Source organism: Cajanus cajan, chromosome 4 (genome assembly GCF_000230855.2).
Source record: "Cajanus cajan strain Asha chromosome 4, NIPB_CcT2T_4, whole genome shotgun sequence".
Classification (NCBI taxonomy): domain Eukaryota; kingdom Viridiplantae; phylum Streptophyta; class Magnoliopsida; order Fabales; family Fabaceae; genus Cajanus; species Cajanus cajan.
Window position 1 is genome coordinate 68421498 of NC_138520.1, and position 144179 is coordinate 68565676.

General features: G+C 34.3%; 5 protein-coding genes and 1 long non-coding RNA gene across 16 annotated transcripts in view; 3 read left to right on the forward strand and 3 right to left on the reverse strand.

The window, feature by feature from the left end:
• Window positions 1-28579: 28579 nt before the first annotated feature.
• On the reverse strand, window positions 28580-29503 carry LOC145957494 (uncharacterized). The gene is made up of 3 exons (XM_083073760.1): window positions 29295-29503; window positions 29044-29186; window positions 28580-28923 (listed from the first exon to the last, which is right to left on the reverse strand). Exons 1-3 carry the CDS (start codon window positions 29501-29503, stop codon window positions 28580-28582), a joined length of 696 nt encoding a protein of 231 aa, XP_082929886.1.
• Window positions 29504-30636: 1133 nt separating this feature from the next.
• LOC109795314 (myelin transcription factor) lies at window positions 30637-70874 on the reverse strand. Of its 6 annotated transcripts, none has more exons than XM_083072891.1 (4): window positions 70119-70869; window positions 69962-70036; window positions 69768-69843; window positions 30694-30848 (listed from the first exon to the last, which is right to left on the reverse strand). In XM_083072891.1, the coding sequence occupies exons 1-4, from the start codon at window positions 70557-70559 to the stop codon at window positions 30835-30837; spliced, it is 606 nt and encodes a 201-aa protein (XP_082929017.1). In that variant the 5' UTR covers window positions 70560-70869; the 3' UTR covers window positions 30694-30834. The 6 variants fall into 6 exon arrangements, 5 of the variants coding, with proteins under 5 accessions (XP_082929017.1, XP_082929014.1, XP_082929015.1 ...); XM_083072888.1 differs by lacking the exon at window positions 30694-30848 and adding an exon at window positions 41227-41597 and having other exon boundaries at window positions 70119-70874; XM_083072889.1 differs by lacking the exon at window positions 30694-30848 and adding an exon at window positions 45951-46224 and having other exon boundaries at window positions 70119-70872.
• A 1239-nt stretch (window positions 70875-72113) lies between these two features.
• LOC109787918 (uncharacterized) lies at window positions 72114-78755 on the reverse strand. 5 transcript variants are annotated; one of them, XR_014433335.1, is made up of 8 exons: window positions 77938-78755; window positions 77688-77768; window positions 77353-77427; window positions 75663-75707; window positions 75490-75579; window positions 73563-73664; window positions 73338-73457; window positions 72418-72560 (listed from the first exon to the last, which is right to left on the reverse strand). XR_014433335.1 is itself a non-coding variant. In XM_020346519.3 (7 exons), exons 1-7 carry the CDS (start codon window positions 78511-78513, stop codon window positions 72384-72386), a joined length of 1146 nt encoding a protein of 381 aa, XP_020202108.1. In that variant the 5' UTR covers window positions 78514-78754; the 3' UTR covers window positions 72114-72383. The 5 variants fall into 5 exon arrangements, 2 of the variants coding, with proteins under 2 accessions (XP_020202108.1, XP_020202116.1); XR_014433336.1 differs by having other exon boundaries at window positions 72436-72577; XM_020346519.3 differs by lacking the exon at window positions 73338-73457 and having other exon boundaries at window positions 72114-72560; window positions 77938-78754.
• A 22502-nt stretch (window positions 78756-101257) lies between these two features.
• Window positions 101258-103388, forward strand: LOC145957101 (uncharacterized). The gene is made up of 2 exons (XR_014433522.1): window positions 101258-101349; window positions 103046-103388. It is a non-coding gene; the product is annotated as an uncharacterized LOC145957101 (long non-coding RNA).
• Window positions 103389-135644: 32256 nt separating this feature from the next.
• Window positions 135645-139970, forward strand: LOC109816548 (serine/threonine-protein kinase AtPK1/AtPK6). 2 transcript variants are annotated; one of them, XM_020381605.3, is made up of 7 exons: window positions 135645-135791; window positions 136247-137188; window positions 137571-137653; window positions 137746-137866; window positions 137959-138132; window positions 138769-138876; window positions 139407-139970. In XM_020381605.3, exons 2-7 carry the CDS (start codon window positions 136535-136537, stop codon window positions 139704-139706), a joined length of 1440 nt encoding a protein of 479 aa, XP_020237194.1. In that variant the 5' UTR covers window positions 135645-135791; window positions 136247-136534; the 3' UTR covers window positions 139707-139970. The 2 variants fall into 2 exon arrangements, with proteins under 2 accessions (XP_020237194.1, XP_020237203.1); XM_020381614.3 differs by having other exon boundaries at window positions 135743-135848.
• A 1093-nt stretch (window positions 139971-141063) lies between these two features.
• The window catches only part of LOC109790023 (serine/threonine-protein kinase STN8, chloroplastic), a 4915-nt gene continuing 1799 nt past the window's right edge, over window positions 141064-144179 (forward strand). Inside the window, exons 1-3 of the mRNA XM_020349112.3 lie at window positions 141064-141893; window positions 142492-142665; window positions 143067-143471. Coding sequence (XP_020204701.1) covers window positions 141318-141893; window positions 142492-142665; window positions 143067-143471 — 1155 coding nt within the window. The 5' untranslated portion in view covers window positions 141064-141317. The remainder of the gene's footprint in view (window positions 141894-142491; window positions 142666-143066; window positions 143472-144179) is intronic.

Sequence of the window (144179 nt, forward strand, 5' to 3'; positions counted from 1 at the left end):
TTCTGATTTATTGTTTATGCATGAATGACAATTTATGGTATCATCAAGATCATGTATGTCAGGAAATTCAATGCATAAATGGTCATGTGCATAACAATCAACCAAGTCATCCAACAAATCAATGTGAAATACAGAGTGTTCTTCCCTAGGGTGTTTCATGGCATCTAGAATGTTGAACTTGACTATATTATCACCAAACTCTAAGGAAAGAGTTCCAGCATGCACATCTATTTTTGTTTTTGCAGTTTTAAGAAAAGGTCTACCTAAAATGATTGGTACCTTAGTTGTAGTTTCACCCTCCATCTCTAGGATATAAAAGTCAGCAGGAAAAATTAGTTCTCCTACTCTAACTAAGACATCTTCAATTAATCCTGAAGGGTAAGTACTACTTCTATTTGCAAGTTGAATCACCACACCAGTTGGAATTAAAGGACCAAGCCCCAAAGATTTAAAGATAGACATAGGCATGACATTGATAGATGCACCTAAGTCTAACATGGCATTTTCAAATATGCAATTACCTATTGTACAAGGGATAGTGAACGTACCTGGATCCTTGCATTTCTGAGGCATTGGTTGAATGATAGCAGAAACATTCTCTCCCAGACTTATTTTTTCATTCCCTTTCAGCCTTCTTTTATGGGTGCACATTTCCTTCAAGAATTTGGCATATCTAGGGATTTGTTTGATTGCATCTAGCAGAGGAATGTTTACTTCTACCTTTCTGAAAGTCTCAAGCAATTCTTTATCTTTTTCAGCTTCAGCTTTCCTAGTTTGTAAAACTCTTTGTGGAAAGGGTAGTGGAATGCTTGGCTCTTCATCCTTTGACTGGAAAGATTGCTTCTCCTTGTTTTCAGATTTCTCAGATGCAGTGGCAGGTTTCACATCATTTTTAACTTCCACAGTCTTTCCAGATCTAAGTGTGATGGCACTAACATTTCCTGTAGGATTAGGAATAGTTTGAGAAGGCAACTTACTTGATCCTTGTGCTTGAAGTTGGCTTATGGAAGATGCCATTTGTCCTACTTGCTTTTCCAAGTTTTGAATGCTAGCATCAGTTCTTTGTTGTAATTGCAAGTTTTGCATAGCCATTTGTTTTACAAGGTCCTCCAAGGAAGGGTTATTTTGTTGTTGTTGTGGTTGTTGCATTGACTGCCTTGGAGCTTGTGGGAAAGGTTGCCTATTTGGAAATGGTTGTTGTTGTGATGTGTTGTTTTTGCTCCATCTGAAACCAGGATGATCATTGTATCTGGGATTGAAGTTATTTCTGGCTTGGTCATTTCTTGGTTGTGAGGAATTTGGGAAGTTATTTACAGCAGCTACTTCTTCAGGATTATCTTCTTGTAGCTGAGGGCATGCATCAGTTGGATGAGAGGGACAAGCACAAATGCCACAGAGTTTAGCAGGCGCTTGTTTCATCATGGCCAATCCTCGCACCAAAGAGGTCAATTCATCTAATCTATTCTCTAGTCTTTGATGTTCAGTACTAGATAATTGTACCTCATTTACTGACCTTGAACTAGTTCCTCTTGTTGCACCAAATTGTTGTGTGTTGGCTGCCATATTTGCAATCAAGTCTTTGGCAGCAGCAGGAGTTTTATCCATTAGAGCACCACCACTAGCAGCATCGATCATGCTTCTATCCATTGGTAGGAGACCTTCATAAAAGTATTGAATTAGAAGTTGCTCACTGATTTGATGTTGTGGACAACTTGCACATAGTCTCTTGAATCTCTCCCAATAGTCATGTAGTGTTTCACCATTCATTTGCTTGATGCCACATATGCTCTTTCTTATGGCTGCAGTTCTAGAAGCAGGAAAGTATTTTTCTAGAAACAGTCTCTTCATTTCATCCCATGTGACTCTTTTAGGAGGGAGATAATACAACCACTCCTTGGCTGCATCAACTAGTGAAAACTGGAATGCTTTCAACTTTATGCTTTCTTCATTGCTACCAGCAGGTTTCATGGTTGAACATACAACATGAAACTCTTTCAAGTGCTTGTGGGGATCTTCACCTGAAAGTCCATGAAATTTGGGTAACAAATGAACTAAACTTGATTTTAGTTCACAGTCATCCTCATCAGCAGAAAATTGAATGCATAAAGGTGGATTTGAAACATCAGGTGCAGCCAATTGTTTTAGTGTCCTATTATCAGCCATGTTATTGTTTTGATTATTAGAAGTATTTCTAAAAAGTCTTCTTCTAGTTATCCTTAGTGTTCTTTCAATTTCAGGATCCAAATCAAGTAAAGGACTAGTAGAAGATCTTGTCATACACTATACAAAAATACAAAGAGAAAATGAAAATAAAATAAAATGAAAGATATCTAATATAACAAAATGACACCTTTAATCCCCGGCAACGGCGCCAATTTGACGAGAGGTTGTCGAAGCCTCTATCAAACACAAATGTAAAATGAGTTTAAACTTGTAGCACAGTAGTGCCCCAAAGTCGTCTCTCGAGGATCAAAGGAAATTCTTTTTATTATATTAGCAGTATTAACAAAATTTTGGAAAAAAGGGGGGGGGGGTTTGGAGTTTGATATAATTTTTAGAACAAGAAGTTGAATAATAAACTTAGATGATAAAAACTTCAACTTGTGGATTTTCGTTCTTTGGATTTATCCTTGGTTCAAAATCTCAATCTCAAATAATAATTAAATTCTTGCATTTAAGTTCAATTAGTTAAGCACCAACAAAACTTAAATAGATTCTTTCCAAAGTTCAAGCGAACATTATTTGAGTCCATTAGGTTAGGATCAAGCGTCCAATTTTAATCCCTATTTGGTCTCTAAGTCCAAGAATCCAACAAGCCATCCATTGGAGAACTTAATTAATCAATTCTTGCTTGTCCCAAAGTTAACCAATCAAGCGTCAATTAATTTAGGAGATTCTTCAAATGTTTAAGCAAACATGATTCGAGTTAACAAGGTTAGAATTATTCATTCACATTTAATCCCTAGTTAAACTCTAAGTCCTTGAATCGGCAAACAATTAATGAGTCAATCAATTAAGTCCATGAATATTCCTTTGTCTTTCTCAAAATTAATGTAAACAAGCGTCACATAATTCTTGGTCTTGCATTCCTTCTTAAGTCCAATGTAAGTAAGCATCACATAGGTCTTAGTTCAAGGAGTTAATGAGAACGTCTTATGTAATGAATTTAAGTGATCAATTCAAATTCAATTATATAAGCATAAACAAGATAGAAAGATAAAGATAAATTCAATTATTAAGAGTTGAGGATACACAAAATTTTCTTCAAACCTCAAAATCCATTAGAACTTATTACCACAAGCTGAATTAGAAACTTAGCTATCCATAAAATTAAAAGACATTATAACATTAAATAACAAGAAAGACTAAGAAGAAATTGAGAAGAAGAAGAAGAAAGGGAGGTAGAAGAACACCCAAGAGTAACTTATTTGAAGGTGTTTGGGACATCTTGCAATGGAGAAATGAAGGCCTATTTATAGCCTTCATACAACACATAAAAACTGTAAAATAATGGGAAAAAGTGTAGACAAAACGAAATGGGATGAGTTGTGTAGGTGGTGGGATGATTTGGTGTTGTTGGTGGGATGAGTTGGATTCCATATTCTTTTCCGCACCGATTATTGATCACCGAATTTGGCCTTCTAGATGATCGAAGTTGCCAACGGCGCCTTCTGCAAAGGTTTAGGTCTTTGTCTCAGCTTTCCAGGGCCACCAAGTTTGCTCCATTTGGATCACCACAGCCCAAGTTATGGCCTGAAAACCGAGACATGTTCATCAGCCCAAAAACAGCAAAATTTAGAATAATAATTCCCAACTATCCAATTAGGTCCAACAACACACATATCTATCTAAATCCTATAATTAGCCATGGATGGAATGTAAAATAGCTAAATTAAAGGAAAAGATACATATCAAATCATGATTTATCACTACCCTCGGTTCCACTATTGGAACATCCAATAAATGTATCCCACTAAATAACCTCCAATTATCAACACAACAAATAGTCCTTGATAAATCTCCTGTATAGAGTTTATTCTTAAGGATCAATGCCAGATAATAATTTATATGGAAAAAGAATTCTAAGGAATGGAACATTATGAACTAATTTCTAAATTCTCTCCCAAAGGATGGGAATGGATCTCGAAAGTCCAGTCCGTCGAGAAAAACAAAAGATGTTATCAATTTATCCTAATTGATACCCAATCCATAAAAAATACACTAGATTTTGACCAAAAAGACCCTACCAAAGTTTGTTACTCCAAGCTAATAATCTCAAAGATTCTAACCTGGAATGATTGGAATCAAAACCCTAAAGACGCTAAAAGGAAATTCTCCCATCCTTACAACCCTCCTAGTTTTAATTACTTTGATAACTAGAAAGCTTGGTTCAAAATCCTTTTTAATTAAACTCATACCATTCTTATTTATTTAGAATGATAACACTAAAGATGCTACCTGAGAATTGAAAGAAAAAATTAGAAAAAATTATTTTTATTTATTTTAAACAATAAAAATTTTAAAGATGCTACCTGAGAATTGAAAGAAAAAATTAGAAAAAATTATTTTTATTTATTTTAAACAATAAAAATTTTAAGGATGAAATTTTTATAAGTAAAGAGAATTATAATATTCTAAATTTCAAATACAATATTAAATGCAATATTATATAATTTTAGTATTCTAAATTCTATTATTATTATTTTATTCTTAAAAATAATAGTCTAAAATTTTAGCTGTCATATTTTAAAATAAATAGAGATTAAGTACAATGTTTTTATATAATACATTAAAAATTTTAATAAAATATTTCTAATAAACTAAAATGAAAATATTTAATATTTAATCATATTTTAAAATTTTATTTATAATATTTTTCAGGATAAAATTTTAAGTATATTATTATTATGAGATATAAACATTTAAATCGTTAAATATTAAATATTTAAGATTTAACAATCTTAAATATTTAATATAAGTAAAAAAATTATTTTTAAATCTCTTATAATATAGGTAGTTAGAAGAAAAAAGAGAATTTTTTTTAAAAAAAATAAAATTAAAACCTGCAGCAGATAAAATCTACAGGTGTACGACTCCTAATCATTAAGAGATTAACTTATTTTTAACTAAAAAGATAAGAATTTTGAAATTAAATCCTAACTAAATAGTTTAAAAAAATTATAATCATTACTAAATTTGCTTATAAATAGGCAAAGGGAAGGGGAACCTTCAAAGAAAAAAAAAATTAAAAAAGGGAGAGATTGTGAGAAGAGAAAAAAGTGAGAAAGAAGGAAGAGAAAAAACACGAGGAATAAAAAAGAGTGAGAAATTTTTTTTTTTACCTTATTTAAGTTATCTTTTGTGAGGCCCCTTCCTTCTCTCGTTCACTCTCACTCACTCTCTACTCTCTTCTCTTCCCCTTTTTCTCTGGAACCCTGTTGATTTTCTGCTGATCTTGGTGGCTGTAGGTGCTAGTGTTGAGTGAGCCGAGCCTCAAGCTTGCCTTTCTTCTCCGCTCTTCATCCGTCTTCTTCCGTTTAAGCTTGTTTCCTTCTCGGAAGCTCGGATTTCTCGTACCGAGGTAAGGGAAGCAAGTTTTCTTAGCAGATTTTGTTGGAAATGAGTTCTTAAACTCATGGTGTGGTTGATTCCTTGAAGATTGATGGCTGTATGTGATGAAAATGGGTTTTCGGGGTTTTGATGAAAAATTTGGGGTTTTTGATGATTGATGGATGCATGTTGAAAAAGCTGGTACTTTCGGGTTGTATGATGAAAATGTGATGTTTTGGACCGATTGCAAGTGCCTGGGATGTTGATTTTGCATGTTTTGGGTGGAATTTTCGAACTGGGGAGAGTTATTGTTTGAATTTGCGCCGGGTGCAGTTCTTCGCGCCGAGCGTGATTTGAAATGGGGAATCCCTGTGTGCATCACGCCGGGCGTGGGGAGAACCACGCCGGGCGCACTACCAAACACAAATCTTATGTTTTTGTTACTGATACTGCTCCGGGCACAATAGACCTCTGTAGGTCTCTGGTTGAGAATTGTGCCGGGCGCGATTTTAATGCGCTGGGCGTGCATTTGATTTTTAGAATTTGACTTTATAGTCTTCATGAAAGTTGTATCCTTGGATGTTAGCTTTCCAATGGTGCTGGAATCACCCAAAAATGAGTTTTAGAACTCTAGATATGGCTGTTTTAGTGAAGAGAGGTCGAGCTACTAGCTTTATTTATAGCTGTTGCGGTTTTTATCGTTTTTGACAAGGTAGATGAAGGAATTAGGACTTGGTGTCTTCATGAGAATTGTAGGAAATCTTCTTATCTTTCATATGAGATAAGGATGAGTATGGTAGAAGAAGTATAACTCCTGATGCGCTATTTTCCGTGAAGGTTTCCATTTCACATTTAATGATTTGGTTAAGTTGAAAGTTGTTTTAGGTGCTTAGGTTGATTGGTGTTGTTTGGGTGGGTAATTTGACAAGATAGATGAGTTGTAAATAAGGTGGATGAGCCGGATTATGTGTTGAATATGTTGTATGTTGTATAAGCTGTTAATGATGAATGTTGTTGAGCTGAGTGATGATTTTGATGTGCTGTGAAAGGTTTATGCTGCATTATTGATGCTAAGCTGTAATAGATGTATATTGTCGTGCTGAGCTGGGCTGTTATTGATGATTTTCATGTTGAATTAAAATATTGTTGTACTATAGACTGTTGAGCTGAGTTGTGAGTAGTAAGCTATGTTGTATACTACTTAGCTGTGCTGGAATGCTGATATTGATGTGCTACGCTGAACTGTATGCTGTAAGCTGTGCTATGTTGATTGCTGATATGAGCTGTTGTAGGCCGTAAGGCTGAGTTGTTGTAGGCCGTAAGGCTGAGTTATTGTAGGCCGTAAGGCTGAGCTGTTGATCACTAAGACTAGAGGAGATGTTTTTTTGAAACTTCCTCATCCCATTGTGTGGATTGAGCGGCTGTGGTGCTCATAGAGCCCAATTTGTTGAAAACCCTCCCTGGAAAGCTGACCCTTGGAGTGGTACCTTGCAGTTCTCCTCTAAGTTCTTAGTGGTCCCGTGTGTGGGCAAGGTCGAGGCACACGTGTACAAAGCGACCACGGTATAGGGGCCAGGTCGAGCTATACCGATTACAAGCGACCAATACTAACTTATATGCGTGACGACGCATTGTGTGTTTACTGCTGTTTGTCGTTGTGTACTGCTGTTTACTGCTGTTATTGCTGAATGATGTGAAATGTGTGATGTTATATATATTAAGCTGATGTTGTTAAGATGATTGATGTGCTGATAGCTGTAGCTGTTTACTATTCATATATTTATATATGTATGTTGTTTCTTTCACTAGCTTACCCTTGTTGTTTCCATGTGATTTGGACTGCGATGATCATACTATGTATGGGAGCAGAGCAGGGTTAGGTTGGTGCGCTGAGGAGAGTCAGTAGCTGGCAGATGGCGGTTGGTTCTCTTTGTAGTTGTATTTAGCTACTTAGTTAGCATTTGCTGGATGTATTTTGTACACTCTGATTCTAGACGGATTTGGACCTAGTATATATATATATATTCTAGATCCTATATGTATATACTTGTTCGTTTCTGTGTAGTACTCGGGTGTGCTATGCCGTGTGTATTGACCAGGCGGGTCGTTACATCTTTAACTAATTTCAATGTTTTATTAAGGTAAGGGGGAAGAAACTTTTATTCCTTTTAAATTATCTATATTATTATAATTATTTACTTTATGTTATATTTATGCGTATGGTTTAAATATATTTTTAGTCCCTCAAATTTAAAATTTTTATTTTTAGTTCCTGTAATTTCAAAAAATCTTATTTTAGTCCTTATATTTAAATTTTTTAAAGAAATTTATCAAACATTATTGCATAAAATCTACCTATTGGTGTCCCTATTAGTGAAAATATCACATTAAATCCAGTTGATATTGCATAACTGTCTTAATTAGTCATTTTTAAATATGTTATTGGTGACCTAAGGGACTAAAACAAGATTTTTGAAAATTACAGGGATTAAATATAACAGTTTTAAATTTGAGGGACAAAAAATAAATTTTTCTTAAATTGAGGGACTAAAAATATATTTAAGTTTATGCATATTTATTTAGTGAAGTGTCCTAATCTCATTCACTTGTTTAATCTATAATATTTTTAACTCTAAATAGCTAATGGAGTGTTTCTAATTTATGTTATTTAATTATCTTATGATATTTTCAACCGTCATTTAACTAGTTGAATATTCTTTAACATATCACATTTTTTTTGTAAACTAAGTTATACTAAATTCTAAAAATTAAAAATATTCTAAATCCTTTAGTTTAATTATTTTTATATTATTTCTAACTATAGTTTAAATTTAGTTAATCTTTCTAAGCTCGTCTTATTATTATATTATCATTTTTTAATAACTATAATAGGTCCATCAATAATTGTAGGATTCTCCTGTTCGAAAAAAAAATATAAAGGAGGACATTCCCATTCCTTGAAAAATAAAGGGACCTGGAGTTGCTGGTAGATCCATCAATTTTGCATTATAAATAATTTAATTTTAAAATAAAAAAAAAGTGAGAATAATTATCCAATAAATATATATAAATAAATAAAATATACAGAATTATTTATAACCAAGATTAATTATATATTTTAGATTTTCTTGTTGTAGTGAAACTTGAATTATTATTGTAATGATTAGTCAGGATAAATGAGCTTTATCATAATCTCAAATAACTAAAGGATATTTCACCTTAAGTTTTTACTTATTTAAATTCCTAAAGTCAAATCTCCAATTACAAATTAATTCAAATTTTTACTTTTATGACCATAGATTAATATTTATCTTTATAAAAATGATGATATAATAATAAGATGAGCTTAGAAATATTAACTATATTTTAACTACAGTTGGAAATAATATAAAAATAATTAAACTAAACGATTTAGAATATTTTTAATTATTTAGAATTTAGTACAACCTAGTTTACAGTGATGTGTTTAGGAATATTAAACTAGTTAAATTACAATTATAAATATTATAAAATAATTAAAAAACATAAATTAAGAACATCTCATTAGCTATTTAAGTTAAAAGTATCATAAATTAAACAAGTGACTGAAGTTAAGGACACCTCACTAAACAAATATACATAAATATCAAATAAATATATATAATAATATAAAAAAATTGAAAAGGATAAAAGTCTCCTCCTCTCCCTTACCTTAATAAAAGAGTGCAATCGGTTAAAAATAATTTAAACAAGGTAAAATAATTTTTTTCTACTCTTTTTTCCTCGAATTCCTTCTTTTCCTTATTTCTCACTTTCTTCTCTTCACACGTTCTCTCCCTTTCTCAAATTTTTTTTCCTCTGAAGGTTCTCCTCCCTTTACTTATTTATAGACAAATTTAATAATAATTAAATTTTTTTTTAACTATTTAGTTAAGATTTAATTTCAAAACCCTTATCTCTTTAGTTAGAGATAAGTTTATCTCTTAAGGATTAGGAGTCGTATATATGCAGATTTTATCTGTTATAGATTTTTAATTTAATTTAATTTAAAAAAAAACTCATTTTTCTTCTAACTACCTGTATTATAAGAAATTTAAAAATAATTTTATTACTTATATTAAACATTTAAGATTTAACAATTTAAATATTTATACTTCACGTAATATTCTGAACCAAATTTTCTTATCATTATCTTATTTTTAAATAATACTTTTTTTAATTTTTTAGTTAGCTTATTTAAAATAAATAAATATAAATGTCTTATTTTAATACATTATGATTTTTATAGTTTCAACAAATTAAAGTATAAATATTTATTTAATTTTATTATATATTTTTTTAGAATAATATTTTGCTTATTATGATATATATATATATATATATTTAAAAATGTTAGAAATTTTAAATATTTAATATAAGTGAATATATTAAAATTTTATACATATAATTATAATATGAATGGGTAAAAAAAAAACAAAGATAAATTTGCAGCAGAAAAATCTCTCCTGCACAATCATCATACCTTATCTCTTACATTTATTAGGTTTATCTATAAGTAACTAAGATGTAATGGAGATTAAAAATCAAACTAAATGAGACAAATTCTTCACCAAATGCTAACCAAATAATCATTACAATTTCTACTATAAATAGGCTTGAGATTGAAGAGGAACATGCAATTGAAAAAAAAAAAAATTATCTACGTAAGCTTTCGTTTTCCTCCTTCACAATTTTTTTTTGAATTGCATGTTCCTTTTCAATCTCAAGCTTATTTATAGTAGAAATTGTAATGATTACTTGATTAGCATTTGATGAAAAATTTGTCTCATTTAGTTTGATTTTTAATCTCTATTACAAGTTAGTTACTTATAGATAAACCCAATAAATATAAGAGATAAGGTATGATAATTGTGCAGCTGCTGCTGCAAATTTATATTCATTTTTTTTTTACCTATTCATATTAATTATAATTATAATTATATGTATAAAATTTTAATATAATCACTTATATTATAAACATTTAAATTTTTTAACACTTTTAAATATATATATATATATATATATATCATAATAAGCAAAATATTATTCTAAAAAAATATATAATAAGATTAAATAAATATTTATACTTTAATTTGTTGAAACTATAAAAATTATAATGTATCAAAACAAGATATTTATATTTATTTATTTTAACTAAGGTAACTAAAAAATAAAAATAAAAAATTATTTTAAGAATAAGATAATGATAAGAAAATATATAATATTGTATCAAAGTTTCATAATATTACATTTCACAATAATAATATATTTAAAAATTTATTATGAAAAATATTATAAATTAGATTTTAAAATATAATTAAATATTATATATTTTCATTTTAGTTTACGAAAAATATTGTAATAAAATTTTTGACTATTATTTTTAAGAATAAAATAATATTATTAAAATTAAAATATTAAAATTATATAATATTATATTAAATTTTAAAATATTACAACATCATATTTAAAAAATAAAAAATAAATGGTTTTATAGTTCACAACAACATTAAAAAAAATAAAATATTGAAGTTTATAGTATGACACGTCATCCCACAAACAATTTTGACCCAATAAATATAAAAATAAAAATAAAAAAATACACGAAATAAATTAAAAAATAATAATTTATCAAAGTAGGTGATTTTTGACGGCATGGCGCCACGTGGAACAGAAAACGCAGGGGTGGGACGTTTTTCAAAAAAAGCCTCCCCCCATGCGCCTTGTATGGCTGATGTGGCACATGCACACGTGGAAAAAGAAAGAGCAGGGGCAGACATTTTTCAGAAGGAGCCTCCCCCCGGGAAGTGGCAGGTTGGAGAAGAAAGAGCATGGGGGGAGGCGTTTTGTAGATAAACCCTCCCCCAGGTGCCATCTGTTTACGCGCTGATGCGTTACAATGCGCCTCTCCCCCAGGCGCGTTGTACACTATATAATACGTGGCGCCCCAGCGACGTATTGACCATTCTATTTAAAAAAAAATTAAATTATTACACCACTCTATTTTATCTTTGAATCACCATACAATATATTATAACAATTAAAATTTAAAATTACAACAAATAAAACATGTTACTCACTTGCACTACCCTGGACCACCAAATAAAATATGATAGCACCTGGACTGTAACACCCCAGTTTTCCAAAAATGGTTACTATTATTATTATGATATTTGGTAGTTATCTTTTATTCCAAATGTAGCTAATTCACACTCCATTTATGCTTAATTATAGGCTTTAGAAATATATGTATATTGTTGGGCTTAATTAGATAGTTGTAAACTTTCTTTTCAAAAAAAATCGTTTTCGCTGGGCTGACTGGCAAGCCTCGGTTGTTGGGGCATAACTCGGTCTGTGGTTGTCCAAAGGATACAAACTTTATATCAATGGAAAGCTAAGAGAAAATACTATAACTTTTATGAAGAAACCATTTTCAAATTCCTTCATCTATCATGTTAAATATTCTAAAAACCGCAACATCTTTAACTCACGCTGGCAGCTTGACCCCTCTTCACTAAAACAGACATATCTGGAGTTCTAGAACTTCTTTTTGGGTGATTCCAACGCGATTGAAAAGATAGTATCCACGGCTACAACTTTTATGAAGACCACTTGACCAAATTCGGCCATCTAGAGGGTGCAAATCATCGTGCTAAAGAACGTGTCCACTAACCCATCCACCAACTTTAATAATTCATTCCATTAATTCATCCCACCAACTTTAATAATTCATCTCACTAATTCATTCCACTTAGTTTTGTCTAAGATTTTTTCATTATTTTCCATTTTTTTAATGTGTCTTGGAGACTATAAATAGACCTTCACTTCTCCATTGCAAACCATCCCAAGAAACACTTCTCATTCTCATTCTCTCTTCTCTTATACTCTATTCTTTTCCTCTTCTTCTCTCTGAAGGCCCAGAGGAATCCATAGGAGGTTGTTCTGCCCTAGTAGAAGGAGCCTAGAGGAAGAAGCTCTGCTCTAATTTCAGCGCCTGTTATCTAGGTAAGGGGGGGGAGTGGGAAACCTTGCTTGGGGATGTGGGAATAATTGTTAAATAGTTTGTTTGTTGGATTGCTCCCGATCCCTTATCTGTTATATTGTTTATTTGAATATTATGCATTATTAGTGTGTTTTGCTTTATTTTCTATTTGTATTACTTGATTCCTGGTTTGTGGTAATTCATTCATGTGTCGGTTATGTTGATTAAGGACTTGGAGCTGATTGAGTAGTTTAGAGATTTGAGACTAGAAGTGGAAGTTGTCCAAGATCACATTAGTTGTGGTATGATCACCATAACTAATGATTTCTTAAGACAGGTGGGAACTAAGCAATTACATGATCTAGAATTGTTGAGGATTTTGGGATTGCTTGGTATTAAGAGGGCAGCTGTTTTTGAGCTTAGTGCTTTGAGCTTAGTGCTGATGGAGATTATAAGTGGAAGTGTGATAGTGTCACTAAGGACTTTGTGGTTGAGTTGCCTAGGATAGCTAGGAACAGTGACTCTATCTGGGTGATTGTTGATAGGTTGACAAGTGTGCGCACTTTCTTCCTATCAAGAGGTGGTCCTTGGAGAGGCTTGCACAGTTGTATATCAGAGAGATAGTACGGTTGCATGGAGTGTCTTACAGTATTATCTCTAACAGAGATCCAAGGTTTACTTTCAGGTTGGCATACTCTGCATCAAGTTTTGGGGACGAGGTTGAGGTTGAGCTCTGCTTATCATCCACAGATAGATGGTCAGTCGGAGAGGACAATTCAGTCAATGGAGGATCTCTTGAGAGCTTATGTGTTGGATCATCTGGGTAGCTGGGAAGAGGTGTTACCATTGGTAAAGTTTATTTATAATAACAGTTATCACTTAATTATTGGCATGACACTTTTTGAGGCTTTATATGGCAGGAGGTGTAGGACTCCATTATGTTGGTATCAAGAGGGTGAGCCAGTAGTGGTTGGTCCAGAGTTAGTTCTTCAGACTACTGAGATGGTGAGATAAATTCAACAAAGGTTGAGGGCTACCCAGAGTTGATGAAAGTCCTATGCCGATAAGAGGAGGAGACCTCTAGAATTTGATGAGGGAGAGCATGTGTTTCACATTTTATAGTTGAGGAAGTAAATCCCAGATCTGAGTCAAGTGGTAGAGATGGATGAGGTGCAAGTTAGAGAGAACTTGACCTATGAGAAGAGACCGGTAGCTGTGGTTGATCACAAGTTGAAGAAGCTTTGTGGCAAATCCATCAGCTTGGTGAGAATTGTTTGGGATGCAGCTACTGGTGAGGTTACCTGGGAGGTGGAGAGTCAATTCAAGGAACAGTATCCATTCCTCTCTTCAGGTAGACCTATTTTCGGGGACGAAAATTCCTATTTGTTGGGGAGTATTGTAACATTGTTAAAAAAAAAAAAAAAAAAAAGAGGCTGATTCAGTAGCCCAGAACGGGCCGTTCCCAAACTGGAACGGGCCGTTCCAAGCTACTGAATTGAACTACATATTGTAGTTGAGAACGGGCCGTTCTGGGAAGGAGAACGGGCCGTTCTGGATTAGATGGCAGGAAGAAGGAATACCGAACTAACAGAGGCTGTACAAGCTATTAGGGACATGGCTGCCGCCTTGTTAAGGAATCAACCACCAGGAAGAACAGGAGAGTCACAAGGACTTGTAGAATTCAGAAGCAATAACCCTTCCCAATTTGATGGCAGGATACAATCCTGAAAAGGCTGAATTATGGATTAAAGAAATAGAAAAAATATTTCGAGCTATGAACTATCCTGACAACCAAAAAGTAAATTATGCAGTATTTATGTTAGTAGGAGAAGCAGAATATTGGTGGGATAGTACCAGGAGATTATTAGAAGGAGGGGGAATAATCATTACATGGGAAGTATTTAGAACCAAATTTTTTGAAAAATATTTTCCTAATGATGTTAGGAGGGCTAAAGAAATAGAATTTATGCAGTTAAAACAATGGAATATGACAGTGGGAGAATATGCTTCTAAGTTTGAGGAATTGGGAAAATACTCTACTTTCTTTTATCACCCTGATGAGAGGATGAAGTGTATTAAATTTGAGGATGGACTTAGACCAGAATTAAGAAAGGCAGTAGGGATATTAGAAATCTCTGATTTTCCCACATTAATACACAAGTGTCGATTTTTGGAAGGTTTTGATCATAATAAGGATAATAGACCAAAATCTTTTGGCCCTCAATTTAATAAGAAAAGGGATAATGAAAGAAAACCTTATGTTCGACCACAATGGAAACCCCAATCCTCTCAATTTGCAGGAAATTCCAGTAGGTCCATTAATAATCAAGCCAAGTGTTTTAAGTGTGGACAGGGTCATTATACTAAAGATTGTCATCTCAAAGGACCTGTTTGTTTCAAGTGTGGAAAGCCTGGTCATGTATTTTCTGAGTGTGGACAACCAAAGACGCACGTGAATACTTCCGGATCCAAACCAAGACCTTCTACAACTGGAAGAGTTTACACCATGACCGGAACTGAAGCTGCTCAAAACAACGATCTAATACAAGGTAAATGTTTCATTAAAGGCAAAACTTTAAATGTACTGTATGATTCAGGCGCAACTCATTCTTTTATCTCCAATAATTGTGTTCAATACCTCCAATTACCAATTTCTTCTTTAGAGAATAATTTGATTGTTTCAACCCCTACAAACAAATCTGTAATTGCCAATAAGGTTTGTTCAGACTGTCCTATTTTTATTGGCGATAAAAAATTTCTTGTAAATTTGATCTGCTTACCTTTATCACAATTAGATGTGATTTTAGGTATGAACTGGTTATCTTCCAACCACGTTCTTCTTAATTGTGCAGAAAAGTCTATAATATTTTCTGATCCTAAGGACCTATCGATTTCATTATCTAAACCAATAAACAAGTTTCCTTGGGGTAAAGTTCAAGGATATTTAATCTTATCCTCTATGGAAGCTAAAGAGGAAGTCAACTTGAAAGACATAGCTGTCGTTCAAAATTTTCCTGAAGTCTTTCCTAATGATATTCCTGGTTTGCCACCTGACAGAGAGATTGAATTTTTGATTGATTTAATACCTGGAACTGGACCAATTTCAATGGCACCTTATAGGATGTCACCTTCTGAATTAGCTGAGTTGAAGAAACAATTAGAGGAGTTACTTGAAAAACAATTCATACGCCCTAGTGTATCACCTTGGGGGGCTCCTGTTTTGTTAGTCAAAAAGAAAGATGGAAGCTTTAGACTGTGTGTGGACTATCGGCAATTAAATAAGTTTACCATAAAGAATAAATACCCTCTTCCTAGGATAGATGATTTGATGGATCAATTAAGAGGAGCCACTGTATTTTCTAAGATAGATCTAAGATCAGGATACCATCAAATCAAAGTGAAAGCAGAAGACATACAGAAAACTGCATTTAGAACAAGGTATGGTCATTATGAATATCAAGTAATGCCTTTTGGAGTAACCAATGCACCTGCAGTGTTCATGGATTATATGAATAGGATTTTTCGTCCGTATTTAGACCATTTTGTGGTGGTCTTTATAGATGATATCCTCATATATTCTCGAACTCATGAAGAACATGAAGAACACCTTCAAACTGTTCTCCAAATCCTGAAAGACAAACAACTGTATGCCAAACTTTCTAAGTGTGAATTTTGGTTAGAGGAGGTTAAGTTTTTAGGACATGTGATTTCCAAAGATGGAGTGTCTGTGGATCCATCTAAGGTAGAAGCAGTTCTACTATGGGAACCTCCAAAGACGGTAACAGAAATCCGTAGTTTTTTGGGTTTGGCAGGATATTACAGGAGATTCATTGAGGGATTTTCTAAAATAGCTATGCCTTTAACTCAACTCACCAAGAAAGGACAACCCTTTGAGTGGACAGAAAAATGTGAGAATAGTTTTCAGGAGCTTAAGAAAAGATTAACTACTGCACCAGTCTTAGCCTTACCCAATCCTAATGGACAATTTGTCATATTTTGTGATGCCTCAAAAATGGGATTAGGGTGTGTTCTTATGCAAGATAGAAGGGTAGTAGCATATGCTTCTAGACAATTGAGAGCTCATGAAAGGAATTACCCAACCCATGATCTAGAACTAGCTGCCATTGTTTTTGCACTCAAAATATGGAGACATTATGTGTATGGTGGTAAGTTTGATGTTTTTAGTGATCATAAAAGTTTAAAATATTTGTTTGATCAAAAGGAACTGAATATGAGACAAAGAAGGTGGATGGAATTTTTGAAAGATTATGATTTTGAATTACATTACCATCCAGGGAAAGCCAATGTTGTGGCTGATGCACTGAGTAGAAAATCCTTACATGTCTCCTCATTAATGATTCAAGAGATGAATTTGATAGAAAAATTTAGAGACATGAGTTTATCAACTACGGTAAGTCAAGATAAAATACAATTGCATGCGGTTCAAATTACTAGTGACTTACATAGACAAATTGGTGAGGCTCAGGTAGTTGATAAATTCATTCAGAAGAAAAAGAGGTTGATAGGTCAAAAGGATGGTGAAAAGTTCGATTTAGATCAAAGATGAGTTTTGAGATTTAATAATAGGATATGTGTACCAAATGATTCAGAAATTAAGAAAATAATTTTAGGTGAGGCACATAAGAGCAAGCTGAGCATACACCCTGGGGCAACAAAGATGTATCAAGATCTCAAAAGAATGTTTTGGTGGCCCAAAATGAAAAAGGAAATAGCACAATATGTGGCTACATGTTTGATTTGTCAAAAAGCTAAGATAGAACACCAAAAGCCAGCAGGAATGTTACAACCCTTAGATATACCTGAATGGAAATGGGACAGTATAGCAATGGATTTTGTAGTTGGTATACCACGAACAATTCATAAGTTTGATTCCATATGGGTTATTGTGGATAGACTAACAAAATCTGCTCATTTCTTACCCATCAACATTAGGTATTCTCTAGAAAAATTGACTGAACTGTATATAAGAGAGATTGTAAGGTTGCATGGGGTACCATCTAGCATAATATCTGATAGGGATCCTATTTTCACTTCTAGATTTTGGGGAAGTTTACATCAAGCATTAGGAACTAAGCTTCGTCTTAGCTCTGCATATCATCCTCAAACAGATGGACAATCAGAAAGAACCATACAATCCCTAGAAGATTTATTGAGAGCTTGTGTGCTAGAGAATTCTGGTAGTTGGGACAAATACTTGCCTCTGATTGAATTCACTTATAACAACAGTTTCCATTCTAGCATAGGTATGGCACCCTATGAAGCTTTATATGGAAGAAGGTGTAGAACTCCTTTGTGTTGGTTTGAGACAGGAGAGAATTTAATCTTGGGTCCTGAATTGGTGCAACAAACCACGGAAAAAATCAAAATGATTCAAGAAAAATTGAGAATGACTCAAAGCAGACAAAAAAGTTATGCTGATAAAAGAAGACGACCTCTTGAATTCTAGGAAGGTGATCATGTATTTTTAAAAGTTACACCAACAACTGGTATTGGTAGGGTAATGAAATCAAAGAAACTCACTCCTCGATTTATTGGTCCTTATCAAATCCTTAGAAAAATAGGTCCTGTTGCTTACCAAATTTCTCTACCACCTTTTCTTTCTAATCTCCATAATGTTTTCCATGTGTCTCAGTTAAGAAAATATATTTCTGACCCTTCTCATATAATAATGCCTGATACAGTACAATTAAAGGATAACCTTACATTTGAAACAATGCCTGTACAGATCGTAGACAGGAGGATCAAGCAGTTAAGAGGCAAACAGATTGCATTGGTAAAAGTCATTTGGAATAAAGACACTGGAGATGCTACTTGGGAACTCGAAGAAGAAGTTAGAAAAAATTATCCTTATCTATTTTAAGCAATAAAAATTTTGAGGACGAAATTTCTGTAAGTAGGGGAGAATTGTAATATCCCAAAATTTATGCAGTATTAAGGATTATTTTTATGTATTTTAAATATTTTTGGGATTATTAAAAGTTAAAAAAAAATGTAAAAAAAAATAATAATATTTTATAATATTATGAATAGTAAATATAATATTATTTTAATGAATAGTAAATTTAATATTATTTTAATAAATAGTAAATGGCTGCTACAAAGCTACGGAAGGGGGCTGCGGAATTCAATGAATTCCTCCAAATTTCTTAATTTGAATATAATATTATTTTATAAATAGTAACCCTAATATAATATTATTATGAATAGTATTTTTCAATCATTATAAATAGGCTTCACATGGAATGAAAACACAAGTTTACGGAAAAAAAAAAAATTAGTGAGAAGGAAGAGAAAATAGAGAGAAGGAGAGAGAAAGAAAGAGGGAAAGAGAGGGAATCCAAAAGAGGAAGTTCTGCTCAAGTTGTAGCTCTTGTTTATTTAGGTAAGGGGGAGGAGAACCTTATCTTTTTAAAATTTTATATACTATTATGTGTAATTATTTATGCATTTATTTGATTATATTTATTTAGTGGGGTGCCCCTAACCTCACTATATTTATATATTTATTCAGTGAGGTGTTTCTAACTTCACTATATTTATATATTTATTCAGTGAGGTGTTTCTAACTTCACTATATTTATATATTTATTCAGTGAGGTGTTTCTAACTTCACTATATTTATATATTTATTCAGTGAGGTGTTCTTAACCTCATTTAACTACTTAACTTTTAATTACAATGTTTATTTATGTTATTATTATATTTATTCAGTGAGGTGTTCCTAACCTCATCTAACTACTTAACTTTTAATTACTATGTTATTGTTATATTTATTCAGTGAGGTGTTCCTAACCTCATCTAACTACTTAACTTTTAATTATTATGTTTATTTATTTACGTTATTATTTAGTGGGGTGTTTCTAACCTCATATATTTGTTTAACCTTTAATTACTATTACTTATTCTATGATTATTCTTATCTATAATAATTATTAATATATTCACATTTTATATTGTTTAATTATTTTATAATAATTGTCATTGTCATTTAATTAATTAGTGCTCTTAATATATTTTATTTAAATTTGTGTTATTTAATTAAAGCTTAAATAATGATAAATTCTTAAATCTATTTTGAGTAATTTTTTATGATTAATATAATTTGTTAAAATGTCTTTTACTCATTTTAAAGATAATTAATACTCTATGGCCATAGATGATAAAGTTTGAATTATTTGTAGCTGGAGGTTTAACCTTGGGGATTTAAATGAGTAAGAAATGGAGGTGGAATATCTTTTGGTTGGTGTTATAATGATGCTCATTTATCCTGACTAGTCACTACAAGTATAATTCAAATTTTATTGTATCAAGAAAATCTAATATTTAATCTGTATAAATATATATTTATATATATATATATGTTAAAATTTTATTTATAAATAATTATGTTTATTCGTTCGAATTATTGTATTAATTGGATATTGTTCTTACTCCTTTCTTTTCTTTGTTTTTTTTAATTAAATATATTATAAATAGATGGATCAACTTGAGATTCCAGATCATTTTGCTGTTATTGTTACTGCTGTCCTACATGGAAGGAAATTGGAATACGGAGGCTATTTGATGGATCTGTTATAACTTTACTTGTCAATCATATTATTTTAATTGTAATTTTCTTTCCGTTATGAATATATATATTGTATTAAAAGAGTAAGGAAAAGGAATAATGTGTAAAATAATACGTTATTCTAAATATTTTAGAACGATATGTTATGTATTAAATTCACAAGATATTCTTTTCTTTACTTTTATTTTTATTAAATAAATATATAGATATTGTTAATGATATAATTGCGAAAATATTATAAAATTTTATAATTTTATATTGTATAATTTGGGTATTAGAATGTTCTGCCCTAGTAGAAGGAGCCTAGAGGAAGAAGCTCTGCTCTAATTTCAGCGCCTGTTATCTAGGTAAGGGGGGAGTGGGAAACCTTGCTTGGGGATGTGGGAATAATTGTTAAATAGTTTGTTTGTTGGATTGGCTCCCGATCCCTTATCTGTTATATTGTTTATTTGAATATTATGCATTATTAGTGTGTTTTGCTTTATTTTCTATTTGTATTACTTGATTCCTGGTTTGTGGTAATTCATAAATGTGTAATTAGTGTTAAAAAGATGAATAAGTTTTATTTTTATAAATATAAATATACTTTAAAAATACCCATGCGAAAGTTTATAAGGGACTTATTATAACTTGAATAGAATATGTATGTGACCGATGCCAACCTTATGAGAATATAACTATATGAAATATGTACCCATGACCTGTGACCTATGAATGGACCATTGGACCGTGAACTGTTGGACTGTTGGAATATTGGACTATTGGATTGTTGGACCATTGGACTGTTGGACCGTTGGACCACTAGACTATTGGACTATTGGAATATTGGACTGTTGGACTATTAAACTATTGAACTATTGAAATATATTATAAATTATGAAATGTGAATATGGAATGATGTACTATAGAAGATTCTGTAACATGTTAGATGTGGAGTCAATGAATGTATGACATGCATCATATGCATATATTATTCCAGGTGTGCCGCTGAGGCCGCATACCCACGACTAACAAGGTGTGCATTTGGGTCACCAATGATGTAACCAGGTGTTCCTTTGGGTCACCCACGATATGCTAACTAGGTGTGCCTTAGGGTCACCAATGATGATATGTGAACTTCCGTATGGCGCCACATGCATATATTTATGAGATAAGTCTATGACAGCATTGCATGATAAATAATTATATGTGATATTGATTATGTGTGTGTGCTATTTAACTTTTATTTCTTCATCTACAACTGAGTGAGATGTTTCTCACTCCCTTGTTATTTTTGTATATATTTAAATTTATGTTGCAGGTGATCATCATCATGAGGATGTTGGTGATGAGGCCTAAAGGCTTCTTGGGGCATGCTCTGATAGGATGTGACATCGGGTTTAGCTAGGATTTCTCTTATGTCTTTCTTATTCTAAAAACATTTTCTTTCCTTGTGTAATTTAAATAAATTATAAATTGATTCCTAACTAGGAGGCACTGCCACCTTTACTGGGATTGATTTATAATCTTTGTTTTATTATGACTTCTTAAGTTTGATATATATGTTAATGAATTTATGAATGTGCATCTTCTGCCTTATGATGTTTATTGTTTTAAGTTACTCTAGAATATATACTTTTTATAATACAATTAATGCTTATTAAGTAATTATGTTGGGGTAGAGGGTGTCACATTTACACACACACATAATCAATATCACATATAATTATTTATCATGCAATGCTGTCATAGACTTATCTCATAAATATATGCATGTGGCGCCATACGGAAGTTCACATATCATCATTGGTGACCCTAAGGCACACCTAGTTAGTATATCGTGGGTGACCCAAAGGAACACCTGGTTACATCATTGGTGACCCAAAGGCACACCTTGTTAGTCGTGGGTATGCGGCCTCAGCGGCACACCTGGAATAATATATGCATATGATGCATGTCATACATTCATTGACTCCACATCTAACATGTTACAGAATCTTCTATAGTACATCATTCCATATTCACATTTCATAATTTATAATATATTTCAATAGTTCAATAGTTTAATAGTCCAACAGTCCAATATTCCAATAGTCCAATAGTCTAGTGGTCCAACGGTCCAACAGTCCAATGGTCCAACAATCCAACAGTCCAATATTCCAACAGTCCAACAGTTCACGGTCCAATGGTCCATTCATAGGTCACAGGTCATGGGTACATATTTCATATAGTTATATTCTCATAAGGTTGGCATCGGTCACATACATATTCTATTCAAGTTATAATAAGTCCCTTATAAACTTTTGCATGGGTATTTTTAAAGTATATTTATATTTATAAAAATAAAACTTATTCATCTTTTTAACACTAATTACACATTTATGAATTACCACAAACCAGGAATCAAGTAATACAAATAGAAAATAAAGCAAAACACACTAATAATGCATAATATTCAAATAAACAATATAACAGATAAGGGATCGGGAGCCAATCCAACAAACAAACTATTTAACAATTATTCCCACATCCCCAAGCAAGGTTTCCCACTCCCCCCTTACCTAGATAATAGGCGCTGAAATTAGAGCAGAGCTTCTTCCTCTAGGCTCCTTCTACTAGGGCAGAACAACCTCCTATGGATTCCTCTAGGCCTTCAGAGAGAAGAAGAGGAAAAGAATAGAGTATAAGAGAAGAGAGAATGAGAATGAGAAGTGTTTCTTGGGATGGTTTGCAATGGAGAAGTGAAGGTCTATTTATAGTCTCCAAGACACATTAAAAAAATGGAAAATAATGAAAAAATCTTTGATAGATGAAATCTAAATGTGACGCCCTCTACCCCAACATAATTACTTAATAAGCATTAATTGTATTATAAAAAGTATATATTCTAGAGTAACTTAAAACAATAAACATCATAAGGCAGAAGATGCACATTCATAAATTCATTAACATATATATCAAACTTAAGAAGTCATAATAAAACAAAGATTATAAATCAATCCCAGTAAAGGTGGCAGTGTCTCCTAGTTAGGAATCAATTTATAATTTATTTAAATTACACAAGGAAAGAAAATGTTTTTAGAATAAGAAAGACATAAGAGAAATCCTAGCTAAACCCGATGTCACATCCTATCAGAGCATGCCCCAAGAAGCCTTTAGGCCTCATCACCAACATCCTCATGATGATGATTACCTGCAACATAAATTTAAATATATACAAAAATAACAAGGGAGTGAGAAACATCTCACTCAGTTGTAGATGAAGAAATAAAAGTTAAATAGCACACACACACATAATCAATATCACATATAATTATTTATCATGCAATGCTGTCATAGACTTATCTCATAAATATATGCATGTGGCGCCATACGGAAGTTCACATATCATCATTGGTGACCCTAAGGCACACCTAGTTAGCATATCGTGGGTGACCCAAAGGAACACCTGGTTACATCATTGGTGACCCAAAGGCACACCTTGTTAGTCGTGGGTATGCGGCCTCAGCGGCACACCTGGAATAATATATGCATATGATGCATGTCATACATTCATTGACTCCACATCTAACATGTTACAGAATCTTCTATAGTACATCATTCCATATTCACATTTCATAATTTATAATATATTTCAATAGTTCAATAGTTTAATAGTCCAACAGTCCAATATTCCAATAGTCCAATAGTCTAGTGGTCCAACGGTCCAACAGTCCAATGGTCCAACAATCCAACAGTCCAATATTCCAACAGTCCAACAGTTCACGGTCCAATGGTCCATTCATAGGTCACAGGTCATGGGTACATATTTCATATAGTTATATTCTCATAAGGTTGGCATCGGTCACATACATATTCTATTCAAGTTATAATAAGTCCCTTATAAACTTTCGCATGGGTATTTTTAAAGTATATTTATATTTATAAAAATAAAACTTATTCATCTTTTTAACACTAATTACACATTTATGAATTACCACAAACCAGGAATCAAGTAATACAAATAGAAAATAAAGCAAAACACACTAATAATGCATAATATTCAAATAAACAATATAACAGATAAGGGATCGGGAGCCAATCCAACAAACAAACTATTTAGCAATTATTCCCACATCCCCAAGCAAGGTTTCCCACTCCCCCCCTTACCTAGATAACAGGCGCTGAAATAAGAGCAGAGCTTCTTCCTCTAGGCTCCTTCTACTAGGGCAGAACAACCTCCTATGGATTCCTCTGGGCCTTCAGAGAGAAGAAGAGGAAAAGAATAGAGTATAAGAGAAGAGAGAATGAGAATGAGAAGTGTTTCTTGGGATGGTTTGCAATGGAGAAGTGAAGGTCTATTTATAGTCTCCAAGACACATTAAAAAAATGGAAAATAATGAAAAAATCTTAGACAAAACTAAGTGGAATGAATTAGTGAGATGAATTATTAAAGTTGGAGGGATGAATTAATGGAATGAATTATTAAAGTTGGTGGATGGGTTAGTGGACACGTTCTTTAGCACGATGATTTGCACCCTCTAGATGGCCGAATTTGGTCAAGTGGTCTTCATAAAAGTTGTACCCGTGGATGCTATCTTTTCAATCGCGTTGGAATCACCCAAAAAGAAGTTCTAGAACTCCAGATATGTTTGTTTTAGTGAAGAGGGGTCAAGCTGCCAGCGTGAGTTAAAGATGTTGCGGTTTTTAGAATCTTTAACATGATAGATGAAGGAATTTGAAAATGGTTTCTTCATAAAGGTTATAGTATTTTCTCTTATCTTTCCATTGATATAAAGTTTGTATCCTTTGGACAACCACAGACCGAGTTATGCCCCAAAAACCGAGGCTTGCCAGTCAGCCCAGCGAAAACGATATTTTTTGAAAAGAAAGTTTACAACTATCTAATTAAGCCCAACAATATACATATATTTCTAAAGCCTATAATTAAGCATAAATGGAGTGTGAATTAGCTACATTTGGAATAAAAGATAACTACCAAATATCATAATAATAATAGTAACCATTTTTGGAAAACTGGGGTGTTACAATTCTCCCCTCCTTTAAGAAATTTCGTCCTCAAAATTTACCTGAAAATAGGAATGGATAAACTTCACGCATCTTGCTTTCTAATTCCCAGGTAGCATTTTCTTCAAAATTTCCTCCCCAATCGACCTTAACCAAAGGAATTTCCTTTCCTCTTAGTTGTTTCACCCTCGTATCATTAATTCTTAAAGGAACTGTTTCATAGGTGAGATTATCTTTCAATTGAACGTTGTCAGACTCAATGATATGGGAAGGATCATGGACATATTTTCTGAGTTGGGAAACATGAAAGACATTATGAAGATTTGAAAGAGATGGGGGTAAGGCAATTTGATAGGCTACTTCACCAATCCTTTTAAGGATTTGATAAGGACCAATGAAATGTGGAGTAAGCTTACGAGATTTTAGTGCTCTGCCTACTCCTGTCCAAGGAGTAACTTTAAGGAATACATGATCACCTTCATTAAACTCAAGGTCCTTTCTCCTCTTATCACTGTAACTCTTCTGCCTACTCTGAGCTGCTCTCATTCTCTCCTGGATCATCTTAACTTGTTCAGTAGTTTGTTGAACTATCTCAGGTCCTAAGATAACATTCTCTCCAGGTTCTACCCAACACAAGGGTGTTCTATATCTTCTACCATATAGAGCTTCATAGGGTGCCATCCCAATACTGGAATGGTAGCTATTGTTGTAGGTAAATTCTATCAAAGGTAGGAAACTATCCCAACTACCCCCATGTTCTAAGATGCAAGCTCTCAACAAGTCTTCCAAAGATTGAATAGTTCTTTCGGTTTGGCCATCTGTTTGGGGATGGTAGGCTGAACTCAATCTAAGCTTAGTGCCTAGAGCCTCATGTAAACTGTCCCAAAATCTAGAAGTAAACCTAGGATCTCTGTCAGAAACTATACTAGTAGGAACCCCATGCAATCTCACAATCTCACTTATGTACAACTTGGTTAGTCTCTCCAAAGAGTATCTAATGTTTATGGGAATAAAATGGGCAGACTTAGTCAATCTATCTACAATAACCCATATAGCATCTAAGTTTTTCGTAGTTTTAGGTAACCCAACTATGAAATCCATAGAGATGCTATCCCATTTCCATACAGGCACATCCAAAGGTTGCATCAAACCTGAAGGTTTTTGGTGTTCTACCTTAGCTTTTTGACATACTAGACAGGCATACACAAATTCCTCCACTTCCTTCTTCATCTTAGGCCACCAAAACATCTTCTTAAGGTCTTGGTACATCTTAGTGGCTCCAGGACGAATACTAAGGCTACTCCTATGTCCTTCTTCAAGAATTGTTCTCTTAAGTTCAGGCACACCAGGAATACACAACCTATCCCTAAATCTCAATACTCCATCTATTCCAATTCTAAATTCACTTTCCACACCTTGATTCAACTTCTCAGCTTGACTCAATAAGAAAGGATCTACCTTCTGACCTTTTCTAATTTCATCTATCAAGTTATTAGTCACCTTCAAGGTTCCCAACCTAATACTCTTAGGAGTTAGCTCACACCCTAAACTCATATCCCTAAATTCCTCAATCATGTGCAATTCCCTCATCATTAAAGAAGAAATTCTCAAGGATTTCCTACTCAAAGCGTCAGCTACCACATTAGCTTTGCCGGGGTGATAGTTCAACTGAAAGTCATAGTCCTTAAGAAACTCTAACCATCTTCTCTGTCTCATATTTAATTCTTTTTGGTCAAACAAGTACTTAAGGCTTTTATGATCACTAAACACCTCAAATCTAGAGCCAAACAAGTAGTGCCTCCACAACTTAAGTACAAAAACTATAGCAGCTAACTCAAGGTCATGAGTAGGATAGTTCTGTTCATGGGTTTTAAGTTGTCTAGATGCATAGGCTACTACCCTTCTTTCCTGCATAAGTACTCCACCTAAACCTGATTTGGAAGCATCACAAAATACCTCAAAAGTCTTGCTAGGGTCAGGTAATACTAACACAGGGGCACTAGTTAGTCTTCTCTTAAGTTCTTGAAAACTCTCTTCACACTTAGAGTCCCACACAAAAGGTTGGTTTTTCCTAGTCAATTTGGTCAAAGGTAAAGCTAATTTAGAAAAACCCTCTATAAACCTCCTATAATACCCAGCTAGTCCTAGAAAACTCCTAATCTCAAAAACTGACTTAGGTGTTTTCCATTCAAGAACCGCCTCTACCTTAGAAGGATCTACAGCTATCCCATCCTTGGATATCACATGTCCTAAAAAATTCACACTCTCCAACCAAAATTCACATTTTTCCAATTTAGCATACAATTGTTTCTCCTTAAGGGTTTGAAGAACGATCCTAAGGTGCTCAGCATGCTCCTCCCTATTCTTAGAATATACTAGAATATCATCTATGAAGACCACTACAAATCTATCCAAGTAAGGGTGAAAGATCCTATTCATGTAGTCCATGAAAACACTAGGTGCATTAGTCACACCAAAAGGCATCACTAAATACTCATAGTGCCCATAGCGGGTCCTAAAAGCAGTCTTTGGGATATCCTCGGATTTCACTCGGATTTGGTGATAACCTGATCTCAAATCTATCTTACTAAACACACAAGCCCCAACTAGCTGGTCCATAAGGTCATCTATTCTAGGCAATGGATACTTATTCTTAATGGTTACTTTATTTAGTTGCCTATAGTCTACGCACAATCTCATGCTCCCATCTTTCTTCTTGACCAATAGAACAGGCGCTCCCCAAGGTGAAACACTAGGCCTAATGAATTGTTTCTCTTGTAGTTCCTCTATCTGTTTCTTAAGCTCAACTAACTCTTTAGGAGACATCCTATATGGTGCTATAGATATGGGTGCGGTACCTGGCACTAAGTCTATACTGAACTCAATCTCTCTCTCAGGTGGTAAACTAGACACATCCTTAGGAAATACTTCTGGAAATTCTCTCACTAAGGGAATCTCATCTAGCTTACTCTCAGTCTCAACTGTTAATGAAGATAAGATCATGTATACCCTTTCATTTTCCTTTAAACAAGTTTTAATGTCAGAAGCACTAAAAAATTTCGTACTCTTACATTCACCAAATAAAATGGATTTATCAAAGCAATTTAAAAGAACATGGTGAGAAGATAGCCAATCCATACCAAGGATTACATCTAATTGACTAAGAGGCAGACAGATTAAGTCAACTAGAAACTGTTTATCAGAAATTGTCAAAGGGCATTTTAAACATACTAGGGATGTAGTTACAGAACCATTAGTAGGGGTTTCAACAACTAAATCAAAATTTAACAAGGACACAGGCAATTTCAGTTTTTGGACACAAGAGATGGAAATAAAGGAATGAGTTGCACCAGAATCAAATAGTACAACAAAAGGAGTCTCTGCTATGAAACAAGTACCTTGTATCAAATTTTCTGACTGAGCAGCTTCAACACCACTAAGAGCAAATACTCTCCCTACAGTCTTTGGTCGTTCGGTTTGCGATTCTGATCCAACGACACGTGTTCTTGGTGGTTCAGGACATTGAGAGTGCTAACATGTCCTTTACCACTGCAGTTGAAACAGGTAATCTCCTTGTCGCGACATTCAGACTTTTTATGACCAACACGTCCACACTTCCCACACCTCCCTGAAAAAGTAGATCCTCCAACACTTCCAATAGTATTCACAGTGGGTTCTTTAGTAAAGGGTTTACTTCTATTAGTAGTAGGCATACTCCCTTGAAATCTTGTAGAAGTGGAATAAGGCTTACTCCTACCAGAAGTACTAGGATTCACTGTACGAGTAGGACCTCCAGCTCCTTTATAGAAAGCAGCACGAGCACGGTTGTCACGATCATAAATGCTGCACTTATTGACCAGAATGGGAAAATGATATATCTCCTGATAGTTAATTGCTGTTTTCACTTCAGGACGCAGACCATTTACAAACTTTATGCATTTGGCCCTTTCACCATTCTCACCATGGTAGTGTGTACAGTAGCGGACCAAAGCATCAAATTTGGCAGCATAAGCTTCCACAGTATCATTTCCTTGTTTGAGTTCAAGGAATTCCATTTCCTTCCTACTTCTCACATCATCGGGAAAATATTTCTCAATAAATACTCTTTTAAAGTTCTCCCAATTCAAGTGCACGCCTCCATCAATTATCCTCCGAAGTGCTCCTTCCCACCAAAAGTGAGCATCAGCATTTAACATAAAAGTGGCCAACTTCACCTTCTGAGTAAGGGGACATTCCATAACATTGAAGATCTTTTCAATCTCTGTTAACCAATTTATGGCAGCGTCTGGGTCATAACCTCCTTTAAAAGTGGGTGGATTATTCTTCTGAAATTGCTCCAACCAGTTAGGAGCAACTCCAATCATATTATTGTTGTTCATAGCTTGGGCTAATGCTTGGAGAGCATCAGCAATCGCACGATCATTTCTACCAGCCATATTCTAAAGAAATAATACAATTAATAGACATAGGCAAGCATCATACCAACATAATAGATCTCACAATCAATTCATTTATCAAATAAACATGTTAAAAACATAACTCACGGCCGATAGAATCGACCTGCTCTGATACCACTAAATGTGACACCCTCTACCCCAACATAATTACTTAATAAGCATTAATTGTATTATAAAAAGTATATATTCTAGAGTAACTTAAAACAATAAACATCATAAGGCAGAAGATGCACATTCATAAATTCATTAACATATATATCAAACTTAAGAAGTCATAATAAAACAAAGATTATAAATCAATCCCAGTAAAGGTGGCAGTGCCTCCTAGTTAGGAATCAATTTATAATTTATTTAAATTACACAAGGAAAGAAAATGTTTTTAGAATAAGAAAGACATAAGAGAAATCCTAGCTAAACCCGATGTCACATCCTAGCTCTACCCCAATATGTTAATGAATTTATAAAGTTAAGTAATTAAAATGTAACAGCCCAGCAACCCGCATGTGAATATTGTCCGCTTTGGCCGCAGCCCTCACGGTTTTTGCTTCTGGAAATGGCACGCATGCCACCCCAAAACGCGTCCACACAAGGAAGGTATCCACACCCATATATATGGCATGCTTCGTTCTCCTTCCTAACCGATGTGGGACTTCACAATCCACCCCCCTCAAGGGAGTCCAGCGCCCTCGCTGGCACACCGGCCCGAGCCCCGGCTCTGATACCAAATGTAACAGCCCAGCAACCCGCATATGAATATTGTCCGCTTTGGTCGCAGCCCTCACGGTTTTTGCTTCTGGAAATGGCACGCATGCCACCCCAAAACGCGTCCACACAAGGAAGGTATCCACACCCATATATATGGCATGCTTCGTTCTCCTTCCTAATGTAACGCCTAATTCTAATACCCAAATTATACAATATAAAATTATAAAATTTTATAATATTTTCGCAATTATATCATTAACAATATCTATATATTTATTTAATAAAAATAAAAGTAAAGAAAAGAATATCTTGTGAATTTAATACATAACATATCGTTCTAAAATATTTAGAATAACGTATTATTTTACACATTATTCCTTTTCCTTACTCTTTTAATACAATATATATATTCATAACGGAAAGAAAATTACAATTAAAATAATATGATTGACAAGTAAAGTTATAACAGATCCATCAAATAGCCTCCGTATTCCAATTTCCTTCCATGTAGGACAGCAGTAACAATAACAGCAAAATGATCTGGAATCTCAAGTTGATCCATCTATTTATAATATATTTAATTAAAAAAAACAAAGAAAAGAAAGGAGTAAGAACAATATCCAATTAATACAATAATTCGAACGAATAAACATAATTATTTATAAATAAAATTTTAACATATATATATATATATAAATATATATTTATACAGATTAAATATTAGATTTTCTTGATACAATAAAATTTGAATTATACTTGTAGTGACTAGTCAGGATAAATGAGCATCATTATAACACCAACCAAAAGATATTCCACCTCCATTTCTTACTCATTTAAATCCCCAAGGTTAAACCTCCAGCTACAAATAATTCAAACTTTATCATCTATGGCCATAGAGTATTAATTATCTTTAAAATGAGTAAAAGACATTTTAACAAATTATATTAATCATAAAAAATTACTCAAAATAGATTTAAGAATTTATCATTATTTAAGCTTTAATTAAATAACACAAATTTAAATAAAATATATTAAGAGCACTAATTAATTAAATGACAATGACAATTATTATAAAATAATTAAAAAATATAAAATGTGAATATATTAATAATTATTATAGATAAGAATAATCATAGAATAAGTAATAGTAATTAAAGGTTAAACAAATATATGAGGTTAGAAACACCCCACTAAATAATAACGTAAATAAATAAACATAATAATTAAAAGTTAAGTAGTTAGATGAGGTTAGGAACACCTCACTGAATAAATATAACAATAACATAGTAATTAAAAGTTAAGTAGTTAGATGAGGTTAGGAACACCTCACTGAATAAATATAATAATAACATAAATAAACATTGTAATTAAAAGTTAAGTAGTTAAATGAGGTTAAGAACACCTCACTGAATAAATATATAAATATAGTGAAGTTAGAAACACCTCACTGAATAAATATATAAATATAGTGAAGTTAGAAACACCTCACTGAATAAATATATAAATATAGTGAGGTTAGGGGCACCCCACTAAATAAATATAATCAAATAAATGCATAAATAATTACACATAATAGTATATAAAATTTTAAAAAGATAAGGTTCTCCTCCCCCTTACCTAAATAAACAAGAGCTACAACTTGAGCAGAACTTCCTCTTTTGGATTCCCTCTCTTTCCCTCTTTCTTTCTCTCTCCTTCTCTCTATTTTCTCTTCCTTCTCACTAAATTTTTTTTTTTCCGTAAACTTGTGTTTTCATTCCATGTGAAGCCTATTTATAATGATTGAAAAATACTATTCATAATAATATTATATTAGGATTACTATTTATAAAATAATATTATATTCAAATTAAGAAATTTGGAGGAATTCATTGAATTCCGCAGCCCCCTTCCGTAGCTTTGTAGCAGCCATTTACTATTTATTAAAATAATATTAAATTTACTATTCATTAAAATAATATTATATTTACTATTCATAATATTATAAAATATTATTATTATTTTTTTTACATTTTTTTTTAACTTTTAATAATCCCAAAAATATTTAAAATACATAAAAATAATCCTTAATACTGCATAAATTTTGGGATATTACAATTCTCCCCTACTTACAGAAATTTCGTCCTCAAAATTTTTATTGCTTAAAATAGATAAGGATAATTTTTTCTAACTTCTTCTTCGAGTTCCCAAGTAGCATCTCCAGTGTCTTTATTCCAAATGACTTTTACCAATGCAATCTGTTTGCCTCTTAACTGCTTGATCCTCCTGTCTACGATCTGTACAGGCATTGTTTCAAATGTAAGGTTATCCTTTAATTGTACTGTATCAGGCATTATTATATGAGAAGGGTCAGAAATATATTTTCTTAACTGAGACACATGGAAAACATTATGGAGATTAGAAAGAAAAGGTGGTAGAGAAATTTGGTAAGCAACAGGACCTATTTTTCTAAGGATTTGATAAGGACCAATAAATCGAGGAGTGAGTTTCTTTGATTTCATTACCCTACCAATACCAGTTGTTGGTGTAACTTTTAAAAATACATGATCACCTTCCTAGAATTCAAGAGGTCGTCTTCTTTTATCAGCATAACTTTTTTGTCTGCTTTGAGTCATTCTCAATTTTTCTTGAATCATTTTGATTTTTTCCGTGGTTTGTTGCACCAATTCAGGACCCAAGATTAAATTCTCTCCTGTCTCAAACCAACACAAAGGAGTTCTACACCTTCTTCCATATAAAGCTTCATAGGGTGCCATACCTATGCTAGAATGGAAACTGTTGTTATAAGTGAATTCAATCAGAGGCAAGTATTTGTCCCAACTACCAGAATTCTCTAGCACACAAGCTCTCAATAAATCTTCTAGGGATTGTATGGTTCTTTCTGATTGTCCATCTGTTTGAGGATGATATGCAGAGCTAAGACGAAGCTTAGTTCCTAATGCTTGATGTAAACTTCCCCAAAATCTAGAAGTGAAAATAGGATCCCTATCAGATATTATGCTAGATGGTACCCCATGCAACCTTACAATCTCTCTTATATACAGTTCAGTCAATTTTTCTAGAGAATACCTAATGTTGATGGGTAAGAAATGAGCAGATTTTGTTAGTCTATCCACAATAACCCATATGGAATCAAACTTATGAATTGTTCGTGGTATACCAACTACAAAATCCATTGCTATACTGTCCCATTTCCATTCAGGTATATCTAAGGGTTGTAACATTCCTGCTGGCTTTTGGTGTTCTATCTTAGCTTTTTGACAAATCAAACATGTAGCCACATATTGTGCTATTTCCTTTTTCATTTTGGGCCACCAAAACATTCTTTTGAGATCTTGATACATCTTTGTTGCCCCAGGGTGTATGCTCAGCTTGCTCTTATGTGCCTCACCTAAAATTATTTTCTTAATTTCTGAATCATTTGGTACACATATCCTATTATTAAATCTCAAAACTCATCTTTGATCTAAATCGAACTTTTCACCATCCTTTTGACCTATCAACCTCTTTTTCTTCTGAATGAATTTATCAACTACCTGAGCCTCACCAATTTGTCTATGTAAGTCACTAGTAATTTGAACCGCATGCAATTGTATTTTATCTTGACTTACCGTAGTTGATAAACTCATGTCTCTAAATTTTTCTATCAAATTCATCTCTTGAATCATTAATGAGGAGACATGTAAGGATTTTCTACTCAGTGCATCAGCCACAACATTGGCTTTCCCTGGATGGTAATGTAATTCAAAATCATAATCTTTCAAAAATTCCATCCACCTTCTTTGTCTCATATTCAGTTCCTTTTGATCAAACAAATATTTTAAACTTTTATGATCACTAAAAACATCAAACTTACCACCATACACATAATGTCTCCATATTTTGAGTGCAAAAACAATGGCAGCTAGTTCTAGATCATGGGTTGGGTAATTCCTTTCATGAGCTCTCAATTGTCTAGAAGCATATGCTACTACCCTTCTATCTTGCATAAGAACACACCCTAATCCCATTTTTGAGGCATCACAAAATATGACAAATTGTCCATTAGGATTGGGTAAGGCTAAGACTGGTGCAGTAGTTAATCTTTTCTTAAGCTCCTGAAAACTATTCTCACATTTTTCTGTCCACTCAAAGGGTTGTCCTTTCTTGGTGAGTTGAGTTAAAGGCATAGCTATTTTAGAAAATCCCTCAATGAATCTCCTGTAATATCCTGCCAAACCCAAAAAACTACGGATTTCTGTTACCGTCTTTGGAGGTTCCCATAGTAGAACTGCTTCTACCTTAGATGGATCCACAGACACTCCATCTTTGGAAATCACATGTCCTAAAAACTTAACCTCCTCTAACCAAAATTCACACTTAGAAAGTTTGGCATACAGTTGTTTGTCTTTCAGGATTTGGAGAACAGTTTGAAGGTGTTCTTCATGTTCTTCATGAGTTCGAGAATATATGAGGATATCATCTATAAAGACCACCACAAAATGGTCTAAATACGGACGAAAAATCCTATTCATATAATCCATGAACACTGCAGGTGCATTGGTTACTCCAAAAGGCATTACTTGATATTCATAATGACCATACCTTGTTCTAAATGCAGTTTTCTGTATGTCTTCTGCTTTCACTTTGATTTGATGGTATCCTGATCTTAGATCTATCTTAGAAAATACAGTGGCTCCTCTTAATTGATCCATCAAATCATCTATCCTAGGAAGAGGGTATTTATTCTTTATGGTAAACTTATTTAATTGCCGATAGTCCACACACAGTCTAAAGCTTCCATCTTTCTTTTTGACTAACAAAACAGGAGCCCCCCAAGGTGATACACTAGGGCGTATGAATTGTTTTTCAAGTAACTCCTCTAATTGTTTCTTCAACTCAGCTAATTCAGAAGGTGACATCCTATAAGGTGCCATTGAAATTGGTCTAGTTCCAGGTATTAAATCAATCGAAAATTCAATCTCTCTGTCAGGTGGCAAACCAGGAATATCATTAGGAAAGACTTCAAGAAAATTTTGAACGACAGCTATGTCTTTCAAGTTGACTTCCTCTTTAGCTTTCGTAGAGGATAAGATTAAATATCCTTGAACTTTACCCCAAGGAAACTTGTTTATTGGTTTAGATAATGAAATCGATAGGTCCTTAGGGCTGTAGACCCCTAAAATTGTCCTGGTCGGAAATAAAGCTTGAAGACTCTCGAAGACTGAAGGATAATCAGCCAGAAGGACTCCTCGAAGGCCCTAGGAGGGTTCTCTGTAGGTCTAGAGGTCTTAGAATAGCTCAAAATAAAGAAGTGGAGGGAAAAAGCCCAATACGGCCGTACTGAACTTAATACGGCCGTATTGAAGCTTCAATACGGCCATACTGAAGTCAGTACGACCGTATTGACACTTCAATACAACCGCAGCGAACTCAATACGGGCGTATTGAAATTTCTGAACTTCAATACGACCGTATTGAACTTCAATACGACCGTATTGAAGTTCAAAAATTTCAATACGGCCGTATTGCCCCTGTAGGCCGTATTGCGCCTATTCCCTATAAATATGACGTCAATTGGACGTCATTCCACACTTTTTCACTCAGTTTTGACTCCCTCCTTGAGTATTCTAGGGTTTTTGAGCAGTGTTCTGCCCTAGAAATCTCTCTGGGAGTCGATCCGACGAAGTTCCGGAATTCCGAGCACTTAGCTTGGAGATTCGAACCTAGTCGAAGGGAAATCCTCCGGATTTCCATAGTCAAAAGTTTTTAGGAAGGAGCGAGCGAGCTTGTAGAGCGAGGGAACGCCAAAAAGCTTCCCAGTCTTACTCAATATATAAAAGCACGCTTCAAGAGGTTTCTTCTTAAATCCTTCCTTTTACTGCTTTCTGTGTGCATATTTAAACTGTCACCATGTAGATAGTTAATTTATAATCGCTTATAATAAATAGGGGTAATTTAGTAATTTTACGCTATTATTTTAGAAATAATCTGTCATAGGGAACCCGAAAGGGGCGCTGTGGGGTGCTAACACCTTCCCCACGCGTAACCGACTCCCTTACCCAACTCTGGTTGTAATGGCCAAAGTTGATTTATAAAATCAATTGCCTTATCCCTTTTTCCAATGTTTTGAGTAAAACATTGGTGGCGACTCCACGAACCCTCCTTTTATGAAAACCACTAATCCATGGAGGGTCCCGCTTGGGATTAACATGGATTAGTGAGCCTTTTAATAAAATTGCTCGTTTGACGAGGTCTCAGTTTGAGAATAAGTCATTCTAGCAATCCACATTTTTCAAACAAATAAAACGAGTCCAACCATCCTTCGCGGATGCCGAAAGCCCGTTTCGGGCCGGTGGCGACAGATGGCGACTCCGCTGGGGAAGCCTCGAGAGTCAGTCCCATTTAGTGATAGATTATTTTTAACAAATAATAGTTAAAATTACTTTATTACCCCTCACTTGTATGATAACATGTTTATCTATTTGGCCTTAATAACTGTTGTATGTTTAATTTTCCGCAATTGTTTGAAATAAAATTGCACACAAACCTTTGCACACAACAGTTCCCTCTATACCCGGGGGCATGAGTGATTAACCATAGGGAGTGGATGTTAGTACGGCCGGTTGTCGAATGGGTCTATAGGTGCCCGTAGACCGTTGTCGGAAAACATCACTCAAGGTGATAACCATGAACTTGAGTCCGACGGTGCGTTGGAACTTTCCATCGACCTACGACGAGAGGAATTGGGTCCCTATAATGGGGGCACCTTGGGGGACTTTGACCAAGTGAGAACAGTTAGATCCTCCTTGAATATGCACTTTTCTGCAGGAGACCCCTACCTCGTGATTCGCTCGTGACTGTTCGTGGATGAGTGAATTGTTTGTGTAAATGCTTATGTGCAATTGTTTGTGCATTAATAATAAACCTCGTGATAAGGTCTAAAGAATAATCCCCATGCATGAAAAAACCATGACATGAGAAGAAAGACCATGTGTGAAAATATAATAAAAGTAAGGAGCATAGGCATCATTACCAAAAATACCTCATGCATCCTCATCATCATTTATAGGTTCACTAATACTCTCTCGATGTGAGTGAAAGAGACCCGTCACTATTGGATTCTCCGTTGTGGAGAGATAATAGCCTAAGGAGGGTGATAAACTTTCATCTTAAAAAGGCAGTGCCTCAAAGATGAAAGATTATCAAGCTCACATCAAGAATGTATTCATATCATAAATAAGCTAATTAGAATAAACATTCATTTTAGAAAGTGGCTGGTCATCTCTCTGTCCTCACACGCGCAAAGAAAATCAAGAAAATGGAAGCGCTAGAGGAGCAAAATAAGAAGCTCACAACCGAGCTCTCTCAGCTCAACAAGAAAATGGACGCGTTGGAGGAACGAAATAAGGAGCTTACAGCCGAGCTCTCACAGCTCAAAGAGCAAATGGCGCAAATGATGGAACTCATGCGTCACCACAACATACAAGGGGCTGAGCACAGTGACCATGAGTCCCATCATGTTGGAGGAAGAGTGGAACAAGAGCTGAAAAGCGGGAAGCTAGCTAAACCTTCCCAATCATTTAAAGCTAAGAAGACCTTTGGGAAGAAGAAGGAGAGAGAAGTCAGTGCCATAACCATCCCTTCGTCTTCTTCCACTTCGAAGTCAGGAGGATCGCAATTCAAACCTGTGAAGAAGTTTGATAAACTTCCGACCACATATAGCGACATCCTGCCGAAGCTAGTGGAAGCACGTCTTCTAGCTTACGTTCCACTAAAGAAGATTGATCCACCATACCCCGATTGGTACAAACCACAAGACAAATGTCTATACCATTCGGGGGCATCGGGGCATTCAACGGAGAACTGCAGAGCTCTCAAATATAAGGTCCAAGACCTTATTAATGCCGGGTGGATCACTTTTGATTCGATAGCGCCCGACGTGAGCGAGAATCCTCGGCCAAAGCAGGATTAGAGAGAATAACAAGCCATGATAGGTCCCCTTCATATTTCTCTTTTAGGGACTCATGATCAGTACCCGAGATCATGAGAACCTTTTCATGTAAATAAGGGTTTTTGTACAGTTTTAATACATATCAATAAAGAGGCATTTTTCACATTATTCTCTTTTTTTGTTCTTTTCTCTCTTTCCTCATTAACATTAATAATTCTAAACCTAAACAGAACCAATAAAATAATTATGTCTGTAATTGTTCGCTCTGACCGGGATCCGAAGGTGAAAGAGTTGAGTTGGACAGTGATGAGGAAACCACTTCTCCGGATCTGCTTGCTAGATCAAGAAGCTCGTCAAGAGAAATTGGAGACTATAAATTTGGGGCATGGCCGAGAGATAAAAGAGGTCAACATTGGGACCCATATCAGTGATGAAATAAGGACACATGCTTCCACTATGATTATAATAAAATCATTCTTTCTCATTGCTTCTTTTCTTGCTTATAATAAAATTCTAAACCACATTTTTTAACCCTGTTTGAATAAACATGAATGAGGTTAAAATCATCTTAATAATAATAAACCCACATCATTTTTATGTGGAAGTGTGTGTGTCAACTTGGAGCACCTTTTCTTGGCCTCAATAAGTGCCATCATGGATAAAGAAATCCTAAAGATAAAAAGACCCGCTAGGAATCCCACAAAAGGGTGACCTAGGCAAAAGTTAGGGTTACAAAATAATGAACAAAAACAAAAGCCCGCTAAAACTCCACAAATGGATGTTTTAGGCAAAAGTTAGGGCAAAAGAAAAACAAAATAAATCCATGATGGTATCATCAATTGAATTCAACAAGGGGCTCAAGAAAAGCTATCCAAGTTGTCAAAGCACAATCATTAATAACAAAGATGTGCTTAACTTCATAAAGTGTTTAATCGAACAAGCCTAAACACATAAGCCTACCTCGGCTAACCATTCTTACAAAAACCATTTTTTCAAAAATAAAATAATCCCCTCTAAAACACAAACTTCAGAATAAAAAATATCTTTCTCTTCTTTTCTCTCTTGTCCCAAAAGATTTTAGAATAATCTAGTGGAAGCATGGAGAAATAAATCATCACTGATCTGAACAACAAAATGGTGGAAGAACTATGCCAAGAATTCAAGATCCAACACCACAATTCTTCCCCATATCGGCCAAAGATGAATGGGGCAGTCGAGGCAACCAATAGGAACATCAAAAAATAGTGCAAAAGATGGTTGTCTCATTTAAGGACTGACACGAGATGTTACCCTTCGCTCCTCATGGCTACAGGACTTCAGTACGTCCATTTACAGGAGCTACTCCATTCTCACTCGTTTATGGGGTGGAGGCAGTTCTACCCATCGAAGTCGAGATACTCTATCTAAGGGTAATCATGGAAACAAAACTTTCCGAGGCAGAATGGGTTCAAAGCCAATATGACCAGTTGAACCCTATCAAAAAGAAACGGCTGAACGCCATATGCCATGGTCAAGCCTATCAGAGGAAGATCAAAAAGGCTTTTGACAAGAAAGTCCACCCTCGAGTCTACCATGAGGGAAAGTTGGTAATGAAGAAATTACTACCAACTCAAAAAGGGCAAAATCGGAAAGTGTGCCCCAAATCACGGAGGACCATACGTGGTAAAACGAGCCTTCTCAGGAGAAGCATTGATTCTCACAAACAGGGACGGAGAAGAACTTCGATACCCAGTCAACATTGACGTGGTAAAGAAGTACTATGCTTGAAGACGTTGCTTGCATAGGCCTGCTAGGATGAAAACCCAAAAAGGGCGTCCTAGGCAAAAGTTAAGGCAAAATAAAAAGCCCGCCAGTACAAGGGTACTAGGCAAAATAACGGCAAAATTACCCCGTTAGGATACGTCCTAAGCAAAAGTTAGGGGCAAAAGAATAAGATATAAAAACAAAGCAAGCAACGATCACTTGAACCGAAAACCGAAAGGCGGTTCAAGTGATAATCTTCTAGAAGCAAGCGTCTTGCAGTATCTACACTCCTGGCTCAGGCATCTCACCCGAAACGATTAGGGGAACGGGAAGAGCGACAATTACAGATATGATTGTTTAAGCCAAAAATGTATAGCCTACCTTGGCCAGCCATTCTTCAGAAATTTCCTTCTGTATATCTCTCTGTAAAAACACTTGTGAATATCAATAAAAATATCCATTTGTTTCTTTTCTTTCTTGACCATATGATTATGCCTCTGAATTGGTTTTTCATAAAAATTGTACGAAATTCCATTATTAATCGGTCAATAAAAGAAAATTGGAGGGGTTCCTGTAAAATCCATAATCTCCTGCATAAAGGCTCACAAAAATACTCCCTCGCGTCAATGACAGAAAGTCCTCCAAGAAGAAGAGGATAGGGAGAGCCACTCACTTTTCTAAATAAATGAACAAAAATAAAAAATTGTATTGCATTTGTGCATCACACACACATTAGTTGCACATTCAAAGACCTTATCATGAGGCAACCGCATAAAATAGAAAAATAGAAAATTGCTTGTGTATGACAGCAGCAAGCAAAATACAAAGATTCAGAAAATCAACAGCATCATACAGAATAACTGAGCCTGGAGAGGCTTGCCGAAAGAATACTCTCAAAATAACTGAGCCTGGAGAGGCTCGCCGAAATAATACTCTCTCAGAATAATTGAGCCTGGAGAGGCTTGCCGAAATAATACTCGTACAGAATAATTGAGCCTGGAGAGGCTTGTCGAAATAATACTCCTTCAGAATAATTGAGCCTGGAGAGGCTTGCCGAAATAATACTCCTACAAAATAACTGAGCCTGGAGAGGCTTGCCGAAATAATACTCTCTCATAATAACTGAATTTAATTTCTTTAGCACTTTTAATTTCTGTACAGCAAAAGCCAAAAACATAAAAAAGGCAAAATACAGAAAAAGCCAAATCAGAAGAAAAGGCAAAATACAGAAAAAGCCGAAAATAAAAAAGGCAAGGATATAGAAAATCCAACAAACAATTTGTACCGAATAACTAAGCCTGGAGAGGCTTACCAAAATAATACTCCACATCCTCCACAGTATGCAGAATAACTGAGCCTGGAGAGGCTCGCAGAAATAATACTCCCCAGAGGGAACCTCAGCTCAAGCTCACGGAAAAATCCCCAGTGAGAGCTATCAAAGCAAAATCGACGCAATCCCCAATGGAAGTGCGATCATCCAAACAGTATATACAAGTCAAAGGACTTAACACTTCCTCAGTGAAGATAGCTCTCCAACTCAAGTGTTGAGTGAGGCTAAGCCTGCAGAGGCTTCCTAAATAATACTCTGGGATACATAAGATCCCTCATTCCCCAATCGCCTACTCAGAGGCATCCCTGCAAAAAGAGAAAAATCAAAAATATCAATAAGTATTCCCCAAGCGGAATCTGGCACTCAGCCGAACACTGAACTTCAAATCCCCAGTCGCCTACACAAGAGGCACTCCTTCAAAAAAGAAAACCCAAAAAAAAAAAAAAAAAAAAAAAAAAAGAAAAAAATCAATAACAATTCCCCAAGTGGAATTTGGCTTTTTAGCCAATCATTGAACGTCGAGCTGATACGCCTAACAGAAGAGGCTAATCAAAATCAACGACAGAATCCCCAGCGGATAACAGCCTACACAGAGGCGACAAAAATCAGAAAACCCAAAAGAGATACCCGAATAAAGATAACCGGGATACTCCACCAACGTCAAAGGACGTCAGCCAAACATAAGGCATCGCTCAATTCAAGAAGAGCATCTGTGTCTACACCCCAAGGAAACAGAAATTCCTCAATGGGTACCAACAATGCAATGCAAGTTGGGGCACAGGAACCTATGAATGACTGCACATCCCCTAGACGGATCCCTGCGTTATCCAGCCCTCAGTGGCACCGAAATCAAACCGTCGAAGCAGCATCGTGGACTGTGGAGACAAAAATCATCTCAAATCCCTGGAGAGGGCAAACTCACATTGCCAATGTCGTCAAGAACACGGAGGCAGACCCTGGAGAGGGCAAACTCACCCTGGAGAGGGCAAGACTCACGCACAAGTCTGGAGAGGCGACGACTAATACTCACCCCGGAGAGGGCAAACTCACCCTGGAGAGGGCAAACTCACCCTGGAGAGGGCGAACTCAGCCACCCTGGAGAGGGCAAACTCACCCTGGAGAGGGCAAGGCTCACGCTACCAAAGTGACTAGAAGCGCGGAGGTATGCACCACCCTGGAGAGGGCAAACTCACCCTGGAGAGGGCAAGACTCACGCACAAGTCTGGAGAGGCGACGACTAATACTCACCCCGGAGAGGGCAAACTCACCCTGGAGAGGGCAAACTCACCCTGGAGAGGGCGAACTCAGCCACCCTGGAGAGGGCAAACTCACCCTGGAGAGGGCAAGGCTCACGCTACCAAAGTGACTAGAAGCGCGGAGGTATGCACCACCCTGGAGAGGGCAAACTCACCCTGGAGAGGGCAAGACTCACGCACAAGTCTGGAGAGGCGACAACTAATACTCACCCCGGAGAGGGCAAACTCACCCTGGAGAGGGCAAACTCACCCTGGAGAGGGCAAGACTCACGCACAAGTCTGGAGAGGCGACGACTAATACTCACCCCGGAGAGGGCAAACTCACCCTAGAGAGGGCAAACTCACCCTGGAGAGGGCGAACTCAGCCACCCTGGAGAGGGCAAACTCACCCTGGAGAGGGCAAGGCTCACGCTACCAAAGTGACTAGAAGCGCGGAGGTATGCACCACCCTGGAGAGGGCAAACTCACCCTGGAGAGGGCAAGACCCACGCTACCAAAGTGACTAGAAGCGCGGAGGTATGCACGAGCCTGGAGAGGCGACGACTAATACTCACCCTGGAGAGGGCAAACTCAACCTGGAGAGGCTACTCAACAATTTTCCCACCTGAAGATACTACAAGTCGGAAGGATGGCTTATTCCCCGGACAATTGGGTCAACTCCTTTACTTATCAAACGGTACACCAAAAGGCCGTTTGACTAAGTAAAGGGGGGGCAGCTGTAGACCCCTAAAATTGTCCGGGTCGGAAATAAAGCTTGAAGACTCTCGAAGACTGAAGGATAATCAGCCAGAAGGACTCCTCGAAGGCCCTAGGAGGGTTCTCTGTAGGTCTAGAGGTCTTAGAATAGCTCAAAATAAAGAAGTGGAGGGAAAAAGCCCAATACGGCCGTACTGAACTTAATACGGCCGTATTGAAGCTTCAATACGGCCATACTGAAGTCAGTACGACCGTATTGACACTTCAATACAACCGCAGCGAACTCAATACGGGCGTATTGAAATTTCTGAACTTCAATACGACCGTATTGAACTTCAATACGACCGTATTGAAGTTCAAAAATTTCAATACGGCCGTATTGCCCCTGTAGGCCGTATTGCGCCTATTCCCTATAAATATGACGTCAATTGGACGTCATTCCACACTTTTTCACTCAGTTTTGACTCCCTCCTTGAGTATTCTAGGGTTTTTGAGCAGTGTTCTGCCCTAGAAATCTCTCTGGGAGTCGATCCGACGAAGTTCCGGAATTCCGAGCACTTAGCTTGGAGATTCGAACCTAGTCGAAGGGAAATCCTCCGGATTTCCATAGTCAAAAGTTTTTAGGAAGGAGCGAGCGAGCTTGTAGAGCGAGGGAACGCCAAAAAGCTTCCCAGTCTTACTCAATATATAAAAGCACGCTTCAAGAGGTTTCTTCTTAAATCCTTCCTTTTACTGCTTTCTGTGTGCATATTTAAACTGTCACCATGTAGATAGTTAATTTATAATCGCTTATAATAAATAGGGGTAATTTAGTAATTTTACGCTATTATTTTAGAAATAATCTGTCATAGGGAACCCGAAAGGGGCGCTGTGGGGTGCTAACACCTTCCCCACGCGTAACCGACTCCCTTACCCAACTCTGGTTGTAATGGCCAAAGTTGATTTATAAAATCAATTGCCTTATCCCTTTTTCCAATGTTTTGAGTAAAACATTGGTGGCGACTCCACGAACCCTCCTTTTATGAAAACCACTAATCCATGGAGGGTCCCGCTTGGGATTAACATGGATTAGTGAGCCTTTTAATAAAATTGCTCGTTTGACGAGGTCTCAGTTTGAGAATAAGTCATTCTAGCAATCCACATTTTTCAAACAAATAAAACGAGTCCAACCATCCTTCGCGGATGCCGAAAGCCCGTTTCGGGCCGGTGGCGACAAGGATCAGAAAATATTATAGACTTTTCTGCACAATTAAGAAGAACGTGGTTGGAAGATAACCAGTTCATACCTAAAATCACATCTAATTGTGATAAAGGTAAGCAGATCAAATTTACAAGAAATTTTTTATCGCCAATAAAAATAGGACAGTCTGAACAAACCTTATTGGCAATTACAGATTTGTTTGTAGGGGTTGAAACAATCAAATTATTCTCTAAAGAAGAAATTGGTAATTGGAGGTATTGAACACAATTATTGGAGATAAAAGAATGAGTTGCGCCTGAATCATACAGTACATTTAAAGTTTTGCCTTTAATTAAACATTTACCTTGTATTAGATCGTTGTTTTGAGCAGCTTCAGTTCCGGTCATGGTGTAAACTCTTCCAGTTGTAGAAGGTCTTGGTTTGGATCCGGAAGTATTCACGTGCGTCTTTGGTTGTCCACACTCAGAAAATACATGACCAGGCTTTCCACACTTGAAACAAACAGGTCCTTTGAGATGACAATCTTTAGTATAATGACCTTGTCCACACTTAAAACACTTGGCTTGATTATTAATGGACCTACTGGAATTTCCTGCAAATTGAGAGGATTGGGGTTTCCATTGTGGTCGAACATAAGGTTTTCTTTCATTATCCCTTTTCTTATTAAATTGAGGGCCAAAAGATTTTGGTCTATTATCCTTATTATGATCAAAACCTTCCAAAAATCGACACTTGTGTATTAATGTGGGAAAATCAGAGATTTCTAATATCCCTACTGCCTTTCTTAATTCTGGTCTAAGTCCATCCTCAAATTTAATACACTTCATCCTCTCATCAGGGTGATAAAAGAAAGTAGAGTATTTTCCCAATTCCTCAAACTTAGAAGCATATTCTCCCACTGTCATATTCCATTGTTTTAACTGCATAAATTCTATTTCTTTAGCCCTCCTAACATCATTAGGAAAATATTTTTCAAAAAATTTGGTTCTAAATACTTCCCATGTAATAATTATTCCCCCTCCTTCTAATAATCTCCTGGTACTATCCCACCAATATTCTGCTTCTCCTACTAACATAAATACTGCATAATTTACTTTTTGGTTGTCAGGACAGTTCATAGCTCGAAATATTTTTTCTATTTCTTTAATCCATAATTCAGCTTTTTCAGGATTGTATCCTCCATCAAATTGGGAAGGGTTATTGCTTCTGAATTCTACAAGTCCTTGTGACTCTCCTGTTCTTCCTGGTGGTTGATTCCTTAACAAGGCAGCAGCCATGTCCCTAATAGCTTGTACAGCCTCTGTTAGTTCGGTATTCCTTCTTCCTGCCATCTGTAATTTTATAGATCAGTTTATAATAATAGAAACATGGTTAGCACATTTCCCCAAGTTACACATGGAACGTTGCTTTGATACCATTTACTGTAACGCCTAATTCTAATACCCAAATTATACAATATAAAAAGTATATATTCTAGAGTAACTTAAAACAATAAACATCATAAGGCAGAAGATGCACATTCATAAATTCATTAACATATATATCAAACTTAAGAAGTCATAATAAAACAAAGATTATAAATCAATCCCAGTAAAGGTGGCAGTGCCTCCTAGTTAGGAATCAATTTATAATTTATTTAAATTACACAAGGAAAGAAAATGTTTTTAGAATAAGAAAGACATAAGAGAAATCCTAGCTAAACCCGATGTCACATCCTATCAGATCATGCCCCAAGAAGCCTTTAGGCCTCATCACCAACATCCTCATGATGATGATCACCTGCAACATAAATTTAAATATATACAAAAATAACAAGGGAGTGAGAAACATCTCACTCAGTTGTAGATGAAGAAATAAAAGTTAAATAGCACACACACACATAATCAATATCACATATAATTATTTATCATGCAATGCTGTCATAGACTTATCTCATAATGAAACAGAAAAGGACCAAAAATGAAAGGAAATGCAATAAATAATGGTGAAAGTTTGGAAGACATAGTCTACTTAATTACTCACTATCCCTTGCCTATACATGAGTAATAGGAGTGTGTTAAGTGACATTAGTGTGATTTTAAATTCCTTATATATAATAAACTGTTAATTTAAACAAATAAATAAGAAAAAAGATACGGGTATAATTTTATAAAGTTTAAAAATAAATAGCATCTACCAACTCTTTAAATTATTCAAATTCTACACATTTGGCCTACAATTGACTAACAACTGTCTTTAAACGCTTGCCACATGGATGGTACATAATTTGAAAGAGGTGTTTTCAATAAATCCCCAAAGTATTTTAGAAAATTTGTTTTGAGGAGAAAATTTTAAATTTTCGAACAATTATTAAGTAAACATATGATTCATTAACTAATTAATTAGATATTTAAGTAAAATAATTATTATAATTAACACAAATAATTAATATATAAAAAATGATTTTTTTAAGAATCGAAAAAATATATACTCTTTTGGATGTGAGTCATTTGGACCAAACCAAATCTATCATTGGGTGGCTAACATATTTGGGTGATTGTCTCGTGGTCATGCCACTTTTGACAACTTTTTGAGCATGTAGTATTGTTATGAAAATATTTTACACATATGAAGTTATTTTGAAATATTTTATGGAATAATTATCGATGAGTGTCACTAGTCAATCCAACAACATCCATGTTACTATGTCATGTTATTTTTTTTTAGTTTATGTTAAAATGGCTCAAAAGTGATATATGTGATGTCCAAGTGAGTGTCATTAGAGTTGTTTGTGGGCTTTTTGACCCCAAAAAATAAAAAAAACTAAAAAAATACACGAAATAAATTAAAAAAAAAAACAATTTATCAAAGTAGGTGATTTTTGATAGCGTGACGCCACGTGGAACAGAAAACGCAGGGGGTGGGGCGTTTTTCAGAAAAAAGCCTCTCCATGCGCCTTATATGGCTGATGTGGCACCTGCATACGTGGAAAAAGAAAGAGCAGGGGAGCAGACATTTTTCAGAAGGAGCCATAGGGGGGAGGCGTTTTGTAGATAAACCCTCCCCCAGGTGCCATCTGTTTACACGTTAATGCGTTGCAATGCGCCTCTCCCCCAGGCGCTATCAAATTCAAACACTCCCTTTCATTAGTTAAATGTAGAACGTGTTATTGGGTTTCACAAAATTCACTTCCTCCGGTGTGGTCCATGTGACACCCTCTACCCCAACATAATTACTTAATAAGCATTAATTGTATTATAAAAAGTATATATTCTAGAGTAACTTAAAACAATAAACATCATAAGGCAGAAGATGCACATTCATAAATTCATTAACATATATATCAAACTTAAGAAGTCATAATAAAACAAAGATTATAAATCAATCCCAGTAAAGGTGGCAGTGCCTCCTAGTTAGGAATCAATTTATAATTTATTTAAATTACACAAGGAAAGAAAATGTTTTTAGAATAAGAAAGACATAAGAGAAATCCTAGCTAAACCCGATGTCACATCCTATCAGAGCATGCCCCAAGAAGCCTTTAGGCCTCATCACCAACATCCTCATGATGATGATCACCTGCAACATAAATTTAAATATATACAAAAATAACAAGGGAGTGAGAAACATCTCACTCAGTTGTAGATGAAGAAATAAAAGTTAAATAGCATACACACACATAATCAATATCACATATAATTATTTATCATGCAATGCTGTCATAGACTTATCTCATAAATATATGCATGTGGCGCCATACGGAAGTTCACATATCATCATTGGTGACCCTAAGGCACACCTAGTTAGCATATCGTGGGTGACCCAAAGGAACACCTGGTTACATCATTGGTGACCCAAAGGCACACCTTGTTAGTCGTGGGTATGCGGCCTCAGCGGCACACCTGGAATAATATATGCATATGATGCATGTCATACATTCATTGACTCCACATCTAACATGTTACAGAATCTTCTATAGTACATCATTCCATATTCACATTTCATAATTTATAATATATTTCAATAGTTCAATAGTTTAATAGTCCAACAGTCCAATATTCCAATAGTCCAATAGTCTAGTGGTCCAACGGTCCAACAGTCCAATGGTCCAACAATCCAACAGTCCAATATTCCAACAGTCCAACAGTTCACGGTCCAATGGTCCATTCGTAGGTCACAGGTCATGGGTACATATTTCATATAGTTATATTCTCATAAGGTTGGCATCGGTCACATACATATTCTATTCAAGTTATAATAAGTCCCTTATAAACTTTCGCATGGGTATTTTTAAAGTATATTTATATTTATAAAAATAAAACTTATTCATCTTTTTAACACTAATTACACATTTATGAATTACCACAAACCAGGAATCAAGTAATACAAATAGAAAATAAAGCAAAACACACTAATAATGCATAATATTCAAATAAACAATATAACAGATAAGGGATCGGGAGCCAATCCAACAAACAAACTATTTAACAATTATTCCCACATCCCCAAGCAAGGTTTCCCACTCCCCCCCTTACCTAGATAACAGGCGCTGAAATTAGAGCAGAGCTTCTTCCTCTAGGCTCCTTCTACTAGGGCAGAACAACCTCCTATGGATTCCTCTGGGCCTTCAGAGAGAAGAAGAGGAAAAGAATAGAGTATAAGAGAAGAGAGAATGAGAATGAGAAGTGTTTCTTGGGATGGTTTGCAATGGAGAAGTGAAGGTCTATTTATAGTCTCCAAGACACATTAAAAAAATGGAAAATAATGAAAAAATCTTAGACAAAACTAAGTGGAATGAATTAGTGAGATGAATTATTAAAGTTGGTGGGATGAATTAATGGAATGAATTATTAAAGTTGGTGGATGGGTTAGTGGACACGTTCTTTAGCACGATGATTTGCACCCTCTAGATGGCCGAATTTGGTCAAGTGGTCTTCATAAAAGTTGTAGCCGTGGATGCTATCTTTTCAATCGCGTTGGAATCACCCAAAAAGAAGTTCTAGAACTCCAGATATGTCTGTTTTAGTGAAGAGGGGTCAAGCTGCCAGCGTGAGTTAAAGATGTTGCGGTTTTTAGAATATTTAACATGATAGATGAAGGAATTTGAAAATGGTTTCTTCATAAAAGTTATAGTATTTTCTCTTAGCTTTCCATTGATATAAAGTTTGTATCCTTTGGACAACCACAGACCGAGTTATGCCCCAAAAACCGAGGCTTGCCAGTCAGCCCAGCGAAAACGATTTTTTTTGAAAAGAAAGTTTACAACTATCTAATTAAGCCCAACAATATACATATATTTCTAAAGCCTATAATTAAGCATAAATGGAGTGTGAATTAGCTACATTTGGAATAAAAGATAACTACCAAATATCATAATAATAATAGTAACCATTTTTGGAAAACTGGGGTGTTACAATTCTCCCCTCCTTTAAGAAATTTCGTCCTCGAAATTTACCTGAAAATAGGAATGGATAAACTTCACGCATCTTGCTTTCTAATTCTCAGGTAGCATTTTCTTCAAAATTTCCTCCCCAAACGACCTTAACCAAAGGAATTTCCTTTCCTCTTAGTTGTTTCACCCTCGTATCATTAATTCTTAAAGGAACTGTTTCATAGGTGAGATTATCTTTCAATTGAACGTTGTCAGACTCAATGATATGGGAAGGATCATGGACATATTTTCTGAGTTGGGAAACATGAAAGACATTATGAAGATTTGAAAGAGATGGGGGTAAGGCAATTTGATAGGCTACTTCACCAATCCTTTTAAGGATTTGATAAGGACTAATGAAATGTGGAGTAAGCTTACGAGATTTTAGTGCTCTGCCTACTCCTGTCCAAGGAGTAACTTTAAGGAATACATGATCACCTTCATTAAACTCAAGGTCCTTTCTCCTCTTATCACTGTAACTCTTCTGCCTACTCTGAGCTGCTCTCATTCTCTCCTGGATCATCTTAACTTGTTCAGTAGTTTGTTGAACTATCTCAGGTCCTAAGATAACATTCTCTCCAGGTTCTACCCAACACAAGGGTGTTCTATATCTTCTACCATATAGAGCTTCATAGGGTGCCATCCCAATACTGGAATGGTAGCTATTGTTGTAGGTAAATTCTATCAAAGGTAGGAAACTATCCCAACTACCCCCATGTTCTAAGATGCAAGCTCTCAACAAGTCTTCCAAAGATTGAATAGTTCTTTCGGTTTGGCCATCTGTTTGGGGATGGTAGGCTGAACTCAATCTAAGCTTAGTGCCTAGAGCCTCATGTAAACTGTCCCAAAATCTAGAAGTAAACCTAGGATCTCTGTCAGAAACTATACTAGTAGGAACCCCATGCAATCTCACAATCTCACTTATGTACAACTTGGTTAGTCTCTCCAAAGAGTATCTAATGTTAATGGGAATAAAATGGGCAGACTTAGTCAATCTATCTACAATAACCCATATAGCATCTAAGTTTTTCGTAGTTTTAGGTAACCCAACTATGAAATCCATAGAGATGCTATCCCATTTCCATACAGGCACATCCAAAGGTTGCATCAAACCTGAAGGTTTTTGGTGTTCTACCTTAGCTTTTTGACATACTAGACAGGCATACACAAATTCCTCCACTTCCTTCTTCATCTTAGGCCACCAAAACATCTTCTTAAGGTCTTGGTACATCTTAGTGGCTCCAGGACGAATACTAAGGCTACTCCTATGTCCTTCTTCAAGAATTGTTCTCTTAAGTTCAGGCACACCAGGAATACACAACCTATCCCTAAATCTCAATACTCCATCTATTCCAATTCTAAATTCACTTTCCACACCTTGATTCAACTTCTCAGCTTGACTCAATAAGAAAGGATCTACCTTCTGACCTTTTCTAATTTCATCTATCAAGTTATTAGTCACCTTCAAGGTTCCCAACCTAATACTCTTAGGAGTTAGCTCACACCCTAAACTCATATCCCTAAATTCCTCAATCATGTGCAATTCCCTCATCATTAAAGAAGAAATTCTCAAGGATTTCCTACTCAAAGCGTCAGCTACCACATTAGCTTTGCCGGGGTGATAGTTCAACTGAAAGTCATAGTCCTTAAGAAACTCTAACCATCTTCTCTGTCTCATATTTAATTCTTTTTGGTCAAACAAGTACTTAAGGCTTTTATGATCACTAAACACCTCAAATCTAGAGCCAAACAAGTAGTGCCTCCACAACTTAAGTACAAAAACTATAGCAGCTAACTCAAGGTCATGAGTAGGATAGTTCTGTTCATGGGTTTTAAGTTGTCTAGATGCATAGGCTACTACCCTTCTTTCCTGCATAAGTACTCCACCTAAACCTGATTTGGAAGCATCACAAAATACCTCAAAAGTCTTGCTAGGGTCAGGTAATACTAACACAGGGGCACTAGTTAGTCTTCTCTTAAGTTCTTGAAAACTCTCTTCACACTTAGAGTCCCACACAAAAGGTTGGTTTTTCCTAGTCAATTTGGTCAAAGGTAAAGCTAATTTAGAAAAACCCTCTATAAACCTCCTATAATACCCAGCTAGTCCTAGAAAACTCCTAATCTCAAAAACTGACTTAGGTGTTTTCCATTCAAGAACCGCCTCTACCTTAGAAGGATCTACAGCTATCCCATCCTTGGATATCACATGTCCTAAAAAATTCACACTCTCCAACCAAAATTCACATTTTGCCAATTTAGCATACAATTGTTTCTCCTTAAGGGTTTGAAGAACGATCCTAAGGTGCTCAGCATGCTCCTCCCTATTCTTAGAATATACTAGAATATCATCTATGAAGACCACTACAAATCTATCCAAGTAAGGGTGAAAGATCCTATTCATGTAGTCCATGAAAACACTAGGTGCATTAGTCACACCAAAAGGCATCACTAAATACTCATACTGCCCATAGCGGGTCCTAAAAGCAGTCTTTGGGATATCCTCGGATTTCACTCGGATTTGGTGATAACCTGATCTCAAATCTATCTTACTAAACACACAAGCCCCAACTAGCTGGTCCATAAGGTCATCTATTCTAGGCAATGGATACTTATTCTTAATGGTTACTTTATTTAGTTGCCTATAGTCTACGCACAATCTCATGCTCCCATCTTTCTTCTTGACCAATAGAACAGGCGCTCCCCAAGGTGAAACACTAGGCCTAATGAATTGTTTCTCTTGTAGTTCCTCTATCTGTTTCTTAAGCTCAACTAACTCTTTAGGAGACATCCTATATGGTGCTATAGATATGGGTGCGGTACCTGGCACTAAGTCTATACTGAACTCAATCTCTCTCTCAGGTGGTAAACTAGACACATCCTTAGGAAATACTTCTGGAAATTCTCTCACTAAGGGAATCTCATCTAGCTTACTCTCAGTCTCAACTGTTAATGAAGATAAGATCATGTATACCCTTTCATTTTCCTTTAAACAAGTTTTAATGTCAGAAGCACTAAAAAATTCCGTACTCTTACATTCACCAAATAAAATGGATTTATCAAAGCAATTTAAAAGAACATGGTGAGAAGATAGCCAATCCATACCAAGGATTACATCTAATTGACTAAGAGGCAGACAGATTAAGTCAACTAGAAACTGTTTATCAGAAATTGTCAAAGGGCATTTTAAACATACTAGGGATGTAGTTACAGAACCATTAGTAGGGGTTTCAACAACTAAATCAAAATTTAACAAGGACACAGGCAATTTCAGTTTTTGGACACAAGAGATGGAAATAAAGGAATGAGTTGCACCAGAATCAAATAGTACAACAAAAGGAGTCTCTGCTATGAAACAAGTACCTTGTATCAAATTTTCTGACTGAGCAGCTTCAACACCACTAAGAGCAAATACTCTCCCTACAGTCTTTGGTCGTTCGGTTTGCGATTCTGATCCAACGACACGTGTTCTTGGTGGTTCAGGACATTGAGAGTGCTAACATGTCCTTTACCACTGCAGTTGAAACAGGTAATCTCCTTGTCGCGACATTCAGACTTTTTATGACCAACACGTCCACACTTCCCACACCTCCCTGAAAAAGTAGATCCTCCAACACTTCCAATAGTATTCACAGTGGGTTCTTTAGTAAAGGGTTTACTTCTATTAGTAGTAGGCATACTCCCTTGAAATCTTGTAGAAGTGGAATAAGGCTTACTCCTACCAGAAGTACTAGGATTCACTGTACGAGTAGGACCTCCAGCTCCTTTATAGAAAGCAGCACGAGCACGGTTGTCACGATCATAAATGCTGCACTTATTGACCAGAATGGGAAAATGATATATCTCCTGATAGTTAATTGCTGTTTTCACTTCAGGACGCAGACCATTTACAAACTTTATGCATTTGGCCCTTTCACCATTCTCACCATGGTAGTGTGTACAGTAGCGGACCAAAGCATCAAATTTGGCAGCATAAGCTTCCACAGTATCATTTCCTTGTTTGAGTTCAAGGAATTCCATTTCTTTCCTACTTCTCACATCATCGGGAAAATATTTCTCAATAAATACTCTTTTAAAGTTCTCCCAATTCAAGTGCACGCCTCCATCAATTATCCTCTGAAGTGCTCCTTCCCACCAAAAGTGAGCATCAGCATTTAACATAAAAGTGGCCAACTTCACCTTCTGAGTAAGGGGACATTCCATAACATTGAAGATCTTTTCAATCTCTGTTAACCAATTTATGGCAGCGTCTGGGTCATAACCTCCTTTAAAAGTGGGTGGATTATTCTTCTGAAATTGCTCCAACCAGTTAGGAGCAACTCCAATCATATTATTGTTGTTCATAGCTTGGGCTAATGCTTGGAGAGCATCAGCAATCGCACGATCATTTCTACCAGCCATATTCTAAAGAAATAATACAATTAATAGACATAGGCAAGCATCATACCAACATAATAGATCTCACAATCAATTCATTTATCAAATAAACATGTTAAAAACATAACTCACGGCCGATAGAATCGACCTGCTCTGATACCACTAAATGTGACACCCTCTACCCCAACATAATTACTTAATAAGCATTAATTGTATTATAAAAAGTATATATTCTAGAGTAACTTAAAACAATAAACATCATAAGGCAGAAGATGCACATTCATAAATTCATTAACATATATATCAAACTTAAGAAGTCATAATAAAACAAAGATTATAAATCAATCCCAGTAAAGGTGGCAGTGCCTCCTAGTTAGGAATCAATTTATAATTTATTTAAATTACACAAGGAAAGAAAATGTTTTTAGAATAAGAAAGACATAAGAGAAATCCTAGCTAAACCTGATGTCACATCCTATCAGAGCATGCCCCAAGAAGCCTTTAGGCCTCATCACCAACATCCTCATGATGATGATCACCTGCAACATAAATTTAAATATATACAAAAATAACAAGGGAGTGAGAAACATCTCACTCAGTTGTAGATGAAGAAATAAAAGTTAAATAGCACACACACACATAATCAATATCACATATAATTATTTATCATGCAATGCTGTCATAGACTTATCTCATAAATATATGCATGTGGCGCCATACGGAAGTTCACATATCATCATTGGTGACCCTAAGGCACACCTAGTTAGCATATCGTGGGTGACCCAAAGGAACACCTGGTTACATCATTGGTGACCCAAAGGCACACCTTGTTAGTCGTGGGTATGCGGCCTCAGCGGCACACCTGGAATAATATATGCATATGATGCATGTCATACATTCATTGACTCCACATCTAACATGTTACAGAATCTTCTATAGTACATCATTCCATATTCACATTTCATAATTTATAATATATTTCAATAGTTCAATAGTTTAATAGTCCAACAGTCCAATATTCCAATAGTCCAATAGTCTAGTGGTCCAACGGTCCAACAGTCCAATGGTCCAACAGTCCAATATTCCAACAGTCCAACAGTTCACGGTCCAATGGTCCATTCATAGGTCACAGGTCATGGGTACATATTTCATATAGTTATATTCTCATAAGGTTGGCATCGGTCACATACATATTCTATTCAAGTTATAATAAGTCCCTTATAAACTTTCGCATGGGTATTTTTAAAGTATATTTATATTTATAAAAATAAAACTTATTCATCTTTTTAACACTAATTACACATTTATGAATTACCACAAACCAGGAATCAAGTAATACAAATAGAAAATAAAGCAAAACACACTAATAATGCATAATATTCAAATAAACAATATAACAGATAAGGGATCGGGAGCCAATCCAACAAACAAACTATTTAACAATTATTCCCACATCCCCAAGCAAGGTTTCCCACTCCCCCTCTTACCTAGATAACAGGCGCTGAAATTAGAGCAGAGCTTCTTCCTCTAGGCTCCTTCTACTAGGGCAGAACAACCTCCTATGGATTCCTCTGGGCCTTCAGAGAGAAGAAGAGGAAAAGAATAGAGTATAAGAGAAGAGAGAATGAGAATGAGAAGTGTTTCTTGGGATGGTTTGCAATGGAGAAGTGAAGGTCTATTTATAGTCTCCAAGACACATTAAAAAAATGGAAAATAATGAAAAAATCTTAGACAAAACTAAGTGGAATGAATTAGTGAGATGAATTATTAAAGTTGGTGGGATGAATTAATGGAATGAATTATTAAAGTTGGTGGATGGGTTAGTGGACACGTTCTTTAGCACGATGATTTTCACCCTCTAGATGGCCGAATTTGGTCAAGTGGTCTTCATAAAAGTTGTAGCCGTGGATGCTATCTTTTCAATCGCGTTGGAATCACCCAAAAAGAAGTTCTAGAACTCCAGATATGTCTGTTTTAGTGAAGAGGGGTCAAGCTGCCAGCGAGAGTTAAAGATGTTGCGGTTTTTAGAATATTTAACATGATAGATGAAGGAATTTGAAAATGGTTTCTTCATAAAAGTTATAGTATTTTCTCTTAGCTTTCCATTGATATAAAGTTTGTATCCTTTAAACAACCACAGACCGAGTTATGCCCCCAAAAACCGAGGCTTGCCAGTCAGCCCAGCGAAAACGATTTTTTTTGAAAAGAAAGTTTACAACTATCTAATTAAGCCCAACAATATACATATATTTCTAAAGCCTATAATTAAGCATAAATGGAGTGTGAATTAGCTACATTTGGAATAAAAGATAACTACCAAATATCATAATAATAATAGTAACCATTTTTGGAAAACTGGGGTGTTACAATTCTCCCCTCCTTTAAGAAATTTCGTCCTCGAAATTTACCTGAAAATAGGAATGGATAAACTTCACGCATCTTGCTTTCTAATTCCCAGGTAGCATTTTCTTCAAAATTTCCTCCCCAAACGACCTTAACCAAAGGAATTTCCTTTCCTCTTAGTTGTTTCACCCTCGTATCATTAATTCTTAAAGGAACTGTTTCATAGGTAAGATTATCTTTCAACTGAACGTTGTCAGACTCAATGATATGGGAAGGATCCTGGACATATTTTCTGAGTTGGGAAACATGAAAGACATTATGAAGATTTGAAAGAGATGGGGGTAAGGCAATTTGATAGGCTACTTCACCAATCCTTTTAAGGATTTGATAAGGACCAATGAAACGTGGAGTAAGCTTACGAGATTTTAGTGCTCTGCCTACTCCTGTCCAAGGAGTAACTTTAAGGAATACATGATCACCTTCATTAAACTCAAGGTCCTTTCTCCTCTTATCACTGTAACTCTTCTGCCTACTCTGAGCTGCTCTCATTCTCTCCTGGATCATCTTAACTTGTTCAGTAGTTTGTTGAACTATCTCAGGTCCTAAGATAACATTCTCTCCAGGTTCTACCCAACACAAGGGTGTTCTACATCTCCTACCATATAGAGCTTCATAGGGTGCCATCCCAATACTGGAATGGTAGCTATTGTTGTAGGTAAATTCTATCAAAGGTAGGAAACTATCCCAACTACCCCCATGTTCTAAGATGCAAGCTCTCAACAAGTCTTCCAAAGATTGAATAGTTCTTTCGGTTTGGCCATCTGTTTGGGGATGGTAGGCTGAACTCAATCTAAGCTTAGTGCCTAGAGCCTCATGTAAACTGTCCCAAAATCTAGAAGTAAACCTAGGATCTCTGTCAGAAACTATACTAGTAGGAACCCCATGCAATCTCACAATCTCACTTATGTACAACTTGGTTAGTCTCTCCAAAGAGTATCTAATGTTAATGGGAATAAAATGGGCAGACTTAGTCAATCTATCTACAATAACCCATATAGCATCTAAGTTTTTCGTAGTTTTAGGTAACCCAACTATGAAATCCATAGAGATGCTATCCCATTTCCATACAGGCACATCCAAAGGTTGCATCAAACCTGAAGGTTTTTGGTGTTCTACCTTAGCTTTTTGACATACTAGACAGGCATACACAAATTCCTCCACTTCCTTCTTCATCTTAGGCCACCAAAACATCTTCTTAAGGTCTTGGTACATCTTAGTGGCTCCAGGATGAATACTAAGGCTACTCCTATGTCCTTCTTCAAGAATTGTTCTCTTAAGTTCAGGCACACCAGGAATACACAACATATCCCTAAATCTCAATACTCCATCTATTCCAATTCTAAATTCACTTTCCACACCTTGATTCAACTTCTCAGCTTGACTCAATAAGAAAGGATCTACCTTCTGACCTTTTCCAATTTCATCTATCAAGTTATTAGTCACCTTCAAGGTTCCCAACCTAATACTCTTAGGAGTTAGCTCACACCCTAAACTCATATCCCTAAATTCCTCAATCATGTGCAATTCCCTCATCATTAAAGAAGAAATTCTCAAGGATTTCCTACTCAAAGCGTCAGCTACCACATTAGCTTTGCCGGGGTGATAGTTCAACTGAAAGTCATAGTCCTTAAGAAACTCTAACCATCTTCTCTGTCTCATATTTAATTCTTTTTGGTCAAACAAGTACTTAAGGCTTTTATGATCACTAAACACCTCAAATCTAGAGCCAAACAAGTAGTGCCTCCACAACTTAAGTACAAAAACTATAGCAGCTAACTCAAGGTCATGAGTAGGAAAGTTCTGTTCATGGGTTTTAAGTTGTCTAGATGCATAGGCTACTACCCTTCTTTCCTGCAAATCCTTCTTTCATGGGTTTCATTGGTCCTTATCAAATCCTTAAAAGGATTGGTGAAGTAGCCTATCAAATTGCCTTACCCCCATCTCTTTCAAATCTTCATAATGTCTTTCATGTTTCCCAACTCAGAAAATATGTCCATGATCCTTCCCATATCATTGAGTCTGACAACGTTCAATTGAAAGATAATCTCACCTATGAAACAGTTCCTTTAAGAATTAATGATACGAGGGTGAAACAACTAAGAGGAAAGGAAATTCCTTTGGTTAAGGTCGTTTGGGGAGGAAATTTTGAAGAAAATGCTACCTGGGAATTAGAAAGCAAGATGCGTGAAGTTTATCCATTCCTATTTTCAGGTAAATTTCGAGGACGAAATTTCTTAAAGGAGGGGAGAATTGTAACACCCCAGTTTTCCAAAAATGGTTACTATTATTATTATGATATTTGGTAGTTATCTTTTATTCCAAATGTAGCTAATTCACACTCCATTTATGCTTAATTATAGGCTTTAGAAATATATGTATATTGTTGGGCTTAATTAGATAGTTGTAAACTTTCTTTTCAAAAAAAATCGTTTTCGCTGGGCTGACTGGCAAGCCTCGGTTTTTGGGGCATAACTCGGTCTGTGGTTGTCCAAAGGATACAAACTTTATATCAATGGAAAGCTAAGAGAAAATACTATAACTTTTATGAAGAAACCATTTTCAAATTTCTTCATCTATCATGTTAAATATTCTAAACACCGCAACATCTTTAACTCACGCTGGCAGCTTGACCCCTCTTCACTAAAACAGACATATCTGGAGTTCTAGAACTTCTTTTTGGGTGATTCCAACGCGATTGAAAAGATAGCATCCACGGCTACAACTTTTATGAAGACCACTTGACCAAATTCGGCCATCTAGAGGGTGCAAATCATCGTGCTAAAGAACGTGTCCACTAACCCATCCACCAACTTTAATAATTCATTCCATTAATTCATCCCACCAACTTTAATAATTCATCTCACTAATTCATTCCACTTAGTTTTGTCTAAGATTTTTTCATTATTTTCCATTTTTTTAATGTGTCTTGGAGACTATAAATAGACCTTCACTTCTCCATTGCAAACCATCCCAAGAAACACTTCTCATTCTCATTCTCTCTTCTCTTATACTCTATTCTTTTCCTCTTCTTCTCTCTGAAGGCCCAGAGGAATCCATAGGAGGTTGTTCTGCCCTAGTAGAAGGAGCCTAGAGGAAGAAGCTCTGCTCTAATTTCAGCGCCTGTTATCTAGGTAAGGGGGGGGAGTGGGAAACCTTGCTTGGGGATGTGGGAATAATTGTTAAATAGTTTGTTTGTTGGATTGGCTCCCGATCCCTTATCTGTTATATTGTTTATTTGAATATTATGCATTATTAGTGTGTTTTGCTTTATTTTCTATTTGTATTACTTGATTCCTGGTTTGTGGTAATTCATAAATGTGTAATTAGTGTTAAAAAGATGAATAAGTTTTATTTTTATAAATATAAATATACTTTAAAAATACCCATGCGAAAGTTTATAAGGGACTTATTATAACTTGAATAGAATATGTATGTGACCGATGCCAACCTTATGAGAATATAACTATATGAAATATGTACCCATGACCTGTGACCTACGAATGGACCATTGGACCGTGAACTGTTGGACTGTTGGAATATTGGACTGTTGGATTGTTGGACCATTGGACTGTTGGACCGTTGGACCACTAGACTATTGGACTATTGGAATATTGGACTGTTGGACTATTAAACTATTGAACTATTGAAATATATTATAAATTATGAAATGTGAATATGGAATGATGTACTATAGAAGATTCTGTAACATGTTAGATGTGGAGTCAATGAATGTATGACATGCATCATATGCATATATTATTCCAGGTGTGCCGCTGAGGCCGCATACCCACGACTAACAAGGTGTGCCTTTGGGTCACCAATGATGTAACCAGGTGTTCCTTTGGGTCACCCACGATATGCTAACTAGGTGTGCCTTAGGGTCACCAATGATGATATGTGAACTTCCGTATGGCGCCACATGCATATATTTATGAGATAAGTCTATGACAGCATTGCATGATAAATAATTATATGTGATATTGATTATGTGTGTGTGTGCTATTTAACTTTTATTTCTTCATCTACAACTGAGTGAGATGTTTCTCACTCCCTTGTTATTTTTGTATATATTTAAATTTATGTTGCAGGTGATCATCATCATGAGGATCTTGGTGATGAGGCCTAAAGGCTTCTTGGGGGCATGCTCTGATAGGATGTGACATCGGGTTTAGCTAGGATTTCTCTTATGTCTTTCTTATTCTAAAAACATTTTCTTTCCTTGTGTAATTTAAATAAATTATAAATTGATTCCTAACTAGGAGGCACTGCCACCTTTACTGGGATTGATTTATAATCTTTGTTTTATTATGACTTCTTAAGTTTGATATATATGTTAATGAATTTATGAATGTGCATCTTCTGCCTTATGATGTTTATTGTTTTAAGTTACTCTAGAATATATACTTTTTATAATACAATTAATGCTTATTAAGTAATTATGTTGGGGTAGAGGGTGTCACATTTAGTGGTATCAGAGCAGGTCGATTCTATCGGCCGTGAGTTATGTTTTTAACATGTTTATTTGATAAATGAATTGATTGTGAGATCTATTATGTTGGTATGATGCTTGCCTATGTCTATTAATTGTATTATTTCTTTAGAATATGGCTGGTAGAAATGATCGTGCGATTGCTGATGCTCTCCAAGCATTAGCCCAAGCTATGAACAACAATAATATGATTGGAGTTGCTCCTAACTGGTTGGAGCAATTTCAGAAGAATAATCCACCCACTTTTAAAGGAGGTTATGACCCAGACACTGCCATAAATTGGTTAACAGAGATTGAAAAGATCTTCAATGTTATGGAATGTCCCCTTACTCAGAAGGTGAAGTTGGCCACTTTTATGTTAAATGCTGATGCTCACTTTTGGTGGGAAGGAGCACTTCGGAGGATAATTGATGGAGGCGTGCACTTGAATTGGGAGAACTTTAAAAGAGTATTTATTGAGAAATATTTTCCCGATGATGTGAGAAGTAGGAAGGAAATGGAATTCCTTGAACTCAAACAAGGAAATGATACTGTGGAAGCTTATGCTACCAAATTTGATGCTTTGGTCCGCTACTGTACACACTACCATGGTGAGAATGGTGAAAGGGCCAAATGCATAAAGTTTGTAAATGGTCTGCGTCCTGAAGTGAAAACAGCAATTAACTATCAGGAGATATATCATTTTCCCATTCTGGTCAATAAGTGCAGCATTTATGATCGTGACAACCGTGCTCGTGCTGCTTTCTATAAAGGAGCTGGAGGTCCTACTCGTACAGTGAATCCTAGTACTTCTGGTAGGAGTAAGCCTTATTCCACTTCTACAAGATTTCAAGGGAGTATGCCTACTACTAATAGAAGTAAACCCTTTACTAAAGAACCCACTGTGAATACTATTGGAAGTGTTGGAGGATCTACTTTTTCAGGGAGGTGTGGGAAGTGTGGACGTGTTGGTCATAAAAAGTCTGAATGTCGCGACAAGGAGATTACCTGTTTCAACTACAATGGTAAAGGACATGTTAGCACTCTCAATGTCCTGAACCACCAAGAACACGTGTCGTTGGATCATAATCGCAAACCGAACGACCAATGACTGTAGGGAGAGTATTTGCTCTTAGTGGTGTTGAAGCTGCTCAGTCAGAAAATTTGATACAAGGTACTTGTTTCATAGTAGAGACTCCTTTTGTTGTACTATTTGATTCTGGTGCAACTCATTCCTTTATTTCCATCTCTTGTGTCCAAAAACTGAAATTGCCTGTGTCCTTGTTAAATTTTGATTTAGTTGTTGAAAGCCCTACTAATGGTTCTGTAACTACATCCCTAGTATGTTTAAAATGCCCTTTGATAATTTCTGATAAACAGTTTCTAGTTGACTTAATCTGTCTGCCTCTTAGTCAATTAGATGTAATCCTTGGTATGGATTGGCTATCTTCTCACCATGTTCTTTTAAATTGCTTTGATAAATCCATTTTATTTGGTGAATGTAAGAGTACGGAATTTTTTAGTGCTTCTGACATTAAAACTTGTTTAAAGGAAAATGAAAGGGTATACATGATCTTATCTTCATTAACAGTTGAGACTGAGAGTAAGCTAGATGAGATTCCCTTAGTGAGAGAATTTCCAGAAGTATTTCCTAAGGATGTGTCTAGTTTACCACCTGAGAGAGAGATTGAGTTCAGTATAGACTTAGTGCCAGGTACCGCACCCATATCTATAGCACCATATAGGATGTCTCCTAAAGAGTTAGTTGAGCTTAAGAAACAGATAGAGGAACTACAAGAGAAACAATTCATTAGGCCTAGTGTTTCACCTTGGGGAGCGCCTGTTCTATTGGTCAAGAAGAAAGATGGGAGCATGAGATTGTGCGTAGACTATAGGCAACTAAATAAAGTAACCATTAAGAATAAGTATCCATTGCCTAGAATAGATGACCTTATGGACCAGCTAGTTGGGGCTTGTGTGTTTAGTAAGATAGATTTGAGATCAGGTTATCACCAAATCCGAGTGAAATCCGAGGATATCCCAAAGACTGCTTTTAGGACCCGCTATGGGCAGTATGAGTATTTAGTGATGCCTTTTGGTGTGACTAATGCACCTAGTGTTTTCATGGACTACATGAATAGGATCTTTCACCCTTACTTGGATAGATTTGTAGTGGTCTTCATAGATGATATTCTAGTATATTCTAAGAATAGGGAGGAGCATGCTGAGCACCTTAGGATCGTTCTTCAAACCCTTAAGGAGAAACAATTGTATGCTAAATTGGCAAAATGTGAATTTTGGTTGGAGAGTGTGAATTTTTTAGGACATGTGATATCCAAGGATGGGATAGCTGTAGATCCTTCTAAGGTAGAGGCGGTTCTTGAATGGAAAACACCTAAGTCAGTTTTTGAGATTAGGAGTTTTCTAGGACTAGCTGGGTATTATAGGAGGTTTATAGAGGGTTTTTCTAAATTAGCTTTACCTTTGACCAAATTGACTAGGAAAAACCAACCTTTTGTGTGGGACTCTAAGTGTGAAGAGAGTTTTCAAGAACTTAAGAGAAGACTAACTAGTGCCCCTGTGTTAGTATTACCTGACCCTAGCAAGACTTTTGAGGTATTTTGTGATGCTTCCAAATCAGGTTTAGGTGGAGTACTTATGCAGGAAAGAAGGGTAGTAGCCTATGCATCTAGACAACTTAAAACCCATGAACAGAACTATCCTACTCATGACCTTGAGTTAGCTGCTATAGTTTTTGTACTTAAGTTGTGGAGGCACTACTTGTTTGGCTCTAGATTTGAGGTGTTTAGTGATCATAAAAGCCTTAAGTACTTGTTTGACCAAAAAGAATTAAATATGAGACAGAGAAGATGGTTAGAGTTTCTTAAGGACTATGACTTTCAGTTGAACTATCACCCCGGCAAAGCTAATGTGGTAGCTGACGCTTTGAGTAGGAAATCCTTGAGAATTTCTTCTTTAATGATGAGGGAATTGCACATGATTGAGGAATTTAGGGATATGAGTTTAGGGTGTGAGCTAACTCCTAAGAGTATTAGGTTGGGAACCTTGAAGGTGACTAATAACTTGATAGATGAAATTAGAAAAGGTCAGAAGGTAGATCCTTTCTTATTGAGTCAAGCTGAGAAGTTGAATCAAGGTGTGGAAAGTGAATTTAGAATTGGAATAGATGGAGTATTGAGATTTAGGGATAGGTTGTGTATTCCTGGTGTGCCTGAACTTAAGAGAACAATTCTTGAAGAAGGACATAGGAGTAGCCTTAGTATTCGTCCTGGAGCCACTAAGATGTACCAAGACCTTAAGAAGATGTTTTGGTGGCCTAAGATGAAGAAGGAAGTGGAGGAATTTGTGTATGCCTGTCTAGTATGTCAAAAAGCTAAGGTAGAACACCAAAAACCTTCAGGTTTGATGCAACCTTTGGATGTGCCTGTATGGAAATGGGATAGCATCTCTATGGATTTCATAGTTGGGTTACCTAAAACTACGAAAAACTTAGATGCTATATGGGTTATTGTAGATAGATTGACTAAGTCTGCCCATTTTATTCCCATTAACATTAGATACTCTTTGGAGAGACTAACCAAGTTGTACATAAGTGAGATTGTGAGATTGCATGGGGTTCCTACTAGTATAGTTTCTGACAGAGATCCTAGGTTTACTTCTAGATTTTGGGACAGTTTACATGAGGCTCTAGGCACTAAGCTTAGATTGAGTTCAGCCTACCATCCCCAAACAGATGGCCAAACCGAAAGAACTATTCAATCTTTGGAAGACTTGTTGAGAGCTTGCATCTTAGAACATGGGGGTAGTTGGGATAGTTTCCTACCTTTGATAGAATTTACCTACAACAATAGCTACCATTCCAGTATTGGGATGGCACCCTATGAAGCTCTATATGGTAGAAGATATAGAACACCCTTGTGTTGGGTAGAACCTGGAGAGAATGTTATCTTAGGACCTGAGATAGTTCAACAAACTACTGAACAAGTTAAGATGATCCAGGAGAGAATGAGAGCAGCTCAGAGTAGGCAGAAGAGTTACAGTGATAAGAGGAGAAAGGACCTTGAGTTTAATGAAGGTGATCATGTATTCCTTAAAGTTACTCCTTGGACAGGAGTAGGCAGAGCACTAAAATCTCGTAAGCTTACTCCACATTTCATTAGTCCTTATCAAATCCTTAAAAGGATTGGTGAAGTAGCCTATCAAATTGCCTTACCCCCATCTCTTTCAAATCTTCATAATGTCTTTCATGTTTCCCAACTCAGAAAATATGTCCATGATCCTTCCCATATCATTGAGTCTGACAACGTTCAATTGAAAGATAATCTCACCTATGAAACAGTTCCTTTAAGAATTAATGATACGAGGGTGAAACAACTAAGAGGAAAGGAAATTCCTTTGGTTAAGGTCGTTTGGGGAGGAAATTTTGAAGAAAATGCTACCTGAGAATTAGAAAGCAAGATGCGTGAAGTTTATCCATTCCTATTTTCAGGTAAATTTCGAGGACGAAATTTCTTAAAGGAGGGGAGAATTGTAACACCCCAGTTTTCCAAAAATGGTTACTATTATTATTATGATATTTGGTAGTTATCTTTTATTCCAAATGTAGCTAATTCACACTCCATTTATGCTTAATTATAGGCTTTAGAAATATATGTATATTGTTGGGCTTAATTAGATAGTTGTAAACTTTCTTTTCAAAAAAAATCGTTTTCGCTGGGCTGACTGGCAAGCCTCGGTTTTTGGGGCATAACTCGGTCTGTGGTTGTCCAAAGGATACAAACTTTATATCAATGGAAAGCTAAGAGAAAATACTATAACTTTTATGAAGAAACCATTTTCAAATTCCTTCATCTATCATGTTAAATATTCTAAAAACCGCAACATCTTTAACTCACGCTGGCAGCTTGACCCCTCTTCACTAAAACAGACATATCTGGAGTTCTAGAACTTCTTTTTGGGTGATTCCAACGCGATTGAAAAGATAGCATCCACGGCTACAACTTTTATGAAGACCACTTGACCAAATTCGGCCATCTAGAGGGTGCAAATCATCGTGCTAAAGAACGTGTCCACTAACCCATCCACCAACTTTAATAATTCATTCCATTAATTCATCCCACCAACTTTAATAATTCATCTCACTAATTCATTCCACTTAGTTTTGTCTAAGATTTTTTCATTATTTTCCATTTTTTTAATGTGTCTTGGAGACTATAAATAGACCTTCACTTCTCCATTGCAAACCATCCCAAGAAACACTTCTCATTCTCATTCTCTCTTCTCTTATACTCTATTCTTTTCCTCTTCTTCTCTCTGAAGGCCCAGAGGAATCCATAGGAGGTTGTTCTGCCCTAGTAGAAGGAGCCTAGAGGAAGAAGCTCTGCTCTAATTTCAGCGCCTGTTATCTAGGTAAGGGGGGGAGTGGGAAACCTTGCTTGGGGATGTGGGAATAATTGTTAAATAGTTTGTTTGTTGGATTGGCTCCCGATCCCTTATCTGTTATATTGTTTATTTGAATATTATGCATTATTAGTGTGTTTTGCTTTATTTTCTATTTGTATTACTTGATTCCTGGTTTGTGGTAATTCATAAATGTGTAATTAGTGTTAAAAAGATGAATAAGTTTTATTTTTATAAATATAAATATACTTTAAAAATACCCATGCGAAAGTTTATAAGGGACTTATTATAACTTGAATAGAATATGTATGTGACCGATGCCAACCTTATGAGAATATAACTATATGAAATATGTACCCATGACCTGTGACCTACGAATGGACCATTGGACCGTGAACTGTTGGACTGTTGGAATATTGGACTGTTGGATTGTTGGACCATTGGACTGTTGGACCGTTGGACCACTAGACTATTGGACTATTGGAATATTGGACTGTTGGACTATTAAACTATTGAACTATTGAAATATATTATAAATTATGAAATGTGAATATGGAATGATGTACTATAGAAGATTCTGTAACATGTTAGATGTGGAGTCAATGAATGTATGACATGCATCATATGCATATATTATTCCAGGTGTGCCGCTGAGGCCGCATACCCACGACTAACAAGGTGTGCCTTTGGGTCACCAATGATGTAACCAGGTGTTCCTTTGGGTCACCCACGATATGCTAACTAGGTGTGCCTTAGGGTCACCAATGATGATATGTGAACTTCCGTATGGCGCCACATGCATATATTTATGAGATAAGTCTATGACAGCATTGCATGATAAATAATTATATGTGATATTGATTATGTGTGTGTATGCTATTTAACTTTTATTTCTTCATCTACAACTGAGTGAGATGTTTCTCACTCCCTTGTTATTTTTGTATATATTTAAATTTATGTTGCAGGTGATCATCATCATGAGGATGTTGGTGATGAGGCCTAAAGGCTTCTTGGGGCATGCTCTGATAGGATGTGACATCGGGTTTAGCTAGGATTTCTCTTATGTCTTTCTTATTCTAAAAACATTTTCTTTCCTTGTGTAATTTAAATAAATTATAAATTGATTCCTAACTAGGAGGCACTGCCACCTTTACTGGGATTGATTTATAATCTTTGTTTTATTATGACTTCTTAAGTTTGATATATATGTTAATGAATTTATGAATGTGCATCTTCTGCCTTATGATGTTTATTGTTTTAAGTTACTCTAGAATATATACTTTTTATAATACAATTAATGCTTATTAAGTAATTATGTTGGGGTAGAGGGTGTCACATGGACCACACCGGAGGAAGTGAATTTTGTGAAACCCAATAACACGTTCTACATTTAACTAATGAAAGGGAGTGTTTGAATTTGATAGCGCCTGGGGGAGAGGCGCATTGCAACGCATTAACGTGTAAACAGATGGCACCTGGGGGAGGGTTTATCTACAAAACGCCTCCCCCCTATGGCTCCTTCTGAAAAATGTCTGCTCCCCTGCTCTTTCTTTTTCCACGTATGCAGGTGCCACATCAGCCATATAAGGCGCATGGAGAGGCTTTTTTCTGAAAAACGCCCCACCCCCTGCGTTTTCTGTTCCACGTGGCGTCACGCTATCAAAAATCACCTACTTTGATAAATTGTTTTTTTTTTTAATTTATTTCGTGTATTTTTTTAGTTTTTTTTATTTTTTGGGGTCAAAAAGCCCACAAACAACTCTAATGACACTCACTTGGACATCACATATATCACTTTTGAGCCATTTTAACATAAACTAAAAAAAAATAACATGACATAGTAACATGGATGTTGTTGGATTGACTAGTGACACTCATCGATAATTATTCCATAAAATATTTCAAAATAACTTCATATGTGTAAAATATTTTCATAACAATACTACATGCTCAAAAAGTTGTCAAAAGTGGCATGACCACGAGACAATCACCCAAATATGTTAGCCACCCAATGATAGATTTGGTTTGGTCCAAATGACTCACATCCAAAAGAGTATATATTTTTTCGATTCTTAAAAAAATCATTTTTTATATATTAATTATTTGTGTTAATTATAATAATTATTTTACTTAAATATCTAATTAATTAGTTAATGAATCATATGTTTACTTAATAATTGTTCGAAAATTTAAAATTTTCTCCTCAAAACAAATTTTCTAAAATACTTTGGGGATTTATTGAAAACACCTCTTTCAAATTATGTACCATCCATGTGGCAAGCGTTTAAAGACAGTTGTTAGTCAATTGTAGGCCAAATGTGTAGAATTTGAATAATTTAAAGAGTTGGTAGATGCTATTTATTTTTAAACTTTATAAAATTATACCCGTATCTTTTTTCTTATTTATTTGTTTAAATTAACAGTTTATTATATATAAGGAATTTAAAATCACACTAATGTCACTTAACACACTCCTATTACTCATGTATAGGCAAGGGATAGTGAGTAATTAAGTAGACTATGTCTTCCAAACTTTCACCATTATTTATTGCATTTCCTTTCATTTTTGGTCCTTTTCTGTTTCATTTGCCTGGATTTTCACTTGATTCTTTTCATCTATTCAAATAATCTTTAACTTTGTTTTGAAAGTAAGTCAATTTGTGAAAAATACCAGGAAAATGATTAATTGAAAACAGGTAACTAATAACGCGCTTGTAGAAGTAGCTTAAAAATAACTATCAAATTCAAAACATTTGAGAATTTGATGTAATTTTCTTCCCCAAATAGAAACCGTAAATCAACTTTCCACAAGAGTAAAGGAAACACAATTAGTTTTTTTTTCTTTTTTCATTTTTAATAACACAACTATTTATAGCTTCCCAATTTTTATATATTTTTCTCTCCACAATGCAACCAAATGAAATTTTGGGACAAAATCAAATTGTCTACCATCAAATTTCTATATATAGTGAAGCTCGGAGGAACTTTAATTCCAATTTCCCACCCCATTTCAGTTGAAATCATATACATATTTTTTTATTATAGAGCAATAACAAAACACTGTGAACCATTTTCTTTCTCAAAAATGTAACAATAATAAAAAAAAGTACAATTTGCAATGTGAAATTCACATAAATTAAAAGAGAGAAAAAAAACATAATGAGAAATTATGTATAGAAAATTCCATAAAGCTTAACTAACTATCTGATTTTGTGTGTGTGGTATGAGTTTGTGAACAAGCTGAACCTGGACTCTGCAGAACTTGGCATTCGCCTCCAACAGATTCCGATTCCGACGCCGCCTCCGTTTCCTCTGTTTTCACCTTCTCAACACAAAAACAAAGGTACGTTTCTCAATTTCACTCTCTTTCGATCGTTAGCATAGTACATGCAAAAACCACAAAATTAAATCCAAAAACCAAGAACACCACGCGCACGCACCTCCGACGGCGATGGCGCCTCGTTTACGATCTTTTCTTGTTCCTTCTCCCTGAGCGTCCGCATCGGAGAAACTCTCTGTTCAAGGAGAAAGAAAAATCAGCATCGAGAAATCGATAAACTAATCCAAAAGGAAAAGTGTTGAAATCGCTTAGCTCACCATGCACCGACACTTGAGTTCCTTCAACCGGAACAATCGATCGACCTCGATCTCGAGATTCTTCTGAATCTCACCTCGCTGTTCCATCTCCTTCATCTTCGCGTCAAGCACCGCGTGTTTCTCGTTCAGCGTTTTCTCCGTTCTCTCCTTGTCCGCTCTCATCCTCTCCAGCTTCTTCTTGATCGCGCTGAGCTCCTCCGCTAGCGACGTCTCCGGCGGCTGCGCCGCCGGAATGGCGGCGATGGCGATCGGATTGTTCTCTTTGTCGATTGCTGAGATCTCGAAACACGGGCGGTCGGGCTTTGGTTTGGGCTTGGGCTTTGGCGAAGGCTGGATGGGATCGGCGGGAGAGTTCTTGAGCTGAAGCGGCGTCCGGCCGGACCTCGGGCGGAGCTTCGGTGGTCCGGTCGTGGGAGTTTGCATTTGCGTTTGTGTTTGCATTGGCGTTATGACGTGTTTGGTTTGCTTGCTATTGATTTGGGATTGGGATTATGGTTTGAGTGGGAGCTGTAAGGGAATAAAAGAGGTGGAGATGATGGGAGCATGAGTTTTGAATTTGAAACCAGACAGGCGCTAACGGCTAGTATTTTTTATTTTTTGTTTTTTTGACTTGGGGTTGGGCTTGCTTGCTTCTTCTGATGATTTTTGCTTTTAAAAAAGGTTACATTGGATTCTCGGGGGATTTTTTAAAAATAGATTCCGCGCACAACTTTGATTTTAAATCTTAGATCTAAACTTATGAGGTGTGTTAACTTACTTTAAGTTATACTATAGTTTTTTGTTGTTAACAAAAAAAAAATTGTTACAGTTTACGTATAAAAGAATCCAGCCTTGTGAATTTCCTGAGAAAACAAAAGTGTTCAAAATAAAAAGTTCACAACACAGTCAACACTAAAAAATAAAAATCATGAATGGTGGATAAAAAAAATGAACGTTTGGGTATAAATTTTTTCTCGTGGTCTGCTAGCATCATGGTAGAGTTAGACAGGTTTATTAACTGTGTCCGTGTTTGAATGTCTGTTAGTTCAGAGCAGTATACGTTGAAGCAAGCAACCTATATTAACTTCTGCGTCGTTTTCTTTTGGATGTGAATATAGAGTAAAAATGTGGTGCTTATTACAAAACTGCCATGTAAGTAAATTATGTGCATGTTTGATTTAACTTATTTTAGATAATAAATACTTATTATTTTGAATATTATTTAAAAAATAAAATTTATCAAATACGGTACGATTGAGAAAGATAAAGAATATAAATTTACAACTTATGGTTCAAATATCGATGAGACCGATCACTTCCAAGTTCTAATACAAAAATATTAAATTATATCTGCCAAAATTTAAACAATTATTTTTTATCAAAAGTGGTGACACTTATTAGTATTTAAACCATGCCAAAATTAATTTTGTAAAATTGATTTGATTTTATGAATTCTCTTGCACAATCATTGGAGGCTTCTATTGTCTTCTTGAAATCAAGATTCAAAATGTCAAAAACATGAAATGAAGAGATATTACAAATTTGGTTGGGATATTTCGACTTTTATACAGGTTAATTACATTTGTTTCAATTGACATTGATAGTTGATATTCAATATATAAAATCTATATAGATAAACTTCTTCATAAACAGATTTAGAAGAAAATAAGGAAAAAAATATATTTTTCATAAATTAAAATTAACTAATACACAAATTAAAAATATTTTTTTGAAAAAATTTATATACAATAACTTCTACAAAATTAATTTATATATAAACTAATTTCAGCTCAAAAAAAACATTTTATTTTTTTCTCTCTTTTAAAAGTGCTTATGAACAAGCTTTTATTTAAATAATGCCATGGAAGTATCAAATTAGATTAAATCCTCTCTAGTCTATCTTCGGTGTCTCTCCAGCATACCCTTTCTTCATTTATTTTGTTCACTGCTGCAGAGGCAGAACAGAAGAGCATGAAAGCATCCAATTTGTTGCTGATCAAAAGAGAAAACATCACCTTTGTCAAACTAAAGAAAATTGCATATCATTAAATATAGATAAATCTATCTATGAATAGGCAATACAAGTTAAAGGTTGCTAAAATAAATACAGAAAAAAAAACTAAAAATTCATTGAAACTAACTGTACAAATGCAAGCCACTTGCTACCAAAAAGGAAAGAGAAAGAAAAACCTCTTGGTGTTTTTAATATGCTTATTTAAACTTTCACTATTTTTATATATAAAAAAAAAGTGTTATACATAAAATTTAGCATAAAATCCATGAGAATCAGAGATAGTCCATTGGAAGCTCCCAATTATCTTCATCATCCCAATCTCTTTGAGTTTTCTTTCTTCCAAAACTTTTTCTCCTCTTTGAAATATGACCATACGTCTCAGATTGTTCAGAGTCATAGTCTTCATCATCATCCACGGAAATTCTCACATTCTGGTTGCCCAAAAAACCCTAGCACAAAAAATAGGCTGCTTTTTGATCAATAGGACAAAATAAATGAATGGCTTATTAGTTATTACAAAGAGCTAAAAGGATGCCCAAATATATGTATTTATTAATGTTCAGCCAGTTTTCCCCACTGAATTTCAAATTATATTCCAGAACAATAAATAGGAAGAAAGGTGCCAGAAAGAACAATGATTGCATATCTAGACTGGCTATTGAGAAGGTTCCCAATTCATTGGTTCAACTTCAACCATAGTTAAACTAGGATCAAATTGGTAATAACTAACTAAATATATATTTTAATATAATATAATATATTCACTAATAAACTAATTTAAAATTATAAGAAAATTAAGTAAATAAAATTTTAAATTAGTATAAAGAATCATTTTACATGTCTTAAAAGATTAAAAAAAAACCACTCAATAAACTGTTAAATAATAGCAATCCATATGTAAATCTCATAAACATGTCTTTATTTATTTAAAAAAAGTTTTAGAATTATTAATTTTAAATTAAAAAAAAAATGGTTCGAACCTCTTTTTTTTGGCATGTTCTTGACCAGTTTATGATTGGTTTGACATTTTTTTGACTGGTTATTTACTTCCCTGATTTTTTTGGGTTACATAGACCAGTGACTTGATCAGATCTTAATCCAAACTGGCTCTCGGTCCAGTTGGTCAAATCTAGTCTTTAAAACAATGAGAAAAATGACATCAATTATTTCAGATAAAAATGGATAGAGCCAATAATTAAAAAAACATAATAATTAGATGACCCTACACGAAGTGTGAACTTAATATGCCATAAGCAGGAGTAATCAAAAGAAGGTGTCAGAATTGTAAGCTTCAATGCAGTAACCATAACAGGCATGAGCTTATATTTATGTATCCATCAAGACAGCTGAAAATAATCCAGATTCAGAGTCAATATAATCCCAGATGCAACTTTTTCAGCAAAGTAAATCATCAAGCAAACCTGGCAGTTTTATTCTTGAACTAAAGGTACCTTAGAAAGCCTTTGAATACGTAAAGCTGCAGCTTCATGCACAACAATTGCATCAGATACTACTTCCAGTACGTCCTCAACCAACAAAGAGTAGGTGCTCACCTAAAACGTAACAAGTATGTGTTTAGATGAGCTTACTTCTGTGTTAAAAACAAATTATAATCAAAATATGAGAACTTTTGGAAGAAAAAAAAACCCTAAAAATAATGAAAATCCAAAACATGCTCTAAATATTATAAATTTGTACACAAACCCTTAGGAGCACTATGTCATTAAGGTTAAGCAATTGTGCCTGGATTGGTAACAAAAGATCTGGGTGGCTCCAGGATTCCGAATCTAGTGAGACTAATAACTATTATAAGTTGAATATATGATAATTATAAATGCTTACAGCTTACCCTGCTGTTTAAGCTGTGCTTGAACTATTGCGTGGAAGACTTCTCAATCTCATACAAGACAAAAACTCATGCTTTTGGTCCCTACCCTCACATGCTTTTATTCTCAATTGAATCCCTCACATAAATTTATCCAATTTAGTCCACTCAATTATCAAAATTAGCCAAAATTTAATCCCTTTATTAACTCACCATTAGTAAAAAGGATTAATTTGTCTATACATATATTAATTTACATCTCAGGAAGCATTATTCAATATTCACCTCTCAGGCAATTTCATCCTCACTCAATACTTGAGATGAAACTTCTTGGTTGCAATTGAATTCCCAGGTTGCTGACTCTAAACCAACAATAAACCGCTAAATTCAACAGAAGAAATGAGTACTAACAAAACTAATGTTGAAAGTTCCAACCCTTTGTTACCAAATGGCATTGGGGAATTAAATTTGGAGATAGGTGAAGGATGGAGAGGAAGTGGTCTAGACTCTAGAGGTAAGAAGAGAGTGCAAAAGAGGAGGTTGGCAGCGCAAGGTTATTGATATTGGTGGTCTTTGAGTTTGCACCACAAGAAAAGGTGAGGATGAGAACTATCATTAAAGTTTTGGTGCGCTATCAGTAAGGTTGGCAATGAAATATTCCTTTCCTTTGTATTAGCAGTCTTTAAAAGGCTGTCAATATTCAATAAGCAATTAGATTTGTTCTCTCATTTTAGTTAGTCTTAGAAAGGTCTCTGTCAAGCACAAGTCTGCTTCTCTCTATGTACGATAGATTGCAAGAAGGATTCTTCTGTGTCCAAACTTGTGAGTAGATCCTAGGCTACAAACCAAAGCCACCAAAACAAAACAAAACCAAGAGGTGTCATAGAAGGCACACCCAAAGATCAAACTGAGGTCAGAACAAAATCAAGAAGAGCCAACACACAGTGATGGACACCAGAATGTCATTTCAGCTTGAATATTGAAAACGTTTAGGATGAGTTGCTAGAGGTGTCGAAGGTCATGAATCTCAGAAATCTGGAGGGAAAAAAGAAACAGACAAGTGAACTTTAAATTAAATTGGGACACACTAAATTAAATTGAAGAGTTATGAAAATAAAGTAGAGCTCCTGAGTTTATAGAGCTTGATAGAAGAGTAGAGGCAGGACAAGTCAAGAGATAATAAGCAAATATGGAAACTAATTCTAAGAGATAAGCTAAGAAACTCTAAAATATTCTATGATAAAATATTAAATATTATGAGATATTTTTCATACAGTCTAACAAATTATTTGTTACTGTTTGTTAAGTGAACAAGCAGAAATTCATTTCATTAAAGGGCCATATTAGAGTCAAACTACTTTTTGGGAGACCACCAACATATAACCAGTATGAATAAGTTAAGACTTGGAAATTTGGCAGGTGGGGGGATCATAGCTCCTCTGTTCCCCTCCTCCACCCGAGCAGAAGATACATATTTCCAATTGACAAATCGTGTAAGCAATCTCTAGTTCTGTACTTGTACTATTAACCTTACAAAGAAGCCACCCACTTACCAAACTTGATGGAATGATGGATAGCCCAAATGAATCAAGTTCAAGTTCTTCAACAGCACCTGAATTGATGCTGAAAGTGTAGCCACGCACCTAAAAGTTATGATTTCCATGATTACATAATGGAGATAAATAAATTGGTGAAAAACAACATGGTGCAAGAGATATATAGTCACCTTTCCAATATTCCGTCGAGAGGGTGTTACAACTTTGTATCCAACCTAGCAAATACAGATAAATCAAGACATCCCCTAACTTGTGTAAATTTGAGAGACATGACAAACAAACCAAGATTGATGCTAGAAATCTATGGAATCACTTTCTATATAACTATTTGAAAAGGGTGAATGAGAAGGTTGACGAAAAAAAAAAATACATAAAGGTAGTGGAATTCTAGGTAAAAGTGTCGAAAACTAGATGTCCATAAAAGAGCACTTTTAAATTTTCATATTGATAACTGGTCCCAACTTCCCAAGTCATTTACTATTAAGTAACTGAATCAACTATCATTTATGTAATTGAATCATCTATCATTTACAACATGATAAATAATTATAAAAATAAATAAATAACAAGATCTGGAAATGGTCTTTTCACAACATTTTTTTTTATACCTTCTGATCACATTAAACTTGATCAACTACGGAGAACCAATTTTTATTTTTAACTTTCAGCACTTTGAATCATGTCTGGCTTCTCTCTCTAGTCTCTATCTCTCTTACTTATGAGTTATGACAGCTCAAAGCATTGATGATGAAATTCAACGTACTTTGTAAGTCACATCTGCTAAACTCCAAATGTTAGTACTTAGTTTAATGACTTTGTGATTTCCCTATTCACCAAAAAAATAATAATAAAATTCAACCTACCCAGATGGCAATTTAAATGCCAAATTCATTTTGAAAAATAAAATAAAAATTCATTGCAATTACACAGTGTCAAGTTATGAAGCACCCTAATGATGTGAACCCCAGAGGTATACACTTATCTGTTTCTTTCAGTGATCAGTGATGTTCCTCCAATTTATCAATCAACTAGGTAATCTTATCTAGTTGTGGTGTATCAAGAGGTTCTTAATTTGCTAAGCAATAAGTTGTGGCCTTTTTACTCTTATTTGAACACCACTGAAAGAATCAATTAAGTTTGTAGTTCTCAAAGATATTCTTTATTCCAATCCACCTTGAGCAGTAGGTTTGGCCTTATCTATACATTATTTGTGATAACTAATAAAGAAATTTGAATCAAATCCTAATAAAGTTTACAAATTACTTCTGTAAGTCGTCCAATAGGTACTTGGATAGGATTAAGATGTATGCTAAGAGTGCTAGCCTTGTCATGATCACCTAACTCCACTACTAATGTAGTAATGTTAGCTATAAAATAAAATTTTATTTTGCAATTAGATAAACCAATCTAAGGATATATTGAACATGTTCAAATAAAAGTTTTTGAGATTAACATTCATAAATTTTCAAACATTGAAATTTACTCTTCCGCAAGAAGGAAAAAGAATATTCAGAAGAGGAGAGATTGCATTCTCCTAACTAAATCCATAAAGAAACATCTGAAAACATGAAATCATAACAGAGATCACATCCACATAATTTATAAAGCATGGAAAGAAAGTCTATTGGTACACCCAGATATTTTAAAGTTTAAACAATATTAATATTTCCTCTAAGGCAAGATTTCAGTCTTTGCATGAAAAATTATTAATCTGCACTGCTTCAGTAACACATCAGAGTTTGAGTACCACATAATACGTATAGTTAAAGACAACTTCTTATCCATATTCTGCCACACGATGAACTCAAATAATATGTAAAAGAAAATAATTCACGAGTTGTTTAAAACAGTAAAACATACCAGTGTCTCCAATCCAATCATTTTAAATTCATTGTCTATCACACTTTCATCCTGGACAAGGACAACATCTCCAACCTAAGAAAAGGAACAGGCAGAATACTCAATATAGTGAAATACCCGAGAAGTCACTTACTGGCAAAGCAACAAGGTAAACTGTTCATGCCATCTGAACACAGAATGCATTGGAAATTGCGGGGAAAAAACTCTCCAAAAGTGATATAAAGCAATCGCAAAAGTAAGTTAAGTATGTCTGAAGCTAGTAATAGTATACCCACATTCAACTGAGAATAGAGTCAATCCTAAAATAACCTCTCCTGATTCCAAACTCCTTATACCTGACTAATATCCTCCAGAAGGAATTTTTCTGAATCCCCAGAAAGCAAGTTTGGCCGCACCTCCACAAACAACACCATCCACTGAAAAAGAGTCCACCAAAATAATAAATCCATAAACTTACAAACTTCTTAGTCCCACAAACAGACATCATACCAACAAAACAAATACCACTAACAAATTCCAAAAACTACTAGCACTGTAGACACATGCTAGCAAAACAAAGATTCAGCAACTACTTTCAAGACTCACAGAGGTGGTGTCCACCCAAAGCTGCGAGACAAACCCCAAGCTAAGGGCAGAGCGAATGCTGATCACCTGCTTGGCCAACAAATTCGACCTTCTCACTACCTGTTTACCTCTTCTCACTCTGAGTTTCCCTCCAAAATTCTCAATCTCACCTTGATCATCCTCTTTCTTCAAAACATCCCCATCCCCATCGCCCTGAACCCTAACCAAATCATCCTCTCCCTTATCATGATCGTCAACACCTTCCACCCCATCAAATGAGAGAGACCCAGTTTCCGGGGGGGAATCTTCACCAACAACAGGGTTTCTCTCCAACCCTAAAGTCTTCTCCTTTATGTCCTCAAACTCAAGTTCGTTGTAAAAGCCGTGACCCCTTGATGGGCCTTCATTCGACCGCGAGCTCAGTGCCAAAGAGACGCCCCTGTTGTTATTGCAGCTGGTTTTGAATGGTTTGGGAGAAAAGGAGACACGGGAATTTGGGATGAGTTGAGTTCTATTTGAGCATGAATTGAGAAATGGGTATCTTGGAGATTCTGCAGCTGAAATGGTAAGAGGGTTTGTGGCCAGAAGATCAGTCATAGTGAGGTAGGGAGAACAGAGAGAGGGAGTACAAAAGCAGAGGCAGAGCCCCTTGCTGCACGCATGGATGCAAGTTTTACAGCATTAGAATTGGAGAATATGGTGTGTTGCTTGTGTTGAAGGCAGAACCAGAACGGATATGAGTGAGTAATGTATGGAGAGGGTGCAGAAGGAAACTAATGAACAAGGGGAAGGATGTGGAAAATTATTCTTGTAGATAGAAAAAGGAATTTTGAAAGGACATCTAAATGGGATTATAGGAATGGATATTTATGTACATTTTTATAACAGTTAATCACCTGGTGAAAATTTTTTTTTTCCACTGATAATCAATTAAAGTCGTTAATAATATTTTTTTATATATTTATTTAATTAAATTAAAATAAAAAAAAATATTATTAATGGCTTTAATTGATTTGTAGTGTAAAAAATTTTATACTAACAATATATAAGTAATTAACTCTTTTATAATTATTAGAGTAAATAATTTTTTTTATTAAAAATATAAATATTTATAAAGAGAAAAATAACAGGTTATGTGAAATTTTGATGAAAAAGGAAATTGTTTGTAAACGTAATTAATGTCAAATTCGTGTTGACATGTTTTGTGTCATAAATTTTTAACATATTAAAAATATTTCTTTTCTTTTAATTAGAGGAGTCGAGACATTTTGTATCTTTAATAGTTATATACAAATATAATATTAAAAAGTTGTGTATAGTTAGTTATTCAAAGATGATATATAAAAAATTTATATCAGAAGGGTATAATGATCCACTAAAAATAGAGACCAAAAGCGGTTACATGTTCTTATATCCCTTTTATAATAGATATAGATATAGTTTTAAAAAAAATAGTAATATATCTTTGATATATTTTCTATTACTTGAACATTAAAAAATATATAGGTCTTAATTTTATTTAACGAGTCTGAATTTATAATTTTTAATAAATTTTAATTGATGATAATGTCTTGCATGTCTCTTATAAATGGAAGATAGTTGAATAATTTTTTTTTCTTCATATTTATGCATCTTTACAAAAAAATAATATTTTTAATATATTTTTTAAAATAATGTCAGATCAATAATTAAATATTTTTTTTTTTATTTTTATAATAAAACTTTCATATAAGTTATTGAATAAACCATCAATTTTATGTCTCGAGCTTTGTCATATCTTTTAGTAAGCTTCTCAAGAATATGAAAATAATAATAATTTTTAAAATTTGAACATATGGCGTGATAGTCTCTATTGTTAATCAAATTCATTTTAAGGATATTAAGTGTCAAGTTACCACATTAGTATTATGTTGTGAACAAAGTAAAGAGGGTGAGAAGGGAAGAAAAATTTTAATTTTAAATTATAAAGAAAGCGAAAAGAAGGAAAATTTTGATTTCTTGTTTCTTGAAGTTAACTTTTTTTTTCTTCCAATCAAACAAAAAAAAATACATTGTTATATGTTTTATTTTTCTTCCTATTTTCTTTCCTTCCTACTAAACATATAATAATTGTCACTTTGACCACTCATTCTTTTTCTTATATGCGTATTAATTCTCCATTCTTTTCCTCAAGACACTTTAGTTTAGTACTTGATTAAAAAAAGCCTCGAATAATTGTTTATGCACTAGTGTTATGTCTCCAAAGTATCAAATGGTTCTATATGTCTCAAGTCAGCATTTAACAGTTTTTTCTACTACTAGTTGGCACCATTAGTTCCTTTCATTAGTTTCTCCGAGTGTCAATGTCATTAACATGCATTAATCCCAAATGCCTAAAACATTACAAAATTTATGCTAAGAGAGATAGTAAGGAAGTGTCCATTTTTAGTCGGTGATGAACATTGAATATTAGGGTTATTGTTCTATTGTCACATAATTTAGACAAGCGGTAAGGTATATGTTTAAATAAACAACTATTATTTACATATTGTGTATTGTTAATAACTTTTCAACTTTATGTTGTTCCTTCTTTATAAATGAGTTTACTTTATAGTTGATTGTCTTCCTAAAACTAATTCTCATGCTATATAAAATTGTTTTCAATGATTTTTTACATTATTTTACATGTGAAAAATTATCAAGGGACCAATGTCTTAAAGATAATATAGAAATGATTAATATGTAAAAAGTCTCAAATGTGAAGTTAGCAGAAAAATACATAGAAGAGGGTTGAATATATGTGTGTGCGAAGGAATTTTAAAGACATTTTTGCAAGAGTAATATACTTCGTCCAATGCACTTTCGAATATCAGACGGTTAGGCATAATTTGGTTAACACAAGGTCATTGCGTCTGAAGGGTTTATCGTCTGCTGAGGAAAATGGTTTATAATAATAATTATTGAAGTTCTTATGTTTTCCTTTTTAAGATAGTTTCATTTAAAGACAAGCAGTAGATAAAACTTTTCAGTGTAATATATTTGTTAAATGAAATTGCGTCTTAGCCTGAAAAATGGTTTTAACGATATGTAAATATTGGATGAAGTCTTTCACAAAGATTTAATCAGTAAAGAAGATTTGTTCCTAGTTGAATAAGAAAAGCAATGCAATCATTTTATACTGGTTCACTCAACTGAGCTACGTCCAGTCTCCTTCAACTGAAGGGTTCCACTAGATATAAAAATGAAGAACATTGAGTATTATCGTCCACTCCTGGACCTGAGTATTCTCGACCACTCTTGGCCCGATGACATCACTCACCAATGCTAGTATTCTTAAATCACTTCTAGTTTTTCAAGTATTCTTGACCACTCCTGGCTCGTTGGCTTCACTCACCACCGCTAGTATTTTTAAACGACTTCTGGTTCCCAAAGTATTCTCGACCACTCCTGGCCCGTTGGCTTCACTCACCAATGCTAGTATTCTTAAACCACTTCTAGTCCCCCAAGTATTCTCGACCACTCTTGGCCCATTGGCTTCACTCACCAACGCTAGTATTCTTAAACCACTTCTGGTTCCCCAAGTATTCTCAACCACTCCTAGCCCGCCAGCTTCACTCTCCGGCGCTAGTATTCTTTGTTCAGCCACTTCTGGCTCTCAGTGAGTATTCTCGACCAACTCCTAGCCCGCCAGCTTCACTCACCGGCGCTAGTATTCTTTGTTCAGCCACTTCTAACTCTTAGTGAGTATTCTTTGACAAGCCCCTCCAGGCTTTACAAGTATTCTTTCCCTAGCCTCTTCAGGCTTTACAATGTTAGACGTATAATCTGGTTTGAGTGTTTGGTTTACTCTCCTAGAGAGGATACATAAGTTGGTACACTCACTAAGGTTTTGTTCCTAAGATACACATGTTTTGAACTCCTTAGTTTACAGAGATGAATACATAATGGCATATTTGACTCTATACGCTCTATCTTTGGTTTCGTTGCATCATGGGCTGGATATCACTCTTTTTCTTGCTTGAACCATCTTTGGGCCAAATAGTCAACCATTTGTTGAGACCTCTATATAGTCTTGTAAAATCTTCCCGTTGCAAGTGTCCGTTGAAGCAGATATAGTCGTTCACGACTAGTTTGATCTTCTCATTTAATGCTCAGATTCTTGCATTAAATGTTGCCTCTTGTGATAGACCTTGCGTGAAGTGTTCTTTGTCTTGGTAGCAGCAGTGTCTAAGTTTAGCAGAGACCTAGGAACCTTTTTGTCCTTTTCTGGTCTTATAGCTGTGAAGTTTTGTCCTTGTCTGAAAAAGTAATGTATTTTTTCTAACACATGCATGCTTTTAGTTCTGCGCTTGATTCTCTCCTTTCCTCTTTTCTTCTTACAATTTAGATGACTTCATGTGTTCTCTTGTGAGTGTGGATGATATTCAAATTGTCCTTTGAAGCTTGATTCCTCAGGTGATTGCGTGACAATTTTCATTTGCGTCTGGTAGTCTATATGTAGCTCAAACTTTGACCTTTGTCTGAGCATTTGTCATTAACGTATTGACTTTTCCTTTCGTCTGGTCAACTTGTATATGGTCAGACTTTCAATTTCTTCTGGAATTTCTTTTTGGTCGTTGACCATCTTCCGTCTGAGTCCTTATGTTTCGCCTTAGATTGTGCTTGACGCGCTTTTGTCTTGTTCTTCATTTTACCTGTTCTAATATTTTTCTGAAACACTAACACACTTATTAGAGATAACAACATGTATTATATTTGTCTCACTCAAAACCTTGTTGGGAGTTTCTTCGTCTGGCTTAACAAAATGCTTCCCTGTTGATAGTTTGATGTATGTTTAAATTTGTATTTATCCTAATATTATCTTACGTGTTAATGTTTTGGGGGAGATATTTGAGCATCCCAGGTATATATGGGTCATTAGAAAGTCATTGAGAAGGTCATGAGATATTTACAAGAAACCAAGAACCATATCTTGATATATAAGAAGTTCGATCAACTTCAGGTTATTAATTATTCTGATTTTGATTTTGCAAATTGCCTTGTCAACCAAAATTTTACCTTTGAATTTATTTTTATGGCAACAAAAGGAGTTATTTCTTGGAAGAGTGTTAAATAAACACTTACAACAACTTTTACCATGAAAGCAGAGTATGTTGCTCGTCAAGCCATGCAACTTAAAATTTTGATCTCTGACTTTTATATCATTGAAAGTATTTCTTGGCCACTTTTGATATATTACAACAATATTGTTGTTTTTTTTCTTCTCAAAACAATAGTTTTTCTCATACAAAGCATTGTGATGTTAAGTACTTGTTCATTAGGGAGGAAATTATGAATTTTCAAACTCAAATAGAGCATCTTTCAATGAAGAAGTGTTAGCATATTCACTAACCAAAGCCTTAACTATTGGAGCTTTTTTGGAAACATGTAGCTCATATAGGTGTAGTTGAGGTTTTTTATTATGTATTGGGTTAATGGGAGTCTAATTTTATGTATTTCTATTATTAAAAGATGTATTTTTTTGTCATTTTAATAATATATCTCTTATAACATTTTTAGATGTTGGAACCATTGTTGAAGTGCATAATTTATTTTATTTCTTAAATTATGTTATTTCATGATATTAGAATTGTGAGTATTTAGCATGTATAATATATGCATCCTCAGATATCATTCTCTATTAATTAAAGCTTATGTTTCTTATATTGTTGATTGACATATGTTTTTGTAGTAATTATCATTTATTCTTAATGTTTATTATATTTTAATAATCAATTAATAATATTCAAACCGGAGAATGTTAAAAATATTTTAATTATAATTGATTAGTATTAAATAATAACTAAAATATGATTCAATTATCATTAATCAACAATTATGTATCAATTATTTTCATTATGAAATTTTAGTAGATATGTTTTATGATGTATGACATTTATTCTATCCCAACAGATTTATGTAATTAAATAAGGAATAAACTCATTAACAACTTGAGTAAAATAGGTTCACATGTAACCCACTTTTGAACACCCAATCAAATAAAACAGTTATAAAACATAAAAATTGTAATAGTGTTTAAACAAGAAAGAAATAGTAATCTACATGAAAGGTAAAATCCTATTTTAATCTTATTGCCCCGATGTCACACTATTATAACAAACCCATCGTTGCAGCTCTTGGCACCTTGAGTGCCGACGTCATCACTTACATCATTACCTATAATACACCACCACGAATGTGAGTGAGAAAATTGGTTATTCATATACAATTCACAGTAATAACCAATCACACCAACATTATCATTACATATATACATATACTAACATCGCCACTATCACATCATCATACAACTCATGCATCATGCTCATGCTCACGTTAATATGTATGCAATGCAACCTCTTAAGAAGCATCAACTCAGAATGTCGCACAATGGGCGAACTTCATTAACTTCATCAATCTCCTCAAGCACCGCCACGCATGGACACACTGTTTACATCACTTATGACTGGTGTCACATTGTTAATCACCAGTTATGACTAGTGTATAAAAATGCATCCCTTGTTAATCACCACTTATGGTCAAGGTAAATATGTTTGCAACATGCACCAATGCTCATGTTATGTCACCTCATCCATTCATCATTTCTATCCATGTCAATGCACAATTAGATATAGTATTAGGATTAATCTGTTAGCTTTCTGTTATAATTGAATTTGTTAGAAACTAATTCAATTAGATAATTATATTTCAGTTTGTTAGCTTTCTGATATAATTAAATTTCAGTTTCAACTATTATATATAGTTGAATTTGTATTCTTTTGTTTCTGGCGTTGATCAATGAATCAAAGAGAAATTCCCAAACTGAGTTGCTTTTCCTTTATTCCTCTCTGTCAAGACTCTTTCATGGTATCATCCCTATTACGAAATACTTTGTTCATCATCTCTTCCGCTTCCAATACTCAGAATTCTTCTCGCTTCTATCTTTGATCGACCATGGCTGCAAACAACCAAAATCAAGTATCGGATCACCTTGTCAACCTTGCGAATCCGTATTTTCTGCACCCCGGAGAAAATCCAGCCCTCGTTCTGTTGGTCCCTACGGTTAGAATCTAGAAGGGGGGGTTGAATAGATTCTATATTATTTTTCCTTTTCTTGTTTGCTTTCTAAATCTTTACCAAACAAATCTTGATTTAAAACAAACCTTTAAACATAAAAGGTAATTCAGAGTTATATATGCACAGCTTATCCAACAAGATTTGAATAACAAGATATGTAAAGATTGAATTTATCAATTACCAAGAATCTTTAAAGTTCAGTTTCTGCAGATAATGTTTTTCTTCACACAACATTAATCAAGAAACTTATACAGAATGTAAAGAGTGTAAGAGTTAAGAAAATCATGCACCAAGATATATACTGGTTCAGCCATCCAAAGGCCTACATCCAGTTTCAGATTTAGATACACCTCTAAATCCAGTCAAATCCACTATTGATATTCTTTACATGCACCCTGCACAAGCAATATCCAATCAATGAATTTAACAAGCAAATCTTGACACCTACAAGATTAACAAACCATTTCTTGACTCCACAAGAAACATATAACCCAAGAATATTGATCCCACAATATCCTACTTGAGAAAAACCTATCTCAAGATTTCTCTTTACACAACTCTTCCAGAGATTCTCTAATCTCAAGAGTTAAAACCATCCAAACAATAAAAGATCAGAAACGAGTACACCTGTTCGTGTAGATATGATCTTCAACAACGTAAACCAGTTTAGAATGAATTTTCTATATGAACTTCATCTTCTTGAATTGATCTTGCACACTTCTTTTTCCAAAAGTTGATTTTCAGCAGATATGTTCTTTCTTTCTTTTTCAGAAAATCTTTTTCTCTTTTGCAGTAATGTGTATTCAAAAAAAAGTCTCTCTTGTTCGTGTAAGTATTTCTCTTTTTTCTGTGTGTGAAAATTCTTTTTTTTCTCTTCTTTTCTTGGAAAAAAAACTTCAGTTTTAATCTTATTTAAAGATAATTTTTATGTGCAAGGAAACAGTTATTTCAGTTATATTCATAACAGAGATAATCTATTACCTGTGATGGTAATCTATTACCACGAGTTAGAATAACTGAACTAATTGTTTCAGCTCCTGTTTTAATCTATTACCTAACATGGTAATCGATTAACACGATGCCAAAATAACACAAAACTCACATTTGGAACAGAGGTAATCGATTACTTTAAAGAGGTAATCGATTAACACGATCCTTTTTCCTCTTGAAATCATCAGAATCAGTTTGGTAATCTATTACCACACATGGTAATCGATTATTCCAGTATCAATCAGTTTTTCAACATGAGTCAGGTAATCTATTACCAGTTCAGGTAATCTATTCCTTAACTCAGAAAATTTCTGATGTTTTCAAGTTTTCATTTAAAGTCTCAAACACTCAGTAAATTAATACTTCATGTTCTCAACAATGAATGAAATAAGAAAAATGAGTATTATGATATTTTCACCTTCATGTTAATTACTAATTTTTAACACATAACAAACAAACACATACAAGCCTAATCTTTTAAACAATCAATACATTATCCTTTTGACATAGGCTTAAAATAAAAAGCAACATGAGCAAAACATCAAAACTAAAACTTCTAGGGAACATCTTCCAGATGTAGATTCTTCAATCTTCAACAATCTCCCCCTTTTTGGTTTTGATGAGCCAAACTCTTCATGTTGACTTTCACAATCATCATGTTGTTTTGTTTCACTTGTTTGTTTGAAATTTGAACTTGAATTTGAACCTGCATATGTCTAGAACAAAAACTTCCATACAAAGCATTATGCAGTTCTATTTCCATTTCTCTCTTATACAATACATAAACAACCATATAAACATTTAATCAGTTTCTCATGAATTTCTCCCCCTGTTTGGCTTAACCAAACCAAAAAAAACAGAGTAAACAGAGAAATAACATGATACTTATGCAACAAAAACAACAAGCACTTAATAAGACTTTCATCATATAAGCATTAAAAATGTTCAGAAGCATACAAATACTACAACTATTACAAACTTTAAGTCTGAAATATAAATCAAAGTATTTATGCAGAACAAATTAAAATGCAGTGCCTAAAATGTAATGCATAACTAAAGTTCTTCAGGGTAGGGTATGTTCATCGCATCCAGTCGTTCAGATATAGATTCAAAACAAGCCTTCAGCTCTTGATAATCTCTTCTCTGAGTTTGTCTGATGTCATCTAGCTTTGCCAGAACAGATAGCTCAAAAGTAGAAAGAGGCTTGGGCTCTTCAGCACCTTCCTCTTCTTCAGTTTGAACTTCATGTTGAGACGGCTCTGTAGTCTCAGCAGTAGGAACATCTTCCTTTGCTATCCAACCAGCATCTGTTTTCACTAGCTTCATCATTTTCAGAGCTCTATCCTTGATATCATGAACATCTCTGGTGACCTCTCTTGCTTCACCAGTTAAGGGAACTTTATAGAACACCAATACCTTGCTTATGAACACAGCATATGGACACTTGCAGTCCATTAACCTCCTTGTCTTTAGCATTATGTCTTCTACCACATATACCCAATCAACTTGAATGTTGTTCTTAAAAGCTGCGAGCAGTGCCATATCTTCTTCACTGATTTGTGCGTGATTGCTCCCCCTTGCTGCCAGAATCCAAACAATTACATAATGTAGGAGTCTATCTTCCACTCGTAGACCTCCAGCATTATATGTAATTTTCCTCTTTTCTTTTCTTTTGTATTCTTTATTAGCCTCCCAGGCTGAAACATCCCTCAGCATACTCATAAAAAACGTATCTTTACCTATTGAGAAATTTTTCATCTTTAATTCATTGAAGGTAGGTTTAATACCATTTCTGGTTAATCCACCAATCTTCAAAAATACATCAGCAGATAGAGTAACTTTTATTCCTTTAACTTCTGAAACCAAAGCACCATTTTCATTTCTTCCCAAATTTGAGTAAAAGACCCTAACAAGATCAGGGTAGTATAGTCCACTTAACCCAACAAATTTGCTAACTCCTTGACTAGATAACAGAGTAGGAAATGTAAAACCTTGCTCTATAAGCCAAGACGAGTAGAGTACCTTTGGAGCCACAATGTCTTTGCAAGCAAAAGACTCATTGAAAGTTTCCTCTTGAGACTTCCTTGTGAACCACGAATGAGAATATTCTTCTTCAGGTTCTGGACGAGAGGACTCTTGTTTCTTCTTTTTAGATGTACCTTGACCTTGAGTAGTAGGACGAGGGTAATCTCTGTTGGCTATGTGCTTTACACGCTTTCCTTTGCCAAGACTTTCCATGAATGGGGCTTAGGGTTAGGTTTTGAAATAGATTTTGAGATAGAAAAGGGAACCAGGGGTTTCGTTCGTTTTAGTTTGAAGTAAAAATGGAGAGAGTTTTGAATTAATTTGAATTCGAAACAGATTTAAAGAGGGTTTTTGAGTACAAAAAAAAACAGGGGTTCGCGTCAGGTAATCGATTAACCCAGTTGGTAATCGATTATCTCGCAACTGAAACAGGGTAATTATGCAAGTGAGTGAGTGGTAATCGATTAACCCGATAGGTAATCGATTATCACAGTGAAATGTGTGCAGATACAGGGCATACTGTGTTTTGTGTGATTTCCTATTATGAGTGCACATACATCAAGTTTAAACCTATAAGTGCTTAGCAATTTCATGCATATTCACACAATCATACTTTAATTATGAGATTTAGGATAGATTGGACTCACTAATGATACCAAGATTGGTTCTTAGCTTGAAAAATCTTTCCTTTGGTAGAGGCTTTGTAAAGATGTCAGCAAGTTGATCTTCTGACATTATGAATTTGATGTCACAGTCTCCTTTCTCTACATGATCTCTGATAAAGTGATGTCTAACTTCAATGTGCTTAGTTCTTGAGTGTAGAATAGGATTCCTTGAAATGTTAATTGCACTTGTGTTGTCACACTTCAGTGGTATGTGATCAATCTTCAAACCAAAGTCTTGAAGTTGATGTTTAAACCAAATTGACTGAGCACAGCAGCTTCCAGCAGCTATATACTCAGCTTCAGCAGTTGAGAGTGCTACACAAGCTTGTTTCTTGCTCTGCCACGATATGAGACATTCTCCAAACGTGTGGCACGTTCCACTTGTACTTTTCCTATCCAATTTACAACCAGCAAAATCGGAGTCAGAGTAACCAGTTAAAGATGGAGAAGTACCTTTAGGATACCACAATCCAACATTGATTGTGCCTTTCAAATACTTCAGTATTTTCTTTACAGCCTTCAGATGTGATTCCTTTGGTTTTGATTGGAATCTAGCACATACACATACACTGTACATGATGTCAGGTCTGCTAGCTGTTAGATACAGAAGAGATCCAATGATCCCTCTATACATTGATTCTTCAACATCTTTTCCTGCAATATCACTATCTAGATAACAATTAGTAGACATAGGAGTATTTGATATCTTACAATTCTCCATATCAAATTTCTTTAACAGTTCTTTGCTATATTTAGTTTGATGTAGAAAAATTCCATTTTCCATTTGTTTGACTTGTAGTCCTAGGAAGAAGCTTAATTCTCCCATCATAGACATATCAACTCCTTCTGCATATTGGAAACAAATTCTCCACAAAGAGATTGGTTAGTTGATCCAAATATTATATCATCAACATAAATCTGAATCAGCAGAATATCTTTTGATTTTCTCTTTATGAAAAGAGTTTTATCAACATTACCTCTTTGAAAGTCATGAGTTAGTAGAAACTTACTTAGCCTTTCATACCATTTCCTTGGAGCTTGTTTCAGTCCATACAAAGCTTTCTTGAGCTTGTAAACATGCTTAGGTAATTTGCAGTCAACAAAACCAGGTGGTTGAGCTACATAAACTTCTTCATCAATTAGACCATTTAAAAATGCACTTTTCACATCCATTTGATATAGTTTGAAATCAAACACACAAGCAAATGCAAGTAAAAGCCTAACAGCTTCTAATCTAGCAACTGGAGCATATGTTTCACCAAAGTCTATACCTTCCTGTTGATTGTATCCTTTGGCTACTAATCTAGCTTTATTTTTAACTATAACACCTTCTTCATTTAGTTTGTTTCTGAAAACCCATTTTGTACCAATGATATTCATATTCTTATTGAAAGGAACTAAAATCCAAACATCATTTCTTTTGAATTGATTCAGTTCATCATGCATGGCCATTATCCAGAATTCATCTTTTAATGCATGTTCCACACATAATGGTTCAATTTGAGAAACAAATGCCATATCATCACTTAGAAGATTAAAAGAGTGTCTAGTAGAAACTCCCTTATTTATATCTCCAAGAATGTTATCCAGAGATAGATCTTTGGGTTTCCTCCATTCTTTGGGTAGTGATGTGTCTTCAGATGGTGTTTTCTGCTGTAGTTCCAGTTTTTCTTCTTCTTGTGTAATACTGTCACCTATCTCATCTTCATCATTAAGAGATTTTCCTTTTTCAAGGATGTTAGTTTCATCAAAAGTAACATGTATAGATTCTTCAACAGATAAGGTACTTTTGTTAAAGACTCTATATGCTTTGCTAATTGCAGAATATCCAATAAAAACTCCTTCATCAGCCTTAGCATCAAATTTTCCAAGAGTGTCTTTTCCATTATTCAGAACAAAACACTTACAGCCAAACACTTTAAAATGTGAAATGTCAGGCTTTCTTCCTTTGTAAAGCTCATATGGTGTTTTCTTTAACATAGGTCTAATCAAGATTCTATTTAGAACATAGCATGCAGTGCTTACTGCATCAGCCCAAAAGTATTTTGGTAAACCATTTTCATTTAACATGGCTCTTGCTAGCTCTATTAGAGATCTATTTTTCCTCTCTACAACTCCATTTTGTTGAGGAGTTCTAGGGACAGAAAAATTGTGATTAATACCATTTTCTTCACAAAAAGTTTGAAAAGATTCATTTTGAAATTCACCACCATGATCACTTCGCAAAGATTTAATTTTCAAGTCCTTTTCATTCTGAATTCTTTTTGAAATGATTCTAAAGGCTTTAAAAGCATTGTCTTTATGGGATATAAATGCAACCCATGTGAATCTGGAGTAGTCATCAATGAGAACTAAAGCATAAGTGTTTCAACCTAGACTTTTGGTTCTTGATGGTCCAAAGAGATCCATGTGCAAAAGTTCCAGCGGTCTAGAGGTTGACATAACTTTCTTTGATTTAAAAGAAGCTCTAGTCTGCTTTCCCTTTTGACATGCATCACAAAGTCCTTGTTTAGAGAACTTGATCTTTGGAAGACCACTAACAAGATCTTTAGATGCAAGTCTATTTAACTGATCTGCATTTATATGTGCAATGCGTCTATGCCATAACCATGTTACATTATCATGTGATGTGAGACAAGAATTGGATGATGAATGCTCTAAGTCTAAGATGTATATGTTATTGACTCTTTTTCCTATAAGCAGGACTTCATTTGATTCCTTATCACAAACCATACAGCATTGATTATTAAAAGAGATATTGTAATTTTTGTCACAAAGCTGGCTAATACTAAGCAGGTTATATTTGAGACCTTCTACATACAGGATATTTTCAATGAGAGTATTGGAATTGTTACCAACACTGCCTGAGCCTAGTATTCTGCCTTTGTTGTTATCTCCATATGTTACAGATCCTCCTTCTTTTTCCTGTAATGAGATAAATTTGCTTTTATCTCCTGTCATGTGTCTTGAGCAGCCGCTGTCTAAGTACCACATTGATTGCTTTGCTCTCAAGCACACCTGCAACACAAGTTATTCAATTTGATTTTGGTACCCAATGGATCTTGGGTCCTGGAGAATCAGTGAGTACATAATCTAATTTCTTAATCCATTTATATTTTCCACTAGGAATGCCAAATTTCCTTATCATGCATCTGTAGTAGTTATGACCAGATTTCATACAATAGTTACATGAGTGGGAATTAATGGATTTCATAACATTAACATTCTGTTTTTCTTTATCCTTTGCTTTTAATGCAGCATACAATGTTTCACAGTTCTCACATGGTGACTTTAGTTTAGAGATATCTGAAAGTAGTTTCCTGTTATCATTCTCTAAATCAGAAATTTTATCTCTCATGTGTGTCATTTTCTTTTTGTAAACATTATTTGATTTTTCTAATTTCTTTGCTTCAGCATACAGTTCAGCAAATGCATTTTGCAATTCATCATACGAGTCAATAGATGAGTCAGAATCATATACCTCATAATCTGAATTATGTTTGGTCATGAGACAGAGATTTGCTTCCTGATCCTCATCACTATTACTTGAAGTTGTTGAGGCATTATCTTCCCATGCTATGTATGCTTTCTTTTTCTTTGATCTGAACTTTTGTTTCGTCTCCTCATTCTTTTTCAGGCTTGGACAGTCAGCTCTCATGTGTCCAGCTTTTCCACATTCAAAACATTTGAACTTTGGAGATGAGTTTTCATTCTTCTTGAAGGATTTCTTCTGACTGGAGAATCTCTTATTGTTGTTCTTCCTTCTCATGAATTTTCTGAAATTCTTCACCATTAGATTTAATTCTTCTTGTTCAGAACTTTCATTGCTGCTATCCTCTTCATCACTTGAGGATTCTTTTACCTTTAAGGCCAGACCTTTTGCCTTTTTATCTTTTTGTTCTTCATCAGCAATCCTTGACAGATCCATCTCATATTCTCTTAGCTTTCCAAATAACTCAGCACTTGTCATCTGAGCTAAGTTCTTTGACTCTGTAATTGCTGTGACAGTTGGTTGCCATCTTCTGTTTAGTGACTTCAGGATTTTGACATTTACTTCTTCTTCCACGAAGTCTTTCCCTAATCCTTTTAGGTGATTTATTATGTGAATGAACCTCTTTTGCATATCCATGACAGTTTCACCTTGATTCATTCTGAAGGTTTCATATTCCTGAATGAGTGTGTTCTTTCTAGCTCTTCTCACTTCTGGAGTTCCTTCATGTGTTACTTGGATTAAATCCCAAGCTTCCTTTGCTGTAGAACAAGCTGAAATTCTAAAAAATTCATCAGAATTTAGTGCAGAATGTATGATATTTAAAGCTTTTGCATCATTCTCTGCTCTTCTAATTTCACTTTGATCCCAGCTATCATATGGTTTCTCAATTTCTTTTCCTCCCTCTATCTTAGTGGGTATTTTGTAATCTGTGATTACAGCCTGCCAAATATTTCTATGAACAGATTCCATGAAAATTTTCATTCTAACTTTCCAAAAGGGATAGTTATCTCCACAAAACAATGGGGGTCTGTTTATAGAAGCACCTTCAGCAAATGGTAATTGATTACCAGCCATCTAACCTTTCTAAAGATCTAGTCTTGAATGTTTTACAAGATACAGCTCTGGTACCAATTGTTGGTCCCTACGGTTAGAATCTAGAAGGGGGGGTTGAATAGATTCTATATTATTTTTCCTTTTCTTGTTTGCTTTCTAAATCTTTACCAAACAAATCTTGATTTAAAACAAACCTTTAAACATAAAAGGTAATTCAGAGTTATATATGCACAGCTTATCCAACAAGATTTGAATAACAAGATATGTAAAGATTGAATTTATCAATTACCAAGAATCTTTAAAGTTCAGTTTCTGCAGATAATGTTTTTCTTCACACAACATTAATCAAGAAACTTATACAGAATGTAAAGAGTGTAAGAGTTAAGAAAATCATGCACCAAGATATATACTGGTTCAGCCATCCAAAGGCCTACATCCAGTTTCAGATTTAGATACACCTCTAAATCCAGTCAAATCCACTATTGATATTCTTTACATGCACCCTGCACAAGCAATATCCAATCAATGAATTTAACAAGCAAATCTTGACACCTACAAGATTAACAAACCATTTCTTGACTCCACAAGAAACATATAACCCAAGAATATTGATCCCACAATATCCTACTTGAGAAAAACCTATCTCAAGATTTCTCTTTACACAACTCTTCCAGAGATTCTCTAATCTCAAGAGTTAAAACCATCCAAACAATAAAAGATCAGAAACGAGTACACCTGTTCGTGTAGATATGATCTTCAACAACGTAAACCAGTTTAGAATGAATTTTCTATATGAACTTCATCTTCTTGAATTGATCTTGCACACTTCTTTTTCCAAAAGTTGATTTTCAGCAGATATGTTCTTTCTTTCTTTTTCAGAAAATCTTTTTCTCTTTTGCAGTAATGTGTATTCAAAAAAAAGTCTCTCTTGTTCGTGTAAGTATTTCTCTTTTTTCTGTGTGTGAAAATTCTTTTTTTTCTCTTCTTTTCTTGGAAAAAAAACTTCAGTTTTAATCTTATTTAAAGATAATTTTTATGTGCAAGGAAACAGTTATTTCAGTTATATTCATAACAGAGATAATCTATTACCTGTGATGGTAATCTATTACCACGAGTTAGAATAACTGAACTAATTGTTTCAGCTCCTGTTTTAATCTATTACCTAACATGGTAATCGATTAACACGATGCCAAAATAACACAAAACTCACATTTGGAACAGAGGTAATCGATTACTTTAAAGAGGTAATCGATTAACACGATCCTTTTTCCTCTTGAAATCATCAGAATCAGTTTGGTAATCTATTACCACACATGGTAATCGATTATTCCAGTATCAATCAGTTTTTCAACATGAGTCAGGTAATCTATTACCAGTTCAGGTAATCTATTCCTTAACTCAGAAAATTTCTGATGTTTTCAAGTTTTCATTTAAAGTCTCAAACACTCAGTAAATTAATACTTCATGTTCTCAACAATGAATGAAATAAGAAAAATGAGTATTATGATATTTTCACCTTCATGTTAATTACTAATTTTTAACACATAACAAACAAACACATACAAGCCTAATCTTTTAAACAATCAATACATTATCCTTTTGACATAGGCTTAAAATAAAAAGCAACATGAGCAAAACATCAAAACTAAAACTTCTAGGGAACATCTTCCAGATGTAGATTCTTCAATCTTCAACACGTTCTTGTTTTACCACTCTTAACCGAGGGTAATTTTCATCAATGGGAGTGCGACATGATCGTTGCCCTCGAAACCAAGAATAAAGAACATTTCGTTTATGGCACTCTTGTTTGTCCTCCACGCTCAGACCCCATGCACGAAGCTTGGAAAAGATGCAATCGAATGGTAATGTCCTGGCTCACTCGATCCATGAGTCCTCCTATCAAACAATCGATCATGTGGATGGATACAGCTTCTGAAATATGGAAAGATCTCCACGATCGTTTTTCACATTTTGATAAGTTTCACATCGCAGATCTTCAAGATCAAATCCAGAATTGTCGACAAGGTAATTCAAGCATTTCTGAGTATTATACTCGTCTTAAGATCCTGTGGAAAGAATTAGAAATGTACAGATGTGTTTTGCTCTGTACGTGTTCGAAGATTTGTTCCTGTGGGCTTATTTTGAAGCTAAAGAAAGAACGAGAAGATGACTGTGTCATTAGATTTTTACGTGGTCTCAATGATGAGTACGCACAAGTCTGATCCCAGGTGATGCTCATGGAACCTATGCCTTCTATAGTCAAAACCTTCTCTCTTGTTCTTCAGCATGAACGAGAATTTGTTGGTAATTCTCAACATCAGCCACATTCAGATACTGTTGCTTTTACACATTTTTAAGATGAAAACAAACAAGCTTCCTTCAACAGAGGAGTTTCAACCAATACCAAGAATCATGGTAAGTCCAGTAAAGGGACTAGCAAAGGTAACAAGCTTTGTACCAACTGTGGCAAAACTAACCATACTGTTGAAACATGCTTCTACAAGCATGGATTTCCTACCGGATATAGGACCAAGGGTAAAGGAAATTCTTCCAATTTCAAACCATCTACTAGCCTAGCTGAAGTAGATCCAGACACAGCTTCACAAAATGCCAACCTGGAGGAAAGTTCAAACCAAGATCAATTCGTTTTTTCAAAAGCACAATATAAAGCCATTTTAGCACTTCTCCAACAATCCAAAGACCATTCGTCCTCTGTCAACCATGTTCAAAATTCCATGGTTAATCATTCAGGTATTTCCAATTCTCATATTTGGATCCTTGATTATGGTGCCACAGATCACATATGTCCCTCAAAGTCTTTTTTCTTGTTTCTTAAACCCATAAAACCTATAAATGTTAAACTCCCTAATCATACTTGTTGCGGGTGGCGGAGGCTAGGTGGGCCAAGTCACTGTCGAATCATGGCTCTTGGGCTGCTGCGCTCTTAAGTAAAAAGAGTTGCGCCCTAACTATCAGTTATAGCTTTTGGCCTAGTGGTAAGCGCTCGATCCAACAATTGGTATCAGAGCCAAGGTCATGAGTTTGATACCCAGCGGGGCAATTGTTGAGGGGGAGATTGTTGCGGGTTGCATCAATTGTCTCGTGGCGGAGGCTAGGTGGGCCAAGTCACTGTCGAATCATGGCGCTTGGGCTGCTGCGCTCTTAAGTAAAAAGAGTTGCGCCCTGACTATCAGTTATAGCTTTTGGCCTAGTGGTAAGCGCTCGATCCAACAATACTACTGTTACTACTTCTTTTTCTGGTGACATTCAATTAGGAGATTTAACTTTGAAAAATGCTCTATATGTTCCTGATTTTGCTGTGCATCTTATTTCTATTCCTAAGCTTCTTAATACTATCGATTGCTTAGTCATTTTTTGTCAATATATTTGTATGATTGTACAGAAATGCAACTTCAAGACGATTGGAGTAGCTAAAAAGAGACATGGCTTATTCTACTTAATGGATTCTAGTGACTTGAATTCTTCTAGCAATTCTTGTAACATTTTACATAAAAGTTCCAATGTAACTACTACTGATGATTCAATGTTGTGGCATTGTAGATTAGGCCATCCTTCTAATAAAGTGTTGCAACAATTACGTTCACAATATAATAAAATTTCTTTTGATTGTTCAAATCCTTGTGATACATGCCATTATGCTAAACAAAAGAAATTACCTTATTCTGTTAGTTTTACTAAGAGCTCTAGATTTTTTGAATTAATTCATGTTGACATATGGGCCCGTATGGTACACCTTCTTCTGAAGGACACAGATTTTTCCTTACGATTGTGGATGATTTTAGTAGATTTACATGGGTTCACTTATTAAAATAAAAGGCTGAAGTAAAAACCATTCTCCCAGATTTTATAACCTTGATTGAGAATCAATTTAGTTTAAAATTACAAAAGTTAAGATCTGACAATGGTAGAGAATTTTTTTTACAAGATTTTTTTACAAAAAAAGGCATATTTCATGAAACTTCTTGCCCGGAAACCCCTCAACAAAATGGAATTGTTGAGAGGAAACATCAACATATTCTAAATGTTGGTCGTGCTTTACTTTTTCAATCTAAACTACCTATAAAATTATGGTCTTATGCTATTAGACATTCTGTTTATATTATAAATAGATTACCTACACCCTTTCTAAATCAAAAGTCTCCTTATGAAATGATTTTTGGTTCTATTCCTGATTTCACAAATATTAAAACTTTTGGTTGTTTAGCCTTTGCAAATACTCTAGCTTCGGGAAGAACAAAGTTTGATAAAAGGGCTTCTAAATGTATTTTCTTAGGATACAAACCTGGCACTAAAGGGTACCTTCTTTTGAACTTACAATCACAATCTTTTCTTGTTTCCCGAAATGTTGTTTTCTATGAGAAAGTTTTTCCTTTTACTGATGCAAACGCTAATATTAATGATTTCGCTAATATTAATGATTTCTTTGATACTTCTATTAGTAGTAACATTGATTTTTCTAATTTTGATTCTTTGATTAATGTTGACATTCCTAGTCAAACACAAGATTTTCATGATCATATTACTAATCATAATCAAAATCTTGAAAACTCTCAAGATCAAGTCACTGGACTTCCTATAAGAATTTCTTCAAGGCCTAAAAAACCTCCATCATATTTGTCTGACTATTACTGTGGCAATTGTGTTTCTTCTTCATCTAAAAGAACTACTCCATATCCTTTACAATCATATCTCTCTTATTCCAAGTGTTCTGATAGCCATACTTTTTTTTGTCTTTCTGTTTCTACTCACACGAAACCAAAATCTTTTAAAGAAGCAAACCAGCAGGATTGTTGGAAAGAAGCTATGATGGTAGAACTCACAGCTCTAGAAACTAACAAGACTTGGTCTTTGGTGAAGCTTCCTCCAGGAAAACCAATTGTGGGTTGTAGATGGGTTTACAAAGTTAAGTACAAGGCAGATGGAACATTGGAAAGATATAAGGCAAGATTAGTTGCACAAGGATTTACACAGACAGAGGGGGTAGATTTCTTTGAAACTTTTTCTCCTGTAGCCAAACTGACTACTGTGAGGTTTCTCTTATTAATTGTTGTTTCCAACAATTGGTTCCTCCACCAATTGGATGTGGATAATGCCTTTTTACATGGGGAACTCAAGGAGGAGGTTTACATGAGGCCACCTCCTGGAATGACCATTTCTGACCCGAGTCTTGTGTGCAAACTTAAAAAATCCCTATATGGCTTAAAGCAAGCCAGTCGACAATGGAATCAGAAGCTCAATTCAGCTCTTCTTGCCCTTGGATATATTCAAAGTTCAGCTGACCATTCCCTATTTATTAAAAAAGAAAAATCCTCTTTTACAGCACTATTAGTATATGTTGATGATATAGTGCTCACAGGAAATAGTCTAGCTGAAATTAACAAATTCAAATAGCACTTCATAATCAATTTCAAATCAAAGACATTGGTGATTTGAAGTTCTTCTTAGGTTTTGAAGTTTCCAGATCTAAAGCTGGTCTCATATTGACCCAAAGGAAATATTGCTTGGAGATCATTTCTGAATATGGTTTAACTTGTTGTAAACCAGCCAATTCTCCTGCCAATGCTTCTATAAGATTGAATTATGATGAAGGAGACCTCCTAGTTAATGCTACTTCTTTTAGGAGATTGATTGGTCGGCTCTTGTATTTGACTAACACAAGACCTGACATAGCTTTTGCAGTTCAACATATTAGCCAATTTGTTTCCAAACCAAGGACGTCTCACATGCAGGCAGCAAGAAGAATTCTCAGATATTTGAAAGGAGCTCCAGGATTGGGATTATTTTATTCAACTCATAATGATCATAACATTCAAGCCTTCTCAGATTCAGATTGGGCTACCTGTCAAATTAGCAGAAAGTCTATTACTGGATACTGTGTTTTTTTTGGAAAATCTTTAATTTCATGGAAATCCAAAAAGCAATCTACAGTCTCTAGAAGTTCAACAGAGGCTGAGTATAGAGCCTTAGCTTCACTTGCTTGTGAATTACAATGGATCAAGTATCTTTGTGATGATTTGTGTCTCAACATTCAAGTTCCTTTTTGCACTTTTTCAGATAGTGAATCTGCCATTCAGCTTGCCAAAAATCCTTCCTTTCATGAAAGGACAAAACATATTGAGGTTGATTGTCACCTCATACGAATCAAGATACAAGATGGTCTCATCCTATTGTCTCATGTTCCCTCGAGCTGTCAACTAGCAAATTGTTTCACAAAAGCCTTGTACCCCAATCCATTTCATCAAAATGTGTACAAGTTGGGCCTTGTTAACATCTATGACCCACCTTGAGAGGGGGTATTAGGATTAATCTGTTAGCTTTCTGTTATAATTGAATTTGTTAGAAACTAATTCAATTAGATAATTATATTTCAGTTTGTTAGCTTTATGATATAATTAAATTTCAGTTTCAACTATTATATATAGTTGAATTTGTATTCTTTTGTTTCTGGCGTTGATCAATGAATCAAAGAGAAATTCCCAAACTGAGTTGCTTTTCCTTTATTCCTCTCTGTCAAGACTCTTTCATATAGAGTCATCTTACAACCATCAATCACATTTTGTACATTAACTCATCTAGATACACACCATTCATATTTATTCATACAATAATCATTACTGGACATCATACAATTCATAATCATCATCAAAATTCATCAATATAATGCCACATTTCACAATCCTGCATTAAACTCATTCAATCATATCATAAGTATTATAAGGCATCACTAAGAAATCTTAAAGTATCACAAACATGCCAAAAAAGCGGTCCCAAAATGCCAAAAATGCAAACTGAAAATAGAACACTCACGTCGGACGTCATAAATCCTGACAACTTGATCTTTACTCACTATTTTGACCATAACTTGAGTTATACACATCCTTTTTAAGTGATTCCGATGGCATTGGAAAGATAATATCCAAGGCTACAACTTTTGTGAAGAACACGAAGCCTAAAAATTTTGTTAAGGTCATCTCACATCACATGGCTAACAATACAAAACTTATTATTTCATGCACTGTAATGGAGATTGAACTTATAACTCAACCAATTCTTAATATTTTTACACAATTCTAGAGTCTAAATCCAAAGAACACACACTGTAAATAAAAATTGAAAAAGAAAAGATGAAAATTGTCATTGCAAAGGATAAAGCTTTCTCCAAATATTTTTATTATTATTCAACAATAATATTCTGAGAATCTAGTTTCAAAATATCTAAAATTTAATATTTATACTAAGTTTTAAAGGATACAAGAAATTAATAAAAGAATGTGTTATTCTCTCACTCATTCATGTATTTATGTACAAACACGAGTCTACTACAACACCTCAATCATCATCCCCATGCTCTTCCTCATGCTCCTTCGCCACCATCATGATAAGCTCGCCATTGGCAACCATTGAGTGGACCTTCATGTTGTGGTCATGGATCGACGTTGTAGAGGATAGCATCATGAAGGAATAGTTCTTCTTCTTCCTTTTTCTCCCTCTGTTTTTTTTTTTGCCAAGATAATAGAAATTGTAACCCTAATTTTCTTTCAATTTTCACCCACCACAATCATTTGTTTCGAATGGGAAATGATAGATTTTTTTCTCATTTTTTCTAGTTGGATAATTTTTTTCGAATAATAAAGTAATAGAACTTAAATAAATCAATGAAGAAATGCGTGATTTGGATTGGATGTTATGGTTGTGTTCTTTCTACTTCTTTTAATTTACTATTTTTTATTAATTAAAAAGTTATTACTCAATTAGTTTACACCCTCTCCATTTTTATTTCATTACTACTATAACATCCTATTTTCTAAAATACTAATATTATCAAATATTATTATATTATGGTCAGAATTATTTATTTCTATACATGAGGAATTATTTTATTATATTAATTTATTTGATTTAATTAGAGAAGATAAATGAGTCAAGTTGACCTGGTTTAGTGAGCTTTTAAAAGAGGGATTAGACGGAGTTTATCCTAATTTGTCTCATTTTGCATTCTAAAAGACTGAGAGAGAAGGAAGAGAAAAAATGAGTTATAGGGAAAAGTGCTCAGAATTGTCTCAAACTACATCAGACTGTCATCACAATAAGGTACGAGGAGGGAAATGAGTTCATTCATATGTGGGATCACAAGAGAGAATGGGAATGGGAGAAATTCCTAAATTCCTAAGATTGTCCATTTTTTGTTCTAGCACTGAAATTGATTATTCAATTGGGTTTTATATTGATTTATGAATGTGTTTGTCGTATTGTTTGGTAAAATTGATGATCATGATAATAATTGAATGCATTAAGGACAAAATTCCTAAGATTGTCCGTTTTTTGTTCTAGCACTGAAATTAATTATTCAATTGTATTTTATATTGATTTATCAATATGTTTGTCGTATTGGTTAAATTAATGATCAGGATATTAATTGAATGCGTTAGGGACAAAATCCCTAAGATTGTCCGTTTTTTGTTTTGACGCTGAAATTGACGATTCAATTAAGTTTTATATTGATTTATAATTATGGTTGTTATATTGTTTGATAAATTTGATGATCTAGATGATAATTAAGTGCTTTATAAGTTAGGATTCTTGTAGATTGATTAACACCCTTAATTATATGAATTAATGAGTAATTGAAAGATTTTACTTATGGATGTACCTTAGTATTTTTGTAATATCTTTATGTGTGATTAACCAAATCAATTTCCATTTGTTGGGTTAGAAAGTAAACACTCGGGGCTATAATTTAGACTCCAGAATCGTGTAAAAATGTTAAGAATTGATTGAGTTATGCGAGTTATGAGTTCAGTCTCCATTCTAGTACGCGAAATATTAAGTTTTGTATTGTTAGCCATGAAAGGTGATCTTTAAGACATTTTTAGGATTCGTGTTATTCATGAAAGTTGTAGCCTTAGATGTTATATTTCCAATGGCATTGGAATCACTCAAAAAGGATGTTTATAACTCAAGTTATGGTCAAAATAGTGAGTAAAGGTCAAGTTATCAAGATTTATGGTGCCCGATTTGGGTGTTTTGTTTCAGTTTGCATTTTTTACGTTTTGGGATCCCTTTTAAGGCATGTTTATGATACTTTATGATTTCTTAGTGATGCCTTATAATGCTTATGATATGATTGAATGAGTTTGATGTGAGATTGTGAAATATGATGTTATATTGATCAATTTTGATGATGATTGTGAATTGTATGATGTTCAGTAATGATTATTTTATGAATAAGTATGAATGATGTGTATCTAGATGAGTTGATGTACAAAATGTTATTGATGGTTGTAAGATGTGACCCTATATCTAATTGTGCATTGGCATGGATAGAAATGATGAATATTGGATGAGGTGACATGACATTAGCATTGGTGCATGTTGCATACACATTTACCCTAGCCATAAGTGGTGATTAATAGGGGATGCAATTTTATACACTAGCATAAGTGGTGATTAACAGTGTGACACCAATCATAAGTGATGTAAACAGTGTGGCCATGCATAGCGATGCCTAAAGAGATTGAGAAAATTCACCTATTGTACATGTGCGGCATCCTGAGTTGATGTTTCTTGGGAGATTGTATTGTATATGCATTAACGTGAGCATGAGCATGATGGATGAGTTGTATGATGATGTGATAGTGGGGATACTAGTAAGTATTTATGTAATAATAATGTTGTTATTGGTAATTATTGTGAATTGTATGAGGCTTGATTATATGTTTAGGTGGGAGTCTTTTCTTGTGTCATATATGAATAATCATTTTTCTCACTTGTATTCGTTGTGGTGTAGTTTAGGTAATGGTGTGAGTGACAAGGTCAACACTCAAGGTGTTGAGAGCTAAAGCGATGGGTTTACTCGGATAGTGTGACATTGGGACAATGATATTAGAATAGGATTTTACCTTTTAATTTGATTAATATTTCTTTCTTGTTTAAACACTGTTGAAAACTTTATGTTTTATGACTATTTTATTTGATTGAGCGTTCAGAGGTGGGTTACATGTGAACCTATGTTACCCAAGTTGTTAATGAATTTATTCCTTATTTAATTGCATTATTTGTTGGGGTAAAATGGGTGTCACAACTATAGTTTTGATGTATACAACATATTAATATAATTTAGGTTTAAAATATATGTTGATCTCAAATATTTTTAAATTATAAAAATTTGTTATTAAGATCTTAAATTTTCTAAAGGCAATCATTAAATTATCAACTCTAACTTTCGATCTTATTTACAAAAGTTGAAAGAAAAATAATTAAGATATAATGAAATAATTTATGGATTATTTAACGTATATATCATTTAACTCGATTACTGAAATATATTTCTCAAGATGTCATATAACATTATCTCTAAACCTATAGATAAGATTAATGACCTATATATGGAACACTATGTATCATAACCTAATTTTTACACTTACCCTAAACTTCTCTCTAACTTGAACGTCGAAATGTCATTACAAGTACTTCCACCATCATGAACATTGCAATATAAAGGAAATAACCCTCATCATCGACACAATTGTGGAATTTGGAAAACTTGACCTCATGACTAGCTCGAATGAACCGAACTGAGTATTAGTTCACCCATACTTGGCCTCTAGTCCATTACTGACTTGAGTCTTTGACATTAGATTCTCCCCATTGACGCCAAATTAGATTGAGATGAGAAAGATTTTCTACTAAAAGGAAGTCTAAACTTAACCAAAAGGTGGTTCTTTTCAAGTTGTCCAAAAATTAAAAAACAATGCAAATAGGTTAAACCTTCTTAAGAATTATGGAGTGTGCAACACTTTTAATGTATGTGTTCTAATATCTCTTGAATATGTTGCAAGTAATGAGGAGAAAAAAATCATGTTAGAAAATGTGTTCTTAACATTTATTTATTTACAAAATAATTTTTTTAATACATCAATTGTGAAACAATTGATGTAGAAACCTAAAATAATATGTAGTTTTTGTACCAATGAATGTGATTGTATGAGGTCTTATATTCTAATTACATTATAACAAAAAACAATTCCTCAAATGTCATATCATTTTTTTTATAACCATGTTATTAGTTCGAAATAATTACCAACTTCATTAATAACTAGTCTCTCTTGAAGTACTTGTACCTTTAGTGAAGTCTTCACTTTCAACCACATTTTTATTTGTTTTAAGAATATAATTTTATAATTATTCATTTTTTAATCTAGAATATTTTGTTTGGATTGAACAACAACCTCATGCTTATGTGAATCACATTTTGGGTATAAGATTTCCTTTTAAAAAAAATTTCAACCACTAATTTAAGTCCCAATTTATCTAGAAATTTTAATTGGCCAAAAAAAAAGTACACTTAAACATGAGTGAGTAAAGCTTAATCTATTTACATGGGCTCAACTCGATCTCTTGTTAATTTGAACAGATCGAGTCTTAAAAATATATTAATATAAGTTTTAGGATGTGTTCGAGTTATACTTTGAGTCGTCCCATCTTATCCTTCATTATTTTAAAATATATAAATTCTTAAAATAATTTTGCATTAATAACATCTTTTTAATAGATAATACTTTATATAACATTATATTATATTTATGTACTATCCATACTCCGAAGCCGAGCTCCGAGCTCGGTACCACAGCACGAGTTGACCTCAGACACGCGCCACGCGGCGTCAGCTCGGCACTTAAATAGATCGTAACTGATCACGGGGAATCCCGGTCTAGGCGAGATCCTCTACCTAATCAAATCACAACTAATCTCAGGCCCAAGGCCCAACGCAACCCTAACATACATCAAGGTACGTGCATTATATATACGAGATTCATACTCATACAAACCCTAACTTTAGCATCGGAGTCTCTTTTGCAGGTACCACCCCCATCTTGGAGCATCAAGCGTACCAGCGAAGGAGGCTCACCGATCTTACCTGGCGGATCAGCTCTACAGCAGATTTCCGGTAAGAACATTTGGCACCCACCGTGGGGCCGATCAAGACAGCTCTTATCGGCCACGCTTATGGTTTTCACCAGAAGCCATAGAAGACGCACAACAGACGACGCAAATCACTCAACTACCATGGATAACGAAGCAGCGTTGAGGAGACTAATCGACCAGGTCAAACAGATGCGGCAGCAACACGCTACCGACCTACAAAACATGCGCGCCAAGCACGACACTGACCTAGCGGCAATGTGTACCGCTAATGAAGCTGACCTGGCGGCGCTACGCGCCGACAACGAGCGAATCCGCACTCAACTCCCTTGACACCACTCCGATCATCCTCCTCATACGGGCAACCACAATGAGGAAGAGGAGCACTCAGTCTCCCAATCCCGGACTGCAACTAGGGTTCCAACCCCCAGACCTGTTTCACATCGGTCTCATGCACCGACACACAAGCCGACCCATGAAGTCAGCAAGGCTCCTACTCATGCCGCAGGAGATCAGGCAACCTTCCGTCGCCACCCCTTTGTGGATTGCATTATGGAAACACCACTCCCTCACGGGTGGAAGCCTCTTCACCTCGATCGCTATGATGGCACGACGGACCCGGATGAGCACATCAACCTGTACACAACACAGATAAATCTCTACACTAACAACGATGCCATCTTGTGTAGGGTGTTTCCGACCTCACTTAAGGGGGTCACGTTCAACTGGTACACCCAACTGCCTGCCGAGTCCATTGACAGCTTCGGCACCCTAGTCAGGAGGTTCACCGCGCAATATGCGACGAGCCGACCTCACCATGTAACTTCAGCCGCCCTGGCCAGTCTCAGGAAAAACGACGACGAACCACTTTGGGCGTTCATGGAACGATTCGCTGCCACCTCGATCAAGATCAGGAACCTGAATCCCGAGGTCGCCCTACATGCCATGCTCATGGCACTCAAGCCCGGGCCATTCGTCGACAGCCTGTGTCGTGAGTCTCCCCGCGACATGGACGAGCTCCGCACCCGCGCTGCAGGCTACATCCAGATGGAGGAACACTCCGCCTTCCGTGACCAGGTTCGCGGAAAAGGACCAGCGAAGCCAGAATAGGGGCACAACGATAAGATCAAAGTCAACAATGACAGCCAGTTCAAGAAGTCAGCCAGGCCAAACAGGGGGGGAGATATGACTTCTACACTCCCCTAAACGCACCCAGAGTCCACATCCTGGAAGAAGCCAGCAACAACAACCTACTCGCCCTTCCACCGCCAGGCCACACTCCCAATAGTGCCGACAAGTCCAAGCATTGTCGATACCACAGGAACCACGGTCACACCACGGAGGAATGTCGCACGCTCTGGGACCGTATCGAAGAGCTCATCCAGGCAGGCCACCTCGGCCAGTACATCCAGAGACAGCAGGGTCACCGAGGAGGCTATGGCGGTCGGTTCGGGGCAGAGGCTGAGGTTCAGGAGCTCGCACGGACCAACCCTCTGGCTCCCAACAAAATGCTGGCGGTGCAGTGCAGGCCGAGATAAGCCAGGAGACAGGGATAACCCCCTTACGGGGAGTAATTAACACAATTGCAGGTGGTTTCGCCGGGGGAGGCGCCAGCAGCTCGGCCTAGAAGAGGCACCTAAGGAATATCAATTGCATCCACTCTACCACCTCGGCCTCGCACCAAAGCTCACCGCCAATCTCCTTCTCTAACGAGGACTACGCGGGTGTCTGTTAAGTCTCAATTTTACCTCTTTTTGGATGAGACTTATTGAACAAACTCCACTCATCCTTTGAACCATTGCAATATAATTATTCTCTTTTTGGTTCATTTTGTGTGCAGATATAACTAACCCAAATTCAGCTAACAATACCTTAATACACCTCATTTTTTGTGCAGGTATTGAGCTAGTGACTTGAGGATTGAAGACTCTTAGGATTGGAAACCTAAGAAGCTAAGGAGCAGAGAAGAGGTTCTGCGCCGGGCTCAATATAACCTGCGCTGGGCGTGACAAAAACAGAGTATTTCATCTCTGCCAGTTATATTGCGCCGGGCGCAAAAGGAATTAAGCCGGGCGCAAAAGGAATTGCGTCGGGCTTGTGTTGAGACAGAGAGTGCTTGACTTCTCTGGAAGAACTTGCGCCTGGCGGGAAGAATTGTACGCCGGGCGCGGAACCCTAATCTGATCTCCCAGGCTCGTATTTGAAGCCATTTTCGGGGATCTTTCTCTCCATTCTCACATTGGGCGCCTCCAGGAGCTGCAGAAGGGATTCCCAGGGCTTGGGATCGTCCGTGTGCGGATCTTTCCTTCGGTTCTTCATCCTCCTTTCATCTCTATTTTGTATTTGCCCTCTTTGTTGAGTGGTTTCACCCATTTTGTGGGGTTAGATGTAACCAACGTACTCTATTGTAATCTTTACGATTTTAATGATATATATACATGTTGTTTTATTCTTTGTTGTGTTTGTTTCTATTCTTAATGCTTGCTTTGGATTGATCACCCTTTGCATGATTTAAGGTTCCATGGGTATTGGAAAATAACCTTTGAAACTAGTTCTGAAACATATGCCTAGTGGTGATTGTATCTAGGGATAGAGCTTGACCCATTAGTAGTCTTAAACCCTAGCCCGTAATGCGGGTGTAGATATTGGGTACTCAAGGGATTGATATTCAATATCCGCACCTAGGCTCTTTCTCTAAGGGATTAGGTTTGAGTAAACTTATGGGTTGACTAAGCAATGAATTCAACAAGAGATTAAGGATACATTAGTGTTACGTTTGGTGAAATCTGACCCCCACAACCTCACAATACCACAATACCATTCCTTACCTTTTCCACTCACAAAACAATATTTATTTACAGCTTTCATTCCAATAGTCACAACTTTGCATTCACTGCACAAACTATGAAATTGGAATTATTCTTTAGCCACGAATAGTCAATAAATGCTTATATTACCTTCTAATCCCTGTGGATACGATATTTTTACTACTTGAACGGCCGGTATACTTGCCGTGTTTGAGACCGTTGATAGAATTAAACGAATTTACAAATATTAACAAAAGTGTTTCAACGGAAATCTCAACAGTGTCTGCCGCAACCAAGATGATCCCATGGTTATCGTGGTGGAAGTCGCCAAATGGGAGGTACAGAAGACACTCATTGACCAAGGGAGTTCGGCCGACGTCCTGTACTGGCCGACGTTCCTCAGGCTAGACGTCCCCCATTCTCTCATCCAACCTCACACGGAGCCCTTAGTCGGTTTCGCAGGAGAGCGAGTTCACACTCGCGGGTACGTAGACCTACTGACAACTTTCGAAGTACCTCCAGATATAAGGAGAATCATGGTTCGATACCTCCTCGTGGAGGCCAACACGTCCTATAACATCATTATCGGAAGGCCAACCTTGAATCAGCTCGGAGCGGTGGTATCCACTCCACACCTCACCATGAAGTTCCCAGGGAATAACGGTAAAATCATCTCCGTCAGAGCAAATCAGAAGACAGCTCAGCAGTGTTACGCCGAGAGTCTAAAGATCTCCTCGTCCAGCAAGCAAAGCAAGGGGGATCCCCCCACCGTAGCTCCTTAAGTTCTATTTCTTTTTAGTGTATGAACGAAGTTGTGCACTCTTTTCCCGCCTCAGTCTTTGACCGAGAGGGTTTTTAACGAGGCACACAGACACAATCAATAAAATCACTCATTTTCCTCAATCCATATTCTTATTTTTTGTTTTTATAAAGGACGAAATCGAACCAACCGCTTTCACTCTCACTAAGGTCGAGTACGAACCTTAATACGCCTATAAGAGGTCAAGTCCGAACCTCGTTAAAATTTTGAGGTCGAATACAAACCTCAACACTCTTATCCGAGGTCGAGTCCGAACCTCGTTAAAATTCTAAGGTCAAAAATGAACCTTAATACTCTTATTCGAGGTCGACTCCGAACCTCGTGAAAATTCTGAGGTCGAATACGAACCTCAACACTCTCATTCGAGGTCGAGTCCGAACCTCGTTAAAATTTTGAGGTCGAATACGAACCTTAAGAGGTCGACTCCGAACCTCGTGAAAATTCTGAGGTCGAATACGAACCTCAACACTCTTATTCAAGGTCGAGTCCGAACCTCGTTAAAATTTTGAGGTCGAATACGAACTTCAATACCCCTATCCGAGGCCGAGTTCAAACCCCGGGAAAATTCACCTAACTCTATTATGAGGTCAAAAATGAACCTTAATACTCTTATTCGAGGTCAGGTCCGAACCTCAGGTCAAACTCGGACCTTCTCGAAAAGATTCATTTAAAACCAAGGTCGAGGTCTAAACCTCGGCATGACCAACTCGGAGCAAAGCATCACCACGCATAAAAACACACAACAAACACCAAACGAGTCTCAAAAATGCGCAAAACAGTAAAAATTAAGCGCAAATAGACAAAGCAAAATACGTATATACAAAGCTAGGTTTACCGAGTTCAATACATGAATTCAAGGAACAAAAAAATAGAATACAAAAACATTAAACTGGCCTACGCAGAGGCGTTATCACTGGAGCTACCCTCGAGGTCGTCCTCCTTCACCAACTTCCCAAAGCGGACCACCTTCTCCACATGCATGGCAGAGAAGTCGAACCCCGGGGCGAGAAGCCTTGCTTAGCGAGCTTCCTTGAGGAAACCCCGCTTGTGTTCAACCACGACAGATCGTTCGGTTTCCTCCAGCGCCTTCCTCGCCGCCTCCTGCCTCGCCAGCTCAGCTTTCAAGGTGGCGACCTCCTCCTCCTTGCCGCCAATCACGACCTCGTCGCAAAAGCGCCTCTCGGCCGCCGTCGCCAGCTCACTCTTCAAGGAAGTTACCTCATCTTCCAAAGAGCGAACCCGACCACGGGAAGACGTCACCTTATCTTCGAGGAAGCGCACCCGACTTCGGGACGAGGAGGCCAACCCCCGCAGCTCGCCCACCTGAGAAGCGTAGTTCTCATTCGAGCGCAGAGCAATCTCTAGGGACTTCTGCACCCTCACTAAATCCCCCTGCGCAGCTCGGAGCTCGGAATTTAGGACTTTGTGCTCCTCCTTAAGGACCTTATTCTCCCCCTTCAGGACCTTGTTCTCGTCCCTCAGAGGTTGAACTCGGCCCCCCAGTCTGGCAAGGTCCGCCTGCTTCTTGGACCACTGAGGCTTCCAATGGCCCATGATGGCCATAGCCCTCTACAGAAGGACCTGGGCGGCATCAAAGTTATCCACAGGCCCGACCTCATCTATCAGCCCCTGGTCCTCAGAGCTTAGCGAGCCTGGAGGGAAGAACTTCTCAGCGGTCACCCCCGCGCTCCATAACGAGTCCATATCAGCCGAGGCGCTCACATGATCCAATCGCACCTTGGAGAGGCCCTTCCCGAAGCGGTGGGCTATGTATCAGCTCCGGGAAGCCTCTTGCGACGAACCAGACGACGGCGCCGAAGCTACAGGGGTGGACATAGGGACCTCAAGACTCGGCCCTTCGCCACGAGCCTCGACAGAGGCGGAAGCCGGTGCCCCCTGCTCGGCAACTAGAAAGTCCGCGATAGGAACCTCCGACCTCGTTTGCGAAAACCAGCGCCATGTCAAAAAAAGGAAAAAAAAACGACAACATACAGAAAATCACGAAAATCAGGGAACACTACTTACCTCAGCAGCATGGGCAACCTGCTCGGTGGCTGGAGCCACCACCTCGGCAGCCTGGGCGGCCTGCCCAGCAGCCTGGGTCACCGCCTCGGCAACATCTCTTGCCTGCGGAAAATGGCCCTAGGTCAGAACACAGAAAAGCACAATAGAAGACACCAAAAAGCTGAAGAGACAAGGTACTCACCACCTCGGCAGATTGAGCAACCTGCTCGGCAGTCTGAGCTACCTCCTCAAGGGCCACCTAAGGAGCCCCCTTGGGCGGTGGACTCTCGGTAAGGTCCACCGCACCAGCATCGGCGGCCTTGGAGGTCACCCCTTCGGCATCTGGAGGGGCAGAGGTCCCCCCGACCTCCTTCGCTCCCCTCTTTCTTTTTCGGTTAACTTTCAAGGGGGAAACATCTTCCTCTCGAGGCTCGGGGACCTCGAGCTCGGTAACATTGTAGCGATGCTTTAGCTCACGCCACAGGTTCTTCCCCATGATACCTACAGACAGGAAATAAAACACATCAGCAAAGGGAATTTACACAAACTCCAACAAACCACCAAAAAACAAAATACTCACTCTCCAAGCCCCTCTCCTTGTACGCCGAGTTCGCAAGCGACAGAACGAGCTTGCAATTCAGCGGACGAGGAAGCGCGGCGAGGTTCTCGATGGCGGCCGCCTCCGAAGCCGTCATATCTTCACTTGGCCCACCCCATGAAACCTAGACGGTTGGGGGCACCAATAGAAGGGAAATTTCGGCAGCCTGCCGAAGTAGAACACCCCATCTTCCAATGGGTCGATATTCACAAGAGCGACTCGGAAAAACTCTTGTTTGAAATTTTTGTACGACTGGGAGTAGAGAGTAAACAAACCCCCATCCCTACTCCCACTCAGAGATAGTATGCCGTATGGCGGAACGCCTAACTTCAACTGGTAAAAATGAAGGAAGACGGGAAGAGACACCTCTATCCCTAAAACTATACACAGGACTTGAAAAGCCCTCAAAAAACCCCAACTATTGGGGTGCAACTGGCAAGGAGCCGAGTTGATAAAGTTCAAAAAATCACACTCGAACTGAGTGAAGGGAAGACAGACACCTAAATTCCTAAAAAAACAGTGGTACATATAGAAATTGGGAGGGTCGGTAGACTTCCCCATGTACACGCCCTCACCGGCCTGACAGGGTTCAAGCCGGATCATCCGGGAAATGGAAGGGTCACAAACCCTACACGATCTTGGGATCCCATTAACCTCAAGAAAGGAGCGAAAAATGCTTTGGACCCCCGCCATCTCACGCCTGAACCAGTCGTAACCAGGGATGCCTGGCTCCAGACCCTTGGGTGGAGGCGGGTCCTTCTTCTCGACAGCGACTTTCCCGATAGCTGCCGCCTTGCCGCGCGCCTTGCCCCTGGTAGGCGCAGAAGAACCGGCACCACTTCCACCAGCCATTAAAGAAAAAAAAGATTTGGGAAGAAGAAAAAGAAGATCTAGGGGAAAAGAAAAAAGAAAACTGTAGAAAGGAAGTACCTGGTACTCTTCCTCACAAAACAACCCTAATAATGACGGGGTTACCGGAAACGGCGGCGGAAACTGTGAAAACAGCGTCGGAGACTGGACGGAAGCGAAGGTGCACAAAGAAGCTTGCGCAAGAAGCCAAGGGAGAAGCAAAACGAAAAGAGTAAAGTGAAAGGTGAAGAGGCGCGAGTGAGAGAAAAGAAGGTTTTCTCCCAAATTCAAAAACGGCCACGCCACGTGTCAGCCAAGGGACACGTCTGACGACACATTAATGGAAAATCATCATGACAAACGCAAACCATCATTACATAACCGTCACTTCCATTTGCACGCCACGTGGCGTCATCTCGGCACTTAAATAGATCCCGACGAGCTCAGTCTTAACTCCTCGACCTACGGTCTTCGGAGCTCGGGGGGCTAGTGTACTATCCGTACTCCAAAGCCGAGCTCCGAGCTCGGTACCACAGCACGAGTTGACCTCGGACACGCGTCACGCAGTGTCAGCTCGGCACTTAAATAGATCGTAACTGATCACGGGGAATCCCGGTCTAGGCGAGATCCTCTACCTAATGAAATCACAACTAATCTCAGGCCCAAGGCCCAACGCAACCGTAACATACATCAAGGTACGTGCATTATATATACGAGATTCATACTCATACAAACCCTAACTTTAGCATCGGAGTCTCTTTTGCAGGTACCACTCCCATCTTGGAGCATCAAGCGTACCAGCGAAGGAGGCTCACCAATCTTACCTGACGGATCAGCTCTACAGCAGATTTCTGGTAAGAACAATTTATAATGACATTATTTATTTTAAAATAAATATCATAAAATATACTTTAATTTAAGTTTTATATCTCCTTCGTTTCATAATTCAATCACACATATGTCAAATAGATATATTAAGCTAAAACATCGGATTGATGCTATTTTTGTCTCATATATTTTAGGTTTTGATCGATTTAGGTTTTGAGTTTAAATATATAATTCGATCAAATTTTTATACTGATTAAGGATAAAGATAAATCTATCCAAACTCATCCCTTGCTTTATATATATATATATGTGTGTGTATATATATATATATATATATGAGGGGTTATAATTATACCGGTGTAATTTTTACTAAGTATTACACCACTTAATAACTTTATATTAAATGTGAATTTTGTAAATCCAACCGTTAGATTGAAAGTTATTTACTCTTAGATCATATATAAAAAAATTTATATTAATCCAAGATGATTTGATACTTCATTGTTATAAAACAAAATTGATGTAATATATTCATTTCCAAATATACTAAAATATGAACACTTTGATTACCTTCAAGTTGTTGTTCGATTTTAACAAAATTTGATATACACATATAAAGTGATGTGAATTTTTAATCTAACGGTTGGATTTACAAAATTCACATTTAATATAAAGTTATTGACCGGTGTAATATTTAGTAAAAGTTACACCGGTATAATTATAACCCTTATCTTTTCTCTCTCTCTCTCTCTCTCTCTATATATATATATATATATATATATATATATATATATATATATATATATATATATATTTATTTATTTTATTTTTTTAGAAACCGCTCCCAAAACACCATAAAGTAGATTTGTCGTTAACATAAATAACTATATTCAAGTCACATGGTTCATTTTTCAATCTATCAATTATCATTCCTTGTTGAATTTATTTTTGGCAGAAACATTGCACGTCATCATTCTTCTAGTCACTATATTTACAAATCATTTAATTTTCCATATCAGATATTACTTTCTATTGATTAAAGCTCATGTTTCTTGTATTGTTGATTCACATATGTTTTTATTTATAGTAATTGTCATTTATTCTCAATAATTATTATATATTAATAATCAATTAATACTATCCAAATAGAAGAATTTTAAAATCATTTTAATTATAATGGATTAGTATTAAATAATAATTAAAATATTATTCAATTATTATTAATTAACAACTGTGTCAATTATAATCGTTATTAAATTTTAGTAGACATGTTTTTAAGATGAAAATGATTCTATAATGGGTTGAGTCATTTACTATGTGAATAGTTTATTAAAAGGTCCCTACGTAACTACTGATGGGATGATTATATATTAGTTATTTCATTAAGTTAAAAAAAACCTTGACTCAATTCTTTAGAAGGTGGACAAAAAACTCTCAACCCAAGATTATTTCCTCTTCCTCCGTGGGATCATTCCAATGGATGTAGGAATGAATTAAGGTTAGGATCATGATTCTTTCAATAATTTATCGTCATATAAACATGTTATAATTTATATCTATAGATATTTTGTGATATATATTTTTATTATTTTCTATCAATTATCATTAATTAGGAATTTACTAATTGTGCTTATGTCTTCAACCATGTATGGTTCGTGTTTTTTATACACATAACTTTGTAAAATGTTTTGATCAATAATTGTGTGAGTATATGTCTAAAATGTTTTTTTCTTTGGTTTAATTCAAACATTATGCTTGCATGTATTTCCATAAAGAAGTTTTTTTTATATAAATTCAATATGCTAATAAACTTATTGGATGAGGTTTTAAATTAAATTGTTAAAAACCAAACTCTCACATTAAAATCGTTTTTTGATATTTCATCTATATCTATTTATAAGCAAAAAATGCATAAGCGTAATTTTGTTTTTGATAGCACCAAAATCTTATTTAATGTACAATTTGGATACTACTTTGTTTGTAAATGATTTTATTGATTTCTTGTATTCTGTTCATACTTCAGAATTTTTAAATACAATTTATGCTTCAAGTGTTTCACACCAAATTCTAAATTGGAAAGTTGGAGTATCACTCATGCTATTAAGAAACATAAACTAATCGTGAGGATTGTGTAATAGTACAAGATTGATAATTACAAATTTGAGAAAATATGTTTTAGAAGGAAAAATTAAATTGGTGTCAAGATATATATATATATATATATATATATATATATATATATATTATCATTAACCCTTTATATGTTAGCATTTCATTTAAATTTTGATGAAGATAGATTTCATTTGTTATTTTATTCGCAATGACTATTAATAAACATCAAGGTTAATCTTTAAAACATGTGAGAGTGTATCCTCCAAAACCACTTTTTTCATTGTCAACTATATGTAGTAATTCTAAGAGTCACATCAAATAGTAGATTTTTGTAAAAATGAAGATTCAAAAATGTGTTTTAGTGTTGGTCACAAAGAGGTTTTCAATAATTTGTAACAACAATTTAATGTATATTTAATTTTTAATATTATTTTAAACTTATTCTTAATATTACTATACTCTATATCTATTGTTATGGTTGATTTTTATTTATATAATTAATTAAATATCAAATCATTCAATTTACTAATATAAATTGTGCATCTCATGATCTAGTTATTTATAATTAGTAGGTATAGAACCAGGTATAGATAACAATAGGCGATTTCTCAGGTGTGTCACTTTGACTCGGAAGTTCAGTACTACTGTCAGGTAGAAGGGTTTGGGTATGAACCTATCACGGCCTTGTTTTGCATAAACAATCCACATATGGGGTTAGTCCACCCGCTGCCTTCCAAGTACCACGCACCCTCTAGTACGTAGTTAAAGACTACATCTCTAACTAGATACCTTACTCAATTTGGTCATTCAACCATGACATGGATCGACTACTTCCACATCGCCCACACAGTATTAAGGGATTCAACTTTAAAATAACTTTCAACTTATCACCTTAGTACTATGTATCTCAACATAGGACATATATCTTCACCAAATGTCCCCAACTTTTCAACTTTACGACAATAGGCAGTTTTATAACTTTACAACAATAGGAAACTTTACAATTTTATAACAGTAGGCAACTTTATAACTTTACAACAATAGGCAACTTTACAACTTTACAACAATAGGCAACTTTACAATAATAGGCAACTTTAGTCATCAAAATATCAACTTCAACAACTTTAGAGCAACTGAACAACTTTAAGGCAACTTACAACTTAAAAATGGCTTTCAACAATAGACATCACATACCAACTTGACAACTTTCTATTCAATTATACAATTATACAACTTTGACAACTTTAACAACATGTAAACAACTTAATTCCATCAATTATGCAACATATAAGTTTCATACAACTAAAAAATGAGCTCAGATTCAACATGCAACAAATCAACACATCAAAATCATCAAAAACCCCATTTTTTCCCAAAACCTCCAAAAATGAGAAATTTCTTCAATTCAACCACTTCTTCTCGAAATTCATGCATCAATGGGGTTCCTAAACTCCCATAAAATCAAACAACTTACATTCTAGCTTCCCTCACCTGAAGATTGGCTCCAAATAGCCAAGAATTTGAGAAAAAGAAAAACTTTCCTCCGAGCTCGACTCCCGAACTTCAATCCTTCAAAATCAAACTTCTTAGCCTAGAGTCTTTCTCTCTAAAACCCCTCTCTAAGTTTCCTTTTTTTTTTCTCCTCAACTGCATGCATGTAGCCTATTTATAGAAGTCAAGAGTGGCCAGAATTGCTCGTTTCAAATTCGGAATGGCCCGTTCTAGACTTATACGTCATGTGTAAAATTCACATCTAGAACGGTTCGTTCTCAAACCAGAACGGCCCATTCTAAGGTTGCATTTAACTCACAACGACATTGTTTGGAACGACCCATTTTTAACTAGGATTTATAGGCCTATTTAGTAGTTTGGAACAGCTCGTTCTGGGCTACTAAATCACCCTTATTTTAGTAGTTTGGAACGACTCGTTCCAATTTAGGAACGTCCCATTCCAGTTTACTAACTATGTGTTACAAATTTCCTTTGATCGAAAAATTTATATAAACTCTTTTAATTTTTTTATCTAATTTAATTTTATTTATTATAATTATCTATGAATTAAATATTAATATTTAAAATACATTATTAATAAATAAAAATAAATTTATACTACGATATAAATTTTTTATCATAAATTTTAAATATAATTTATATATTTAAAAATAATATTTTTAAATAGAACAAATTATAATTTTTAATTATATATAATAGATGTGTATTGTACAAATTAAAATATTAGTCTTATTTTAGAATTTTGAAAGTTTTTCAATTATCCAACCCTAATTATTTTTCAAAATCAACGAGCACTTTGACCGTTTATCTTTTTTATTAGTTACACTTTATCAAGTTACATTCTATCAAAAATGTTTTTAGGACAATTTTTTATCATCATCACAATATTAATTTTGGTAATGCAATTCACTGTAACGTTTATAACAATAATAGCATAAAGATTCACCTTCTTTGATGATCTAGGACACCCACTACTAAAATTTCTCTTATTACATGCGATTTTTCTTACAAATTTTGTATTAAAATCTGTAGCAAACATTATTCCTACAAATTTTTCTGCCAAATTTTATCTGCAGGTAATACCTTCGTTGATAATATGTTTTTGCGAATTTTAAAATCCCAAAGAAATTATCCTGCCAAATTTCTTGCGAAAAAAATTCACAGGAAAGTTTCCTACGAATTTTTTCGCAAGAAATTCTGCAGGAATATTTTTTACGAAAAAAATAAAAAAAATATTACTACAAATTCTATCAATAATTCTTTAACTTTCAAATGCTCATAATGAATTCATCTGAAGCATTTGTTTTCACGCCTCCAACATGTGATACATAATCTTTTAAACTCTAAGATTGTAGATTATAAGCCTAACACTAAATCATATAAATCAACTTGTAAGGTAAGTGTTGCCCCAACTTATATACTTTTTGATTGTTTTATTTCCAATCAATGTGGGACTTGAAGTTTTTTTAAAATATTAAACTTATAAATTTAAATATATTTTATTTTTATTTTTCCTGGAGTAAAAATTGGTAGGAAAATTCGCAGGAAAAGTTACCTGCGATTTTTTTTTACCATTTAGTAAATATAACTAAATATTTACTTGTGAATTTATTTTTGCAAGAAAATCTGCAAAAAACAAAATAAAATTCTTACAATATTTTCTACAAATTTTTACCATAGAAAAAAATTTCTATGATCATTAAAATTGTAGCAAATTTTATAAAAAATTCTTGTAGATTATTTTTCATAAAAAAAAATTTGTAAAAAATATCTGTAAATTATTTTTCGCAAATAAATTCGTAAATTTTGTTTGTGAAATTATTAGTGTAAGAAAATTTGCAAAAAATTTATGCAAAAATTTTTTTTAGGTAAATTCGCAGAAAAATGACATTTTTCTAGTAGTGACCTTGGACCTGAATGTTTTCAACTAATTATAAAATCTATATATTAAGTAATTTTTTATTTGATATTTTATATAAAAAATTACATTTAAATGTTATTATATATATATATATAATATTTTATTTTTAAAAATTTTATTACAAAAATGGTATTAGTTGTTTTTTTGTTCTACCTATATATTCACTTTATTTTCCTTTTCATTCTATCTTTATTTTTTGTAGGCGCAAAAGATAAATTAATATGGGACACAATTCGGTCTATAACTTATTATAATTTTAAGAATTAATTAGTTTACTTTTTAATCAAAAAATTACGGTTAACAAAGATATCAATTTTTATTATAAATTTAAAAAGATTCTTAGTGACATAAAACTAATGATTGATATGTACAATCTTGAGTTTTTGAAAAAATATGTTTAACTTAACTTTATGTATATATAATTTTAATTATATGTTATTGAATTATTTTCAAAAAACATTTATATAAAATTTAATATTTATTTATTAATTATAACTTTTTAAATTGGTTCCCACTCCTCGACTGTTTCCACTTCGTCGTAGAAATTGATCAAATTGGTAGATGATTTGGTGTAAAAGATAAATAATCTACTGCAAAAAGTACATGATTAGATTATACAGATCTAATGATTTAAACTAATGAACCACCATAGAGTATTTATTAAGATGGTTTACAATAATAATATGTATTGCTTGCATTTATGAGTTTACAATTATGATTAAGAAACATATTATGCACTACAAATTTTTTTGAATGATGTATTATTTGAAAATCATATTTAAATTTAAATTTAAATAAATATATAAATGATAATTACAATCACATGTGTGAATATATTTATTAATGTATAATATTAAGATAGTAATGTTTAAATGTTATTATCAAATGTTAACAATATTCACAACAGTTAATTTTCATCAAACAAAGATTATAATCCTAGTGACTTATTTAATTTTTGTTATCATTTATACTATTAACAAAGAAGATATCTCCTTTTAATATACATAAATTTTAAATTATTTTATCCTTTTAATTATTATATTATATCTCATTTACTTTTTATCCTAAAAATAATTAACTAATATTTAATTTTCATTAATTTTGTTTTACTTTATTTTATTTATTTAAAAGTACATGAAGACACCAAATATCATCATAAAACTCTTCCCCTCCATGTTGTAAATAAATTTCGAGACTCGACCCATTATGATATTTATCCATCGAAAAAACATTTCAAAATTTTTTTTCTTTGGTACAAATTAAACAGTATCAACGTTTTTTAACACACAGAAGATACAAAACATAAACTTATGACGAGTTTAACTTTATTTCACACTTATTAGTTAAAAATAATTTAGATACATGAGTAACTATTATAAAAAACTAATAATCATATTGTACATTATATAACTATAATGCATAATAATTATTAAATTGATAATATATAAAATAAATTCAACTTATTTTAATTAAATTTTAAAGTAATATATAAGGTCTAACATGAATAAGGGATATGTCGCAATTTTTTGAATATATATATATATATATATATATATATTTCTGTTACAAAGATTGATTAATTAAGTTAAAAATAATTACGAGAAAAGAGAAGAGATTAATTTTTAAATAATTAGTTTAATTTGATAAAAAAATTTAAGTAGAAAAAAAAAGAAGGTTAATTTAAACAACGTAATTTAAATTATTGTAACAAATTAACAATTATCTTTTAAATGGTTAAATCCTAACAACTAAAAATATATTTTTTACATGATTATCTCCTAAATATCTTATTACAATAATCAAATATATTATTCTTACCTAATAGATAGGATTTTTGGCTAAATGATGAGAATTAAACACCTATTTAAAGACTCAAAAATCTAAGGATCTAATCATATTTTAAATCTACACTCTCCTCTAACTTTGTCAAAATGTATTTGCAGATATCTCCTTCTCGTTAGTGTTGATGCCTGAAAGATCGTTATTCTCCTTGTCAGAACTCTCATCCCAATTTTGCTCAAATTTTTTTGATAACAGGAAAATAAACAAAATAAATTGTTTCTTTTTATATTCGAAACACATTATGGGTGCAAATTGAAAGAAAATTAGGGTTTTCTATTATCTTCACCCAAAAAAGAAAGGGGAAATTGAAACACATTTTTTTGTATCATTCTTACGGTGTTAATCTTGGTAATGCACTTCTTTGTAGCATCTACAACAACAACATGAAGGTTCATCCTATTACGAATGAATCTACATGGTGGTTAATAACACTTTTACCCTAGATTTTTCCTATTTATAAAATCTATATATTACATAATTTTAGATATTTTATTAAAAAATTGTTTAAAATTTATTTATTTTCATATATTTTATTTTAAAAAGTTATATTACAGAACTGCTAATATTTTTTCTTTACATTAATATGATAATAAATATAAGAACTTGATTAACGTTTGTTAAGCTTTAAAGATAATTAAAATATGTTTGTTGTTGTTCTACCGATATATTCCCTTTGTTTTCCCTTTTGATCTATCTTTAATTTTTGAGGTGTAAAAGATAAATTAATATATAGGTTAGTATATTTTTAGGAATTAATTCGTTTACTTTTTAATAAAAAAATACCGTTAACAAATATAGGAATTTTTATTATAATTTTAAAAAGTCTTAGGAACATGTAGAATTAATAATTGGTATTCTTTGAAAAAATATGTTTTGCTTAATTATGCGTAAATATAATTTCAATTTTATGTTTTTGAAATCTTTTTAAAAAAAATATATATTTATATAAAATTTAATATTTATTTATTGATTTTAGTTTTTAAATTGATTCTTCATTCATTAACTTCTTTTGCTTTGTAGTGGAGACTAAATCAATGGTGTGAATGTGATGGAAATCCACCCTGATTGACATGACCAATATGTGATGGCCAACGGTTCAATGAAGCTCTTGCTCGACCATCTCGAACTCCAACATGTGGGGGTTTTAGTTTCTAGAATTTGTGCGATCAAAACTTGTGAGCACCATGTTTATCGAAAGCCAGCTCATCGCCACGAGCCAAAGGGGCATGATGAAGATGATGATAAAGGTATAAGTAGGAGATACGTGCTAGTACAATAATGAATAAATGAATGAGTATCTGAATGATTGATTTTTTTTGTTAATGTCTTGTTGCCTTCAAAATTTAATCTTAGTATGTCGATTAGATTTCAGATTCTTTTGAAACTAGATCATCTGAATATTATTATTGTTGTTGAATCATGAAAAAAAAAGTTCTATATGGAGAAAACTTTATTCTTATCAATGACAATTTTCATAAATGTGTAAACTAAATCAACTTTTTGTAACATATATTTCCTTTTTAAGATGCCTAACCTAAAAACTTAATAACTCATCACTGATGCATTCAAATTAATAACTCCAATTAAAAAGGATATGTTACATTGTAGTTAATTTAGCTATGTATAAATATATCGGATTCCATTAAATTAAGTATAATTTAAATTAGAAAAATATTATCTTAGATCAATGATAAGTTGAACTCTATCTAATTAGGTTGGTTTAATATTTTCCTTTAATTTATTTGTGCAAATAATTGAAATAATAATTTTAAATAATTTACTAGATTGCTTTATATTGAAATATTTAAATAATTGGTATGAAAGGATAATTAATGATATTATATGTTACTTTATCTCTAAAAAATAATAGTTATTGTACACTATAGGAGAAGGACTACGTTAGTGTAATATAAGGTTTGATAAAAAATGAGTTGTTATAAACATAAACAAGAAAATCAATCTCATAATATAGTAAAAATTGAAAAAGAAAAGATGAATATTGTGACTGTAAAGGATAAAGCTTTCTCCAAATAAATTATTTTTTTATTATTATTCAGCAATAGTAACAATAATATTTAGAGAATCTGGCATCAAAAGATCTGAAATTTAATCTACATACTAAGTTTTGAAGGCTACAAGAAATTAACAAAAGAATCTATTATTCCCTTACTCATTCATGTATTTATCATTGTACTGTACAAGCATGAGTCTACTACAACACCTCAATAATCATCCCCATACTCTTTTGCCATCGTCATGATAAGCTTGCCGTTCGCAACCATTGAGTGGACCTTCATGTTGTTGACGTGGACCGACGCTGTAGAGGATTACATCATGAAGGAACGATTCTTGTACTTCTTAGATAATTTGTTTGGAATGACAAAGCAAAAGAACTTAAATAAATCAATAAAGGAATGCACGATTTGCATTTGATGTTATTGCTGTTCTTTCTGCTTCTTTTAATTTACTAATTTTTATTAATAAAAAAGACTATTACTCAATTAGTTTACACCCTTTTCATTTTTATTTCATTACTACAGTTTTGATGTATAAAACATATTAATACAATTTAGGTTTAATATATATGTTGATCTCAAATATTTTTAAAATGAGCTCTTAAATTATAAAAATTTGTTATTAAGATCTTAAATTTTCTAAAGTCAATCATTAAATTGTCAACTTTAACTTTAGATCTTATTCACAAAAGTTGAAAGAAAAAGAATTAGGATATAATGAAATAATTTGTGAATTATTTAATTTAATATATCGTTTAGTTCGGTTACTGAAATATATCCCTCCAGATATCATTTAACATTATCTATAGATCTAAAGATAAGATTAATCACCTATATATGTAATACTATGCATCATTTTGACCTACTTTTTATACTTATCCTAAACTTTCCTCTAACTTGAACGTCGGAGTATTTTTGCAGGTACTTCCACCATCATGAACATTGCAATACAAAGGAAATAACCCTCATCATCGACGCAGTTGTGGAATTTGAAAAAAATCAAATAACTTATGAATTACTTATTGTTTAACTTGATCAAAGTTGAGTTGACCTTATGACTAGCTCGAACGAGCTGAACTGAGCATTAGTTCGCCCATACTTGGCCTCTAGTCCATTATCGAATTGAGTCTTCGACATTAGGTTCTCCCCATGGACGCCAAATTAGATTGAGATGAGAAAGGTTTTATACTAAGAGGAAGTCTAAACTTTATCATAAAAGGTGGTTCTTTTCAAGTCCTCCAAAAATTAAACAACAATGCATATAGGTTAAACCTTCTGAAGGATTATGGAGTGTGCAACACTTTTAATGTATGTGTTCTTATATCTCTTGAATGTGTTGCAGATGATGAGGAGAAAAAAAAGTGTTAGAGAATGTGTTTGTAACATTTATTTATTTACAAAATAGTTTTTTTTAATACATCAATTATGAAACAATTCATGTAAAAACCTAAAAGAATATGTATTTTTTGTATTAATGAATGTGACTGTATGCGGTCTTATATTTTAATTACATTACAACAAATAAAATTCCTCAAATTTCACATCATTTTTTTATAACTTTGTTATTAGTTCGAAATAATTACCAACTTCATCAATAACTAGTCTCCATTAAAGAACCTGTTCAATTACCTTTAGTGAGGTCTTCACTTTCAACCATATTTTTATTTATTTTAAGAATATAATTTCATATATAATTATTCATTTTTTTTAATCTGGAACGTTTTGTTTAGATTTAACAACAACCTCATGCTTATGTGAATCACATTTTGGGTATAAGATTTCCTTTTGAAAAATTTCTCAACCATTAATTTAAGTTCCAATTGTAACAATCCAATTTTCATACTTTATAATAATATTTTAGGAATTATTTAAATAATTCAATATATTTATTAAGATATTTTTGATAGTATTTAATTATTTATATGAACACTATTTTGTTATAAAGTGTGATTTGTAATTATTATTTTGACTAGTGATATAACGTTATTTTTATGGAATGTATTTTATTTAGAAATATGCTTATATTAATTATTAAAAAGGAGGAAATATGTTTAAGGGGGATGTATTGAATTAGGATTTTAAAGGACTTTTTTAGTTAAAAATAATCCTGCGAATTTTAAAAGACTTTGCAGGATTTTCATGACTTTTAAGATTTTGCAGGATTCTACAAGACTTAAAATCAGGATTTTAATGGATTCTGCAAGACTTTTAAATAAGGATTTTAATGGATTCTGTGGGATTTTGTAGATTTTGTAGAACTTTCATGGATTTTTTTTACATTTGATAAGATTTCAAAAAAAAATTCATACATTCAAAATAAAAAAGAGTCAAAGACAAAAATAATAAAAAAACAATAATATCTAGATAAATAATAATAATAATAATTCTCCATAATATTCTATACTTTTAAATAACATTCATTCACATATCCATAACTATACTAGTCCTCAAAGCATTAGCGTCTTTTCGCTCTTGCTCCTGGGTTTGAATAATAGGCTTAAAAGTATGATCTTCATTAAGTGGTAACATTGAAGATGAAGGTTCATCCACTGCTTCAATTGAAAATTCATCGGAACGACATTCTTTATGTAGAAAGTTATGTAGTGCTGCAATACTAACACAAATTCTACTTGTGTCTTAAATAAAAATGGAGGTGCTGACTTAAAAATTGTGAACCTTGATTTAAAAATACCAAATATTCTCTCGATCACATTTCTTAAAGACGCATGACGAAGATTGAACAATTCTTTCTCATTTTCAGGGTCATTACCCCGACCTGCAAAATCTTGTAAATGATATCTTACACCTTGAAATGAAGCTAAAAATTGGCGTCGATTAGGAAATTCACAATCCACCAAAAAATATTTACCTAATTACATATGCAATATATATAATATTAGTATAATAATAACAATAATTATTATTATTATTATTATTTAAAGAATAAGAATTTAGATATAGAGAATATATATATATATATATATATATATATATATATATTATTTTAGTTATATATTTTTAACGATATTTATAAATGTAAATTATTCTAACAAATATTTTAACAATATTTTTTATTTTAAAAAATAAGCTAATGAAGACATAAATCCTAAACCCTAAAAAATTAGATATTGCAATGTCTTATGTTAATTTTCTTTTTTTAAAATATAAAAAAGTCCTAATTTCACAATATAAAAATAAAAAAAAAATTATAATAAAAAAAATAAAATAATTGTTGAGTCATAAAAGGAGGAGGGATAAGAGTAACAAACTTAAAGGAAGGAAAGAGATCGTAGTTTTTATGCTGAGAGGGTTCTTCCCCCAACTAAGATCCATTTTCATCTCATTCTACTCACAGAAACCCTAACAAATTCATCTTATATATATATATATATATATATATATATATATATATATATATATATATTGTAGAGATTATGATATCAATTTCATCTTTCACCTTTTTCTTTTCTTGACGTGTATTATAAAAAAAATTACCACTTAAAAGTTGAAATTTTAAGCATTTTTTGTGTTATATAAAAGAATAAATTCAACTACATAGAATAAAATAAAGAAGTCAATTAAAGAGAACGAAAAGAAAAATAGAGCAAGTCAATGTCACTATCATTTACATATCGGAGTTTCACAAAATAGAGGAATGAGATGAGAACAATATTACAATATTATATATGAGCAATGAACAATAGTGCAATATTATTGGCAGAGAAAAAATGAAGAAGACAAAAGCATAAAAAAATGAAAAATTCACTTAAAAATTCTTGAAAAGTCACTTCAAATAATCCTTCAAAATTCAATGAGTTTGGGTGAGATTGTGTTATGAATTTGGTATTTATAAATAACACTAGAAAGTCCTTCAAAATCTCTCTCACACAACAATCCTTTAAAATCCTTATATTTTTGAATACCAATGGATTGTTTTTAAGTTGTAAAAAATCTCAAACGAATACCAATGAATTTTAATAGACTCTTTAAAAAATCTTGAAAATCCAAATTGGATACCACTATATTTTTTTTAAGTGACATAAAATCCTGATTGAATACCAATGGACTTTTTTACTTAAAAAAGTCTTTTAAAATCCTACAAAATCATAAACCAATACACCCCCCTAAGTATATTAATTATTTTATGAGAAGGGAAGGAAGGACGTTGTGGTAATTTATTAATTAGTATTATTATTATTATTTTATTAATTTGAGAAAAGAGGAGTTATCGGGAGTTATTATTTTGAATCATTTTTCTTTCTACGCTTCTAAAGACTCGAGAACCAAGAGGAGGAGATCATTAGGGAACCATATACGCTTCATCTTCTACTCATACATGTAAGGGGGAGTGAGAAACCTCACTTGGGGGTGTGTGAATATATGTTGGGTAGTCGGATTGACCTCAATCCCTTGCTTGATGTATGCGTATAGGAACAGGTACTTTATAAAAGTTTTTTATTTTGCTTTCTAATTGTTATGTTTTGTTCCTTGTGTGATTATAAGTGTGAATATGTGTTCAATTTCAAGAATATATAAGTTTTGATATGGATTTGAGTGCTATGTGGGTTCCTACGGGAAACCTTATGTGAAATTGAACAAATTTTGAATGTTTTTTGTTTTGGCTACTGAGTTTTCTGTTGTGTTCCTTGATGAATGTTGTGGATGAATGCGTGTTTAATTTTTAAATTGGATATGTTTGATAGCAGGATTGACCCCAATCATTTACCTGATGTATGCCTATAGAAACAGATACTTTGTGAATGTTTTCTATTTTGCTTTTTGACTATTCTGTTGTATTCCTTATATGATTCTAAGTAAAAATATGTGTTTAATTTTGATAGTGGATATGTTTGATAGCAGAATTGGCCCCCAAACCTTTGTTGATGCATGCTCATAGAAACGGGAAATTTTCAAATGTTTTTTTTTGTTTTTGTGTTTGAGTTTTTAGTTGTATTCCTTGATGGTTGCTAAATGTGAATGTGCGATTAATTTCAAAAATAAACAGGTTTTGATATGAATTAAAGTGGTATGTGGATTCCTGTGGAAAACCTTATGAAGTGAAATTAGGTATATTATTTTTGGATTAATTTTGAAGCATTATATGTAAAATTGATGATGGATTCGTGTTTTGGGTAATTTTTGAAGTGTTTTGACCAATTGAAATATTATATTAACTGGTTAGTTGTAGAAAATGCGTAAAATCATGAAGTCGAGTCTATGAACTTAATGTTTTGTATGTTATAAATCGTGAATTGAATGTGTATGATGTTGGATAATTTCCTGGTATCGTTTATGTGTTATTCTGATGTATATGACTATGAGAAGTTCCTTGTGTGAAATTATGTGAATATGATGCGAAAATGTGAAAAATGAACATGTGACCTGTGACATGATATTATGACATAATGTGACATGAGATATGATGAGACGTGATAAATGAAATGTTGAGTCAATGAAATAGTGAATGTGTGACACGCATCATGTTCATATATGACTCTAGGAGTGCTGCTTAAGCTGCATGCCAGTGATGTACTGAGCTATTTCAGGTGTACCTTGGGTCACCAGTGATGTATTGAGCTATTCCAAGTGTACCTTAGGTCACCAATGATGTATTAAGCTATTACAGGTGTGTTGCTTAGACCGCATACCGGTGATGTATTGATTTATTCCAGGTGTACTTGGGTCACTAATGATGTATTGAGCTATTCTAGGTGTGCCGCTTAGGCCGTATGCCAGAGATGTATTGAGTTATTCTAGGTATACCTTGGTTCACCAATGTTGTATTTATGAATGAACGTGCCCCAAGTATGTTGCTATAGCAGCATACTAGTGATGAGAAATGTGAAACTTCTGTATAGTGCCACATGCATTCATTTATGAGTCGAGTTCATGACATCATTGCATGATAAGTGAATGTGCATGTGTTATAATGTATCTGTAACTTGAGAGTTATGCTTGGTTATGTGTAACTTGTATGGTATTTTTTTATCATTGTGTGTGTTGCCTAACATTTATTTCTACATCTAAACCAGAATGAGATGTTTCTTACTCTCTTGTTGCTCTATGTGTATTTTTATTGTGTTGTAGGTGATCATCAGCATGAGAATATTGGTGATGAGGTTTAAGTCTCATTATGAGGCGTGCTCTGATAAGACATGTGACATCGGGGCTTAGTTACTATTAGCATAGGAATTTCATTACTCTTATTATATTTTGGAAAGATTAATGTTTTACTTTATCATTATTTTCGCATTAGACTACGATTTTTTAAATATGAATATGAACTCTCTATCTATGTGTTTTGAAACCTTGTTTCGATTAAGAAAATTTTATTTACTCAAGAATCTACTTTATATCTTAATTGTGTATTATGTATGTGGGACAAAGGGGATCACACCAATTTCTCTAGAAATTTTAATTGGCCAAAAAAAGTGCTCTAAAACATAAATGTCCACAACACTAATAACATAAAGATTCACCTTACATGATGATCTAGGACACCTTGGTCCCCCTAATTATAAAATCTATATATTAAGTAATTTTTTATTTGATATTTTATATAAAAAATTACATTTAAATGTTATTTGTTTTATTTTTATATAATATTTTATTTTAGAATTTTTATTACAAAAATGGTAATATTTTTTTTGTTTATATATTCACTTTATTTTCCTTTTTCGTTCTATCTTTATTTTCTGTAGGCGTAAAAGATAAATTTAATACGTGACACAATTCGGTCTAACTTAGTATAATTTTAAGAATTAAAAGGTTTACTTTTTAATAAATAAAAAATTACAGTTAACAAAGATATCAATTTTTATTATAAATTTAAAAAGATTCTCAGTGACATAAAACTAATGATTCGTACATATAATCTTGAGTCTTTGAAAAATATGTTTAACTTAACTTTATGTATATATAATTTTAATTATATGTAATTGAATTATTTAAAAAAAGACATCTATATAAAATTTAATATTTATTTATTAATTATAATTTTTTAAATTGGTTCCCACTCTTCGACTGTTTCCACTTCCTCGTAGAAATTAATCAAATTGGTAGATGATTTGGTGTAAAAGATAAATAATCTACTGCAAAAGGTACATGATTAGATTATACATATCTAATGATTTAAACAAATGGACCACCATAAAGTATTTATTAAGATGGTTTACGATAATAATATATATTGCTTGCATTTATGAGTTTACAATTATGATTAAGAAACATATTATGCACTACAAAAATTATTGAATGATGTATTATTTGAAAATCATATAGAAATTTAAATTCAAATAAATATACAAACGATAATTATAATCACATGTGTGAACATAATTATTAATGTATAATATTAAAATAGTAATGTTTAATATTATTATCATATGTTAACAATATTTACAACAGTTAATTTTCATCAAACAAAGATTATAATCCTAGTGACTTATTTAATTTTTGTTATCATTTATATCTCCTTTTAATATACATAATTTTTAAATTATTTTATCCTTATAATTATTATATTATATCTCATTTACTTTTTACAACTACCTAAAAATAATTAACTAATATTTAATTTTAATTAATTTTGTTTTACTTTATTTTATTTATTTAAAAGTACATGAAGACACCAAATGTGTTTTTTACTCTAGTCATCATAAAACTCTTCCCTCCATGTTGTAAATAAATAAAATTAAATTAACCCTCGCTTTAAATAAATTTCGAGACTCGGCCCATTATGATATTTATCCATCGAGAAAACATTTCAAATATTTTTTTTGGGTAGAAATTAAACAGTATCAACGTTTTTTAACACACAGAAGATACAAAATATAAACTTATGACGAGTTTAACTTTATTTAACAGTTAATTAGTTACAAATAATTCAGATACATGAGTAACTATTATAAAAACTAATAATCATATTGTACATTATATTATTATAATGCATAATAATTATTAAATTGAGAATATATAAAAGAACTTCAATGAATTTTAATTAAATTTTAAAGTAATATATAAGGCCTAACATGAATAAGGGATGTCGCATTTTTCTGAATACACATACATATATATATATATATATATATATATATATATATATATATATATATATATATATATATATATATTTGTGTTACAAAGATTGATTAATTAAGTTAAAAATAATTACGTGAAAAGAGAATAGATAATTTAAAAAAAATTAGTTTAATTAGATAAAAATATATTAAGTAGAAAAAAAAAGAAGCTTAATTTAAACAACATAATTTAAATTATTGTAACAAATTAACAATCATCTCCTAAATGGTTAAATCCTAACAACTAAAAATATATTTTTACGTAATTATCTCCTAAAGATATCTTATTATAATAATCAAATATATTATCCTTATCTAATAGATAGGATTTTTTGCTAAATGATGAGAATTAAATACCTATTTAAAGACTCTAAAGTCTAATGATCTAATCATATTTTAAATTTAAACTCTCCTCTAACTTGTTCAAAATATTTTTGCAGATGTCTCCTATTCTCATTAGTGTTGAAACCTGGAAGATCGTTATTCTCCTTGTCAGAACTCCCATCCCAATTTCGCTCAAATTTTTTTGGTAACAGGAAAATAAACAAAATAAATTGTATCTTTTTACATTCAAAACACATTATGGGTGCAAATTGAAAGAAAATTATGGTTTTATATTATCTTCACCCAAAAAAGAAAGGGGAAATTGAAACATTTTTTTTATATCATTTTTACGGTGTTAATCTTGGTAGTGCATTTCTTTGTAGTGTCTACAACAATAACATGAAGATTCATCCTATCACGAACGAATCTACCTGGTGGTTAATAATACTTTTACCCTAGATTTTTCCTAATTATAAAATCCATATATTACATAATTTTATATTTGATATTTTATTAAAAAATTATGTTTAAATTTTATTTATTTTCGGTTATATTACAGACGTGCTAATATTTTTTCTTTACATTAATTTGGTAATAAATATAAGAACTTGATTAACGTTTGTTAAGCTTCAAGATAATTAAAATAAGTTTGTTGTTGTTTTACCAATATATTCCCTTTATTTTCCCTTTTGATCTATCTTTAATTTTTTAGGCATAAAAGATAAATTAATATCCAGTATATTTTCAGGAATTAATTTTTTTTACTTTTTAATAAAAAAATACTGTTAACAAAGATAGGAATTTTTATTATAAATTTAAAAAGATTTTTAGGAACATGTAGAATTAATAATTGGTATTCTTTGAAAAATATGTTTTGCTTAATTATGCGTAAATATAATTTCAATTATATGTGTCTTGAAATATTTTTTTTAAAAAATATTTATATAAAATTTAATATTTATTTATTAATTTTAATTTTTAAATTTGTTCCTCATTCATGAACTTCTCTTGCTTTATAGTGGAGACGGAATCAATGGTTTGAATGCGATGGAAATTCACCCCGGTTGACATGACCAATATGTGATGGCCAATGGTTCAATGGAGCTCTTGCTCTACCATCTTGAACTCCAATATGTGAGAGTTTTAATTGCTAGAATTTATGCGGTTAAAACTTGTGAGCACGATGTTTATCGAAAGCCAGTTCATTGCCACGATACCAAAGGGACATGAGGAAGATGATGAAGATGATGATAAAGGTATAAGTAGGAGATTCGTGCCAGTACAATGATGAATAAATGAATTTGTATGTGAATGATTGATTTTTTTTTTGTTAATGTCTTGTTGCCTTCAAAATTTAATCTTGGTATGTCGATTAGATTTCAGATTCTTTTGGAACTAGATTATCTGAATATTACTTTTGTTGTTGTTGAATCATAAAAAAAATGTTCTATATGGAAAAAACTTTATTCTTATCAATGACAATTTTTATAAATGTGTAAAATAAATCAAGTTTTTGTAACATATTTTCTTTTTAAGATGCCTACCCTAAAAACTTAATAACTCATCAGTGCACTCAAATTAATAACTCCAATTAAGAAGGATAGGTTACATTGTAGCTAATTTACCTATATACAAATATATTGGATTCTATTAAATTAAGTATAATTTGAATTAGAAAATATTATCTTAGATCAATCATAAGTTGAATGCTACCTAATTAGGTTGGTTTAATATTTTTCTTTAATTTACTTATTCAAATAATTGAAATATTAATGTTAAATAATTTACTATATTACTTTGTATTAAAATATTTAAATAATTGGTATGAAAGGATAATTAATGATATTATATCTTATTTTATCTCTATATAAAGAATAGTTATTGTACAATATAGGAGAAAGACTAAGTTAGAGTAATATAAGGTTTGATATAAAATGAGTTTTATAAACATAAACAAGAAAATCAATCTCATAATAGAGTAAAAATTGAAAAAGAAAAGATGAAAATTGTGACTGTAAAGGATAAAGCTTTCTCCAAATAAAATATATTATTTTATTATTCAGCAATAGTAACAATAATATTTAGAGGATCTGGCATCAAAAGATCTGAAATTTAATCTACATACTAAGTTTTGAAGGCTACAAGAAATTAACAAAAGAATCAATTATTTCCTCACTCGTTCATGTATTTATCATTGTACTGTACAAGCACGAGTCTACTACAACACCTCAATCATCATCCTCATGCTCTTCCTCATGCTCCTTCACCATCGTCACGATAAGCTTTCCGTTGGTAACCATCGAGTGGACCTTCATGTTGTTGTTGTGGACATATGTTATAGATGATTGCATCATGAAGGAACGTTTCTTTTTCTTCTTGGATAATTTGTTTCGAATGGCAAAGCAAAAGAACTTAAATAAATCAATAAAGAAATGCACGATTTGAATTTGATGTTATTGTTACTGTATTTAGTGTGTTCTTTCTACTTCTTTTAAATTACTTATTTTTATTAATAAAAAACTATTACTTAATTAGTTTACACCCTTCCTATTTTTATTTCATTACTAAAGTTTTGATGTATAAAACATATTAATATAATTTAGGTTTAATATATATGTTGATCTTAAATATTTTTAAAATGGACTCTTAAATTATAAAAATTTGTTATTAAGATCTAAAATTTTATAAAGTCAATCATTAAATTGTCAACTCTAACTTTAGATCTTATTCACAAAAGTTGAAAGAAAAAGAATTAGGATATAATGAAATAATTTGCGAATTATTTAACTTAATATATCGTTTAACTCGGTTATTGAAATATATCCCTCAAGATATCATTTAACATTATCTCTAGACCTAGAGATAAGATTAATCACCTATATATGTAATACTATGCATCATTTTGACCTAATTTTTACACTTATCCTAAACTTTCCTCTAACTTGAACGTTGGAGTATCTTTGCAGGTACTTCCATCGTCATGAACATTGTAATACAAAGGAAATAACCCTCATCATCGACGCAGTTGTGGAATTTGGAAAAAAAATCAAATAACATGAATTACTTAATGTATTGTTTAACTTGATCAAGCTGACTTGACCTCATGAGTGGCTTGAATGAACTGAACTGAGCATTAGTTCACCTATAGTTGGCCTCTAGTCCATTATTGACTTGAGTCTTTGACATTAAATTCTCTCCATTGACGCCAAATTAGATTGAGATGATAAAGGTTTTCTACTAAGAGGAAGTCTAAACTTAACCATAGAAGGTGGTTCTTTTCAAGTTCTCCAAAAATTAAGCAACAACGCATATAGGTTAAACTTTCCTAAGAATTATGGAGTGTGCAACACTTTTAATGTATGTGTTCTTATATCTCTTAAATGTGTTGTAGGTAATGAGGAGAAAAAAAACGTTTTAGAAAATGCGTTCTTAACATTTATTTATTTACAAAATAGTTTTTTTAATAAATCAATTGTGAAACAATTAATGTAGAAACCTAAAATAATATGTAGTTTTTGTACTACTGATCATGATTGTATGAGGTCTTATATTCTAATTACATTATATAAAAAAATTCCTCAAATGTCATATCTTTTTTTTTATAACCATGTTATTAGTTCAAAATAATTACCAACTTCATTAATATCTAGTCTCTCTTGAAGTACTTGTACATTTAATGAGATCTTCACCTTCAACCACATTTTTATTTGTTTTAAGAATATAATTTTATAATTATTCATTTTTTTTTTAATCTGGAACATTTTGTTTGGATTGAACAACAACCCCATGCTTATGTGAATCACATTTTGGGTATAAGATTTCCTTTTAAAAAATTTCTCAACCATTAATTTAAGTTCCAATTTATCTAAAAATTTTAATTGGCAAAAAAAAAAAGTACACTTAAACATAAGAGAGTAAAGCCTAATTTGTTTACATGGACTTAACTTGATCTCTTGTTAATTTGAATAGACTGAGTCTTAAAAATAAACTAATATAAATTTTAGGATGTGTTTGAATTATACTTCGAGCCGTCCCATCTTATCTTCGTTATTTTAAAATATATAAATTCTTAAAATAATTTTACATCAATAACATCTTTTTAATAAATAATACTTTATATAGAGTTATATTATATTTATAAGGACAATATTTATTTTAAAATATATATAGTAAAATATACTTTAATTTAAGTTTTATATCTCCCTTATTTTATAATTTAATTATACTCAAATTAATATATTAAACTAAAACATTGGATTATCTTATTTTAGGTCTTGATCGATTTAGGTTTGAGTTTAAATATATAATTCAATGAATTTTTCGGATTGAATAAGAACAAGGATAAATCTGTCCAAAACCATCTCTTAGTTATCCTTACCCTTATATATATAAATTAAGATTTTTTTTTTGAGAGAACTGCTCCCAAAACACCATAAAGTAGATTTGTTCCCCTTAACAGAAATAACAATATTCAACTCACATGGTTGGTTTTTCAATCTATCAATTATCATTCCTTGTTGAAGTTTTTTTTGGCAGAAACATTGCACATCATCATTCTTCTTGACACTATATTTACAAATCATTTATTTTTCCCAAAAAGAAAAACAAAAAAACAAGTGGGCCTGAGAGCCCAAAAATACTTAATGGAGGATGAAAAGCATATTCGAATCGCATGGCATGCATCCCCTACGAGCGAGGAGAGTCCACGCAACTAGCACGTCCAAAACCCACAAGGCCTCGACCCACTCACACGGCGCCACGTGTCGAAGAATAAATAAAAGATAACCGTAAATCGTTCCACGATGCTATAAGTGGCGACACGAGTCCCTCATCACCGCGGAATCAAATATTCCTCAAAACAACGCTTTCCTTTCATTGCCCCTTCCCAATTCCCTTCCCTGGTAACCCTCTCTCTCTCTCTCTCGCGTTTCCGCTACAATTTTCATCGCATCGTTAAGGTTTCCTTTAATTTCAATTCCGTATGTTAATTGTCTGGTAAATTGTATTGGTCTTTTGTTTCATGATAACCCTAACCTAATTCCGAAATATTCTGTTTCAAAATTTTCAGTTAGATCTCGCAATCTACTGCCGTTTATATCAATTTCGGTTATGAATTAGCCGTTGTTTATTTATTTTTCATTTATGATATTATAAATTGGAAAATGGAAATTGAATTGGATTTCGTCCTAATATATGTTGGTGGTGTTTGTGCGCATGATAATTTAGGTGTTGTAAATTGCGGTGTCTGATTTGTGCTGTTTATGGTATGCTGTGATTAGGTTAGCTTATGGTAAGTATGTTGTTGTGGTTGTGACTTGGCTTTTTTTCATTTTGTTCTGTTTTGGTTGAGTTGCAGACTGTCAATTGGATCTTCATGAGTTCAACAATCACTGGAGGATACTTCGTTTCCTGTGTCTCGGGAAACAAGAACGACGACGACCTTTTCTGCTGGGTTTTGCTCTGCTTGCTGCCAAAGTTTTTGGGAACTCCATTTGCCTACATCAATTTTCTCTTGATTCAGGCCATTGACAGGAGTCCATCAGCGGTGGGGGTTTTGGGAAGCGTCGGGGTGGTTAACCTGTAGTCTTGATTACTTTGGTCATCAGCATATCTAGATCCCTTTTTTTTTTTTGATTGGGGAGAAATGGTTTCCTCTCAGTTTTCTGGTTTGACTATGGCTGGCGGCGGCAGATGCAAACCGCAGTTACTCTTTCCTAAGAACCTTCCTGATACTGTGAACACGGAGCATATTGAGCTAGATTTCTCTGATGTCTTTGGTCCAGTTACGGTGGATTTGAATAACATTGATTCCTCTACTGGTGAGCCTGTGGAGGAAGTGAACGAGCTGGTTTATGATGACCCGCCGGTCATTTACACACGCTCACATTCTCTGGTTGGCCCTTCGACTTGTGTTAGTCAATCACTTAAGCTTGGCAAGCTCACCATACATGAGACCGAGGATTCGTTGGAACTGGTGGAGCATGTCACTGGAGAGACCATTAAAGACATCAAAGATTCTTCCTTTGTCGATGAATCAGTGAAAGATGAATATGGGAATCTCATGAAGATCCAGAGAGTTAGCATTGATGATTTTGAGATTTTGAAGGTTGTGGGGCAGGGTGCATTTGCAAAAGTATATCAGGTGAGGAAAATGGGTACTTCAGAAATATACGCTATGAAGGTTATGCGGAAGGATAAGATTATGGAGAAGAACCATGCTGAATACATGAAAGCTGAGAGGGATATTTGGACGAAGATTGAACACCCTTTTGTTGTTCAACTCAGATACTCTTTTCAGGTACTTAATTTGAATCTGTAACAAGTTTCTTCTGTTGCTTTTGTCTTTTTACGATGATCTATCTATTGTGATGTAGCTTTCAGATGGATTGCCACTTTCATTTGATTTTTTCCCACTTAGCATTTATCATTGTGTATGTCACCCACTTCGGTATCTATCATTCTATATGTTACCCACTTCAGTATCTATCTATCATTGTATATGTTGCCCAAAATCTAAGTGAACAATATGTTAGTTTAAGTTTTGGATATTTTTTTTAATTACTTTATATCCAGAATTGCGTTCTTTGTCAATAAATTCTTTCTTGTAAAATGCCATATAAAACAAAATTGTCTCCATTAATAAATATTAAAAAGGACATGTTCTGTATATTCTCTTTCAGACAAAATACAGGCTGTATCTTGTACTGGATTTCGTAAATGGGGGTCATCTCTTCTTCCAGCTTTATCACCAAGGCCTTTTCAGGTGTGTTTAGCTTTGAGGTTTTTTGTTTCTTCTGTTTTTTGTTTTTAATTTGCAAGATTAATTTCTAATTCTATTTTTTTAAAAATATTCAGAGAGGATCTAGCACGCATATACACTGCCGAGATTGTTTCTGCAGTTTCCCATCTCCATTCAAATGGCATAATGCACAGGGATCTAAAACCTGAAAATATCCTACTAGATGCTGATGGCCATGTACTCTGTCCCTCCCTCATGTTTTTCTTAGTGACTTTGGGCTCTGCTTTATACCTAATAACTGAACAGTGGTTTACTTGTCCATCTACTAGGTTATGTTGACTGATTTTGGCTTAGCAAAACAATTTGAAGAGAGTACAAGATCAAATTCGATGTGTGGTACATTAGAGTACATGGCACCTGAAATTATTCTTGGCAAGGGCCATGATAAGGCTGCTGATTGGTGGAGCGTAGGTGTTCTACTGTTTGAGATGCTTACTGGAAAGGTTTGAATCTTGTTCCTTTTTAATTTGTAAGACTGGTTGTTCTTTTTGGATCTTTGTAGTTAGATGATATTTTTTTGGGTAGGAGGGTCTGTGACTTACCACTTGAGGAAAATCCTGCTTGGTAAGTTTATATGGCCTCAAGCTATGAAGCATATCAACTTAAACAGAGTGATGTCTGTGTCTATTGTCTAAGTTGTACTTGTGTCAAACACTCACCTAAACACTCTAACCTAATCGTGGCACTATATTACACTTCTAATTTTCCTGTGTCAATGTTTACTTTTTTGTCCATGCTTTCTCTTCTTGGTGTGCCAGTAAGTTTATCTAGATCAAGTGTTTTCTTTGAAAGCTAAATGTTTGGAGGTTAAAGGTGCACTCAAGCTTGATTCATTCATGCAAGTCAGTCAAGCTTATTTTTGTCTTGACTCACAGATAATTTGACCACTTTCTCAAGTTAAAGGGAGAAAATAAAGAAAGGGGAGAATGTATGTCAATTTTTGGAGTTTCTATAAAAATATCACCAGACATATTATTTGGTTTCATTATTTTGTTATTGTAATAATGTATGTGTTTGTTAGTTGTAATAGGTCCTATTCGAGTTACTAAATAGTTGGTTATGTTGTTTCACCTCTGCAGCCGCCTTTTTGTGGTGGGAGCCGTGACAAAATTCAGCAGAAGATAGTTAAAGACAAGATGAAGCTGCCAGCATATTTGTCAAGTGAAGCACATTCCCTGTTGAAAGGGGTAATCACTAGTCGTATAGAAGTCATTTCCTTTGATTACTCTAGAACAGTTCATCATATATAAATCTCATGATTGATTGACACATAATAAGCTCTGGATAACTTGTGCCTTAAAATACTGCTGTCAGTTTAGGCATATCTATGAGATGTTTAATTGTCTTACATTGAAGGGTCTCACTATAATTTCTTTAGGGCATAATCACTAATGCATGTGTTGTGATTTTTTTTAATTGATATTTGACTCAAGTTTTCATCATGTCCGAAAATGAATTAGGACATGTTTATTTTGTCATTCAGTTCTGTTAAATGGAAAAACTATAAAATAGCTTTTCTGTTGAACAGAACATTGGAATTTGTGATTGCTCGAAACAAACACATTTAATTTGTTTTCAAAATGCTGTAGGAAATTCATAATTTTTCTTCTTTACAAGAGATGACAATTCATTGATCCGCATTGTATTTTGAGCTTTTCTACTACTGCTAATTTACTAATTGACAGAAGTTATATAAAGATGATTGTTCCTGTTACAGCTGCTACAGAAGGAAGCAACTAAGCGCTTAGGTAGTGGAACCCGGGGGGTTGAGGAAATTAAGGGCCACAAGTGGTTTAAGCCAATCAATTGGAAGAAGTTGGAAGCACGAGAAATTCAACCAAGCTTTAGGCCAGATGTAGCTGGTAAGCACTGTGTTGCCAACTTTGAGAAGCGCTGGACTGATATGCCTGTTGTGGACTCGCCAGCTGCCAGCCCCAATGGTGGAAATCCCTTTAAGGACTTCTCTTATGTGAGGCCTGCAGCCTCTTTTCTTCAAAGGAATAGCCCTGCTTACTGACTTGACAGCTTGAACTGCCATTGGCTTAAGATGCACACGTTTACGTTTTTGTTTTTGTTCTCATTTGGTAGTTGCTGTATTTGGATGCGTGAACGGTGATAAACTGTCATAATTGCCAACATGAACATTTTCTTGTGCCCTTAGAACTTGTGTGAACTTTGCAGGTTGCGAGTTCAGTCACTTATTTATGTGCCTTGCGGCTCTCCCCAATTGTATTGACTATTGAGCCTTTATGCGTGCAGAAAGTAAATTTTTTATTTTATACACCGATGAAAAAATACATGTTATATTCTAGTTGAGACATTAAATGCTGTGCTTAGCATTATTTTCCACAGGAATTAAGTCTGCTGAAAGTAATTTTTGCAAGCAAACCAGGTTTATGATTTGCAAATGAAGATTTAACAACTATTTTATCAAGCTCTGCTGTCTTGAGCATGGATTGAAATGATTATATTTCTTGCCCCCCGTTTTGTTTCCTTGATGATTAACGTTATAGTTCTTCCTGGGGGACCATATTTAAGCTTTTGAACCCGAAGTCTCAAAACTGTCGTACGTACTAGAAGGTTATGTCTTATGTGCTTCATATATTCCTAATAACGGAGTATGAATTAGAATTGTAGTGGAGAAGTTGAGTTAGTACCCTCGTCTATTCAACATCATTAAGAAGTTTCAGGATTTAATAGTTCTGGGATAGTTCTTCACGTGGTGTCCGTTTGTTTACACTTTTATTTTTTCCTTATAAAAACATTTTTTTTAAGCTTTTTATGTGTTTTTAAACTTTTTTTCTTTCAAAATAACTAATTTTCTGCTTTTTTAGATGCAATTTTTAGCTACTTAAAGATTTTTTTAAAAAAATTAAAAATATTCCTTTTTAAGTTTAAGCAAATAGACATAGTTATACATATATGTATAAATTAAATATCGAAACGACTTATTTAACTAAATAATTATACTCGTTAGTTGTTTTATATTTTAACTATCCAGAATAATCCGTGATGGTCATATTGGGCTTTTTACTACGTTGTATCTGTTCATTACACAAATTTGATATTAAAAGGCCACAAAGTTGTTTTAATATTTATATTTTATTAAGAAATTAGATAAATGTAATGAACAGATTATGATCCAAGCCACATTGTAACAAAAAAAAAAGTTAAATTAAACCAATATGCCAAACTAATCTTTTTTAACTCACGAGGCTTTTTCCTTTATTTATTTATTTATTTTTTTTTTATCTTTTGAGAAAATTCTTCCTTTATCTTAACGACAACTAATAGATAATTACTAGATAGTTATGAAGTTGAAATAGTATGTTCATAATTCTTCTATATGGCAGTTATCATAATTCTTATGAATCTAAAAGCCACAACTAATGGATGAAAATATCAATTTATGAGAAACACTTCATTTCGTTTCAACTAATTAATATTATTTTGTTTATTCCGACTTATTTTGGATCAGGTTTGTAGTGATTTTGCACCTAGAAAATAAATAGAAAAGGTGGATAAAGCATGGAGGAACAGATGGACCAAGAGCTGCTATGCATGCTGACGTTATTCATTCCTAGCTTCTAATTTTGTGAGAGCTTTGTCTTGTTTGGAAATAACGGTCATGGCTTCCCTACTCCCTTCAACTGCAACCACACTTCAACATAATCACACAATCTGCTTCTCTCCTCTGAAACCCACCACCCCAATTAACGTTTCCTTCTCAACGAACCGTTTCAAGAGTAGCTCTGGAAAGTGCAATGCACTTTTTGATAACTTCCCCAAAGACTTGTTGGAGACCACTTTTCACGTGGACCAGTTTCCTGTGTTCCAATCAGTGTTAATGAAGTTTCAGAATGTAACTGAAGACTTATCAGACATGCAGAGGTGGGGGTTTGTGATAGTTGCAGGGCTAACATGGGCTTATTTAACTGCAAGGCCCGGTGTTCTTGTTGGTGCCATTGATGCATTCCTTTTGGCTCCTATCCAATTGGTTTTGGACAGTTTATCCGGAAGGAGAAATCTGAAGAGGACTGATTTTCTTATTGGAGATAAGCTAGGAGAAGGGTCATTTGGTGTTGTTTATTCAGGTGTTTTGGTTCCAAAGAATGTAGATGTACAAGAGTGGATGCAGAAAAGTGGAAGAGGAAAGGTCACAAAGTTGGATGCCAAATCTAAGGATAAAGTCATTCTTAAGAAGGTATTCTTAAGATTTTTCGTTTATTTTCCAATGCTTCCTTAGCCTAATGGGGTCATTGTTGGAACAGCAGTGTCTTATGTTTTTCACTTCATTTGAAATAAATTGATATCATTTGCTGAGCTTGTTTCTTACCTAATGTTATGAATCTGCTGCGATCGGTTGTTCCCCTATGTTTCTGTAAATATAGAGCATTTTTCACTTCAAGTTTCAAGGTTTTGAGAGAAGAAAGTGGGAAATATTCTGTGGAGATTTTGCTATTTTTGCTAGCAGGAGGTGCATTTAACTAAAGCCATTTCATCTTACAAGGGATAGAATGATTGATGGAGAAGAATTGGACAGCTCTTGAGAAAAGGACTCTTTATTCAATGTTTCTTTGGTTTTGGAGGATTATTGATCCTTTGGTTAATAAAGAGAAAATAGATATCTAAATTCCGAATATTTAATCTATTTTCTTTTTGGTGGTAAATTCCAGAGTCCAGACTTATTTGTTGACATATAATCTCTCAACATAAATATGATGACTTTTTTTCTTCCTTCTGTTTTTAATTATAAAGCCTGTTGTTAAATGTATCCAGTAGCTAACTGATGGAACATGCAGGTAAAGGTTGGGATCGAAGGGGCAGAGGAATTTGGAGATTTTGAGGAGTGGTTCAATTACAGACTCTCTAGAGCAGCACCTGAAACATGTGCTAAGTTTCTGGGAAGTTTTGTAGCCGATAAAACCAATTCACAGTTCACAAAAGGTGGAAAATGGCTTGTTTGGAAGTTTGAGGTGATCTACCAAATATTTCCATTAGATAAACTATAGGCATTGATTTTTTTTTTATTCTATCATGGGGTATCCTTCAGTCCACTAGGTCAAAGACCAATCTCTCACTTGTAGTACTGTGATTATCTCTGGTTCAAAGAGTTTTCACACACATCAAAAATTGAACATGGAATTTTTTGCTAATAGATTGTTTTCACAACGTGTGAACGTAGCAACCGCATGTGCACCATTCCAAATGTTGCCAAGAATATATAACAAAATAACCATTCCAGTAGTCTGGTAGTTTATCCCTTCATTTATTTGAATGGATTGCATAACTTAAAGCAAGCAGATATGCTAGAAAAACATACTTTACTATGTACCAACTATTCCATACACTAATTGCAGGGTTGTCCACGTCACAGGGAGGAAGATCTCTTGCTGATTACATGGCTGATCAAAGATTCCCTTCAAACTTAGAGTCTACCATGTTTGGACGTGTATTGCAAGGTGTAGACTCTTCTAAACGAAATGCATTGATCATCAAGCAAATAATGCGCCAGATCATTACATCTCTTAAGAAAATTCACGACACAGGCATAGTTCACAGGGATGTTAAGCCTGCCAACTTGGTGGTAACAAAACGGGGCCAGATTAAACTCATTGATTTTGGTGCAGCAACAGACCTTAGAATTGGAAAGAATTATGTTCCCAATTGTACCCCTTTGGATCGTGACTACTGTCCACCTGAACTATATGTGCTACCTGAAGAAACACCAAGTCTTCCACCAGAGCCAATTGCAGCTTTCCTTTCACCAATCTTGTGGCAGGTGTTGTTTCTATACTTTATCGATGTAGCCAAAATTGAGTTTCTTGTGTAACGGTGTCACTGTGTCAGTTTTAGTAAAACTATATAATACCGGCTTCAACAATTGTTTGTTAGTTAAGCAGTGTATAGGCCAAAATATTTTCACAGAATCATGTATAATTCATTGGAGAATTTCAATATAGGATCTCTATGTTCAGGGGATCTGGCTCTTCTAAGGTGAGGAATTCACTTTATAGGTAAAGTAATTAATCTAAGTTGTTGAGACAAAATTAATGGCTGGCATTACATACATATGCATAACAAATCAAGCATGTGTTGAAATATCAACTATTAATTTTCTCATTAACGACCAAGATTACTTTCTTTATCCTAGCTCACTTGAGAGAAGTCAAATCGTGCTTAAGGCATGACTTCTTTAGGAATGTTAACCTACATGAAGGTTTCAAGCATACATTGACTTTTTAAGTACTCTTTTGAATAGTGTTATTTTTATGGGAATATCTTCACTGGGATTTCTAACTTGCTCAACTAGAGTTCTTTTTCCTTTAGTTTTTGCATCAGCTAGAATTTCCAATTGTGGTATGAGTATGACTGGTATCATTTAGTAATTAATCTGTACGGAGTCATTTTATGAAAGTAAACACACATTTCAATGTATATGCGTTATCCTCTTCTTCTCTGGTTGTTTGAAATATATCAGGAAGTGCTA

Excerpts from the sequence above, each read along its gene's own strand:
- LOC109795314 (XM_083072888.1), bottom strand. The coding sequence starts at position 70,559 with ATGCAAACACAAACGCAAATGCAAACTCCCACGACCGGACCACCGAAG. Across the intron at positions 70,037-70,118 it reads AACTCAAGTGTCGGTGCATG|AGAGTTTCTCCGATGCGGAC; the intron begins GTGAGCTAAGCG and ends CTCCTTGAACAG. Across the intron at positions 69,844-69,961 it reads AGGCGCCATCGCCGTCGGAG|GTGAAAACAGAGGAAACGGA; the intron begins GTGCGTGCGCGT and ends TGTGTTGAGAAG.
- LOC109816548 (XM_020381605.3), top strand. The coding sequence starts at position 136,535 with ATGGTTTCCTCTCAGTTTTCTGGTTTGACTATGGCTGGCGGCGGCAGA. Across the intron at positions 137,654-137,745 it reads TATCACCAAGGCCTTTTCAG|AGAGGATCTAGCACGCATAT; the intron begins GTGTGTTTAGCT and ends AAAAATATTCAG. Across the intron at positions 138,133-138,768 it reads TTGAGATGCTTACTGGAAAG|CCGCCTTTTTGTGGTGGGAG; the intron begins GTTTGAATCTTG and ends TCACCTCTGCAG.
- LOC109787918 (XM_020346519.3), bottom strand. The coding sequence starts at position 78,513 with ATGACTGATCTTCTGGCCACAAACCCTCTTACCATTTCAGCTGCAGAA. Across the intron at positions 75,708-77,352 it reads TGATTGGATTGGAGACACTG|GTTGGATACAAAGTTGTAAC; the intron begins GTATGTTTTACT and ends TGTATTTGCTAG. Across the intron at positions 73,665-75,489 it reads CCATCATTCCATCAAGTTTG|GTGAGCACCTACTCTTTGTT; the intron begins GTAAGTGGGTGG and ends GTTACGTTTTAG.
- LOC145957494 (XM_083073760.1), bottom strand. The coding sequence starts at position 29,503 with ATGAACAACAATAATATGATTGGAGTTGCTCCTAACTGGTTGGAGCAA. Across the intron at positions 29,187-29,294 it reads AATGCTGATGCTCACTTTTG|GAAGGAAATGGAATTCCTTG; the intron begins GTGGGAAGGAGC and ends TGTGAGAAGTAG. Across the intron at positions 28,924-29,043 it reads ATGCATAAAGTTTGTAAATG|GAGCTGGAGGTCCTACTCGT; the intron begins GTCTGCGTCCTG and ends CTTTCTATAAAG.